We start from the raw sequence: 144179 nt of genomic DNA on the forward strand, positions 1-144179 counted from the left end.
GCTAAAACAATTCATACCTACCTATTAATTGAAAAACCTTCAGTTTTTCTATAAAAAATTCTAAATATATCCATAAAAAATTTTCGGTGAGATAAACGATATCTCCACCATATTTTCTCCTCATTATTTGCCCCTAAATTCATCCCACAATTGAATTCTTGCGGACTTTTCTTTTTTATTTCATTAAACGCTCGCACACACACGAACACTTTTGTGAAATCAATATTAGCTCGGATATTTGTTTTATTTTATTTTATTGTCATGCTTATTGAAATAGAAAATTAATTTCAAAGTGCTTAATTCGATTTTCGTGGTTTTCAACTAGAAATCTGCAACGACGTGTGTGCAATGACGACGACAACGAAACATGTCACCGATCGGATATTTGTCAGAATTCCGATCCGCAAAGACGTGGTGAAGGATAAGTAATTGAATTTCGTTTGTTTGGATAATTTTGTCGGACTCGTCTAATCGAAACAATTTTTTGTGTGGATAATCTTGGCAAAAGAAGTCATTTCAATCAAAAAATGTATTATTTATCTGTTCACAAGAAAAAATAATACAAGAAAAAATCCTATGAAAAATTCATACCTTTGAATGAAATATTTGAAAAGCCACTTTCTTGATGTTTCGCAATTTCTTTTCAATTTTTATTTATTATATTGTTTCTCCTTGCCGTTGCGGCAGCTCTTTTCGATGTTTTATTTAACACTTTTCCGACTTGAACGAAAAATCGAGTGGCCTCATGCCCTTTCGCAACAAGAATGTACCTCGGTGTGGGCAAGACATGCAAGATGCATGAGAAAAGTTTTCATTTTGTTTCGATTTTAAGGGCAGTTTAAAGTGCAAATTGCGATTTTATGCGTTCATGAGTCATTTTTACTATTTTTGATGACTGAAAGTTATGTAAGTGACAAATTTCCACTAAAATGTCTCGAAGAAAAAAAAAATTATTTTTCACAAGAAAAAAAAATCCTAAAATGTTTTTTTTTATATTTTAAAGAATATTTAGATTTTTTATCGATTTTTGGCTTAATTTTTTAAAAATTTTAAAAATAATTTTTTTCGAATATTTTGAATCACAATAAAATATTAATAATATTTTATTCTAAAAATTCTTTTTTTTTATTATTTTTTTTACTCTCGTCATAATTTTTCTAAAAGTACGAATGGCTTTGTTCATCTTCAATTTTGAATCGCCAAAAAAATATTTTTTTTTATTGAATTTCTTTAAAAAATTATAAAAAGCGCTCAATAGTGTTGTACACTCGAAACCTCAAGACAAGAAAATAAAATCATTGTTGGTGCTACTCCACATTGAATAACAATAAAATTGCCGAGTAAAATAGAAATATAATAAAAATGAATCGAAATCGCAAAAGAGACTTATATAAATGTGAATTTTTTGCTTCGATTTTTTTCCATCTTGTGCTAAGAAGCAGCATCTCGCAACGTGTGGCTTTCGCAAATAATAGATTTTTGTTCTGTTTTGTCTATTATTTATGTGTGTGCAAGTGCTTTATTGAAACATTTTCTTTCTTTCACTCGGATTCCATGCATCACGTACATCGCTCGGAATATCTTAATGTGCAGTTTGTGATGTTGCGTTGTTGTTGTTGTTGCACTCCAACAAAGGGAATTTTTCTCTCGATTTTCATGTGGAATTCACTCCATTTAACAAAGGTCGTCCAGACAATCGACCACGTGCATGCAGAAAATTGCTTGCAAATATAGTTAAATAGATTACTAATATTTTTATCATATCTCCTCGCATATTGTTCGTGTCTCAATTGAGCATAACCAATTGTTTGATGTTTGTTCATTTTTTTTCGGGGGCATTTTTTCGATGTTATGATACGGTGATTTCTATTAATAATAACAAATATTGATGGTACGTGATTGAATTAAAATCATTTTTTCAACATTTTTATGTGAGATTTGAATTTTTGCGATGAAAAAGCCTTTTTATCTATTTTGTGTATCACAGGTAATATACCTTATTTTTTTAATAATATTTTTTTTTTTAAATCTTGACAATTTTTATCAAAAAAAAAAATTATTGTTTTTTTTTTTTAAATTTATTAAACGACACTTTTGACTTAGTTGCATCGTAAAACGTTTTTCTTTTATATATTTTTTAATTTATTTTTTTTTTAATTTTAAAAATTTTAAAAAAAATTTTAAATGAAAAAATATTTTTTCCTTGCATTTTACAAATTATTTGTTTAAAATAACAAAGGACATAAAATAACTAATGGAATATGTCGTACAATAATTTTTTTCTGAGTTAAATTAACAGAAAAACGACGCAATTATCATTTGTATTCACACCATTTACAATTGTAATAATTTTTCTCTTTTTCTGTCGTGTTAATTTCAGGTGGAAATTTCTCAGAAAAGAACTTTTTATTCATTCAGACAGTCAACTATACCATGATGACGATGATGAAGAGTGAAAATGACGATGAATAATTAAGTAGCGGATTGTAATTTGATGCCATAGTTTGTTAACACACACAAGAAGTTAAAAATATTCCTGCATTCTCATTTCGATGTAGTCAATAATCCGTAATTGTTGCATTAAAATTATCGATAATTTTTCACATAACTCACAATTAGCGTTTTAAATGTACTTAACCTTTATCTATTGAAGTAGTAATTATTTATTATTATTTAATGATTATGATTCATGTTAAATAATTGGAATTATTATGTTCAAGTATTTTCCGGATTTTTCATAATTATTTGTTACTTTTAATTTATTGTGTATCAAATTTTTTTTATTTTTTTTAATCCCATTTCAAAAGCCGAATCCAATGTGCAAAATATTAAAAAAAAAAAATGGGAAAATTTAATTTTTTATTAGTTATTTCTTACTTTTTCAAGGAATTTTCAAAAATTTTTTAAAATATTTTCAATTTTTAAAATTTTTTGTGTTGAAAATCGAAATTTTACATGAATTTTCTTCTTTAAATATTTTTTTACAAAAAAATTACTTTTCAAAATTTTTTGACATTTATTTTTATGAAATTTTTTTGTTAAAATTTTTAACTTGAAATACTTTCAGATCAATTTTAAATCATCAAATCTCAATGTAAATTCCACAAAAACTACTAAAATATTCATTAAGGTCACAAATTTGATAAAATTTTGTCATTTTGTATGAAACAGTATTTCAAAACTTTTTTTTTATTTTGCCCCCCCATTTTGAAAAAAATGTTTTGGGACAAAAACATCGGAAAAAATTTAAAACGGCCTTATTTTGTATCTGTAATTAGTATTTGATTTTTTTTTTCAATCGCAAAAATATATGACCGAATAAATGTAAGTATTTTAATTAAAAAAAATCAGCGGGAAAAATTAAATTTTTATTATTTATAATAAAAACATTTACAAAATTAGTTAAAAAGAAAAATTAAATTAATATTTTTGGTTTTTCTTGATTGAAAAAAACATGAAAATTATATAAAAATAACTAAAAAAATATTTATAAAAAAAATTTATGGCAAATTTATTTAAACACGATTTTTTAATGTGAGTTAAAAATTTTAAATCGTCGTTTTCCTTTATAATAAAACATCTGCACTATTTTTAAACTGAGAATTTTAAATCATTAAAAAATATTTTTAAAAAATCCTAAAATCAGACAGATTGAATTTTATTTTTGAAATTTTCCAATTTCAATTGAAAAATCTCCGTTGATTTAAAACAAAAACGAAAAAAAAGTCTAAAATGTAAACAAGAGCACATGACAAAACCGATTTACTAGACAAACATTTGTTTATTTCATTTTTTCATTCATTTATTCATTTTTTTTTTAGAAAACGAGTAAAATCATTGCAGCAATGCAAATAATTGGGGTAACAAGTTTCAACGGTTTTTCTCAATCACGTTGGATGCAAATTGCCTCCTTTTGTTGTTTCATTTTTGCACATTCGCTGCCAATCGAACTTTTTTTCATCTCATTTCACCTTCTACTCATTTTTTATTTACTTTTCATTCGTACCTCGCTCGATGTTGTTTTGTTTTGTTTTTTTTTTCACTCTCTGCCGTTCACCGTGTTCCAACATCCAACAATCAGATTTTAATCTTTTTCGAATGTATCATCGCTTGATTGTTGTCTAACGACTGCTTCGTGTTTCGCCTCTTTTTTTGCGTTGTTTGAAAGTTTTTAAACGATGTTTGAACATGAGAGTTCTCTTAGCAGCAATTTAAGCTGAAACCAGAAAGAATGAAGAGGAATTTTATCAGCAATAAAAAAAATTTAAGGGAAAAAATTATTTAAATATTTAATCAATTAGCACGCAATGAATTTTTCGTGGATGTTCTTTAAATTTTTCACGTTTCCACAGAGGTACAGAAACAATGAATTAACTCCCATTATCGAAATTAAACCAACATTTATTTTTGGTCAGGATTTCATCAAGCGATAAAAAAAATGTTATCGGCTGATATCGATGGCAATATCAAATAAGAGGACACAAAAAGTATCATTTACAGTTAATTGTTTTAATTGACTTGTCCATTAATGCCAAAAAAGGTGCCTTTTGTTTTGTTTTAATTTGTGTGTGTTTGCATGTTTTCATTCATCGGTATTTTGGTGTAAATTACGAGGAAAAATTTTGCGGATACATATTTACGAGTTTCCTGATTTTTTATGGTCCTCAAAGCCAAAAGTGAATAATTTTTCATTCTAAAGATGATTTCCATCAAAATCTCCTTGATTTTTGAAGAAATAAAAAAAAATTTTTCCTTGACGGTTTTTTCGAAAAAGAAGAAAAACGGTCATGAAATTTTTCAAGTCAAGTTTTAATCAACTTTTGATGAATTTCAAAGCTAAAATTGAATAAATATTCAGTCTAAAGATGATTTCCATCAAAATCTTCTTGATTTTTGAAGAAATAAAAAAAAATTTTTCATGACCGTTTTTTTCGAAAAAGAAGAAAAACGGTCATGAAATTTTTCAAGTCAAGTTTTAACAAACTTTTGATGGATTTCAAAGCTAAAATTCATTCTAAGGTTCATTTCTGTTTAAATCTCGTCGATTTTTGAAGAAATAAATTTAGCACCGTTTTGAAACACGAATAGTAATAAATTTTTCATAAACTACCAGTCGTTCTCACCCGATAAAAATTCAAATACAGCGCCATCTCGTCGTCAGTGAGCGAACTAATACCATCCCAGTGCACAATCGGCAATTTTGTGCACTGGGACATCTATCCCAAAAAATCAAAACAAAAACAAGAATTTTCCGAATTTTCAGGGAAATTAAGCAATAAAACTCAACCTAAAAATTCTATGACTCACATTGTTGACTAAAGTAATAGTATGGAATTTGCGAATTTCCTCGCCTTGATCATCGGACTCTTCATCACAATCGTCGGAATTTTGGCCTGTCTCGGCAAACAAGCTCGTCGTCTTCAGTCGGGAGCTTACTAGCATCCGGCTTCTTCTGCACAAACGCCCTGCTTTTCACCACTCTAGTAGCAACAATGATTCGTCTTTCTTCATCTGTCGTTCGAGCGAATTTTCTTCTGCGACACACTCCAGCAACGCAAAATGTTCGTCATTTCAGCAAAGATGACTCCTTTCAAGGTACCTGGAAATTCCTCTCGGAAAGTACTCCCGTTCACTACATGCAAGAAGCTTTGACTGCCGTTCACGACATCTCCGGGCTTCCGTGGTGGGCCACAATTGCCGTCTCAACATTCGCTCTGCGCACAGTAATAACGCTCCCGCTGACGGTTTACGAGTACAAAATCATTAGTCGCATCGAGAAAATCCGCAAAGAGTATCCGGCAATTATCGAAGAACTGAAACGCGAAACGGCCATCGCCAAAAATCAATTTAAATGGACTGACGACCAAGCGAAACGGATGTTTATGCATTCGGCAGCCAAACAATGGAACAACTTAGTTGTTCGAGAAAATTGTCATCCAGCAAAAACAAAAATCACAATTTTGTTCCAACTTCCGTTTTGGATCACAACTTCGGTCGCCATCCGAAATCTCGTGTATTGCTTGCCAAATCCGAATTTGCTGGAAGCGAAAATGGCGTTTATGGACCTGTGTACCGGCGGATTTCTGTGGATACCGAATCTCACGGTACCAGATGAGAGTTGGATTCTTCCCGTGGCACTTGGACTCGTCAATTTCACAAATATGAAAATTCAGATGACTTGGAGGAAAACGGGACCGGAGACGAAGCTGCAAACTGGCATAAGAAGAGTGTTCATCGGTTTGAATTTTGTCATGGTTTATATTGCGACAATTGCTCCGTCAGCTCTTTGCTTATATTGGGTGTCGTCTAGCATGCATGGCATGGTGCAAAATCTGGCCTTTGTCTCTCCGAAGGTTCGACGAGTGCTGGGAATTCCGGAATTGAAACATTATCCCAAAGACAAGCCGTATAAATATTTGTTAGAACGAATGTTGAGTAGAAACAAATGATTTTTTGGTTTTAGAAATAAGAGAATTTAGAAATTTTCTGACTTTTAAAATGAGTTTTTTCTTCTTTGCGTTAAAAATCCACAAATAAGGTTTCTAATTATGGTGAAATGAAAGATTTTGACATTTTTGGGGTTTTTAAGGATGTTGGGTTTTTATGGGGGGTCACAGTTAGAGAAGATCTGATGATAAAGAGGCCATGGAAGAAAATTTGTACCAATTAGCGAGTTTTCAAGGTAAAAATTGCCAATAATAGTAAACAATTACGTCAAATCTCCAAATTTTTGAGGTCCATCAAGTTACATTTTACAAATATTTTTGAGTTTTTTATAGATTTTAAAATTAAAAAAAAAACAAAAAAAAAAGTTTCAAATCTTTATTTTAGGTCCATGACAAAATTCTAAAAATTTTTAGTTAAAATTAAATTTTGGTTATAAAAATAAATAAATCTACATCAAATTTCATTAGTTCCTTGATATGGAGTATTTTAAAATAAAAATTGAAAAAAAGGAAATTTTAAATTTTTACTTTTTTTCCAAAAATAAATTAAAATTTCAAATTTAATGAACTTAAATTTTTGTAAAAATTCAAATACATTTTGAAAAATTTTGACTTTTCTTCAAAAAAGCAACAAAATTTATTTTTTATGAAATTTAACGTTCAAAAGCAAAATTTAATTTTTAAAATGAAACTTTTCTGAAAGTAAAAGCAAAAAGCAAATTTAAAAATTGCTAAACAAAAAATCAAAAATTGCTATTCAACATTATTCAAATAATTTTTTAAAATTTTTTAAAAATTTTGAAAAATTCTTTTAGTATTTAAAGTTTTAACGGATACATTCAAATGCATTATTCAAAAATTGTTGGAAATAATATAATTAAAAAATATGTCGGCCTAAAAAATTGAAAAATTTAAGTAAATTTTGAAAAAAAATTTTTTTTTTAAAGGATTTTTTAAAAATTTTTTTTTTTTTTGAAAATTTTAGAAACTTTACAAAATTTTTTTCGAAAAGCAAAAAAAATTTCAAATTCAATGATTTTATTAATTGGTTAGATGAAATAAAAACAAAAAAAGTTATGTTGAAAAATAATTTTATTTGATATTTTTATTGAAGAAAATTGATAAGATGTATTGCTAAAATAAAATTTTGAATGCAAAAAATGTTTTTTTTTTTTGAATTTTGAAAAATGGAAGGTTAACGTAAAAATTTTTCACTTTTTCTAATTTTTACTTTTTATATTTTGCCCCAAAAATGTTTGAAAATTAAAAATTAGAAAAATTAAATTAACAAAAAAATTTTTGAAAAGTTTTCGGAAAAATTGCTTTTTTACTTTTACTTGTTGCAAAAAAGCGGTCAAAATTTGTATATCTATTTTGCATTTTTTTTTTTCATTCGCCTCATTGGATTTTCGATTTTTGAAATGGAGGAAAAAAATAAAAAAATTGAGATTTCTGAGAAAAATTCGATAGGATTGTTCAAAAACTAAAAAGAAAATTTTAATTTTTATAATATTGGGAAAATCCTTTGAAAAGTCCCTCGAAATTGTATAATATGGAATGCGAACCTTTTTTTTCAAATTAAAATTTTAAAAATTTAAAATTTTATTTAAAAAAAACAAATAATTTTTTTTTTGTTCAAATACTTTATTGATGTGTGAAAATAAGTAGCATGATTATTAGTGTAATAGTACAATTAAGCGAACGCGAGATGATTTTGTGTGAGTGAGTCTCTTTTTTTTTGTTGTCTAAGCATTAACGTGAAATTATCATTAGTACAAATTTGATCCAAATAATGAAAATTAAAAAAAAAACGAGTAAAATTTAGCAGTGTCCACGATCAGCTGTACGTTTTCTGGGTGCACTCTTGAGAATATTATCGACACGCAAGATCATCTCGGCGGCTTCCGACGCGGACATCAATACTTGTCGCTTCACGACAAACGATTCGGTAATTCCCAGTTTTTTCATGCACGCAACCTTGCCTTCGTCCATGTTGAGACCCAAGGTGTGATCGCCCTTCATGTGACCAGCACGCAACTCGGAAACGAGTTGAGCGGAATCGTACCCGGCATTATCGGCGATGATCGTTGGGAGTTGCAACAAGGCACGCGCAAAGCTTTCCATCGCAACGGCTTCCTTGCCCGGCGTCTCCGATGCCTTCTTCAAGACGGCACACGCCATAAGGGCTTCCGAGCATCCGCCGCCATAAACAACGCGACTTTCGCGCACCGTGGCTGTCAGAACGCACAAGGCGTCGTGCAACGAACGATCTGCCTCATCGACAATTTGCTGCGTCGCTCCACGAATGACAATGGTACAAGCTTCGCCCAAAGCAACGCCGCTGAAACGCAAAAGGGTGTCTTCGCCAATCATTACTTGCTCAATCAAGTCACAATGACCCAATTTCACCAAGTTTGGATTATCGAAGGTCGAGACAATTTCGCCGCCCGTTACGAGAGCCAAACGCTCGATGCCATCAAAGTCCGCATGTTCAATGGCCATGACACCGGCATCGGCGAAAAGTTGCTCCGGATAGTTGTAGATGAGTTGACGATTGATGAAGACCGTGCAGTTGTGCGACAAAATTTTGTTCACTTTGTCCTTCATCTTTTCCTTCTCAGCCATTTCGAGATCCGCGATTTTCGCCATTGAGTCGACTTTGATCGTGGATCCGAACACTTTGATCTTGTCGGTGTCCATGGGTGTGTTGGCGATCAAAATTTTTGCATTTTCTACGCGTTTCGGTTGATGCACACCGGGCTTTTTATCCAACAAGAAACCCTCGTCCAAGAAGGAATCTTCCAAACATCCGCCGGATTTCTTGATCAACTGAATAGCTGAAAGCTCGCCAGATCCCTTCAAACGGAGAACAGCGTCGACAGCGAGTTTTGCGAACAATTCCTTGTGTTGCGACAAAATTTTCGAACTTAATGTCGTGCGAGCGATATTCAACAAGTCCTCACGAAAAGCTTCAGCATTTGCGGAATTATCTTTGGCAACTTGTTCCAATGCCGCACGAGCAACATCCACAGCTTTGCGCCATCCCCCGATAATCGTTTGCGGATGCATCTTTTGTTCAATCAACTTTTCCGCTTCTCGCAGCAGTTCCGAGGCAAAAACCGTGACAGAAGTCGTTCCGTCGCCCACTTCGTCGTCCTGCACTCGTGACATGTTGACGAGAATCTTTGCCGCGGGATTGTCGACACCGACCGACTTGAGAATTGTGGCTCCGTCATTCGTGACTTGCACATCGCCTGCATTGCGTCCCATGGAAACGAGAATTTTGTCCATTCCCTTGGGTCCTAAGGTGCTTTTTACCAAGTCTCCGATGGCGATGGCACCGACAAAGGAACTGAGACGCGCAATTTCGCCCTTTTCCTCTTCGGCTTCATTCTTCAAGACACGCACGGGATTGAGTGAGACCTGAAATGGCAAGAAAAAAGAAGGAAATTAGAAGAAAGACTCATCGAGAAGCACGTGCATGTGTATAACCCCTATACAGAGGTACACAAAAATCGAACACCCGGTTTTTTCTTTTTCCAATTTTCCGTGAAAAAGTTCAGAATTCCACGGGTTTTTATGATTTTCGCAAAGCGCGGACATTTATTTCCATTTTCCGCATGAAATTACGTTGGAAACTCACCATTTTTAGTGTATTTTTGTGAAAATTTACTTTTTTTTGAACAGCACAAATGACTCACGAACTCGGTTTGGGATCCCAGCGAGCAGTTAAACGTCAAAAAAATAAAATTGCCGACTGGGGACATCTTTCAATCAGCTGTGTTTTTGAATTTGAAGGTGACTTTCGTAATTTTCGCGATTTTCTCGTCATTTTTGCGTTTATCACGTCGATAAACCGGGCCAGAAATCGTCAAATCACGCAGAAAAACGTTCGTACCTGTTCGGAATTTAAATGAATTTCGTGTAAAGTCTTAAGAATTTGTTAAAAAGTCGTAAAAAGGCTGCGAGAAAAATTCTCTCCGCACCACAACCACCACCATGAGAAGTCGAAGCAATTCTGGTGTCCGTCTGGACTACTATCAGCGTGTCGTGCAACGTCTGATAATGAACCATCAGCAGCCAGTTACGGGATTGTTTCCCGCCTCGCCCGACAACCATCATGCCTGGGTAAGAAATTCACCAAAAGAAAAAAAACCTTGATTGCCGTGACCTTTGTCACACTCGTTCATCAATTCTAATATTTATTTAATTTCTCGCTACGCAGATTAGAGACAACGTATACTGCATCTTGGCTGTATGGGGATTGTCGATGGCATACAAGAAGATTGCCGATCAAGATGAGGATCGGGCAAAGGCCTACGAGCTCGAACAGAGTTGTGTGAAGCTCATGCGAGGTCTTTTGATGTCCATGATGCAACAAAAGGAGAAAGTTGAGCGTTTCAAGAGTACGCAACACGTCCATGACTCGCTCCATGCCAAGTACTCGAGCAAAAATGGACAAACTGTCGTACGTGACGACGAATGGGGTCACTTGCAAATCGACGCCATCAGTTTGTATTTGCTCATTTTAGCCCAAATGACCGCTTCGGGCTTGCAAATCGTCTTTTCCTTGGACGAAGTTGCGTTCATTCAAAATCTCATCTTTTACATTGAATCAGCTTACTGCATCCCGGACTACGGGATTTGGGAACGTGGCGACAAAACGAATCACGGTCAACCAGAACTTAATGCCTCGTCAATTGGCATGGCGAAAGCTGCTCTGGAAGCGATGAATGAGCTCGATTTGTTTGGTGCTCGTGGAGGTCCTGCAAGTGTCATTCACGTGTTGGCGGATGAGGCGCACAAGTGTCAAGCTGTTTTGCAGAGTATGTTGCCGCGTGAATCGAATAGCAAGGAATTAGATTCCGGGTTGTTGTCGATTATTGGGTTTCCGGCATTTGCTGTGGATGATCAACAATTGATCGATGTGACACGCGAAGCGGTTGTCACGAAACTCGAAGGACGTTATGGCTGTAAGAGATTTTTGCGTGACGGGTATAAGACGCCACGTGAGGACATGTCTCGTTTGTACTACGAACGATGGGAATTGCGGATGTTCGAGAATATCGAGTGTGAGTGGCCGCTCTTCTTTTGCTACATGATCCTGTATTACACATTTAAAGGTGACAAGGATAACATGAAAAAGTATTTCAATAAATTAGAGGTAATTTAATTTTTTTTTTTTTTAGTTTTTGAAATATTTTTTTTTACTTTCTTTTTTTTAATAGGATGTGATGATCAAAACACCTGAGGGAATGAAATTAATTCCAGAATTGTATGCTGTGCCTCATCACTGTAAGATATTTAATTTTCAGGCTGCTCTGAATGAAACCAAATATTATTTAAAAAAAAAAAGAATTTGGAAGGGAAAAACATTTTTCTGTCTATTTCATTTCGATTTCGACGATTCGGCCCAAAAATTCATATTTTTTGCTGAAATTCGAAGCAACTCTGTGCATATTTTCAATCTGCTCTGAGTTTAATTTAGTAGAACTTTCAATGAGATTTTTTTTAAAATTTTAAACATTTCGAAATTTAAAATAAAAAAAAAATATTTTTTATTCAAAATTAAAGAAGGAAAAACATGAAACTCAAAAATATCAAAAATTTGTGATATTTTGTCTTTTTTTCAGTTTTTGACACGAAAATTGAATTTTTTTCAACTAATTTTGAAATTTTCAGACATTCTTCAACAGTTAAAATGACTAAAAACAAAAATTTTTTAGAGTTTTAAAATTTCTTCCAAAGTTTTACGATTTTTTTTTAAATCACACCTTTAGGCCAAAAATGATGTGAAATATTTTTTTTAAAATTATTCTTTTACCTGATACAATGATTTTTAAAAATTAAACTGTCGATTTTTATATTTCAAGTAAAATTTTGTTCATAAAAATTTTGAAATTTTTGAGCATTTTTAAAAACAATTCAAAATGGGGAAAAACTTATTTGGTATCTTTTAGAGCAGTTTTTTTTATAAAATTCCTAAATTTTAATCAAAATCATTTTTTCTTTCAGTACACATGTCCGAATATCAATCACCCGGTTCGCAACCACGTGATCCCGTCGGTCGTTGCCCCTTCCTCTGGGGCCAATCTCTCTACATCCTCGGAAAACTCGTGGACGAGGGATTCTTGGCTGTCGGTGAACTTGATCCACTTAATCGTCGTCTTGGCGCGCAAAAGAAACCCGATGTCGTGGTACAAGTCGTCATCATTGCCGACGACAATGAAATTCGTGATAAACTCGCGGAACACGGCTTTCACGTGCAAACAATTGCCGAAGTGGCACCCATCGAGGTTCAACCAGCACGCGTTCTGTCACACTTGTATACGTATCTCGGACGTAACAAAAAACTCGGACTCTCAGGTCGTAAGTCACGCGATGTCGGCATCTTGAGTACCAGTAAACTGTACTCACTGAAAGACCGGATTTTTGCATTTACGCCGCAGGTAAGACGATATGCGAGAATTTTAAATGTTTTTAAGAAATTTTTTGCCAACAAACACAACGAGCCTTTTATTTCAGAGAAATTTTAAAAAATTTTTGTACAAAAAAAGTAGAATTTGTGTTGAATTTGTCTATTTGTCTTGAAAATTTATATTTATTGTACAAATTCTAATTTGTCTAAATAATTTCGAAAAATCTTTAGTTTACGGATCTAACACGCTTCTACATTGCATCAGACAACGAACTAATTATCGATATCTTAAAAGGGGAGATTAATTTTTTGAAATCAGCTTGGCAGAATTTACTGGGACGTCCATTGGTTACAATGGTGTTAAAGGAAGTACATTTAGGTCGGTGTTGAAATGTTTTGGATTTTCATTTCTGTAACTCTCTTAATTTTACAAAAATTCCTTTAATTACCTGGTCCTTTAGTTGTTTACAAATATTACAAATTATTATGGGTTTTTTATGTGTTAACTGTTATAATTTCCTAAAACTTTTATCTGTTCATCATTTCATTGCACATTTTTCATCCATTTCAAAGGGTTCGAATTTAATAAATAAAAAATAGAAGAAAAAATTTATCAAAACTTGTAAAAAAAATTGATAAAATATGATTTTAAATTTTTTGGTCCAAAAAAATTTTTAGAGGATTTTTTAGATTAAAAAAACATTTTAATTTAAATTTATTTTTAATTTTCAAAAAAAATATTAAAAAATTAAGAATTTTACAAAATTTAATTTAAAATCAGTTTATTTTTTTTTTAAATTTTATAAAATTCTTTAATTTAATAAATTTAAAAAATTAAAAAAAAAGTAAAAAATTAAAAATACATAAATTAAAAAAAAAATTAAATTTAGGTATTAAAAAAATCAGTCATCGCAAGTGCAAAAATATTATTCTAACATTCCACAAATTTTATAATTTAAAATAAAAACCTTCTAACACTCACAACTTTTCAACCAATTGATCTTCCATTGACACTAAAAATTAGATTTTAAAATAAATTGTAGTAGAGTAGCGTAGAAATGTAGTTTTTAGAAGTATTTTAGTCAACTTTGAGTAAGAACATCCATTTAGTCTGTCATTGCAGAAAATTTTACAACAAAAATTGGTAAAAACGGGCTGAAATAATTGGCAAAATTTATAATTTTAAACAAAATTTATAAAAAAAACACAAAAAATTAAATATTTAAATTTCTTTTTTCATCCACATTGAATCCACGTCGTCAACTCATGTGCGTGTCGTGTGACTCACGTGTTTAATTAATTGTCATGTAAATAAAAAAAAATTATTACTAAATTTGCGATGCACCCCGATCAGAATTTTGATTATGAGGAGTATTATACAACACGAGATCCTGATTTGTTAGCTTACAATTTCACGGCTATTGTAGCATTTTTGAGTATGAATTGGCGACACTTGTTGGGACGACCAACAATAACGCTCATGGCCACACATTCGTTATTAGGTAAACATTTTTACGAAAAAAAATCTTTTTTTTTTCATTCATTTATTTATTTTTTATTATATTCCACCAAGTCTTTTTTGCAAAAAAAGAAAATTTTTGATTTCTCTTCTTTTTTGAGCTTCCTTGTCGTCTGCTTTTTGCACTTGAATCCATAAGTCGTCATTTTCTGATCATTTTTATCCAAAATTTTAGATTTTTTTTCAGCATGACTCTGAATGTCTTCGATGTTGTTAGATCAGTTTCGTCCATTTTGATCTTTTTATCTGTTGTATAAAGTCCTTTTTCGAGTTTTCTGTGATAAATTTAAATATTGAGTGTGATTTTTGAGTTGCTTCAAATAAAAAAAGCCTTTCTGTTGCTTCCTTTTTTGATTTATCAAAGAAAAATAGAATATTTTTAGACGATTTCATGCACCTTTTACACTTTCACTTTAAATTTTCAGCACTTTTTAGCACTCAAGTCCCTAAAAAAGTTGTGTTAACCAAAAAAAGGAACCCTAAAAATCGCATTTTTATGTTTTTCTCTTCTTTTTCCATAAAATTCATGCCATTTTCTTCTTTCAAAGCTTAATTTTGCATGAAAACTGCCAAAAGTCCCCTTTCCTCTTAAAATTTATTTTAAAAAATTTATAATTTTTCCCCTATTTTCATACTTTTTAAAGATCTTTACTAAACTTTTTTCCTTTTTTGCTGCTGTTTCATAAAAAAAAATCCACAGATCAAGGTCGCGTTCCCCTTGCGATGATCCAAACGATGAAAAAACTAAAATCTGGCTACATCAACGGCACTCGAGTCATCCTTGGGAATTTGGGTGACTTTTTAAACACTTCAGCAATCACGGATTTGAGCTTTTTAGGAAGTCAGGAGGATGGATATCCGGATAGTAAGTAATTTTTCATTTTTTTACCATAAAAAATTATATTTTTTAATTTTTTTGTAGAACTTAACCCGGAAGTGCAATCATATTTGGATGAACATTTGTTGCGATCCTTCAGTACGCGTCACGTTCCCCTTGGCAGAGCAACGTACGGCAGGTCTCAGCGCTCCCTCAGACGTCGAATGTCCGTGAAAGGCACCATCAAGAAGAAAATTTCAATTAACGTGGATTGTGAGTACCTCTTGAACGACTTTTTATTTACAGAATCAGGAAAATCCCTAACAAATAAGCTAGCAAGCACAGTCAGACAAAAACAAAACTCACCAAAAAAATCACAAATAACCAACATAAAAACACATTTTTATTAAAAAAAATTTCTCTAACATTCAATCATGCCTTGTCTTCTTCTCGTCCTTCTTCGGATCCGACTCATTCACAATGTCATGTGTAAGTTTCAAATCTTTTTACTAATAAATTTTAACGAAAAAGGGGAAAGAAACTGAGTTTCCGAAAAAAAAATTCTTTCCTTTTTTCGAGGCAATTTTGGAAAATTGGATTTTTGGAGATGGGTTTGTAAACAAAAAATTTCTTTCTGTGATTTTTTTCATGATACATAGCCGAACATTTAGGTATGGAGGGAGAACGTCGCATGTCAGTCATTGAAATTCCAGCGGATTTCTTGCCCGAAGGTGCTGACAAGGTGAAGCCCGATGTGCCGCCCGAGAAAAATATTTCGATTGCCGACAACGAAAGTAAGTTCAAAATTAAAAAATCATAAAATCATGGCTAAAATTCAAATTTTCTTGTAGTACCTCGCATTCATGTCAACGTAACACGTCATCGTCCAACGACCGACCAAAATTTCGAGGAAATTGATGTGGAAGAGCTCATCGCAATGTTGCGCGAAACGGAAAACTTGGAGGAACAGGGTGATATTTTGTCATATTTGGTCGACAATCACGGGTTGGACTTCAACACCGGTAAGAAAATTTGCTTTCAACTCGACTCATCAATCCTTTCAAATAATCCTGTAGCAGAATCTCCTTGAGAAAATTTTTTTCTAAATGATAGAATAGAAAATCACTTTTTTTGTTCACGTCAAGTCAGTAAATTGGCTATCATTCTTTATCGAAATTGAATTTTGTAAGTTGACGTCTTCCCAAAATTTGTCAATGAGTGGAATAAGAACAATTATTGGCTTTAATTGGTTTGAATTTTTGTCAGTCCCTTTGTTTATTTTGGAATTTTTGTTTTTATATTGAATTTGTTGCTTTTTGATTGATTTTTTGAGCTGGATTTGTCAAAATTGTCCCACCCTGCATGGGAATCCAAGTAGCATGACTAGTTAATAGATTAATTTTTATTGTTTGTAACTCCCAAAAATTCATTTCAAAATTTTCCATTGTTTGTAACCATCCTAACATTACTAATTTCATGTATTTGTGTCACCCACTAACACCCTTTTTAACGATTTTTTACACATTTTTAATGCTTTGAACTTTATTCTACACATTGACTCGCGTTTCTCTCAAAAACCGAAAAAAATAAAAAACTTTAGAAATCGGATCTGCTACGTCGCTCGATGACCCGAATGACGATCCAAATAATCCAAATATTGATAATAATCAAGGCATGCTGGACGACGGTCAAGTAGTGACGGTGCGTACGTTGCTGAAGGCTTTGTACGAGAAAGCGTGTCAGCAAAAGATGTGGGGTTTGGTGCGTCATACCGCCGGAATGCTCGGCAAGAAGGTCGAGGATTTGGCAAAAGCCGTTACGGATTTGCTTGTGCGTCAAAAGCAAGTTACTGTGGGTCAACCGCCAAATGACGAGTACACAATTACGGCACCGCTGCCAGAAACGGAACTGCGACACTGTATCCACTCCGTGTACGGAAACGATGAAAGTACGTCGATGTTGACGCAGGAGTTGCTCGTGTATTTGGCAATGTTTATCCGGACGGAGCCTCAGTTGTTCCACGAGATGTTGCGACTTCGTGTCGGATTGATCATTCAAGTTATGGCGAAGGAGTTGTCGCGCACAATTGGATGTGATGGTGCCGAAGCATCACTTACGCTGTTGAATTTATCACCTTTTGAAATGAAGAATTTGTAAGTAGATTTTAATTGTTCTAAAATTTATTTTGAACTTTTTGTCTCAAAATTTTTTTTTTTTTTTTTTTTTGAAATGAGAAGACAAAATAAAAAAATATGTTTTGAAATACTGAATTTTACGAAAATTTTATGTTGAAAAATTTATATTGAACTTAAATAATTTTTTATTTAATATTTTTTATAGTATTGAAAATTGTTATATCGAAATTTGCTAATTTAAAATTAAATTTTCAAACTAAAAATATTAAAAAAATACTGTTAAAAAATAAAAAAAAAATTTTTTTGAAAAATTATAAAATTTATAAATTATTTTTTATCCAATTTTTCCCCGAAAAAAAGTTCAAAAAAAATTCGGTGCATCTTTATTTAAAACAGCTGAAAATATTAAACAACTTTTTTTATTATAGATTACATCACATCATGAGCGGTAAGGAGTTCGCTGTGAGCAGTGTTGCTCGTGGCAACTTCTCGATTGTCAGTTGCAAGTCCGGGCGTGTCAGCAAAAAGAGTCAAATTGGTTTGGGAGACGCGGAAGATGAGAAAGTTGGGCCGCAAATCGATGACAAACAGGGACAATGGCTACGTCGACGACGTTTGGATGGCGCTTTAAATCGTGTACCACGAGATTTCTATCCGAGAGTGTGGACTGTCTTAGAAAAGGTATGAAAAAAACAAATAAGCTGCAAACAAAATAGGTGAAGGCAAAGAAAAAAGTAAAAAATGTCAAAAACTCGAATTTTTGTAAAAAAAAATTGTATTAAAAATAATTTTTTTTTGCTTTTTAGGCCGCTCCAAATGAAAATCAAAAATAAAGTCCAAAATTTTTTAAAATAAAATGGGGGGGGGGGGGGCAAAATAAAAAAAAATTTGAAAAACTTATTTTCATACAAAATGACAAAATTTTAGCAATTTTTGATCGTTGATCAACATTTTTGTTGTTTTTTAATAATCTTCTTTGAAACTTTCAAATTAAAAATTGATTTAGGCCGTTCCAAATTTTTTCCGATGTTTTTGTCCCAAAACATTTTTTTCAAAATGGGGGGGGGCAAAAAAAAAAAAAAAAAGTTTTGAAATACTGTTTCATACAAAATTTTAACAAATTTTGGTCTTTCATGAATATTTTAGATGTTTTTATGGTATATACATTGAGATTTGATGATTTAAAATTGATCTGAATGTATTTCAAGTTAAAAATTTTAACAAAAAAATTTCATAAAAATATCTGTCAAAAAATTTTGAAAAGTAATTTTTTGAAAAAAAAAAAATTAAAGAAGAAGTTGAAATACAATTTTCAGCACAAAAAAAAAATAAAAATTGAAAATATTTTAAAAAATTTTTGAAAATTCCTTGAAAAAGTAAGGAAAAGAACCAAAAAATGGTCAATTTTGATGAAATTTTTAATTTTTTTTTTATTTTGCCCCATTGGATTTTCTACTTTTGAAATGGGGCAGGGGACAAAAACATAGAAAAAAATTTGGAGCGGCCTTAAGACCACTTTAAGTTAAAAATTGAAAAATTAAAATTTCATAAAAAAAAACTGTCAAAAAAATTTGAAAAAAAAAATTCAGTAATTTTATGAAAAATTTTTTTAGAGAAGAAAATTCAAGTTAAAATATGATTTTCAAAACAAAAATTAAAATTTTTTATAAATTTTTTTGAAAATGTCTTGAAAAATAATGAAAATACAACAAAAAACGATCAATTTTGATGAAATTTTTAACTTTTTTTTTATTTTGCCCCATTGGATTTTTGACTTTTAGAATGGGGCATCGGACTTTATTTTTTATTTTCGTTTGGAGTGGTTTTATACCTACTTTGTTCAAAAAAATTATTTTTTCTTATAAAATTTAATAAAAAAAATTAGATAAAAAATTAAAGAACTAAGATTTAAATTCAATATTTAATTTTATCTAGATATTATTATTTTTTTAAAGCTTTTTCCACAATTTTAAAATTCATAATGAAAAATTTTTTCTTTCACAGTGCCAAGGATTAGCCATAGAAGGTCGTGTACTTCCACAAAGCTTAACACAGGAAATGACTTCGAACGAGTTAAAATTCGCATTGGAAGTCGAAACAGCCCTCAATACGATCCCGCAACCGGAATATCGTCAACTTGTCGTGGAAGCCTTGATGGTGCTAACACTCGTCACGGAACACAACATCACAAACAACCTGGGAGACATCATCTGTGTGGAGCATTTGGTGCACAAGGCGAATCAATTGTTCCTGGAAGACCAGAAGAAAGTCAATGGTGATGCTACTTTGTGTTGCGCAAAGGATACGCGAGAAACAACGGCACAAGGACACCTTTTGTGCATGGGTGCTGCTTATATTTGCTCCCATTTCTATGATAGGTGACTATTTTTTTCGACTTTTTTCGTGAAAATCAAACTAATTTTAAAAATTTGTTTTTAGCGCCCCATCTGGCAGTTACGGAACGATGACTTATATTGCGAAGGCTGTCGCTTGCGTGCTGGATTGCATGCCAAAATCGAAGGATAACGACTGTACAGTCAGCTAGATTAATCTCTTTTGTCTTTTCAATCATTTATTTACCTTCTTCCTCCTTTTATCAATTGACAATCGTCATTCTCGCACCAAATGTCGCCCGGTGTGACATGAAATGTTGCCCAGGACGTTTGGTACAACAAAGTTTTATTTAGCTTAGTGAAATACGTTCTGATCTACGGAACGTTTTCAAGGTAGAACTTTGAACGAAAGGCATTTTTTGTGTTAAAATTACTTTCGCTCACTGTTCTATATCAAGAGAAAACTAAAAAAAAATAGCTAGAAATTCTAATCTAATCTCTAAATACTCTCTAAAAAAATTTTTAATCAAAAAATTGCCTCCTCTTCAGTTCAAATAGAAAATTTAGTCGTTATGGACAAAAATAACAACAACAACAACACCAACGTCAACCAAAGTGAGCTGAAATGCTTTTGTAATTTCATAAGTATTAGACACATCTCGTGTGTTTCAACGTCAAATTTTACACTTACGATGACTAAAAGCTTGCCACAAACCAAAAGTTCAAAGAAAAAGAATTTTTTTCAACGTCTAAAAAAAGGAAGGAAATTTTTCCAAAACAAGTTTTAAACTAATAACTCATAAAAATTGGAACTTATGATATTTGTTCGTTCATTCAAAGCAAAAAAAAAGTTTAGTATTAAAAATATTGTGTTCAAAAATATATCAGTGTCATGTTGTTTGTGGAAAAAAATCAAATTTTTAAAATTTTTATGTGAATTTTAGAATTATTTAGTGAGGCAATACTAAATTTTAGTAAAAATTAATAGAAAATTGTTAAAAATATGACAAAAAAAAATAATAAAAGTATAAATAGGCCTGATACTAATAATAAAAAGACACCTAAATACTTATATTTATAAAGAAATGCTAGAAAAATGAATCTTTATTACAGGATGTTCTAAGAAAAAAAAATATTTCGTCGGAATGTTACTAAATATATTAATTAAAATATTAAATATAAATTATATCTTGCACAATCAGCAATAAAATAAAAAAAAAGTTGATCTGATTTTAAAGAATTGTTTTTTTTTTTATTTTTTTCAAAAAAATTGGCTGACTTGCTCGGCAAGTGCCAATGGAAGGAATGGAAGTTGTCTGAACAAGTTAAGTTACTCGAGATTATTAAAGACAATTTACTTAAAGTAGTTGGCAGATGGAGCGAGCACATCCGCAGTTTATCTCGCTTTCGTGCGTCCAGCCGTTCTGTGCATCGAAAGCAGATATACGGGTGTGCCGCCTCTACCGAATTTGGCTTTTAATTTTGTGTGACAGACTGTCACTGAAACAACAGATCATCAAACGCGATCATGTCCAGGAGACGTGCCACGAAACGAGACACAAACTTCCGTAGGGAGTTCAGAAAAAATTTGCATTTATACGGCACAAGTGGAATTTTATGTTTTGTGAAATATTGGAAAATGATCATACGTTCTATAGATACAGAGATTTTTGTGTGGATTAGTAATTTGTAAGGTTTCTATTTTTGCTATTCTAATCGATGAAAAATTGGTTTGATTTTTATGTCTGTTGGTTAAATAATTTTTTTTCAAAAATTTAATATTTTTCTCAGTTTGTCAATTAAATGTATTGAAAAGTAGGTTTATATTTATTTGGCTTAAAAAAAACGGAGCAATAAATTAAAATAAAAACAATAATTTTTGATACAGGCGAATAAATTTTAAATTTCCATTTTTTGTCGAAAAAATTCAGAGGGGAAAATAAAAATTAAATTAAAAATTGGAATATTTTTGAAAATATTTTGAATAAAAAATCATAAAGTGTAATTGAATATACCAAAAAATAAGTAAATTTGCTTAAACAAGACTTTTTCTATTAAATACAGTTGAAAAAATTTTTAAAGTTACGTGACCGAAATAATTTTTAATTTTGTAAGATTTTGTTTAATTTTTCTCTGCTTTTGAGTTCAAATTTATGTTAAATGTTAAGAGTATGTTAATTTAAAAAAATATTAAAAAAATTACAAACAAAAACTTAAAAAATATTTTGGAAAATTTTCACAACAAAAATTATAGTTTTTTATTCATTTTATAATATTTAATTAATATTTTGTTCCAAAATTAAGATTAAAGAAATGTTTGTTTTGAAATACTGATTTTTGAGGAGCAATTTTAATAGGTTTCTCCACCTTCGGCACCAAAATTTTATAAAAATTCCGACTTATTGAGGACAAATTTTGTAGGTTTGAAGGCATTTTTGAAGCAAAAATTGTTTAAATAAAACGTTCCTTCTTAAAATTAAAAATAGAAAATACAAAGTCGTTGTTTTATTTAAAAATTACATCTTTTTATTTGTCTTTTTTTTCATCGTTCAACAAAATGATCTTAAATATGTTTTGTACACGATTTTGTCTTTTATTCTTTTTTTTGTTGGAGTTCATCACATGATGGTTTTGTTGGTTATAAATATTTACATTTAGCATGTTTTAGCATTTGATTAATTTAACAGAAATTACAAAAAAAAAAACAACAAAAATATCTTTACTGAGAGATTTCAGACTTATCAAACTTTTAAATTATTTTCCGTTTCTTAACCGCGAGCAGCAACTTTGTAACTCTGTAATACGAAAAAAAAAATCAATAAAATTTTTATCTCTTTAGAAAAAATTAAAAACTTACGGGAGGCATGACATTTTCTTCAACAACGTGGCACAATTGCTCGGGGAACAAACTGTGCTTCAAAACGCAAACACATTCCAATTTCTGTTCTGTCCGTGATGTCAAGTCGGCAACGGCAGCAGCGAGTGTCACTGTAAATCCGCGTTTTTGTTTGGCATCAAGTGCTTCGTAGTTTTGCAAAGCGAAAACCATTCCGTTCTCTTGCATTACGGTATCGAATAATTTGTCATGTTCATAGGAAAGCTCAGAACGGAGTTCAGGGGTTCCTTCGGGACGTTTGCGACCATCTCCTAGTTGGAAAACGCTGTGTTTGCTGAATCCTAAAAAAATTTAAAAAAAATTAATATATGACGAAATGAATTATCAGAATGAAATGACGTACCAACAACTTTTTTAGCATCCGCACCTCCACCAACAGTCAAATCATCCAAAGGCAACAAAGCGTGCATCGAAACTCCTTGAAGAGCGGCGACACCTTGAATAGCGCTCATTGCAGAGAATCCGGCCTGTTTTCGAAAAAAAATTAAATTAATTAGGTAAATTCAGTTTAATAATTTTTTTTTTTTTAAATTTTTTGTCACACCAATAAAAGTGGAAATATAAAATTGTAGGCATTTTCTATACTTTTTGACATATTAAAATTTATATTTATTAAAATATTAAAATTTACATAAAATATTTATCATTTTTTAATTTCCATTTTGGCTCGATTTTAATTTTGCCTTAAAAATTATATTTAAGAAATAAAAATAAATATTTTAATTTTTTCCCGGAAAACGAGTTTAGAAACGATGGAATATAGTAATTTCTCGAAATTTTTCCAAAAGTCAAAAATAATTGAATTTGAAGGAATTTAAAAAAAAACAAAATATTCAATATTTATGAATTAAATATCACTATTGAGGCGAAAACCTTCCCAAATTAAAATATAATTAACATATAAGGCCGCTCCAAATTGTTTTTGAACTTTTTGTTCCATGCCCCATTTCAAAAGTCGAAAATCCAATGGGGCAAAATAAAAAAAAAGTTAAAAATTTCATCAAAATTGACCTTTTTTTGTCTTTTTCTATATTTTTCAAAATTTTTTAAAAATATTTTCAATTTTTAAGAATTTTCGTATTAAATATCTATTTTAACATGAGTTTTCTTCTTTAAAATTTTTTTCAAAAATTTCAAAAAAACAGTTATTTTTAACAAAATCAAAATTTGAAAAAAAAAATTTTGGAAAAATTTCCAAAAAAACTAAAAAATTTATGACAAAAAACTTTTAAAAAATTTTGTATGAAAAAGTATTTCAAATCTTTTTTTACCCATTTTGAAAAAAAAAAGTTTTTGGGACAAAAAGTTCGAAAAAAATTTGGAGCGGCCTAATTTGCAAAAAAAAAAAATGGAAAAATTTCCAAAAGTAAAAAAAAATTAAATCATCAAAATTCTGATGTAAAAAAAGTCAAATAATTAAATTTAGCCGACTAAATAAAATAACAAAGAAAAAATACTTACAGGAGAAACGTTATCTAAACCGCTTCCACGAACGACCAAAACGTGTTTAACGGCAGCCGGTCTGAATGGATAGTCCAAAGCTTCCTTAACGGCACGTCCTGCAGGCGAGAATCCCAAGTCAGCTTGCAATTGTTTCGTGATTTTGAACAAATTAGCGGTAAATTTGTCGACACGTTCATCTCCCGTCACTACTGGCTTTTGATATTTGGGGAATTCATTCATTGGAACATTGGGATAAGTTCCTGTAAAGTCCAAACCGCCCTTTGTGGTGAAGTGATAAATGTACTTCTCGTCATAATTGTATCCAACGAGTGCGACATGAACATCGTTAATTTGGCGCGCTGCAAATTCCTTACGCAAATCTCCTACAAGTCCATTAACAAGTTCTGGCTTGACCGTGGTATCGACAACGAGAACAACATCAGCTTGTTTTTGGGGTAATTTCATGTCAAAATCATCCCCCAACTCGACATCCTTGCCGTCAACCTTGCACTTTGCGCATTGTTCGGGCACTTGAATTGGAATATGCTCCAATTTGCATGTCGAAGCATAGAGCAGAGCCATGTTGCAAGCAGCATCTTTCTTATCGGCGGCCTTCTTAACGGCATGTGCACAGGCATCCTTGTAGTTCTTGTGTGGAACCATGAAGTAGCATAAACGCAAGTTAGAGCCACCACCGAACAACGAATTACACAATTCATCAGATTCATGTTCGTGCGTGAGTTTCGCTACAGGTTTGCAAGTTCCCAATCCATAAGCATTTCCGAAAGTAGCATCATCTTCCGTCACTTCGCCACTTGGCAAGACAAAGTCGTCATAAGGCTCGTGATTTCCATTACCCAACAAACCACGAAGACGTCCATGGTAGAATCCGTTGACCGTAACATGGCACACACGCAAGTCAGTGCTGCACAACAAATGCAATCCGTAAGTCGTAGCAACCGAAACCGAATAATAACGACGCCAAATCGCAAGATCTCCATGATGAGCAGGCAATTCCGTTGGTGCACCATTCAAATTAACAACGCCATCCTTCGTCACTTCAATTGAGTCTCCTTTGTCGAACAACGTCAAACTATTCATCTTTCCATCGACCAAATTGGCAACCAAGGTGAAGTTATTTTCGAATGCATCTTGTACCAAGACGTAGTTGCAAGATCCGGGGAAGGTCAAGTGACGACCGTCAAAGGTGAAAATGTGTTCGCCATCGCCAATGTGTCCGTGGAACGTGAACGGAGGGAAAAGTTCGGTGAATTGGAAGCCATATGGACGGTAGGACAAGAGATTGCGCAACGAGAAGCATCCACCTTCGCGCAAACAGTTCAACGGACTGAATTTGACGTTCCAAATGTAGCTGACACGCTTGAAGGATTCAAAGGAAACGGGCAAATTGTTCATCCATCCGCTGACATCTTTGTCTTTACGCAAGTTTGAGACGAATTTGAAGAGAGAACGGACAGCTTTGACGTACAATTCGAACAATTCCTTGACGGATTGGGTGTCGTTGACAGGTTGTTTCAATAATTTCTGAAAAAAAGAAAATTGATTAATTAATTATTATTTTTTCCAAAAAGAACACCCGTTCTAAAAAAAAACTAATTCAAAAAAATGTTTGAAAAAATTTTTTTTTTTGAAATAAAATTTGATAAGGCGAATTAATTTAATATTTTCATTTTTTGTCCCATGAGAACTTTCTCGAGGGGGGGGAGGGGAAATATAAAAATAAAAATTTTTGAATTTTTTGTTTGTAATTTTTTAACGTTTTTAGACGTTTAACAATGATTCTTAACGTTTATTTAATTTTAGTTTATATTATTTTAAAATTTGAACTTAAAAGTAAAGAAAAACCAACAAAATCTCCCAAAATAAAAATTTTTGAAAAAAAGTAATTTTGGTCACGTGACTTTCAAAAAAATGTTTTTCAACATTTCAATAGAAAATGTCGTAATTAAACAAATTTCTTTGGTTTTTTGTATGATTTTACCATAAACATTAATTTTTCATGATTTTTCAATATAAACATTCAAAAATTTGTCAAAAATATTTCTATTTTATATTTAATTTTTATTTTTCCCCCTGAATTTTTTCGACAAAATCCGAGGGGAGGGAGACAAAAAATGGATATATTAAATTTATTCGCCTAAATTTTTAAAAATAGAAAAAAAAATAATCAAACATTACCATTATTAAAAAAATAATTTTCTAATGATTTGTTTGAAAAAAGAAAATTTTTTAATATTTTTTAAAATGTAACTTCGACAAAATGTGTTTTTAAAAAAATAATTATAATTTAAATAACATGTCAATAATTTTAAAAATAAGGCCGCTCTAAATGAAACTCAATAGTTTTGTCCGATGCCCCATTTTGAATTCGAAAATCCAATGGGGCAAAATAAAAAAAAATAGTTTTTTAAAGAAAATTTTTCAATTTTTAGTAAATTTTGTATTGAAAATCGTAAATATTTCGACATTAAATTTTCTTTAAAAAATAATTTTCATGAAAATTATGGAATTTTTTTTATCAAAAAAAATTTTTACAGTTATTTTTATGATATTCATTTTTTTTTTCAATTTTAATTAAAATTTTTTTAGATCAATTTTTAATACACAAATATCAATGTAAAAAATTCAAAACAACAAAAATATTGATTAACGGTCAAAAATTCTTTGAAATTTGGCATTTTGTATGAAAAAAAGTATTTCAAAATTTTTTTTTTTTTGCCTCCCCCCATTTTTATTTCAAAAATTTTGGACAAAACTATTGAGTTTCATTTGGAGCGGCCTAAATAAATTTTTGAAAAAAAAAAATTGAAAAACATATAATTAATTTTTGAACAAAGAAAATAAATTAAAGTTTGAAAAAATAATAAAAATAGAAAATAAATAAAATTTGAAAAAAAAAATAAAATTAATTTTTGAACAAAAAAATTAAATTAAAGTTTGAAAAAATAATAAATAAAATTTTGAAGGAAATAATGTAATTTTCAAGTTAAAAAAATTGAAATTAGTTTTTTAAATAAAAAAAATTAATTTAAAAATATTTTTCAAATACTTACAGCAGTGAGATAATCGCTCAATTTCTTAACAAAGGCCTTAGATTCCTCTGTTGGCAAATGTTCGCGTGCCAAATCAAGTAATTCATTCAACAAAGCAGCAACTTGTTCTCCGACAGCATGTTGTGCAAAGAACTAAAAAAAATAAATTTATAAAAAAACTCATATATTAAAAAAAAAACCTCGTAACTCACCTCTTCAACCTTAGTCTTAACCATTTCAAGTCCTGGAAGTGCTTGAAGTTGTTGAAGGAACAATTCCCACACATCACGGACTTCCTTCTCGAATTGCTGAACGTATTCCTTGAAATAAGCACTGACATTTTTGAACAAATCAGCCATGGCTAAAGACATTTTGTTGAAATCCGTTTGGAATCCCTTCAATGCCTTTGCAACACGTTCAAAGACTCCACCAACCAACGAAACAAATTCTTCGTACAATTTGTAGACAAAAGCTTCGACTTGCGTGTACAATTCCTTGAACATTGGCAAGAATTTGGTGTTGAATGCCTCTTCAACTTGTAAGTAAAAGTCCGAAACGAGTTTCGAGACCTTTTCGTAGTAGCCCAAGAACGTGGTGGTAACTTCATCGACGAATTTCGTGACTGCAGCGGCAGTTTGTGTAAGGAAATCAGCAATTTTCTTGATGGTTGGATCAGCTTGCAACTCAGCTTGGAATTTGTCCCATTGTGACAGGTAATCTCCCTTCATTTTACCAAAGTCGGGGAATGACGATTGCAAAGCCTTGAATTGGCCGGTAACAGTGGTCTTGAGATTCTCAAATTTGGCGGCATATGCTTGACGAGCGGCATCATTTTCGCTCTTTGTCGTCGTTTGCAATTGATCCAAGAACGTCTTGATTTCCTCCTCTTGCACTTCGAAGTTTGTGGCAAGGAAGTGTCCATCATCGAGAGCAACTTTGCCATTAAACAAGCCCTTTCCATTGCCACTTACGGTAACGGAGGCTTCCTTTCCGAGATCGAATTGTCCCTTGACATCAAGTACCTTATCCTTGCTCAACGAGAACGAAGCAGTCGTTAAACCATCAACTTGTCCCGTAACAACAACCGGAGTCATTCCCAACTGTTTGAAGACCGAATTGTATGTCGCACTGCGTTTTTCCAAGTCATAATTGGCAGCAACTTTAAGAACTTCTTCGTTAAAGACACGTCCATACAACTCAAATACCTTCTCACTGACGAACAAATACGAACCGAATCCAAAGTCTTTCGTGGGGCAGACAGCATTAGCTCCAAAACTGAATACACGAGTGTCGTAATTCAACGCGGCATGACCATCGAAGCCTGTTTCAAGCTTCAATCCCTTGCTCGAGACCTTAACGTCAGACGTGACATTGAATCCCTTGCCACTCTTATCGGCATTTTCGTAGTTGGCTTGGACAACAACTTTGTTGGCTTCTTGTTGGAAGACATCGAACGTAACCTTAGCTTGAGCACGTTGATTATCGGCATCGAGAAGAGTAAATCCAGACACTGACAAAGATTTCATCGAAGGATGATCCAAACGCAATTCGCTCTTACCCTTGACGACATTCGTTCCGGTACGATCGACACTTCCGATGTACGTGAGACTTGTCTTGCCACTTGGATTGTTCTTTTTGTCCAAATAGAAAGCGACGCCAGCATCATATTTACCGAACAACTGATCACTTGGATAATTGTAGGTACTTTCCAAGGCGATTGTACGTGCAGGCAACGTCAAAACGATTCCAGCAGAGTTTTTGTGGACATACAACGAGTATTGATACTTGTTTTGATCCTGAGATTGCAAATGCATGTCAACGGTATGATCGATAACCATGCCAACCTTTGAGGTATCAGCTTTCAATCCAAACTCATGAGAGTATCCAAGTTCACGCAAATCCACGGAAATAAGCAATTCATGTTTAAAGTCGTTGAATTCCGTCTTTTGAATGGTCGAACGCAAGTCAACGTTAACACATTGCTTCTTCGCTTCGCAGACCGTATGTTTAAAGGCGACATTCTTATCGGTCAATTTGAGTTCCGAGATGATGTTTTTGGTGCCGATGCGACCATCAAACACGAAAGAAACACCAGTTTCCCCATCCTTGGTAGCTTCGAACTTGTTGCGGATGAATTTGAAGGTGGTGGCTTGTTGATCTTCGTACAATTTCACGTTTCCAGTGCCTTCGATGATTGTTTTGCCCTTGTCTTCCTTCACTTGGAACTCAGCAGAACCACTCAAAACGTTCTTGCCTTCCTTGGTGCCGACAAATTCGACTCCCTTGCCGCCTTGCTTGCTGTTGATCTTGACAACGACTTGTTTGTACTTCGTTGAGTCGCTGTTGACGGTCAAGTAGAAGTTGTCGTGCGATTTGAAGAAAGCTTCTGCCTTGAGATCCAAATTGTAGTCCAAAACGTTGACAAATTCAACTTGCAACACGTATTTCGAGTCTTCCAATTTTTGGACACCCAAGTGGAGTTTCGTAGTTTTGTCGGGATGCACAAATTCAACCAAAACCGAGGGTGAAACTTCCGATAAAACGACGACTCCGTTGTAGGCATAGGCTTTCGAGTCAACATCAACCTTCAAAGCTGTCGAATATTTGTTTCCTCCAGAGACGTTCCAGGCGAAATCGAGTTTGACATCCTTCGCCTTTTCAGCGGGTGATTGCAATGAAGCTTTTACTGCGACATCGTTGGCGCCGAATGTCGAATCAGTCACCAAATGCACCTTTTTGTCCTTTTGGTACAAAACTTCAAAGTCAACATGAGCTTTTCTGGCATCAGTGGCGTCTTTTTCGCGGTTGTAGCTCAATTTGACGTTCACAGGATCAGTTTCGGGCAAATTAAAGACAGCCTTGAGATCACCAGTTTTTTGGTTGGCTTTGTAACTGACATCGAAAGCGAGAGTTTTGTCACTTACTTTCAATGAGTTGCTGTGTTTACCTTCGTACAAGCCATCTTCGGCCTCAGGAGTCTTCACGCTGCACGAATGTTCGAAAACAACTTGTTTCAGTTTCGTGTCTGGAACATTTACGACGAATTTCATGTTGGTCAACGTGGGTTTAGTGTGATCGCGATTGACATCGTAGTTGGAAACGACGTCAAAGTCGAATTGGGATCCGTATTTACCGGTGACATGATAATCGGCCTTGTCTTGCGATGTTTCGTCCGAAGCGTAAGTGAAAGTGACTGGGTTTGGCAACAATGTTCCGTCTAATTTGACGCCAACGTTAGTTTTAGTTGTGCCACTTCCGGGGAACCGGGAAACGGTGTTTGTTAAGGTTGCTTCCTTCTTGTCGAAACCGACGTAGTACAATTTGTGTGACATATCGAAGAATTTGTGCTTGAAGTCGGCATCTTTAACGACGGTGTCCAATGAGACGGAACGCTTATTTCCGTTCGGGAGTTCATCGGCGAGCGAAACTTTGAGTTTGCCGTTTCCTTTTTCGTCTTTCATGTCGCGATGACGATCAAAGTGACCGGAAACCTTGCGACCCGTTGGAAGTCCGAGCTCGAATTCGCCGTTAAGGTTGCCATTGACTTTGGTGCCTTCAGATTTTCCGGCGACATTGAATGTGTATTTTTCGGTGAGAACCAACAAAGTGTTCTTGCTCGACAAATCGTTGCTGGCAAGGTTGCTCTTTGTGGTGAACTCGATCTTTTTGTTGTTGTCTTTTTCAAAGTCGTAGAAGAATTTGGTGTTGACGTCGTACGTGGGTTGAGCAACATTGAATTCGCTTTCCACTTTGACCTTGCGATCGATCTTCTTGAAGACGAACAATGTGGTTAAGGATCCTTTTCCTTTGTCGGATTTGAAGTTACCGTTGCCAGTCAAGACTTCGGTGACATCAAGATCGAATTTGCCTTCTTTGACATCTCCGCGTTTGCCGTCAGCACTGTAGGTAGCCAAAGTTTTCGCTCCTTCCAAAACGTTTGCAGTGGATTTGAAGTCGGTCTTTGTTGTTTCCAAGAAGAATTTCAAGCTGTAAAGAAATGAAAAAAATATTAGCATTCCAAGTTGTTGAATTAAAAAAAAAAAATTAGAAAATTTCAAACATTATTTTAACAAATAACAAATTTTAAAAATTATTTTAAATTAAAGGCCATTTTAAATTAAACTCAAAAATAAAGAAATTTAGCAAAAAGTTCATAAAATTGTCAAATTTTGCCTCGAATAATCGAGTTATATTTTTTTCGCATTCTTTTTAATTGCCAATTTTGAATTTTTGTATATTTTAAAAATTTTGAAAAAAAAATCGTAAATAAAATTTTGGATAAGTTATCAGGTAAATTTAAATTTTGTTACACTAAATTGAAAAATTTGAACAAAAATAATTGAAAAGTCATCATTTTAATATTTTTAAACTAAAATTGCTTCTTGAAAAATTTTTGAGAAAAATTTGAAAGAATAAATTAATTTTAATTATTTTTTTGTTATTTTAGGCCGCTCGAAATGAAAATAAAAAATAAAGTCCGATGCCCCATTTTAAAAGTCAAAAATCCAATGGGGCAAAATAAAAAAAAAGTTGAAAATTTCATGAAAATTGACCGTTTTTTGGTCTTTTTTCATATTTTTTCAAGGAATTTTACAAAATTTTTTTAAGAATTTTCAATTTTTATAAATTTTTGTATTGAAAATCGTATTTTAACATAAATTTTCTTCGTTAAATTTTTTTTCAAAAAAATTATTTTTCAAAATTTTTTGACAGTTTTTTATACAATTTATATTGATTTTGAAAACTTCAAACAATACATGTTTTTTTTAATATTATGTTTTTTTGAAAAAAAATTTATATCCTTTTTACTTTTTTAGACAGTAAAATATTTTAACTCTTCTTTCAATTAAAAATTTTTTTTTTTTGCCATATATTTTTGACTTTCTTTATATCAATTAGATTATTTTTTTATAGTTTTTCCTTTATAGTGCTAAATAAAAATAACGGTTTTCCAAAACTATAAAAAATATAACTGCTGAAAATTTTTTAGTGGTAAAGAAAGAAGGAGTTATGTAACATTCCTGTGATTCGCAGGCCGATTTTTTCGCGCTAAACATGCGTCGAGTCATAAGAATCACTTTTTTCCATGAAACATATGCTCGAAAATAGTTTTACAAAAAGAAAATACAATATAAATTTGGTAAAAATCGTAAATAAAATTTTGGATAAGTTATCAGGTAAATTTAAATTTTGTTACACTAAATTGAAAAATTTGAACAAAGATAATTGAAAAGTCATAATTTACTAAAATTGCTTCTTGAAAAATTTTTGAGAAAAATTTGAAAGAATAAATTAATTTTAATTATTTTTTTGTTATTTTATTTAATTTTAAAAGCTTTTATTTGCTACTTGGAACATCATTTCCAATTAAAGACACTAAAATAATCACTAAGTCTGACTCACTAAGCTGACTTTGTTTTGAATTAATTTATATTTTTAAAAAATTATATTAAGATAAGAAAATGATTATGATAATTGAATTTTTGAAAATTAATTTCAATTTTGGAGAAAAATACAATTTTTCCATCTCGAAAAAAAAACCCAAAAAATCAGCAAATCTTTGATGTCAAAATTATCGAAATTTTACATAAATTTAAATTTAATTAGAGCTTAAAGCGTGAGATTTTAAAAAATTTTTCGAAAATTAAAAAAAAAAACAATTTAACAAAAAGGATCAAAAATCAAAAAAATAATTTAATGAATAAAACTCACCTATATGGTGTATCCTTCTTGTTTGGCAAAGTTGCTTTGGCTTCAAAATCAGCATGCAAGTTATCAAGAGAGGCAGATTTTCCGAACTTTCCGTTCAATCCAAAGTTGAATCCGCAGCTAGAGACGAAATCGTACTTGACATCGGACAATTTCTCCCCAACGACGCGACTTCCGGTGAATTTAGCATTGTGCTTGTTAAAGCTTCCTCCGAGTTCGACATCAAAGTCTCCCTTGGTCTTCATGTTGTACTTGTTGTTCGAGTAGACATTCAATTTATGCGGATCCGTTTGGAAGTCCAAGTTAAAGTTGGCAAAGTTGGGCTTGAACGAGTGCTTAAAGGCAAACAAGAACGGCACAACTGGCACATCAAGTTTAAATTCAGAGTCCAAAGTTGTCAATTTCTTCGTTCCGTCCTTCGTGTAAGCCGCATATTGGTACAAATGAACCTTATTCTTGCTCGTTTTGTAATCCTTGCCATAAACCACGAGGAAATCGTTCGACAACAAACTGCCCTCCTTGCGATTTAGTTCATACTTGACTTGTCCGTTGAAAACTTCGACGAAATCGTTCGTTGAAGCGACATCTAGCAAGAATTTTTCCTTATGTTGGTATTCAAAGGCACCGGTGAGACTGGCTTTACGCTTGGCGCCCGTATCTTCGACGACATTTACGTCGTATGTGACCTTTTGACCGGTTTGATCGACGAAACCGTTGATGACGTATGGGGTGTTTGTGGGAGTTGTGAGTTTGACATTGTTAAAAGTGAATTTTACGTTGCCGTCCTTTTGTTCGACGACGATTTTACCGTCGACTTTGTATCCGTTGACGTCATTGGAGCCGTCTTTGGGCGTTTTGAAGATGATGACGGGCGTGTATTCGGCACGTGCTTCATTACCCTTGACATCAAAACCAAATTGCGCCAAATACTCGTTGAAATCGTTCTTGGCCTTGGCATAGAGAGCGAATTCCTTGTTGTTGCGCTTGAGTCCAGCTTCAGCAGAGGCAGATTTACGTGGATTAGTCAACGCAACACGTACGAAATAATCGACATTGTATCCGACTTCCAATTCGAGTTTTGTTTCGCGTTTCTCGGCAGATCCGGGCGTGTCAAAAGTGTAAGTCATCAACTTTTGTTTGGGTTTCGAGTCGTCATACTGTCCCTTGAGGGTGAATTCTTTCTCGAGTTCTAATTTCAAAGCGACGTAATTGGGTCCAGCGAAGGGGAATGAAAGCGTGTTGGGTCCATCGCCGATATTGAGGTCGTATGAGGGGCAAACATTGATGCCAATCAAGGGGAAGAATTGATCGAAGCAATCGGAGAAATGCATGCGGTTTTTGGTACTTTCAGCTGTCACGGGAATAGCAACGTCTCCGTGTTGGACATCGTGAACGACAAACAAGGCATTCGTTTTGAACGATACCAACTCTTGGTTCTTGAAGGGGAACGAGACTTTCAAGTCGAACGTCTTCTTGTCTTCGGATAAGGCAAAGTCCAAGGTACTTCCGGTAGACGAATGCAAGTTTCCTTCGAGTTTCAAGCCAGCTTGGAGGGTTTGTGCATCAACGACAAAAGTTCCGCTCACATCAACGTTGAAACTGGGTACAAAAGTGACGGAAAATTTGGGTGCCTTCTTCCATTGTTTGACATCGGTGGCGACGCCCATTTCGACACGAGCTGCAGCAGCACCTTGAAGTCCGAGTTTGAGTGGTAAACCAACACCCGATGGATACACGAGATCGACATCCAAGAAAAGAACGTGATTTTCGTAGACTTTGTTGAAGTTTTTGGCGTCCTTGATATTCTTGTCTAAGGCTTTGAACAAAGCGTTGACGAATTCCTTGGGACTGCTGGGCACTTCGTTAGCTAAACTCAAGAAATACATCTCGGTTCCGAAGAGTTTTACCGAGAGATCGAGTTCGACATCGGAGAAAACTTCATTTTGGTATGTCAAGCCATTCTTGAAGCCATCGACTTCGTCACGGGCGACGCCACGACGGAAACGCTTCTTTGTGCCTTCGAGGACGGAGTTGTAGGTGGTCAAGGCGTTGTTGAACAACTCCTGGAAGTTGCTAGACTTGAGTTCGCCTTTTGGTCCGAAGAAATGCTCAAACACTTGTTCCAAATTCTCTTGACGAACGTTTACGTCAAACACATTGAAGACATTTCCGAAGAGTTCGCCGGTCAAGTTGAAGGTTCCGGAACGTGGCAAGAATCCTTTTTGCGAGTAAATGACATTTGAGTCGACCGAGGCACCCAAACCCAAGCTATCAACGGCATACGAGAGCTCACGGTTGAACGAGTACTTGCGAACGTCCGAGGGGAAGCGTTGACTAGGACGAACATTTCCCAAAACGCGACGCAATTGTTCGCGATGTGGATCGGCGCTGGCACGGATGTTCATCAAATGCGACGAAATGAAGGAACCAACTTGATAAATGGGTTCGTCGTCCAATAAAGCCTTGACTTCGTTAGCAAGAGTCGATGTGGGGCACTTAACAAGAGCCAAATACGCTTCGATACGAACTTCGGAGTCGAGTGAGCGATTCTTCAACAATTCCAATAATTTTCCGTAGAAGACTTTCGAGCAAGTGGTCGCTCCGATGGCTTGTAAAGCGGCAACACGAACACGGGCTGATGGTCCGTCAGCGATACAGGTGAGAAGTTTGCTTTGTACGGGCTCGAACATGACACCAGTGTTGCGAACAGCCTTCAAAACAGCGACAAATTTGTCTTCTTGTTGGCGTGACGTAGCTTTGCAAGATCCCAAGTTGTTAGCGTACTTTTGGAAAATGTCTTTCAAGTCTTTGTCAGTGCAAGTGTGTGACTCGCAGAATTTCTTGACCAATGTTCCGACACCCATGTAAGCTTCGCGGATCGATTGGGGACCCAACGTCTTGGCAACAGTGAATATACTGGCATGCGATACCGTTTGAGCCAAGTTGAAGGACAAGTAAGCCAATCGTTGTTCCTTTTCACTCAATTCCTTCTTCAAAATTTCAGCGATGAAGGTGATCGAGTGTGCAGATCCGGCACGGAAAAGAGCATCCAAGTAAACTTTGCGTGCTAATTCTTTGTCCAATTTCAATGAGCCCTTCTTGATGTCGTCATACAACAAGGCAACATCTCCCTTTTTGGCAGCGCGCAAGGCACGGACCAATTCAGCGAATGTAGTAGCACTTTCCTTTCCGACGGCTTTTGAGGTTTCGTCGAATGATTCAACGGTTTTCTTCAAAACGGCACGAAGGTTGTCGGGATTCGAGGTTGGCACGCCTTTGTCGGCTTTGAACAACAACGAACGTTCAGCGGGGTTTTGGGGTTGGGGAGCTTCCTTGGCTTCGCTCTTGGTGAAACTCAATTTTGTCACAACCTTTGCGCGAGCACCCGTGTTTTGGCCGGAGAAGGGCAAGTACACGTAGTTTTCAGTCAAAACGGCGGAATCCAAGACACCAGCCTTGATCTTTTGTTCCAACAAGTAGTCGCCATTTAAGACGGGAGTGGATTTGATTCCAGATGCTTCGTTGAAAACGCTCTTGATGAAGCCATCGGCCAAAGATTCGCGATGAGCGCAAGTGTTCAAGTCACCTGTGAAGAGGAAAAAAATATTTTTAATAATTTTTCGGTGATTAAGAAAATTTATTTTAATTTTTTTAAATAAAGTAGTTAAATTTATTTATTTCACTCTATGTCACCCCAACCCCTTTGATTTCATCGGAAAAATTCAAAAATAAAAATATTTATTAAAAAAGGAAAATTTTTTACATTTTATTGTAATTTTTGATTGAAAATCGATAAAAATAGACAATTTATAATCAAATAATTTTAGATATGAGCTTATTTTGTTTAAATAACGCATGTTCTATCGAAATTTAGATGAAAAAAATTTCTTTCACGTGACCAAAATTTTTTTTTTTTCTTCAATTTTAATTTTGTAAAATTTTATATCAATTTGGAATTAATAATTTAAATTAAAAAAATAATGAAATAAAAAATCAATTTAATGCGAAAAATCAATGTTAAACGTTCAAAAACGTCAAAAAAAGTAGCATTTCACTTTTAATTTTTTTTCTCCCCTCCCCGTTTCATCAAAATCCTCATGCGACATAAAGTGAAATAATTAAATTTAATGGTCTAAAAAATAATTTGAAAATATTTATTATTACAAATTTAAAAAAAAAATGTAAAATGGCAAAATTTTTGATTACAAAACCATAAAAAATTCAGTTTTTATGAAAATCAAACAAAATATGAACAAAACTTTTTTTTGCCAACACTAAGGTCGAATCTATGAATATTAAGTCAATTTAAGTTAAAATCAAGTTAAATTAAATTAAAAACTTAAATTAAGTTTAAAAAAAATTCATTTTTCCATTAAAATAACGTTTCTTGCCAAAAATTTATTGCTTTTGCTTTAATTCAAATTTTTGCATTTTTGGCTAAAGTTTCTTTAAGATTTTAGATCAAAATTAAGTTTCATTAAGTCAAAAGTATTAAGTGAAGTCACATTTTTTCGACTCTTCTCAAAACGTTTTTCTAATAAAAATATGACGATAAAATTGATTCTCTTTCGAGGAACAAAATCTAAAGCAACTCACGTGTTTTGGTGATGACAGTTGAGTCACCGAGCGTATTTACGACGGTATTTGTGGGACAAACACCAAAGACGTCTGTTTCGTAACTCTTTTGTTCCACTGATTGGATCAACGAGATAATTGCGCGTTTAACGTTCACCGAGAACTCCGAATCACTCGAGTCGGCACAAACTTCGGGCAACAACTCGTCATTCGACAAAACGAATTTGACGGGTTTCTGCAAATCCTTCGACACAGCGACCTTCTTGTCGTCCGGACTGGTGAGTTGGACCTTTTGCATGAAGAGCGTGTACTGGCAGTTGCCGGAATAGTAGAGTTGAGCGACTCCATTGACCTTAAGTTGCGTCTGTTGTTTGCCGCCCGTCAGGAAAACCGTGACTTGCGAGTCAACGTTGTAGGTGTAAGCCTTGCCTTGTTCGAACTTGTATTTGGAGAGTTGGTTGGCGACGGGACATCCTTCCTTGCAAACGGCTAAAAACGAAAGAAAAGAAGAAAAAATTAATGAGGAACGCTTATCATGTTATTTAATTGAATTATCAAATGTCATAATACCAAAAAACAACTGCGCGATATGATTAATGGGAAAACTGCCCTTGAAGCGAAATTATTTATTTTGAGTGTTTTAGCAGCAATAAATGCATATAGGTGACGAAGAGCGATCGTTATCACGTTGATCTCTGATTTCGAATTCAATGAACGTAATTTCTGGAAAATTCTGGTCGATCCTGATCATTCTTGATTGTAATGTTTATTTTTTTGTCTTTATCATTTCTAAACAAATGCAAAGCAGAAAAACATTGGAAATTTCCGATAATTCTTTGTTGTTTTAGAAAAACAAGCAACTTCTGTTAAACAATAAAATTTAAATTTAAATCAGTGAAAGCTCAAAGTCGTCAATTCACTTTTATTATATTATTTCTTTGCATGTTGAGATCATTCACCAAAAAAGCCATCAAATTCTACATTAAAAGACGTCGTCGCCCGAAGGTCACCAATTGATAGCTGAAGGTTATCGCCGTCTTTTCACAGAAATTAAAATAATCAGAATGTTTTGGTTACTCGACAAAAAATTAACTTGGTGGAAACAACAAAACATTTTTCGAAATTATCTCGAGAAACTTCATTAAAATTATATTATTGATGAACAAGCAACATTGTTCGTCTGTCGTGTATTCGAAAAAAAGAACCAAAAAATTGATGTAAAAATTGTGAGATAGTTCAAGGCCACTGTAGAAAATCATGCTTGATTGAATTACAAAAAGGTTGATGAACTTTTGGTAGATTATTATAAACTCATAAGACGTGTAACTGATAAGAATTTGTGAAATTTGAAGTTCATCGAGGACTTTCAATGATTTATAATTTTTTTTTTCAATTTCGAACTTCGAAAAAAAATAATTTTATTCCATTAACAATTAAAACCGCTTTAAATAAAACTTGATACAAATGAAATTTTGAAATTTCATTTAAAAATATAAAAATCGAAAACGAAATCTTGAATTGAAATTATAGATTTTTGTGGTAATTTTTTAGCACTTTTCTAATAATTTTTTTTAATTTTTATCTTTGGTTTTTTTCTTTAATTTTTATAAAATTTTTTGATCTTTTTTTATTATTTTCAATTTTATTTTTTTAGAAAAATAATTTTGATTTCAAATTTTAGCGGCTTTAAAAAAATAAAAATTAAAAACTCAAAAGTTTTGGACAATTTTTAAATCGTCATAAAATCCTTTATTTTGTAAAAATTAAAAAATTTTTAAAATAATTTTATTTTTTTTTTTCTTAATTTTCAAAAGTAATTTTAATTCTCGATTTTTTTTATTGATTTTTTTAAGAAATAAAAAAATTATCTCATCGTTTTTAAGTTTCAATTTTTTTAAATTAAAAAAAAAACTTTTGAGTTTCATTTTAAGCGGCTTTTAAAGCGTTATTCCATTTACGATGAAAGTTCACTTTTTTCTAGATTTTTTTTTCTTACACGTCACTTAAACTTTTTTTTCCCAAAATAAATCATTTATTAATTTTATTACTTTTCTTGTTTCTTTTTATGTTTCTTTTCGTTAGATTGTTTCGCCGGATATGATTTTGATTATTTTCAATTAAATTTAATAAATATATGCCGTAAGTGGATGGCGGCTCGCTTTACACATAAATAACTATTTTATCTGATATTTTGTCCATGTCACTTTTTATTAATATCTCCAACGATATTTCACAATTGTCTCTCATAATTTGTCTCACTTTCGATCCTTTTGTATTCTAATTTCATTTTATTTTCTTTTTCAATTTTTTTTTGTTCGTTACCTGCAAGTGACTGATGCCACATACACACCAAGAGGAATAAAACTATTGCGGGACACCGTAGGGCACCCATGTTAACAAGTGTAAAATTGTATTTGAAATTCGAGAAAAACCCAACTATGGTGCAAAATGTGTCTCGAAAAACACTTGAACGGAAAATAATTTGATTTTGTGAAGTGCGCGGCTTTTTATACTCTCCGTGGCTATCGGTGTGTGTGTGAGTGGTTTGCGATTAACATATTTAACGGCAAATCGACGACGAAGGAACTCACCTGCGAAGGAAGACCCGAAAACCAGAAACAGCAGAAAGATTGTTGACATTTTTTTTATTCCTAAAATTTAATTTTTCACTATTTTCCTGTAACAAAGTTTGGCATTTCTCTGGGGAGAGATTTGATTTTTTTAAAAGTTTTTTTTTTCCAACTAGAGAAATTTATTTTATTTTCTTTATTATTCAAAGTGGTACGAATTGAATGAAAGCTCTTCAAAAACTAAATTATTTTATTAAAGTTAGTGCCTTTATAACCTACTGCATTTGTTATCATTTGTATACATAAACAAAGTACATTTCTCTACATGTTTCAAGTACTTTTTTTGTATTTTAATACAATGTTTGAACATATCTGAGCAATGTTCAAGAATATTTGTGTAAGTCATCAATTCAAATTTCTTTCTTCTCGTGCGACGATTACGAGTTTAGATTTTTTTTACGGTTTTTTTTTTGAGAATTTTTTAAGACTCGGAACGCATTTCTTCGGAAATTTTCGTTTTTTACGGGACTCATAATTTCTCTGAATATGTTTGGTGATAAGGAAAGGTTAATTGCTGCTGCACTCAATTATTTATTTGATTCTCCGTATCATTCTTGTTTAGATGACAAATTGAAGTCAGATCGACTTTTGCATTTTAATTTATTATTTTAAAAAAATGTAGATTATTCTTATAAAATTGAAGAAAATTAAAAAAATAACGGTACAAGTCAAGTGAATAAATTTTATATTTTCACCTTTATTTCAATTTTTCCGAGTTAACTTAGTAAGAAAAATAAAAATAATTTTAGTAAAAGTAGAAAATTTTTAGAAAATTATAAAAAATGAAAAAAGCAAATTTTTATTTAAATCTTAAAAAAAATTACTTATTCATGTTGACATAAAAATAAAACAAAAAAATATCAATGATGATAAAAAATCAAAAAATGTCCATTTTTTTATCTCAAAAAATTTCTTTTATTTATTTTGAGTTCAACTTTGAAAAGAAAAAATAGTAAAGTTAATTTATGAAAAAAAATCTTTAGATGTTGATCAAAACCCTAAATTTTATTTAAAAATCATTAGATCATTCACCAACATAAATTTACTCTCCTAAGCAAAAAAAAAAAAATAAATAAAATTAATTTTATAAAACGAAATTTAAATAAAATAAAATTTTTGAATTTTATTAGTCGAAAGTTTTGGAAAAAAAATTTGTAACTTTCTAAATTCACGAAGAATTAAAAATTTTTATTTGATAAAAAAAAATCAATAAAAATTATTCAGATTATTTTAATAATCTTATACACTTTTACAAAAAAAAACTTTATACTCTAAAATCATTTTATAAAATTTTGATCAAACGACTCCAAATCCAACGTTAAAATCATGTAAACTCATCTGAAAAAGACCTTGAACTTGAATTGCTGTCGTCAAAAATATGAATCAAAGTATAAAAAGGAAATAAAATTTCTTTTTATAGATTACGACCTCAATTAATTTTGCATCATTTTTGATAAGAAATTGACTAAAATTTGAGTGAAAGTGCAAAAATAACCAAAATTCACAAAAACTTAGCATTTAGGTTGCCAGGCGTCTCCATTTCTGAGAATCAGTACCATCTTATAAATAACATCTTGTAACAAAAAAAAAAACCCAAAAAAACGAGTAGGTAATTGATAATAAATTATAATGTTCTTTGAGTCACTCTAACACACTCTGCAAACAATACAACGGCCCTTATCATCATTTTTGTTTGATGTCAATGTCCCTTCTACATAGATGTGAATGGTTTTTGTGATAGAGTCAGTTTCGGCGATAATGAGATTTGACTTCAGAATTACTGGAAAGCATCGTAAAATATTCATTATCAATGATTTTGTTTTTTTTTCTCTGATTTCATGAATGAACTTGCCTTCTTTTTGTTCTCTAGACGATTTTTTCTGAAATTCTTCATTTTTTTTCGTGCAATAAATAGACAAAATTTCTTATTTATTTTTTTTTTTATTAAAATCATACCATTTAATTGGCTATCTGCACTTTAACTTTCGTTACTTTTCCATCATTTTCAACGGGGCTTGTCTTTGTGCGACGATCGCGCTTAAGTTCTTCGTTGAAATTCGATTAATGAGGATACGAGATGGTTCAAATGTGTCGCACAAAAGATCTTTACCGCCAAAAGTGTTGGAAAAATAACGAGAAGCGTGCTTTTTAGTAGATTTTTTTTTGATATGTGTACATTCAATATAACAATATACGCTCCAAAAAATGACGAAATTATACTAGATTAACATTAACATTAAAATTAATTTAAAATTAAAGCTAAAAAGATGTTCGAAAATAATTTCTTTGCTGTGTGCAAAATTCTACGATGCAGGTCGGGGAACAAAAATTGAGAGAAATGGTGCCAAACGAGCGCCTTTTGCATGTAAAATTGTATTTTTTGGGGACAGACTGAGATGTTAAGTCATTTTTGAGGATGCTGCAATTTTACATGGAAAAGTCGTTGTTTGGCATTTTCTCACGTATTTGATTGTATATTGGCAACGATGTTCTGTTGCGAGAGTTTTTAAAAGTGTCGAACAACTAAATAAAATTATAAAAAAATTGGTGACTTAAAATAATAATAATTTTTTTGTGATTTTTTTGGTTTTTTGTTCAAAAAATAAAAGTTGAAAAGTTGTGAAAGTAAATATTTATAAATAAAGTATAAAATAATTGATTTGTTTTTGTTTGATTAATTGCGTTAATTGACTACATTAACGGAAAATGAAGCAAATGTTTCATCCTTGCGGCCTACCGCTTTCACCTGGTACTGGCCAATGTCTAATGCAGTGCATGCCTTAACTTCCAACTTGTATTTGTTGCCGTCCTTGATGAATTGGTACCGTGAACTGGCCTCGTCGATGGGTCGGGCATCCTTGAGCCACACTACCTTCGTGGGTGCTTCGTGGAATTCGCATTCGAAGCGTGCCGACTCGTTTTCTTGCGCCGTCACACCTTGTGGGAATTTCACGAAAGTGGGTTGTTTGGTTTCCTCGCCCGGCACAAGGACGTTAATGGTGCACGACGTAAATGTTTCGCCGGCATCGTTAAATGCCTCGCATGTGTAGGTGCCAGCGTCTTCGGGGAAGATTTCGGCGATTTGCAACTTGTAGATGTTCGCCTCGTTCGAGTATTGGAAGTCTTTGGACGGTTTGATTTCTTTGTTGTTGTGTAGCCAGACAACGTCGAATTGCTTGGCGCCAATAATGCGGCAGGAGAGGCACACCTCTTCGCCGTCATTCACGAAACGTGACTCCAAATGGCCGACAATTCGTGGGGGTTGATCACCCTTGAGCACTTTGTGTTTTGAGGTACCATTTTCCATTGCTAAAAAAAAATTTAAAATTAGAAAAAAAATTTTAATAAAGAGACACACTTTTGAGTCGCTTTTGAGTATCAATAAAAAAATAAATAAATATTCGACTTTGAAATTTTTTGACAAAATTAATTTTTTCGCAAAGCTTTTTTGTTCTAAAAATTTTAAAATTTTTTCTCAATATTTTTTTTTTTAGATTTCTTAAGAACAACTTTGGAAACAGTTCTTTGGAAAAATTTTTGAAATTAAAAAAAAAATTAAAAATTATGATAAATTTCTAAAAAAATAATTTTTAATGAAATTCTTGTTTTTTTTTTATTTTTTATTTTTATCAGAATTTTCGAATTTTTAAAATTAGCCAAGGATTTTGTCCCAAAAAAATTATAAAAAATACTTACGTTGAATTGTCAACTTGGACTTTGTTTCTGTTGATCCAACGGAATTTGTGGCTGTGCAAACGTATTCTCCTTCGTCTTCTGGATAGACTTCAGCGATGCGCAACGATGCAACGCCATTCTTGTATTTCAAATCGATAATTTCTGAGCTGGAAATCTTGCTTCCGTTCTTGGACCAGCTGATTTGTGGTTCTGGATCGCCTTCAACAATGCATTGCAACAAAAGTTCTTCGCCATCCTTGATTGTGAGGTTCGTCAAAGTCTTCTTGAATTCGGGTTTGCACATCAGTGAGTCATCAGGTGGTACTGCAAACAAGAAATTTTCCATAAAAATCACATTTTCACACAAACGAGAACAAAAAAACTTACAGATCAATTCCTTTGTGGCACTTCGTGATCGTGATGGACTGCTTGTGACATCTGATTTTCCGTACTTCTTCTTGCCAGACGCTGACAAGTTGGAGCTGGCTTCGTTAAGAGTGCTTGTCACTGATGGTGTTGGCTTCACTTCTTGACGAATAACGACTTGGGCAGGTGCTTGTTTCAATGGGTTCTCAATATATTTGCGATCTGCGGGTATTTTAAATAAAAAACATTAAAAATTTTGAAAAAATTACGTAAAAAGTCATACAAAATAGGATTTTTTAGGCAACTATTCTACAATGTTCCTGTTTTAGGTGTAAAAAAAATATAAGGTATTACAGGCAAAATGCAAAAAATTAAAAAAAGGGTGGATTAGGTAATATACAAAAAAAAAAAAATATTTTTATCTACAAAAATTGTTTTTTTTAGGTCTACTGTGCTTAAATTATGCTGCAAAATATGCTAAATACAAAAACAAAAAAAAATCTGGAATGATTTATTTCTTATCACAAAAATATTATCACGTTTCGATGAGTTGATGACAAATACATTGTTTCAATGACTTTGTTTATATTACAGTGCCCGGGTTATTTCTGGTTTAGTTATTTTATTTTCTGTCGGGTGCATTATATTTACTCCCGGAGACGATTAAATCCGCAATTCGTAATAGTAAGTACCCGGAACTGAGATATGGAATATTTTGCTTGATTAAAATTTCTACTTTAGGACGTTCCAAAATAAATTGAATAATTTTGTCCACAAATTTTTGAAATAAAAATTGAGAGAGTAAAAAAATACGTTGTTAATTTTAAATAAAAAATTATATTCAGAAAATATTAAAAAGTAATTTTCAGGGCTTAAACTGCTTTCGACTTTTGCTTTTGCTTTATTGCTATTGCTTTGACTTAAGCAAAAGTTTTTCAAAATATATTGCTTTTGCTTGCAAGCAATAGCAAAAAGCAAATTACATTTTGCTTTTGCTTTTACTTAAGCAATTACTTAGCTGTTAATTTGCTTTTTGCTTTTGCTTAAGTAAAAGCAAAAAGCAGAATCTCATAATTTGCTTTTGCTTTTGCTTAAGCAGAAGTAAAAGCAAAAAAGCAAATTATTAAAAACTTTTTAGTCAATTAAAATGGACTTAAATTTTGTTAATTTATATTTTTCTGATCCGCTCCAATTTTTTTAAAAACTTTTTGTTCAAAAATGTCGAATATCCAATGGAGCAAAATAAAAATAAAAAGTTGAAAATTAGATCAAAAGTGACTGTTTTTTCATAATATTTTAAGTAATTTGCAAAAATTTTTTAAAATTATTTATTTTTGTATCGAAAATTGTATTTTAGCATAAATTTTAGAATTTTCTTCCCCAAAAATATTTTCAAAAAATTATAAATTTTTTTTTATTTCAATTTTTAAATTAAAAGGTTCTGAAATCACTTTAAATTATTTAGAACATTTATGAAGAAACTTTAAAAACAATTAAAAAATTGAATAATGACCAAAAATTGTTTAAATTTTCTCCTTTTTCATCAAAAATTCTCCTTCAAAAATTTCTCCAAAAAAAATTTTGCCCCCCTATTCTGAAAAAAAGTTTGATCTAAAATTTTAAAAATGAAAAAAAATTTTAAAAAATTCAAAATTTTGAATTTACTTAAATTTTTTAAATTTCTAGCTTATTCTGCCTCATTTATAATATTTCAGACAATTTTTAATATTTTTTTGATTTATCCGTTGAATTAACTAATAAAGTATAATTTTTCATGTTTTTTAAAAAAGCAATTTTTTTAATTTGCTTGAGCAAAAGCAAAAGCAAATTTCGTTATTTGCTTTTACTTGAGCAAAAGCAAAATTCAAAATATTGCTTTAATTTTGCTTTAAAGCAAAAAGTCAAATAACAATTGCTTTTGCTTGAGCAAAAGTCAAAAGCAAAATGTATTTGACTTTTTACAAAACTTTAGTTTAAGCCCTGGTAATTTTTAAATAAATTTAGTCTTGAATAAAATAAAATTAAATTAAAATAATTTTTAAATTAAATATTTTAATTAATTTTTTGAAATTTATATTTTTAAATAAAATTAAAATAAATGAAAAATAATCATAATTAATGAAATTAAAATTTTTGAATAAAACTAAAATTAATAATTTTTAACTAATTTTTCTGACTAATTTAATTAAAAATTTTAATCAATTTTATTTAAATTTATATTTTAAATATTTTTTTAATTATTTATGAGATTTTTTTCTTTTTATTTTTTGCTCTTTAATTTTTTAAATTCTAATAATAAGACAAAATTGCAGAAATTTATTTGGAACGTCTTTACGGGTTAAGTTATGTCATGCAAAGTTTCTAAGTTTTTATTGTAAGAGAAGTCCGCGCAACCAATTATTTACAAATTTTATACATAACACTAAATTTTGAGGAGTTTTTAGTTTTAGACGTGCTCGTGCAAAGTTATTTGCTTATTTGTTTTGTTTTACGGGGAGTTTCGTTTACCTCCTGAATACATATATTTATGGGCAAGTTCTTCCTGTTCCTTTGATTGCCCTTCACCTTTTAAATTGAATTGATAATAGAATGAGTAAAAAATGTCGGTTTCGCTGTTTTTGGGGAAAAATTGTAAAAAAAAAAGTGTTCTAAGAGGGTAACTTACCTTCAACGATCACAACGCAAGATGTTTCATCGGTACCGTGTTGATTCTTGGCAACGCATCTGTATTTGCCAGAGTCTTCGGGTCTGCAATCCAAAATTTCCATCGCTACAACGCCATCCGAGTGCATCATCGAGTACTCGTGCTTCGACAATTTACGGCTATTCTTGAACCACTCAATCGTTGGCATTGGCTTACCGCTGACACAACACAATAGCTTGCAGGTATCACGTGCTTGCATAACACGTGGACGTAAAAGGAATGTAAAGCTGGGTGCGCATTCTGTTTCTTCTTGCCACAATGGTTGACGGAGAGGTTCGCGACGACGTACCGGTTGCACGTCGGGCTTGTAAACGGGCGTTGCCTTTGGCATTTGATGGATATTGAGGAAGATGACTTCTTCGCGACTGCCATAATGGTTTTCGGCACGAATAATGTATTCGCCTCTGTCATCGAGTTTTGTGCGATTGATGATGAAGTAGTAATCGTCGCCAGCATAGCGTTTCATGAACTTGACACTCTGTTTCAACTCGACGTTGTTGTGATACCACGAAAGTGTCGGTGTAGCGACACCAATGACGCGGCAGTAGAATTTGACGCTTTGTCCTTCGTAGCACATGGTAGATTGTGGTTTGATGACGAAGCGTGGCGCAGCTTGACGACGATCGAAGGTCGTGTCTTGGATCTTGTATTTGGCAATCAACAACTTGCGTAACGACGAATATTCCGAAAGGTGACCCAACGGCAAAATGCTCTTGCCCCAGTTTTCGTACTTCTTGCGGATCTCGTCGCGCATCTTGATGAAGCGCGCACGTGCAATCTCGTTCGTGAGTGAACTGTGGTCGCCCGTGAGCCATGGATGCAACAAACATTCGTGTGCCGTCATGCGTTTCTCCTTGTTCTTGATCAACAAACGACGAATAAAGTCTTTGCCGTCTTCGGAGATGTCACGGAATGCTTCCTCGTCGAAGGTCCAGTCGCATGCCTTGACATTTTTGAGGGTATCGACATCGTTGTCTCCAGCGAATGGCGATAAGCCGCTCAACAAGACGTACGACAAGACACCGAGTGCCCACATGTCTGTGTAGAAACCAACTGGTTCACGTTCGACAATTTCGGGAGCAGCAAATTCAGCGGTACCGGTTGTTACTTTAACAACATCGTTGGGGTCGAGTTTGGTAGCGAGTCCGAAATCGATCAATTTGACATTTGTCGAAGTCTTGCGTTCGCACATCACATTCTCGGGTTTCAAGTCCAAGTGGATGATGTTGCGTTCGTGCATGTGTTTGACGCCCTCGCAAATTTGACGCATGTAATTGATGACTTCCGCTTCGGACATGACGTATTTCTCGTCCGTGATACGTTCGAAGAGTTCGCCGCCCGACAAGAATTCCAAAATCAAGACCATTTCATCGTCATCTTCGTAGGCATCATGCAAGTTGATGAGTTTACGGTGATGCAATTGGTTCATGACATCAATTTCGCGTTTAATCAAGTCCTTCTCAGTGGCAGTAGAGCATGGAATAAATTTGGCAGCGAAGATGAGGCCAGTAGCGCGTTCGCGACAACGATGTACCACACCGAAAGCTCCGGTGCCAATTTCCTCGAGAATATCGTATTTGTCGTAGACACTGTCAGTCGACACTTCCACGGGTTGTGGCACGAATTTCGAGTAGATATCAAAGACATATTGATCGTAATCTTTAATAGGTCCATCAGCCTTTCCGCGAATCTTTTTGCCATTTTCGTCGACTTCGTACGTCTTCTTCTTGAATTCCTTCTTGGGTGCGTCACGCATCGTTACCAAAGTGCTAGTTTGTGATGGATCAGAGCGACCATACACGTTCTCAGCATAAACACGGAACTCGAACTGATGTCCAGGCACCAAGTTGTGAATTGGCATGAGCGTGAAACGAGTTGTACCGACACGAATCCAAGTTTGATTTGGATGTTCGCGTTTCTCGACCAAGTAGTTCGTGATTGCCGAACCACCGTCCCAGCTTGGAGCTTTCCAGCTGAGTGACAAGGAGTCTGTTCCGATGTTCTCGACCAAGGGGAATTGTGGGGGATCTGGACGATCGCTGATTTGGATGGAAATGACAGCGGTATCTGTTCCCAATTCGTTTTCAGCTGTGAGACGGTAGGAGCCGCTATCGAGTTGAGATCCATCCAAAATGGTGAGAATGGCATGACGTTCTTGCGTCTCAACCTTGTAATGACCACCACTGTCGATTTCATGTCCTTCCTTTTGCCAGTGCATGCGTGGTTTTGGATAACCAGTGAAGGGGATCTTGATGACGACATTTTCGCCCTTGTCGAAGAACGCTGTATCGCGGAAACGTGGTGGCACGTTGAGTTTTGGTGGTGTCTTGATCGACAACGAGGCTTTCGTGGATTTGACGCCTCCCGTGTTGACGGCACGACAAACGTATTCATCGGCATCTTCTCCAAAGACATCCATGACGAGCAAATGATGCGTATCGCCGTCCGAATAGATTTGATGGCGAGATCCGTTTGCGAGTTCACGAGCGCCCTTGTACCACGTAATCTTTGGTTTGGGTGTTCCCGTGATCTTGCATTGGAATTCAGCGTTCTTGCCTTGCACAACACTCACGCTGTTCAATTCCTTGATAATTTCTGGTGGTGTCGGTACATTTGGATCGACAATCTTCACGCTGCCCGAGGCTTCGGAAGCGGGACCGATTCCTGCCATGTTTTGTGCAAACACGCGGAACGAGTATTGACGACCTTCGATGAGGTTGGAGCAGTTGATTTGATTTGCAACGCAAATGGCGACATTGACACGTTGCCATGCCTCCATGCCTTCTTCGCGTTTGTCGATCCAGTAACCTTGAATCTTGGTGCCGCCATCAACTTCGGGTTTGGCCCATTCCAAGTGAGCAAAGTCGCCTCCGACTTCCAAAACAGATGGAATGCCAGGTGGGCCTGGAGGATCGAATTTAGCCTTGGCTTTGACGTCATCAACCATATCCAATGGAGGTCCCATGCCATTTTCGTTAACAGCCATGATACGGAACACGTAACTTTGACCTTCTTGCAAACCTTGGCAGATGCATGAGCATTCCTTGACGAACGAGTGGATCGTAACGAAGAATGGTGAGTCGGTGTCACGACGATCAACGACGTAATGCGTGACACGTGAACCACCATCGTACGTTGGAGGTTTCCAAGACACAGTGCAAATGTGCTTGTCGACTCCAGAAACAATAATTGGTCCCGTTGGGGCTCCAGGAAGTCCCGTAATAAATGCGGTAATCTTTCCAGAAACGGCTCCACTGTCGTTTTGCAAGGAAACAACATATGCTCCGCCATCATCCTTCACGACATCACGAATATTGATGGTAATGTATTCATCGAAGATTGTGTAACGAATGTGATCGTTTTCTTTCAATGCCAAACCATCCTTTGTCAATTTAACTGTCATTGGATGATCACCAGAATAGTAAATCTTAATCTTGCCGCTTTCTTTCTCAACCAAGAAGACTTCTTCAGGCATATTGATGATCTTAGGTGGAACACCGACCTTCAAATAGCCAGAAGTGTGAACGAAACCAAGAGAATTGATAGCTTCACAAGTGTAATCTCCCTCATCGGAGTATCTGGCATCGTTGATGGTAAGTTTGAACACACCATTGATGGATTCGGCTTTGAACCGTCCTCCAGTATGGATTTCTTTGCCATTACGCAACCATCTTCCAACAGGTTCTGGTGTACCATGTGCCTCGCATTCCAATGTAATGAAACGATTGATGGGTACAAGAGAGTTCTGCAAACGACGCACCCATTCGGGCTTGACGCCTCCCAAAACTTCACAAACCTTGGTGAGTGGAGTGCAATCACTTGGTTCTGACTTGCCAGCGGCATTTTGAGCGATAATACGGAACTCGTAGTCACCCATTTCAACCAAATTTGTGACAGTGTATTCGGTATCAAGGACATTGTAGTCGTTGCATTTGACCCAGAGAGCACCTCCCATATCACGACGTTCGATGATGTATCCGGTGATTTTAGATCCGCCATCAGTCTCTGGTGGAGTCCATTTAAGATCGACGTAGTTCTTGCCAACCTTGATGACAGCAGGAGCTCCTGGACGAGATGGAACAGTGAATTTGCTCTTCATCTTGAATTTGCTTGAGTTCGATGATGGTTTGCTCAAACCAGCAGCATTTTGGGCACGAACACGGAATTCGTACTCGTGTCCTGGCAACAAGTTGTACACTTGGTATGTGTTATCCTTGACAAGGAAGTCATTGATGCGCCATGATGGATCATCAGCGCAATCCCTGAACTCAACTTTGTAGCCTTGAATGCGAGAGCCGCCATCGTGCAATGGACGATCCCAGGTGATGGTAGCGCAAACGCTATCCCAATCGATAACACGTGGTGGACCTGGTGGATCGGGAACCGTGAATGGATATGAGGCAACAAAACCGTCATCCATCATTAATGGATCACTAACACCATATTGATTCTCAGCACGAATACGGAAGGTGTATTTCTTCTTGTGTTCCAATCCAATGCTGTCATAGTGACATGATCGGACGAAACTGCTGCACTTAGTCCAGTATCCCATTGGTTCATAACGTTCAACAATGTAGTTCGTGATTGGTGAACCGCCATCGTCACTTGGTGGTTTCCAAGAGACAGTGCAAGAATCTGGCGTGATGTCAGACACTTCGATTGGTCCATTGGGTGGTAATGGACGATCAACAACTTGTACGCGACACGTACCCTTATCAGTGCCTTCAGAGTTGAACAACACAACGGTGTACATACCAGAATCGGCACGTTTTGATTTCTCGTTGATGAAGACAGTTTCGGTGTCGCTTGTCTTGAATTTGATGCGATCATCTTGCAAGACATCGGCACTGTTGATGGTCCATGCAACAGTTGGGCGTGGATTGGCAGTGTACGGCACAGAGATCTTGAATTCTTCTCCTGCTTTCACAATCAAGTCGCGGATAGATAAGTCTGATGTGATCTTAGGACGTTCAGCACGAGCACGAGCCATGATCAAATCAGACTCGGTACTCCATGGTCCAGCACCAGCAGCATTGACAGCTTGAACGCGGAATGAGTATTCCTTGTTTTCAATCAATCCTGGTACCTTGTAGATCAAATCAGTGACAGCAGCATGAGTAGCCTTGGTCCAAGTGTTGTCAGAAGACAACTTCTTCTCAATGTTGTAATGAGTAATTGGACTTCCGCCATCACTGCGAGGTTTAGTCCATTGAATAGTAATGGAGTCCTCGCTTGTCTCGAACATGCGTGGCGTTCCAGGTGGTCCTGGAGGATTGAATGGATGTCTTGCCTTGATTGGCTTATCGGTTTCTGCTGGATCTGATACTCCATATTTGTTCTCTGCCATAACACGGAATTCGTAATCTCTTCCAACAACCAAGTTACGGACACGAACGAAGGTAGTAGTTGTGTAACTGCTAACCTTTGCCCATGCTTGTGAACGTGCTTCACGTTTCTCAATAATATAGTTGGTAACTTGAGCACCGCCATCATCTTTAGGTGGATTCCAGAAGAGCGTCAATGCATCTCCAGCAAATTCATCAGCACGCAAGTTCTCTGGAGGCAATGGTCTATCCAATACTTTAACGTTAATTGTTGCAGTATCGAAACCAGAATTGTTGCGCAATTGCAAGCGGTATGTTCCGGCATCTGAACGTTCACTGCATTTGACGACAATACTGGCAGAATCTGGCGTGATTTGAATATGAGTTCTCTTGTCGGTTTCATCGACAACAGTATCATTAGCAAACCATGTTGCCGTGGGTTGTGGGAAACCAACGTATGGCACAAAGATACTGAAATCTTCACCAGCTCTGACAGTGATATCGCGAACAGCTCCCAAATCCATGACTGGTTTGTTTGGTTGCTCTTCGATGATGATGTTAGCTGATGGACGCGATGGATCCGATGGGCCGACATCATTAACAGCAATAACACGGAATTGATATTCATCACCTTCCTTCAAGTTAGGTACAGTGTAGCGATTATCTGGAATTGGATCGGCATCTTGATCGTTGGCATTCTTCCATGCGGTTGCATCCTTTTGTTTATACTGAACGTGGTATCCAATGATCTTGGATTTGCCATCGTTACGTGGAGGTCGCCATGAAAGAGTGACACTGTCCTTCGTGATACGATCAGCCTTTGGTGGTTCTGGAGGATCTGGGCGAGTACGTTGAATTCCAGCTGTGATTGTTTCAGATGGCTTGCTTGGCTCACCAGTACCGGCATCATTAACAGCACGAACACGGAATTCGTATTTGTTGCCTTCATGCAAGTCTTGTACGGTATATTGTGTGTTGGGCGTTGGATAGTTGTGTACTTTAAGCCATTCTCCGCCACGTTCACGTTTTTCAACCAAATATCCGGTAATCGGTTTACCACCGGAATATTGTGGTTGTTTCCATTCAAGAGTACATTGAGTAGGTGTGTATGAAACAATGTTTGGTTGTCCAGGTGGACCTGGAGGATCGAATGGACTCTTAGCAATCACTGGTTTTCCATCCAAAGGATCTGAAACACCATACAAGTTCTCAGCCTTGACTCTGAACGTGTATTTGTGACCTTCAGAGACATTCTTGCATGTATATGTTGTCTTTGGACAATATCCAGGTTGTGGATGCCATACTTCTGATCCGAATTCTTGCATTTCAACAACGTATCCAGTGATTGGGCTGCCGCCATCATCCAAGCTAGGATTCCATTCAAGTGTGATGTAGTCCTGAGTAACATCAGGATACAAGAATGGTCCGCATGGAGGTCCAGGACGGTCAACAACAATAACTTCAATATCAGCAGAATCCTTTCCAAATTCATTCTCAGCTGTGATTGTGAATTTACCAGCATCCTTGCGGTTTGATTTATCAACATGCAAAATGGTACGTTCAGCATTCGAGTCAATTGACATTCTGTTGCTTTCTGGGATCTTAATGTCATCTTTGAACCATTTAATTTCAGGAATTGGAGCTCCCGACAATGGAATATTGATATTGATTGGTTCACCAGCTCTGACCTTGATCTTCTTGCCAATGATGTGATCCAAATGCAATTTAGGTGCCTCACGCATTGGCTTAGCAGTCAACCAATTGCTGCTGTCTGATGGTTTGCCAGGTCCTGCAGCATTAACTGCGCTGACACGATATTCATATGTATGACCATCAGTAACGCGATCGTCAGTGTATTGCAATCCAGCGACAGGACTCTTGTTAAGTTGAATCCAACGACCAGTTGCTTTGTCACGACGTTCGATGTTGTAACCTTGAATTGGTGATCCACCATTGCTAATTGGTTGAGTGTATTTGATTGTGATGTGATCTTTGTCACTGTCAACCAATTCTGGTTTACCAGGTTGACCAGGAGCTGTGTATTGATTCTTAGCAACAACTGGTCTGCTGCAATCCAATGGATCTGATCGTCCTTGCAAGTTTTCAGCCATAACCCTGAACTCGTATTGGGTTCCCTCAATGAGTTTTGGAACAACGGCATGAGTATACTTAGGATTGACATAAGCAACAGCAGGTACCCAACCACCTCCGTGAGTCAAATCACGTTTCTCAATGACGTATCCAGTAATTTCACTGCCGCCATTATCCTTTGGTGGTTTCCATGACAAAGTAACGCTGTTGTTCGTAATTTCCTCGTAGTTCAATGGGCCTTCTGGTTTGTCTGGTCTATCCAAGACAGTGACTTCAAAGGTTCCCTCATCAATGCCAGAGTCGTTTTGCAAGAACAAGCGGTAACTGCCGGAATCATTGCGGTTGCAATTGACTGTATGGATGACGGTATGATGTCCAATTGCGGTAACAGTTGAACGTTCAGCAGTCTTCAATTCTTTGCCATTGACTGTCCATTGAACAGTTGGTGCAGGTTCACCAATAAAGTCAACATCAACGTGGAAGATGAGTCCAGCTTTGATGCGAATATCGTGCAATGGAGTCTTAATCTTGGGTGCGACAAATCTGTCACGAGCCATAATCATGTCTGATGGCTCTGATGGTTCAGATTCGCCAGCACTGTTGACAGCAATAATTCTGAATTCGTATTCATTGCCCTCGGTCAACTCAGGAACAGTAGCCTTGGTCTTCTTTGCAGGTACATGAAGAGCGTTAACCCAGTATGGGCTACCTTTCTCTTTGCGTTGTACAATGTATTCTTCGATTGGTGCTCCTCCAGTATTCTTTGGTGGAGACCATTCGAGATCTGCATGGTTTTTGCCCCAATCAGTAACGTATGGTTTGCCAGGAGCACTTGGTTCATCAACTTCGTTCTTGGCGGTTGTTGGTCTCGATGTTTCCAATGGTTCAGATTCACCGACAACGTTAACAGCAATAACACGGAAGTGATATTGTTTGTTGTGAATCAAACGTGTGACTTCGTGCACTAAGGTAGTGCTCATGCCAGCATCTGACCATGTTCCACGTTGAGTATCCATCTTCTCGATGACATAATGCAAAATTGGAGTGCCACCATCATCAGCTGGAGCATTCCATTGCAAGTGACAACCGTCCTTTGTAACGCCACTGACTTGCAATTCTGGTCTTGGCTTGCTTGGTTTATCCAAGACTTGAACATTAGCGCTAGCTGAATATTCACCAAGTTCATTCTTAACAGTTAATGTGTACAAACCGGCATCGGTACGTTGAGAATATGGAATTTCAAAGGTGATCTCACCGCAGAATAATTGTGTATGAATGCGATCTGAGGCAAGCAAGAGTTTGCCGTCGCGTTTCCATTCGAAGGTTGGTTTTGGTGAAGCTTCGATTGGAACGCAGAAGTAAATGCGTTTTCCAGCATGTACAACTTGATCTTGCAATGCTGCTTTGTCGAAGTGAGGAGGAATATAACGAGATTTAGCAACAACTGGTTGTGATGGCTCGCTAGGATCACTTGGTCCTCCCTTATTGACGGCAATGATACGGAATTCATATTCAACACCTTCGGTAAGTCCCTTGCAACGACCTTCAGGTTGGAAGGCAGAAATTTCTGCTCCCTTCTCCCAGTTTCCGAATTTAGGACGTTTCTCAATAATGTATTTCTCAATTTCAGATCCGCCATCCTTGCGTGGTGCAGTCCATTTGAGATCAACGTGATCTTTGTCCCAATCGACAACTTCTGGTCTTCCTGGTTTGTCGGGTTTGCCAAATTGATCCTTGGCAGTAACGGGAGTTTGTGTAGCAAGTGGTTGAGATTCACCGAATTTGTTGACAGCCTTGACACGGAATTGGTATGAATGTCCTTCGATCAAGTTGTCAGCGCGCAAACTTGTTGTTACGCTCTCTCCTACAGGTACCCAACGAAGAGCATCTGTATCGAGTTTTTCAACAATATAGCTGAGAATTTCAGAGCCACCGTCATCACGTGGAGGACGCCAGTGAACAGTGATACCGCTGCGAGTAACATTATCGTGACGAATAGGACCTTCTGGAGGTGCTGGAACATCAGCGACTGAGACTTTGACAGTGGCTTCATCAAAACCATTGCGATTCTTGGCAGTCAAAGTATATACACCAGTATCTGACCGTTTGCTGTCCATGACACGGAAGAAGGCTTTGTAATCTTCATAACGAACAGAAATGCGATCTGTCTTCAAAAGCATGTTATTCTTGAAGGTCCATTCTTTGTTCGCTGGTGGTTCACCAGAAACGGGAACATTAAATTCGAATGTTTGTCCAGCACGAACCTTGATGTCGAGCAAGTAGTTGCGATCGATCTTTGGTGGTTGATTCTTGGCACGAGCAATATGAGGCTCAGTTGGCAATGAAGGCTCACTGACACCTCCCTTATTGATAGCACGAACACGGAATTCGTATTTTGTACCTTCAATAAGATCGTCAACGCGTCCCTTGCAATCTTCTCCTTGCGTTTCACCGCATTTTTCCCAATCAGGGCTAAATTTGTCCTTCTTCTCAATAACGTATCCAATAATTTCGGATCCGCCATCCTTTGGTGGTGGAGTCCAAACCAATTCAACGTAGTCCTTGTCGAAGTCAGATACTTCCGGACGACCTGGACGATCGGGTTCGTTGAATGGATTCTTAGCTTCGATACCTTGAGCCATGTTAAGTGGTTCAGATTTGCCTTGACGATTAACAGCACGAACACGGAATTTGTATTTGTGTCCTGGCGTAAGTCCTTCTACAGCCAATTCAGTTTCAGGACCATCAGTTTCGCCAGCTGGAACCCAGCGTCCCGTTGCTTCATCCATCTTTTCAACAACATAACGTTCGACTGGACTTCCTCCATTTTCCTCGGGAGCTTTCCATGACAAAGTACATCCCTTAGCATGTACATCAGAAGCTTCCAAAGGACCACGTGGTGGAGCAGGAACATCCAAGACAACGATTTCAATATCAACACTGTCTTTGCCATTTTCATTTTCAGCAGTAACAGTCCATGTACCAGTTTGCGCACGAGAAGCACAACGGACATTCAATTTGGTGTTGTAATCATGGTGATAAACCTTCATGTCACCGCTTGAGCGAACTTCAGACTTATTGAGGAACCATTTCGTTGTTGGAGTTGGTTCACCACTAACCTTAACATCAAAGTTGAATGGATTGCCAGCACGAATGCGAAGATCCATAAGATTGGTACGATCGATTTTGGGTGGAACGTTGCGTGGGCGACAGACAATAGCCGAGCTTGGATCGCTTGGTTCTCCTGGACCAGCATCGTTGACAGCACGAACTCTGTAAATTTTTTTTGTGAATTATCATGTTATTAATATCGAAAATATCTTTTAAACCCTTACCTGAATTCGTACGTTTCTCCTTCAACAAGATCTGGCACAGTTCCATGTGTGATTGGACCAAATACTTCGGCAGCCTTTTGCCATGATTGTCCAAATTGAGGCTTTTTCTCGATGATGTATCCAGTAATAGGAGATCCACCATCGTGCAAAGGTTCTGTCCATGCAAGTGAAATAGAATCCTTTGTAGAATCTGTACAACGAACATTTGCTGGTTTTCCAGGTTCGTCGAATGGATTCTTAGCGACAATTGTTTCATCAGCAACCAATGAAGGTGATTCTCCCTCAGCATTGACAGCATATACACGGAATTTGTATTCACCACCTGGAGCTAAGCCAGTAACTTCCATGTGTGGTTCAGTTGAGCGTCCACATGGTACCCAAACACCAGTTTCGGTATCCATTTTTTCTGCTTGGAAGTATTCGATAGGAGTGCCGCCATCGTCGGCAGGGCGTTTCCACTTGAGTTTGCATCCTTCCTTGTGTATGTCAGAAATTTCAAGAGGACCTTTCGGTGCAGACGGTTTGTCAGTCACAATCACCGTGACTGTAGCCTGATCTCTACCAGAACTATTGACCGCAATAATTTCATATTCACCAGAGTCGTCACGATTAACTGGACGCACAGTAAGCTTTGTATTATAATCAACGTTTGTGATTTCAACACGACGACCAGATGATAATGGTCCTTGATTGAAACGCCAATCGATCTTTGGAGCTGGCTCACCACTGACGTTAACATCGAACTTCAGCAAAGTACCTGCAGAAATTGTAGTTTCGCGCAAGTTCTTTCTGTCGATGCGAGGTGGCAAGTAACGTGGTTTGGCAGTATGATTTTTGCTTGCATCAGAAGGTTCTGATTGACCTGCTTTATTAACAGCAATAACACGGAATTGATAGACATTTCCTTCAACCAAACCGCCAACAGAGCATTTTGTCTTCTTGCTGTTTGTTTCGGTAGCTTTTTCCCACATTGGACTGTATTGATCCTTCTTTTCAATGATGTAATGAAGGATTTCAGATCCGCCATCAGTAGCTGGCTCGGTCCATTGAAGTTCAACGTGGTTCTCAGACCAATCAACGGGTGATGGTTGTCCAGGTTGTGATGGAACTGTGAATGGATCTTTGGCAACAATGTGTCCAATAGTTTCGAGAGGTTCAGATTCTCCCTCGCTATTGACAGCCTTGACACGGAATTTGTATTCATGTCCAGGAATCAAATCCTTGACGTCGAATTCTGGTGCAGAGTCGTCGGTCTTGCCACATGGAATCCAAACACCATTTTCGGGATCGAACTTTTCAACGACATAGTGATCAATTGGCATACCACCATCATCCTTAGGACGTTTCCATTTGAGCTTGCATCCCTCTTTGTGTACATCAGAAACTTCCAATGGACCTTCTGGAGGAGCAGGTTTGGCTGAAATATAAGAACACAATTATATTTTTTGCATTTATAAAAAAATAACAAATTTTCTTACAGATGATATCAACTTCAACTTCGACACTGTCAGTGCCATATTTGTTAGTAGCTGTAATCTTGTATGTGCCAGTATCCTTGCGTTCAGGTGTCTCATTGATGAATTTAGAGTTGTATGGAACATTCTCAATGCGACGGTGAGTTGTGATATTGACCGAACGATCGTTGAATGTCCAGTGAACACTTGGGCAAGGTTCACCAGAAATCTTGCAATCAAAGATGAAGGGTTCTCCTTCTTTGAGTTGTTTGTTCTTGAGATTCTTACGATCAATTCTTGGAGCCACTGTATAAGAAAATAATTATATTTATAAATACTCTTTTTACATCAACAATAAAATCTTACATTTTCTTGGTTTAGTCATCACGAGTTTACTGTTGTTGGATGGTTCACCAGGACCAGCAGCGTTGACAGCCTTAACACGGAATTCGTATTCAACGCCTTCATCCAAATCTGCAGCGCGAGCCTCGCATTTGTCGGCGGGAACTTCAGCTGCCTTAATCCATTTACCACTATCCTTTTCACGTTTTTCAACAATGTAAGCAGTAACCGGAGAGCCTCCATCGTTGACTGGTGGAGTCCAACGGAGATCGACAAAGTCTTTGTCCCAATCGAAGGCTTCTGGGGTTCCTGGTTTTCCAGGTTCGTCGAATGGATTCTTAGCAATAATTGAGTGTTCAGCTTCCAATGGTTCGGATTCACCTTCTTCATTGACAGCAGTGACACGGAAGGTGTATTCTTGACCAGGAGTCAAATTTTCAACCTTCATGTGTGTATCCTTTGCACGACCAATTGGAATCCAACGACCTGTTTCTTTATCCATTTTTTCAACCATGTAACAATCAATTGGAACACCGCCATCGTCTTGAGGAGCGTTCCATTTCAAGTCACATCCTTCCTTGTGGACATCAGTGATCTTCAATGGACCTTCTGGTTTGCCTGGTTTATCAAGTACTTGCACCTCAACGGTTGCTTCATCGCGACCTGAATCGTTCTCTGCCTTGATGACATATGTACCGGCGTGTTTGCGAGTAACAGCTTGTACATAAACCTTTGTGCGGTATGGCTCGTAGTCAATCTTGGTGTCATTTTCACCAGTTTCGAGACGAGCTTTGTTGATCAACCAGTATTTCTGTGGTGCGGGCTCACCAGAAATCTTGCAGTCAATCTTAAGCATTGCACCTCCCTTGAGGGTCAAGTTCTTAAGAGTTGAGCGATCGATACGTGGAGGAGCGAAACGATCTTTAGCCTCCTTTGTATCTGAAGGACGAGATGGATCTGATTTTCCTCCCTTGTTAACGGCAATGACGCGGAATTGATATTGTCCGCCTTCAATAAGATCGGCAATCTTTGCTTTTGTGACTGGTCCATCGGTTTCGAGAACCTTTTGCCAGCGAGGACTGAAGTTGTCTTTCTTTTCGACGATATACTTTTCAATTGGAGCACCACCATCAGACTCAGGGGCGGCCCAATCAATAACCATGTAATCACGTCCCCAGTCCTTAAACTCTGGTTTACCAGGAGTAGTTGGTTTATCGAATGGATTCTTGGCACGAACGCTTGCTTCAGTATCAAGTGGGTCACTTTCACCTTCGGGATTAACAGCACGAACACGGAAGTGATAATCTTTGCCTTCTGTAAGTCCTGTAACATCAGCTTCGGGTGTTTTTGTTTCGCAAACAGGGACCCAACGTCCAGTATCAAGATCCATACGTTCAACAACGTAGCCTTCAACTGGTAAACCACCATCGTCTTCAGGTTCTTCCCATTTCAACTTGCAACCATCAGCCTTGACATCGGAAACCTTCAATGGTCCCTTTGGTTGTGATGGTTTGCTGAGAACAAGAAGTTCAAGTTCGAAACTATCTTGACCAGAAGCGTTGACAGCTTTAACGAGGTAATTAGCGGTGTCGCTGCGTTTGACCTTTTGAATGATAAATGTGGTACGATGCTCTTCATTTTCAATCTTAATACGCTCAGTTGAGGTAAGATCTTTGCCTTTCAATGACCATGTGATCTTTGGCGCGGGCTCACCTTCAACATCAGCTTGGACATGCAACATTTGTCCACTGCGCAAAGTTTTCTTTTGCAAGTTTGTACGATCGATACGTGGTGCCAAGAAACGTGGCTTAGCAATGACACTTGCAGATGTATCGCTAGGCTCTGATGGTCCGGCTTTGTTAACAGCAACAACACGGAATTCATATTCATGACCTTCCTGGATGTTATCCATAACTTTAGCCTTTGTACGATCACCGGGCACAGTAGCAGCATCAATCCATTTGCGATGATCTTTGTCACGCATTTGCACGATGTACTTTTCAATTGGTGCTCCGCCATCAGAGTCGGGTTTCTTCCATTCCAAATCGACAAAGTCTTTATCCCAATCGGTAGGATTTGGACGACCTGGTTTGCCTGGTTCGTCGAATGGATTCTTGGCAATGATAGTGCCTTCGGTTTCCAAATCTTCACCTTCGCCTTCCTTGTTGACAGCACGAACGCGGAATTTGTATGGCTTGCCTTCTTGCAATCCAGTAACAGTAGCTTCTGGTGTTGTAGATTTTCCACAAGGTACCCATTGTCCGGTAAGAGGATCGAGTTTCTCGATTTCGTAATACTCAATTGGGCAACCACCATCGTCATCAGGTTTCTCAAACTTGAGTTTGCAGCCGTGTTTGTGAATGTCGGAAACTTCAATTGGTCCCTTGACTTTTCCTGGTTTTCCAAGAATTGTGATATCAACGTCAGCACGATCTTCACCATTTTCGTTGGTAGCAACAATTGTGTATTTGCCACTTTGTGGACGTTTGGAGCGCATAATGAAGAATTTGGTGTTGTAGTCAATGTTATCGATACGATATTCTTCACCATTTTCCAACTCTTGGTCCTTGAAGAACCATTGTACTTTTGGAGCAGGTTCACCCGTAATGTTGATATCATATGCGACAGACAATCCAGATTTGACAGTGATTGGATTCAAGTTTGTACGATCGATATGAGGACGCACTAAAAGGATAAAATAACGATTAGTATAAATTCTCACAAAACTTTTTTCGACGATCTATGATGATTGTAAATTCATCAAAGAACATCAGCGATTGCGTGAAAGAGTAGAATATAGACAGAGGAAAGATGTGCTGTGCAAACATTAAAGAAGGGAGGAAGGAGAGAGGATAGATAAAGCAACATATATGTTAGAGAGGTCTCTAACTACCATTGCTGAAAGCAGAAATTGAAAAGCGAAGCGTATATACAGCATATTTTTTTATTATTAGAGCATTGATTGATTGATTTTTTTCTTGAAAAAAGCATTTATTACAGCTGTAAAAGAAACTTTTGAAAAGAAACACTTACAGTTGCGAGCCTTGGCAGTATGCCAGTTCGTTTGTTCGGAAGGATCACTAGTACCAGCTGAAAGAATAAAAGACCAATCAAGTCACAATAAATTGTTAAATATATTTTTATCAAATTTACCTTTGTTAACAGCCTTAACACGGAATTTGTATTGTTGACCTTCTTCCAATCGTGGAACAGTAGCAGTGTTTTGATTTCCAGGAACCTCAACAGCTTTAACGAACTCACCGGAATCTTTGTCCATCATTTCAACAATGTAACCAGTAATTGGTGCACCGTTGTCACGAATTGGACGATCCCACTTGAGTTTCGCACTGTGTTCGTCCCAATCAACAATTTCGGGCAAGCCAGGTTGCGTTGGAACATCGTATGGATTCTTAGCCAAGATGCTGTGTTCAGTTTCCAATGGATCTGAGTCACCTTCTTCATTGACAGCCTTAACACGGAAGTTATAGGACTTGTTGGGCTCTAATCCCGTAACTTCAATATCTGTCTTTGATGGATCAACGCAACCAGCGGGAGTCCAGCGTCCGGTAGCTGTATCTTGCTTTTCAACGACATATGAAGTCAATGGCAAGCCACCATCGTCTTTGGGTTTGCTCCACTTGAGTTTGCATCCCTCCTTGTGCACATCAGTAACTTCCAATGGGCCTTCTGGTTTGCCAGGACGATCCAAGATGATAATTTCAACCGGAGCTTCGTCAGATCCAGATGAATTCTCAGCATGAATCTTATAAGTTCCTGTGTGTTTACGTGTTGTATTCGTAATGGTGAATTTAGTGTTGTAATCCTCGTTTTCAATTTTGACGTTGCCCTTGGATTCGAGCTCGTCAGTACTGAGGTCCTTGAACCATTTGATGGTTGGTGGAGGCTCACCGCGAACGTCAACATCCAATTTGACAGTTTGTCCGGAACGAACCTTGATAGTGTGCAATTTCTCGCGATTGATGTATGGTTTCACTAAAAAAAGCATACAAATTTATGTCAGTGACATGGCCACAATTCATTTATAAAAACATGTGAGAAAAAACACTTACAGAATCGAGCCTTTGCAACATGAGGTTCAGTTGCATCACTTGGCTCTCCAGGACCTGCCTTATTCTTGGCACGTACACGGAATTGATATGTGTTACCTTCTTTCAATCCATGTACACGTGCACTAGGTTCCGCAGACTGAATTCAAACCAGGAATGAGATTATCAAAGGTTTGAAAAGAATAGATTTGAGAGAGAAAGAGATGAGGTTTTCGGTAAAATGTGTGAAAAGGTAAGAAGATACTTACGTCGGTTGACATAATTTCATCCCAAGAAGTTGAATATTTTTCCTTCTTTTCAATGATGTAACCTGTGATTGGTGCACCTCCATCGTTTTTGGGTTTCTCCCATTTAAGATCAACACGATCAACATCCCAATCTTCGAGAACAGGAACTCCAGGTTTGCCAGGAGCATCGAATGGATTCTTGGCTTTGATGAAGCCAGAAGATTCGAGAGGCTCACTCTCACCTTCGTCATTGATTGCCTTGACGCGGAATTGGAAGTCGTGTCCTTCTTGTAAGCCACGGACTTCAAATTCATCATCATTTGGTCCAGCTTTTCCAACGGGCACCCATCTGCCAGTGGCTTTGTCGAGTTTTTCAATGGCATATCCGGTAATTGGTTTACCGCCATCGTCCTCGGGTTTCTTCCAATGAACCTTGGCACTGTTTTTAGTGACATCTGTTACCTTCAATGGACCTCCTGGTTTGCTTGGTGACGAGAGGACATTCACCTCGACCTCAGCCTCATCTTTGCCGTGTTCATTCACAGCCAAGATGCGGTAAATACCACTATGCTTACGCAAGGCATCATTAATGGAGAATTTGCTGTTGTAGTCAACATTTTCAATTTCCCAATGCTTGTCTGGAGTGACTTCTTCTTCGTCTTTCTTCCATTTGTGGAACCAAGTAACTTTGGGAGCAGGTTCACCCTTGATGTCGACATCGAATTTGTGACTCTTAGTCGCACGAATCATGATCGTTTTGAGATTGGTACGATCGATACGCGGTTTCACTAAAGAAACGGCAATTTATTATTTTAAAGTTCGAAATAAAAATTTGGAGAAGCCATTTTCAGCGATCATTATTTTGTTAAGCCAGCGTTGATTTTCAGTTGGTACTCTTTTTATTTTAAGTGTTAATATTTAAAATAGTGTCTTATATATACGTGATTAATTTTATTTTTATAGTCGGTTAAAAAATCACACGCAAAAGCATTAATATTTGTTAAACTCTTGTATATTTTGAATTTATTGCGAATTGAAAGCGTGATTTGACAATTGTCGAACAACTTACGAGATCTGAATCGAACAATGTGTGGACCAGTAGGATCCGAAGGATCAGCAGGTCCTGCCTTGTTGACGGCAATAACACGGAATTGTACTTCATCGCGTTCTTGTAAGCCATCGACATGCGCATTGTTGGCAGATCCGGGTACTTCGGCGCAGTTCTCCCAATCCGGCTTGTTTTTGCTCTTCTTTTGGATGATGTATTTCTCAATGGGAGCTCCATTGTCGGACTTTGGTGGGTCCCATTTCAAATCCACACTTTGGTTGTCGTAATCGACAATTTCTGGTTTTCCTGCTTTTGTTGGTTTATCGTACGGGTTCTTGGCAACAGTTCCACTAATTGTCTCCAAGGGAACACTCTCGCCTTCATCGTTGATAGCAGACACACGGAATTTGTATTCCGCACCAGGTGTCAATCCCGTTACCTCGAAATTTGGTGGAACAGCATCACCGGGAGAACGTCCAACACGAACCCATTTTCCGGTTGCCATATCCATCTTTTCGATCTCGTATTCCTTGATAGGACAGCCACCATCGTCTTCGGGTTTCTTCCACTTGAGCTTGCAACTCTTCGCTGTCACATCAGAAACTTCCAATGGACCTCCAGGTTGACCGGGAGATGCGAGAACGCAAAGCTCAACAGTTTCAGTGTCGGTACCATTCTTGTTAGTGGCAGTAAGTGTGTATTTGCCAGTATCTTTACGCACAGCATTGACAATTTGGAATTCAGTGTGATAATCGACGTTTTCGATCTTAATGCGCTCCGTGTTCGATAGTGGGACACCGTCACGCCAACTCCATTTGAGTTCGGGTGCAGGTTCACCAGCAACATCGACAGCCCATTTGTGGGAACGACCAGCTTTGATTGTAACGCTCTTGAATGTCGCACGATCGATAAGTGGACGAACTATAATGGAAGGTTTGTTTAGAAGGAAATGTTTTCATAGAAAAAGGAGACTAAACTAATATCTTTGGACGTTTTCTTGATTGTTATTTGACTACGTTTGGAATAAAAATTGGACGACACATTTTGTGGTGATGATGCACAATCTATCTCTAAAGAGTTGACAAACACTCACAAAAGATACATGGGAATTGTGCAGGAAACTTTGATAGAGATTTCTTGAGGAATCACATTACTCGACAGAAAGTGAAAAGTAGATAGAAAGAGGAGAGAGAGAGAGTGTCGTTTCGATACTTATCTGTCTTTCCCTAATATTTCTCCCAGTTTTAATCATATGACGATACTTACGATTCTTGTGTTTGCACAAGTGGTTGTCCGTTGGCTCGGATGGTTTGGAAGCACCAGCTTTGTTGTGTGCGCGCACACGGAATTGATAGACCATGCGTTCCTTCAAATCTGGCACTTTGCAGAGGCAAGTTGCATCATCAGTCTTTGCCACTTCAATCCAGTCAGTTTGGAATTTGTTCTTCATCTCAACGGTGTAGTGAGTGATTGGACGACCGCCATCACTTTCAGGTGCAGCCCATTGAAGTGTCGCACTTGTGTTGTCGTAATCGCACACTTCAGGTTTGCCCGGCTGTCCGGGTTCGTCTATAGCGTGAGAAAGTTGGAGAGTTTTGTTGGTTGAAAGAAACACTCAGAATAGCACACGAGAGCAAACTCAATACGATGCAGTGATTAACCTCACGAACTCACACAATAGCACAGTCGAGAACGACTATCGATGAGTTCGCAAGAAACTGTAAGACCAAAACTAAAACGAAACTTACCGTATGGATTCTTAGCGACAATCGAATCAAATGTCTCCAATGGATCGGATTCGCCTTCCTTGTTGTATGCCTTGACACGGAACTTGTATTTCTTGCCTTTAACCAATCCCTTAATGTCAAACTCTTGCTTGTCGGCATCACATTCGCCAGCAGGAACCCATCTTCCGGTATCTGTGTCCATCTTTTCCAAGATGTATCCCGTGATTGGAGTTCCACCATTGTCAGCTGGTTTGTCCCATTTGACTTTAGCGTGATCAGCTCTGATTTCAGCAACTTCAATTTTACGTGGTTGCGTGGGACGATCGAGAACAATGACGTCAGCCTTAGACTCTACCGTGCCAGAGCTGTTGCTCAAAATGATTTTGTACAAGCCAGAATCTGCACGTACTGTACGACGAACAGTGAGAACGCTGTTGCGCTCGTACTTGTCGATTGTAGTACGTTGTTCGCCATCTTCTGACAATTCTTTGGAATCACGCATCCATTTAACTTCTGGCTCAGGTTCACCTCCGAATTTAATGTCGTACTTGATAACTTGTCCCTTCTTGACGATAATTGGCGTAAGACCATCTCCAATGATGAATGGCTTGACAAAGCGACACTTGGCAATGATTGATTTCGTGGCATCTGATGGATCACCAGGACCTGCCTTGTTAACGGCACGTACACGGAACTCGTATTGTTGATTTTCCTTAAGTCCAGGAACGGTTCCCTTGAATGCGTCAGCAGGTACTTCGACACCCTTTTGCCAGTCCTTTCCGAATTTGTCCTTGTATTCAATGATGTAGCTCGTAATTGGAGCACCACCATCTTTGTCGGGCTTATCGAAGGTAATGTCAGCATGATCGACATCCCAATCGACAACTTCGACATTCTTTGGTTTTCCAGGTTCGTCCCATGGATCCTTTGCCAAGATTGTTTGTGCCAATGGCGCAGGTTCGGAGCTGCCGATCTTGTTTACAGCACGAACGCGGAATTTGTAAGTGCGACGATGCACTAAATCTGTCAACTTAACTTTACGATCTTGATCGCTAGGAACTTCGGCAACGACATCCCATCCAGCCTTCATTGTCAGATCTTGACGTTCCAAGATGTACTTCTTAATTGGAGCACCACCATCATCCTTGGGTGGTTTCCAGCGAATAACGCAAGAGCTTTGGAAGATTTCTTTTGCTTCAACATCCTCTGGTGGTTTGGGCACATCTTGCATCGTGATCTTGACGGTCTTGCTTTCTTCACCTTGTCCATTCGCCAATTTGATTTCGTATGGACCGGAGCCTTCGCGTGATGGCTTCTTGAATTTAAGGATGACTTTGTCGTCTTTCACGACAACTTCGCAATCCTTAGGCGACAATGCTTTGCCGTCCTTCATGATCTTGCACGTAACAGGGGTCGTACGTGTGCCGTCAACTGTTGTGGGAAAGAGAATTAAGCTCAAGAGCTCGAAAGAAATTCTAAAAACTTACCTTTGTATGGCACTTCGATGACAATTGGTGCACTAATTGGACCCTCTGCCTCATCGGGGAAGTCAATTTGTGGTTTGCTCTCACCTTTTTGCACGGTCAACTTGCAAGATGACGTCAACTTGCCACTCGTGCATGTAATTTCACCGTCGTCTCCCATTTCGAGAGCATTGAAAACGAGTTGATGCTTGCCACCGCCCAAGTTCTTGAACTCAATGCGATCGTTCGCTTCGAGTGGCTTTCCATTGAAAGACCATTCAGCAGCGGCAGTTTGATCTTGCAACTCAACCTCCAACACGCACTTCTCGCGCTCAATACCAACGGTATCCTTGAGTTTCTTGTTGAAGCGATTTTGGTAGTTGATGCAGATCTCGGCTTCGGTCTTGTCAGCATTACTTACGCACGAATACTGACCAGCATCACTAACTTTGCAGTCTTTAATGACGAGTTTACGCTTACGTCCGTCCTTGACGACTTGGTAGCGTTTGTCGGGCTTGATTTCCTCTTCGCCCTTGAACCATTTAACTTCACCCAATTCATCGTCAAGCTCGCATGCCAACGTAACGGTGTCCTTTTCCACCAATTGTTGCGATTTGAGTACCTTGACGAACTTGTATTGGTACTCGGTGATCTTGACTTTCGTGTCTGTGCGATCGGGTTGACGATTGATGCGGCACGAATAGTCATCCGTGTCTTCTTCCGTGCAATTGCGGATGGTGAGTTTGAGATTTCCGTTCAAATCCTTCATCATCTGGTATTTTTCGCCATCTTGGAGCTCAGTTTCACCCTTGAACCACTTGACTTGTGCCAAATTGCTGCTAACGGCAGCTTCCAACACAGTCTCGTGCAACGTGTATCCGTGAATGCTCTTCTTGAGCATCTTAGTGAAGGTGTATGTGGGATCAGCTTCCTCTACATTGAGGAAAGCGAAACACGAAATACCAGCAATTTCGATAGTGTATTTGCCGGAATCCTCCACTTTTGGATTGTAGATGATAAGTTGATATGTCTCACCATCCACTTTCGGTTTGTATTTCTTGCCTTCAAAGATTTCCTAAAAAAAAAGAAACAAAATATCAAAATCACGTTGAAAAAAAATAATAAAAGGTCAACTTACATCCTTTCGCAAGAACCATTTGGGCTTGGCATTGGCCTTTGTGAATCCAGCTTCGAATACGACCTTCTTGTCTTTGCCTTCCTTCGCCATGATGTCGATCAAAGGCCGTGAGAACGTATCTTGTTTCTGCGAAAAAAAATCGAATCCACAAAAAGTATTAATTTCATGCAACAAAAATGATGGACAAGAGAAGATTATCCCATTTTTTTATAGAATATTTACAGTTTGTGGGATTTTTCTTCTGATAAAGACTTTAAAAAGTCCAAATAGAAGAGAAAAAGATAAAGAGAGAAATTTCTACGACAGATTTCACAACAATCGTTCCAATATATCGAGTAGAGAAGAGATTTTTTTTCAACTGACCTATATGAGAAAATGTATGAGGAATGAGGAAACAGAGAGAAGAATTTAAGAGGAATCATGCTTTTTTCACAGGTTTGACAGAAATAAGGGAATTTCACATAAGATCTACAAAAGTAACTAAAAATTACAGATACGGAGAAAAAAAGAAGAAGAGATAATTTCACACTAATAATAATAATTTTTTTTTTAAGAGAATGAAAATGGAAATTACACCACGGAGATCATTTTTCTTAATTTTTGTTTAAATATTCTGACAACAACCTTTGGCTTTGATCTAAGAACAGGCCAGTCTGGAATTATATCTGCTAAAGATGGACGTCGTGATTTATCATCCTAGAATTGAATATTAATCTGCTCCATTTATAATCTTCACAAAATTTTGTGTTTCATGTTTTTTTTTTATTTTCATTTTTTTGTATTGGAAAAGAGACAGAGAAGAAAACTACATCGGACCATGAAAATCAAAACAAAAAAAAATGGACAAAAATTCAACCATTCATCCAGATCCAGGCAAAAACATTCAAAAAATACGAAAAAAAAAAATTAAAAGCACTCATTGTCGCACTTATTTCAGTCGATATTTGACGCACAAAAATACCAAGCGTCTCCACTTGTAAAAAAAATCACCAAAAATACCCATTAAAAAATTGTGTCGACCAATTCGCTCTTTTTACCCTTGGTTCACATCTACAGAGCGCGCGCTGTAAAGGAGCTTAACGTTATGTGTGACTGCAAAGCAACTGGCTTACGTTTGCTTACTTTTCGAACTACTACTGATACAAAAAAAAAACCAATTTAACTACAAAACTACAAAAATTACAATGTAAAAAGCAAACTACGGCATCCCTGATTGAATCCCTATAACTGAAATAAGTGGAATGTTGTGCTCGATTGTCTTAAAATTAACTTAAAAACTACTCTGCTCTGGTTTTTAAATACAAAAAATATTCCAGAGAGACAAAAAAAAAGTTGTTGTTGTGCAAAATTTCAAAGCTTTTTCGACCATCGGTAATAAAATAATAATTTTTTTTTGTGTGCTTTTGTTATTTTTTTGTAATTTTTCTTGTTTTTTGACACATACCCGTTCGACTTTCTTGAGGGTCGCCATTGGTTTTTCCACCTCCTTGAGGTCGCCCCAGTCCGGATCCTTTTCCTCTTTGCCCCACTTGGCGTACTTGCGTTTCTTCAACATCGCACGGAAGTCCATGCCACTGGCGTCGGAAACGAAGAGTTGCGTCTCTGCCGAATCCTCGCCATGGATATTGGACACGACAATTTTGTATTTGCCCTCATCGTTGGGCTTCGCTTTGCGCATGCATAGCGTAATGGTGTTTGTGTCGCCTTCCGTGATAAACTTGAAGCGACCGCCTTCGATAATTTCCGAGACACCCTTGTAGAAGCGGAACGAAGGTGCGGGCGTGCCTTCAACTTGTACCTGAATGTAGGCAGTTTCATCTACAGTGACAAAGATATATTTAGATGTCAGAGAAGAGTTTTTATTTTTTGCTCCATAGATGCATTTTTTATGCAATTTGTATGTGAACAACATCAAAAGCGCTTATTTTTTCGACAGATTGCTCGTCTACAGAGGCAACCATCTTGCAAAGAACCTATTCTAGAGTAGTATAATTTTTAAATATTTACATGATTTTTTGTCTTTAGTTTTTTTCTATCTCTATTTTTTAATTTATTAAGTTTTAAGAGTGAGCTCGACTGTCTAAGAGCCTTTTTACTAACTCATAACTCAGATTTTCATATATTTACAAAACTTTTCTATTCTATTTTTTTAATATTTTAATTTTTTTCTCATTTTTTTTTATATCAGGCACTTTTTCAATTCAGGGAAAATTAATTAAAGCTTTTACATTTTTTTTTATAATTTTCTACCTTACTTTTGTTAAAATTATTCTATATTGCAAAATTTAATTTCTAGAATTAATTTATAAAAAAAGCGTTATATTTGCAGCCAAAAGTCAAACCATGTGAACCAACAACCGACAATTTTACCTTCAACAGCACTGTAACTCTCTTCAATGAAGACAATAGCTGGAGGACCTGCTGGTCCCAAATCTTTAAGGGGTGTCGATGGTTTGTTAATTAATTCGCTAAGATCTTGAACACTTGGTCGACGCATATCTATTGATGCTCTTCTCCTCTGTTTATGTCAAATATTTTTTTTTTTTCATAAAGTAAGTGGAAAAGGATATCATTTTAGATTTTGGTAATTACTGGCTTACAACTAAAAAAATATTTTTTTCGAACAACGGCGAGAAATTGCAGCGAGAGAGAAGACCATAGGCGAGTTAGAAGCGAAAAGTTGCTTTTCATCGTTGCTTCTTTCATATTTTTTTCTCTTTTTTTTTGAAAGTAAACGTCGTGTAAACTATTTTTATTTTTTTATATTGAATTTTTTAGCATTGAGAGGGTCCTTCGAGAGGTTTCTTGACTAGAGGGACTAATTTCTACTGTGGTTGGAAAATTATACTACGGTGCTTCAAAAATAGTTTACACTTCTAGATGAAAAATTCTAAGCAGTTCAAACATCAATCAAGCAATTTTTAGAGCGCATGCAAGCTAAATAAGCTAATTGACTAGCAAGCAAGCAGATAAGCAGTAAAAAATAAAGAGAAGATCGAACATATTTTTTTTCTTCATAACTTTTTCATATAAAAAAATCATTCAAGCCATTCAAACAACATTTCCATCACAATAAGCATCACATAACAACGAGAGAAAAGATAGAAGTGTAGGATAAAGACAACAAAAAGTGTTTTGTTTTCTTGTTTCTATACAAGTTTTTACAATGTTAAACATATATTTCTATAGTTTTCGAGTGAGATAGATGAAGTAAAAGATTAAAAAGTATAGAGAAATGTACAGAAAATGTAATAAATTTGGAACGTCAATAGAGTCGTTGTGTCTAAAAATTATCTGAATGTTGATGATCACGATGAAGAACGACGCGCGGCACCCACTTTTTATAAAACCACCCACAAAATTGTTTGTATAGTTCAAAAATAATCTATCAAAAAAATCTTTTTTTTTTCTTATTTTAGGAAAATTTAACAAAAAAATGACGGTCATGGCAATTTTTCATCATTTTCCGCAACTTAATGCATTTTGTGTGGTGGTATGTATGGGAACAACAACGACGATCTCTATTCTAAGTTTCTAAAATTAACGACATAAAAATAAACTTTTTCTATTAATAATTTAAATGTATTGATCGGAGATTTATGAATATAAAAAAAAAACAAAATATTATAGTTACCGTAGAACGAATAACATAACCACATTTCGAACGACAATCTTTTGTTTTGACAATTTTGATTTTAAATTAATTTAAAAAATAAAAATAAATTAATTTAAAAATTGTTTTTGAACTTAAATAATTTTTAAATTAAATTAAGTTTATTTTTTAATGAAAAAAATATTTAATTAATTCTAAATGAATCTTTATAATTTCTTTTTAATTTTTAAAATTAATTAAAATTTTATTAAATAAAATAATGATAAATTTTTTAAAAAAAGTTTTTTTAATTAAAATAATTAATTTGCAAATAAAATTAAGTTTATTTTTTTATTTAATAAATTATTTATTCAAATTCAAAATTTTAAAAGTTAATTTTAATTTTATTACAATTAAATTTTAAATTTATTTTTTTTTATATTTTTTTTTTCTTTAAACAATCAAAAAATATTCGAAATGTGGTAAAAAAAATGTGTTACTTACAACAAAAAACAAAAAGAAAAAAGAAATGAGGAAGAAAAAGGAAGGCGTTTGATGAAATTTGTGGGGCTCATTATTTACTGGAATGATTTCTATAACTAAAATAACCACATCTAAGTTTAAATTCACGTCTAATGGATAAAAATTGTCTATTCTAAATTCTAATTTTGACTAAAAAAAAAGGTTTGGAGACCAATGCCGTTAAACACTTCACTTCTAATATTGACTAAAATAAAAATCGCGCCACTTCTATTCTATAAAATATTTCGACTTCTAATTGCGATAAATTTATAAACAAAAAAAAATAAGTTGCATTAACCTGTGATGTCGGAACCTCCAATTCACCAGGACGAGGACCCTTTCTCTGTTTGTGTTTTTTTTTACATAAATATTGAGTGCAAGTGTTTTTGATTGATTCGGGTTTGATATTGTTTTTTGTATGAGGGAGAGGAAAAAATAAAAATTAATTTTCTTTAATATTTACAAAAAAATTTTTTTTTTCTAAAAATAAGCCCTTTGCAGAACACTTCTGCAAATAATCCTGTAAAAATGATGAAAAATGAGTGTTTTTGGTGTATGTATGTGTGAAAGCATGTTTTTTTTTGTTGTTTTGTCATGTATTAACATTTATGTATAGGAATTATTTTGCGGACAAAAATAACGATTTTCATTTCAATTCTCAAAATAAAAAAAAAATGATTTGTTAAATTCTTGAATAACCATCAAAGCTGATTGTTTGAGCATCAAATAAAGTCATCAGTTTAACATTTTTTTTTGTTCAAAAAATAAAAAAAAAATAACCAATCCAATAACGCATCGTCGAACGATAATCTTACCCTTGGTTCTTCTATTAACTCTCCTGGACGTAATTTTCCAGACTGAATTTTTTAAAGGAGGAAAAAAATTTTGATCAATATTTTTGGAATTTATTAATGTTTTTTTTTTAATTACGAATTAATTTAATTAAAAATTGTTAATGAATTTCTGTGTGTGTTTTTTAAAAATATTCATGTGTGAATTGGATGATAATAAAAAAAAAACGTTTGTGAAGAAAAATTCGTTGAAGCGTTTCTATTCTAATTTTTTTGAAAAATAAAATAAAAATATCAATCAAACCAGGTCGATACTCAAAAATTCGTTGATCGAAGTCGAGTCATGTTTTTCGATATTTATTGAGAAAATTATGCAATATTGCGCGACATTGAACTCTATTAATAAAAACACGCACGTGTCTGTGCTGCATTTTGGTTTAATCGATGCCAAAAAATTTCCTTTATTATGATTTTTCTTTCAGAAAAAAAAATTTTTTTTTCTTTCATGGCGTCGTTAAAAAGTCGAGTCAGAAGTCAAGTCCGGACACATAACATTCAAAGTTGTCGTTTTGTTGCAGTTTTGGGACAATCACAAAAGCAGGCGAAAAATAATAATCGAAGAATTGAGCACACGTAAGAGGGATTTTTAATTTTTAAATACTTGAAATTTAAGAATAATAAGAAATATTTAAGATATTTACAGAATCTACTAATTAAAATAACAAGAAGTTGAGAGAAAATTCTACAATGTAACAAAGAAATTCGGTTTTTAAGACATCCAGGAAATATTTTACATCAGAATCGTTGCGTGTGCACATAATATTATTATTATTTTGTCAGATTTTTTTTTTTAATTTTTATTGTGTCATCTCATCACATAACGCAAACAACCACCAAAAATATGTTTCTTTTTGTAATTATTTTTACCTTTTTACCGTCGTCCGGCAATTCACCTGGTCGTAATTTCTAGTAGGTTTCGTTTTTGTTTGTTTTTTTTTTAGAATTATGTGGAATGATGAATTTAATTTGATTTTTTGGGATGTGTAAGAACGATTAATTAATTAATAAGTACAATTAATATTTATTATTATTTAAGAGAATTAATGGGAGGGAGGGACGAGGTGAGTGATTCGAGTGAATTGTGTGTGGCCAAAAGATTTTCTTTGAGAACTGAATTGAGTTGGTAATCAAAGGTCCCAAATTTGATTGAAAATGAATAATTTTCGTATTATTCTTGTGACGATGATGGATAAATAAATATTTAAAGTAGAAGATGTGCGATAAATAATTCAAGTCTCTCAAATTCACGAAAGTGGAAGAACAGTGACTAACTATCTTTTTTTTTTGCAATACTGAATTTAAAAAAAAATTAAAAATAAGAAAAAATATAAATAAATTTCTGGCGTTTCTACTTCACATAAAACCAAGTTCTACAAAAATAATTTAAAATTATTTAAAAATAAAAAAAAAATATTTAAGGGAATGTTTTACAGGGCTTACAACGCTTACTTTTTTCTACTTTTTTTCATTTTTTTTTTTAGCTATAAGGCAAGACTACTAGCAGTCACTTGTCGAAAACCCAAAAGAAAATTAAAAGTAAACCCCAGACGAAAATAAAGAGACGAGAAGAAAAGAGACACAAAGTTGTCACACAAATTTACCTCTTCATTAATGATTAAGCTAGGACGACGTGAACCATCTTCCGGTGGAATAAGCGAGCCACGACGAGATCCTGATCCACGACGATCACGAACAACTTCGATTTTAGGTGGTTCAAGTACGGGTGCCTTGATTTCAGGTACTGCGATCTTAGCCTTTTCCTTTAAAAATTCACAAAATAAAATTAGAATTCATCGAAAATTTAATTAAAAAAAAGCTAAAAAGAGTTTTGAAGGAGTTTTTATGTTTAGGAAAGTGAAGAAGAAAAAAAAATGAAAAAGCACTAAAATTACTGCAAAAATTTCAAGCAAGCTGCAAAAATATCTGAATAATTAACGATGACAACTCCAAAAATGTGCGAGAAATATTTTTCCAATTAATGTCATTTAATTAAAATATTTCACTATTTTATGCAAAAAAAAATGTCACTGGAATTTCGTACCTTTTAATACGAAAAAAAATTGTTCAGTTCGTTATTCACAGAATACTTCCATTAAAATTATTTTAATATAATTCTGGTATTTTTAGTTACAATTAATCAAAATTTTGATTGACACTTTTATTTATATTTATGCGATTTTTTCTGCTTAATAAATCAAAAATAATAAATGGTCGTTGGTCACTTTTTATCTTGCTCTACGGTTTTTTTTTCGTATAAAGGTTTTTTTTTCTGCAAAAGTCTTAACGATGATGATGTGATCAAGTCGATGGCTAAGAACGAACTAACGAACTAGTTAGCACTTCAAAAAATTCATAATGCACGTTAATTAATATCGACTGAGATATTTGAATTATGTACGAATTTCATCGTACAATTAATGGCGGTGTTGTGGTGGGGTGACTTAGAGAGTTTTTCTTGAATTTTTTTTATTATGAAGAAAAAAATTGAGAAAAAGTGAAATTTTTAAGAAAAAAATTAATTTAAAAATTAAATATAAAATATTTTTTTCAAAAATTAAATTTTATAAAAAATAAAAAAAAAATAAAATTATTCAAATTAAAATTTTAAATAAAATTTTAAATTTTTAAAGTAAATTTTTTAAATTAAATTTTTAAATAAAATTTTTTTAAGGCCGCTCCAATTTTTAATTTAAAATCAAAAATAAATTTTTAATTTTAAAAATTTAAATTTTTAAATTAAAATTTTTTTATAAAATTATTTAAAAATAAATTAAATCAAGTTTTTATTTTAAAATAAAATTTTAAAAAACTTATTTTAATATAAAATTTTAAAAAAATTTATTTAAACTCGTTAAATTAAATATGAAATTATAAAATTATTATTATTTTTCAAATTTTTTTAATATTTTTTCTGAAAATGATTTTTAATTTAATAATTTATTATATTTTAATTTTAAATATATTTTTTTAAATTAAAAATTTAATATAATTTGATTAAATTTCTTTTTAAACTAATCATTTTGTATTGACAATTAAATACATTTCAGAGCACAAAAGCAACTCCAAATATTCATGTCACCCCATTTAACAGTCCCGCAGCTGTACAAAACCGAAGAAACTGAATGCATCACATTCAATTATGCAGATTTAAATCATATTATTATGTTAAATTCATAAATATTTTGGCTTCGTGTTCGCCCTTTTGTGTATATTTTCCATGTTTTCTGTCGTTCCTCAACATTTAACAGACACATCTGTTTCAAGTCACGAATTTCTTGCCATCTGATGGTCCGTTAAAACGTTCCAAGGACTCGTCTCTTTTACTCAAGCAATTTTCAAACCCGAGCAAAAAAAAATGTTGAGTAATCCGACTTTGTAGCCTAAATACCTTTTTATGCATTTTATTTTGCAGAATGTGGACAAAAAATTTTAATCATGTGTGTGTCGCACAAGAAATAATAATAAAATAACATAATAAATGAGAGTCGACCAACGACGACGACGACGACGTGGTAAAGAGACAACAAAAATTTTTTGGCACATTTGTGAAATTTATTATATTTAAATCAGTCGAGTTCAATTATATATTAGTTTTTATGAAGACGGGATAAAAATATTTTGCGCGGATTTAATTTTTGCCGTTTTGTACAAAAAAAAAAAAAAAATTGCAAAAAACAAGAATGAAAGCATTTGTTTGTCTCCGAACAATTAATTTCTTTGAATGTTTCTTGATCTTGATTTCAAAAAAGAAAAAAAAATCTTCAAAAAAAGCAAAGCATTTGTTACTATTTCTACGCAGAAGCCAAAGAACAACATCTAAGACGAGTCTCACCTTGGGAGCAGGGACTGCTTTTTTAGCGCCTCGCTCATACTTATCGCTTTCTGGGTCCGGCTCAGTGCGAATTTCAGGCACTGCTAATTTGGGTTTTTCTAGCTTAGGAATTTCTATCTGTAAAAGCATTATGGGATTTGGTTTTGTGTGGCAGCTAATTTTTTTAAAAATTTTACTATCGCGGGTGTTTCTACTCTAAAGGATTTTGGTTCTATAACTAGTACAAAAATCAACGTGTTTCTAGCTATCTACGATAACTACGTGAACGCATGCTAGACAAAAAATTGTGTTTGCGACCAAAAAAAAAAAATATGGGTACATTTCTCACCTTTTCATGTTTGGAAGGCGTAAATTCGCTTTCTTCATACTTTTCTAGGACGGGACGCTCATAATCTGGTATTTCTGGGAGCTCATAGTCATCCTTCTTCTTCTTGACAGCCTTCTTGGCCTTTGCCTCAGGCGCTGCCTGTTCTTCGGCTTTCTACATTTTTTTTTACAATTTATTACAAAACGTGAATAAAACGGGAATTATTTGATAATGGGGGGCTATTCTACTACTTTTTGACGTCACTTTGGACAAAGACATGAGACAAAACTCAGACGTTTACAGTTTTTTTGTTGTTGTTGCAAAAACTCACCTTGGCAGCAGCTGGCTTGAGTTTGACTTCCTCGATGGTCTAGTTGCGAAAATTGATTAAATTATAAAATTTGACATTTTTTTTTTTTTGTTTTTTACTGATAAAAGGGGGTGCATTAAATTCAAGAAAAAAAGTGCAGACAATACAATTTTCTACTAAGGATTGGGAATTTCAAGTCGTTAAAAAATAAATAAAAAAAATGGACGTCACAATTTTTTGTGATTTTCGTGTGTGTTTTGTGTAATTTTCCGCGTGTGTGTGTGAATGTACCTGTTTTTGCGGTGTTGCCTTAAGTTTGACAGATTCCGCGTCTTCCTTGTTATCGGGCACTTTACCCTTGCCCATTTGTAGTTTGCGTGCTTCAGGTGCTTCTGGTGTCTCTTTTTCTTTCTTCGGTACGCCATTCTTGAGTTTCTCCTCGGGCGCCGGTTCGGATTTTACGCCCTGTTGCGGTTTCGCGGCCTCACTGATCTCCTTTTGCTTGGGATCACGTTCCGTGGGCGTAAATTCGGATTTTTCGTATTTCTCCAAGGCAGGACGTTCGTAGTCTGGGATCTCGGGCAACTCGTAATCCTTGTCGGCCTTCTTCTTGACAACCTTTTTCTTGGGTTTTTCCACCTTCTTTTCCTCCTCTTTGGGTTTTTCCTCGGGTTTGTCCACTTTGCGTAAGGTGGGTTTCTCGAATTGTCCTTGCTCGGCCTTGATAGCCTCGATTTTCTGTTTTTTGGGAGGAGAACGACGTGTTTTAGAAACTAATTTTTAAATAAAAAGGAGCGCAAAACGGGTCAGAGGACCATTTAAACGCAGAGAAAACCTTTGAAGCTGTTAAATCTTCTATTTGACGATGGAAAATCGAAAGTTTTGAAATAATTGTTAAAAATTGATAGAACAGAGAGAAAGAATTTTCGATAGATAGTTTCTTAAAATCTACTTATTTAGCCTACAAAAATTTCCTATTTACAAAAAATGTACAAAAAATCGCCTTTTTCGGTCAATTATTCAAAAAATGCTTAAATAAATTGACCAAATTACAAAAAAAAATATTAACTAAAAAAAACTACGAATTAGATGCCAATTTTTACAAATTTTCTATTGAGCCTTTCTAATTTCTATTGAAAAAATATTTACAAAAAAAAATCTAGCCAATTTCTATACATAACAATGAGTTATCTACAACAACACCGATAGTAAAAAAAAAAGTAATTTTGTGGAAAAATTTCTTTATTTTTCCGTCTCACCACTGCTTTAACTTTTGTCACGCCAAACTTTTTGGGTTTTTCAGCGGCGTCACCAACAGATTGTTCCGTTATCTGATTCATTTTGATTTTTTCGGTCAATTTTGGAAAATTTTGGGGGTAGAAAAAAGTAAAATTATGTTTAAACAACGTTGAAATTTTCGCATGAACTTATATACAAATGGTCCTTTTTACAATGTTTTGTTTTTTTTTTCGGCTAGAGAGCAGTTGAGAGTTGTAGAAGAGTAGATAGAAGTAGCAGAGATAGAAAACAGGTACAGAGTAGATAGTGTGAAAAAAGTGTTGAAATGTGATAGTTTTGTACAGATAATGAGCTAAAACTACGACAAACATGCAAAAAACCGTGCAAAAGCTCGTTGTGTAAACTTGTCTTTGACACTTTTTTCGGTGCAAAGAGCAAAGTTTCGCAGTATATTAACCTGGTCGTCATCGGCGAAAGGTACCATGCTCGTTTTTCTCGCTTTATTCTGAGTTTTTTTAGCATCAGACTTTGGTTAGGAACAGAGAAGAAAAGGAAATAAAGAAATTTTAGTAGAGAAATTGCATTAGAACATTGACCATTTTTTGAATTTTTTCGATTGCAAAGTATCCTGAATGTTATGTAAAAGCGTTACCTTGTCGGGCAGAGCTTCAGATTTCTTGTCATTAAGAGTTTCTGCAGCGGTCGTTTGCGCTTGTGGCTCTGCCGCTGGCTTCTGATCGGGCGAACTTTCTTTTTTCGCGTCTTTTTTCTTTTTCGCCGTTCCCTTTTGGAGCTTATCGGTGTCGCCTTCGCCCGCGGTACAAACTTGCGGCAAAGGGACACCCGCTTTCTGCATAAAACCGGCCAAGAGTTCGCCGAGCACGCCGGTGAACTCGGGCGGTATGTCATCCAAGTTCGTAAGCAATGATTCGGTCTTGATTTTTTTTGGCTTCTCTTCTTGCTGTAAGAATGGTTCGATTGATTGTTTTTGGAATATTTACAAGAAATAATTTTTTTTTTTGACATGAAATGTTGTCTAGCGTGTAAATTCTACCAGCAAGAGAGTGGACCAGCATGTGAATAACATTTAAAGCAAAAGGAAAAGCGTTCACACAACAGAGAAGGAGGAGGAAAGATACATAAATTAAAAAAAAAAGAAATAGAAATCTCACCTGAGCCTCTTCAGGTTCAATAATTTTAGGCTCGTCTTTTTGCTAGTTACAGAAATTTACAGATATTTGAAGGAGAAGAAAGAGATAAAGATATATATAGATACAGAAAAGAAATAAATTTACATAAAAAAAGTGAGAAACAGATTTACAAGACAGCACGATGAAGCAAAGCTCATAAATTTTAACATAAAGGACCAATTTTTCAACTTTTTTGTTTGAAATTAAGGATTTTAAATCAAATTATGAGTCGTTGAAATATCGTAAAAATTTTATTAAATTAATTTCATTTAAAAATGAGTAAATTTCGGTAAAATATCTGAAAAAATTAAAAATGTTTAAATTAGTTATAACGAAAAAATAAATAAATTTTTTTAATTAATTTAAAAAAAATAAAACTTATTTAAATTTTTCGTTAAAACTAATTTAAACATTTTTAATTTTTTTTATTAGTTAATTTTAAATTAAAATAAAATTTTTAAAGTTTAATTAATTAATTTTAAATTAAATATTAAAAATTAATTGAAAATTTGATTTTAAATCCTTAAATCCATAAAAAAGTAAAAAATTTGGTCGGTATTTTTTTTTTCAACATAGAAACAAGAATCAGGCCAATTACAGAGCTTTTTGAGACGATTCAACGATTTTTTTTTTGTATCACGAAACATCGCGAGGTTCTCTTTTCTACTACATTTTTTTTTTATTGGGATCGAAGCCGAGACAATCACGAAACAAGAGCAATTTGAATAGAGAGATAATTTGAACCTCATCCGGTTGCGTAACTTCCGGTTCTTCCGAGGCATCCGGGAAACCAGAAAGCCATGGATCATCCTCGTCTTCCCAAATTTTTCTGAACGGTTTAAACATTGGAGCGATTGGCTGAATAAACGTTTCTTGCGTAATTGTCGCAATTGACTCTGATTCTTCCTAAATTTTTACAGATAGTTTTATTTACAGATTTACAGAAATAATAAAATAGTAGAAGAATTGAAGAAAAGTGAAAATAAAGGAAGCTCTAGCCTACTTAAAAATTAATTTTTTAATGTGAGTTAACTTATTTATAATTTTTTAAAAACTTAATTTTAATATTTATTGTTTTATGATGCTCTAACTACGCTGTTGCCTTAGCCACTAGCCACTAAAAATGTCTTTTTACAAAAAATTTACAGTCTTTTTGTTCAAAAAGTCGGATATTCTCAAAAAAAAATGCCAAAAATTTATTTTTTTTTTACAAAAAAAAATGTTGAAGAAGAAAGATAAAAGAAAAGAAAAGTCAGTTGAAAGATAACTTGAAAGATTTTTTTCTTTTAGTGATTTTTTTTTTTAAATTGGTTGAAATAGATGAAAGAAAAGTACAGTAAAGTGTAAAGAGGTTCTTGAAAGTGATTTTTTGTGATAATTTTTTCTCGACACTTAAAAGAAAAAAATTAATCATGATTTTAAATTTTTAAAAAAAAAATTCTCAATACAAAAATGTTAAAGAATTGATAAATTAAGAAAAATATTTTACAAAAAAAAATTAAAATTAGTTTAAATTATTTTAAAAATTTGATAAAAAATTAATTTTTATAAAAATTAAAAAATAAATAATTTTAAAATTAAAAAATCAATTTTAATAAAAATTAAAAATTTCGTAATTATTTTCAAATTATTTTAAAGTGTCGATTTTTTTTTTGATAAAGAATATCCAATTAATTTCGAATTTGTCGATTTTCATAATTAGGTTTAAAATGTGAGTCAAAGTGTAAGTATCAATTAAAAATTTAAATTTTCTGATACTCTTGATGTGTCTTACCACTGCTTTTGGTTTTGTCTTTGCTTTCTTATCTTTATCTGTTTTTGTGTCTGTAGTTTCTTGTTTTTCTTTTGTTTCTGTAACAGTTGTGTCTGTACTATCTTTCTTATCTTTATCTGAGACTTTTTCAGTTTTCTTGGCAGTTTGTTTCTCGTCTTTGGCATCTTTTTTCCTATCTTTTTCTGTTTCAGGCTCAACCTTGGTTTCCGGTTGCTTGGTCTCCTCTTGCGGAGCCAATTTTTCATCGGAAACTTTATCTTTTGGCTATTTAGGCATAGTTTAAAATATGCGATTTAATTTTTTTTTAACATTTTTTTTCATGACTTAAACTTAATAGAGAACGAGAGGACCAGATTAACACAAAAAATTACCTTCTTCTCGGCTTCAGCCTTTTGTGCGGTTGTCTTGATGGAGTCCTTGCGAGTTGCTTCGGTCTTTGTTTCCTCAGCCTAAACATTTAGACAAGACATCGATCAATATAAACATAAAAATTAATTTTTTAATGATTTAGACATTCAATGATTAGATTTTCTAATTTTTCTAGCTTAATGGTCAGTAAGAGATACGAATTTAAACACATTTTTGCTGTTCTTTTTACGTTTTTCTGGTCATCTGAGTACAAAAATGAACCAGAACATGGTTACCTTTGATGCACGACGACTTGTGGTGGTTTTTCCATCGATAGTGAGAGATTTTTCTTCTACAACTACCGATTTTCGACGTAATTCGGTCTTAATTTCGATCGATTCCTGAATGAGAATTTGACAAAGGAAACATTTAAACATGACGGAAGGAAATTCATAAAAAATGGACAAACATGAAGAAGAAAATTGTGTACAAAAGTGTAGGTATAGAACCAATTTTTTTTTTCGAGTGATGAAGCTTTCTTTAGTATTAAAGGGGAAATTGTTAATTTTTTTTTGTTCATTTATGTACAAAAAAGTGGTAGAAGAACGATAAATTTGTACAAAAAAAAGTACAGAAAAGAGAGATTTTTCACTGCCAACAGAGGAAATCTGAGAGTGAATCAAATACCTTCGGTGGTTCTTCTTTCTTTTCTTTTTTCACTGGGCGCAATTGAATCTCCCAGAGATTTTCGAATAATTTACCACTACTTCTACGTCTTTCTCGTAGTTTATCGGAGGGTGGTGCTAATAAGTCATCCTGTTTATTTTTTTTTATTTTTCAAATAAATAAATAAAAATTGAATTTTTTAAAATTCTTCTTATTTTTTTGAATTAAATGTTAATCCATAGAAATTTCTGTACAAAAAAATCAGTCAAAAATTCTTAAATGGATTTTTTTCCTCAAAAATCAAAAAATCTCAACTTGACAGATGTTGAGAATAAGAAAAATTTTTGTACAATATTTACATACAAAAAAATTAAAAATTATGATAAAAAGTTCCTAAAATAGGAAAATATTTACAGAAGACATGAATTCTTCATTAGATATGATGACGAAGTTCTTCATATTTAAAATAATTAAAAATGTGTTCAAAAATTTAATTAAGATATTACTGGATAAGTTGATCAGTTGTTTTAATATTTTTACCTATTTACATTATTTTTTGTTAATTTTAATTTATTTTTGGTACTTAGTGCTGAATTTTCATGTTGTAGTGTTCATTGCATAATTTTCTAATTATTCGTGAAGTTAGAATTAATTTTTGGTAATTTTTTTTTACTGCAAATTAGTTTTTTTTTACGAAGCTTTGCTTTCAGATTATTAGCCATTTTTGCGGATATTTGCGAGTAATTTTTTTACCTCTGCCTTTTTCGCAGCCGCCGCCTTCTCTTCCGTGAGACTTGGCTTTCGACTAGCGGGCTTAGAGTCGGGTTTCGTTTCGGGTTCTTTGTCGGATTTGAGACTCGCCTTCCTGCTTGCCGGCTTATCTTCTTCCTTGTCTTTGAGACTTTGCTTACGGCTTGCAGGCTTAGAGTCTTTTTTGTCGTCCTGTGTTTTCATTTTTTTTTTTGTGGGGGGGAGGAGGGAATTTATGAGTATTTTTCGATGTAATTGGAGATGATGATGAGTTGAGAGGGAATTTTGGTGGAAATTTTACTTACTTGTTCTTCAACGTGGCGCAAATCAACTTCTTCCAATGTCATGCGCTGTTTGGGAAAAAATTAAATGTTTAAATTTGTTTTGAAATTTTTGGGGAAGAAGTGTTAAAGAGCAGCACAGAACGGAAATGTTAGTCAAAAAGTGAGAGATTGAAATGATAGAATAGAAGCGAAACCTAGAGGCGAAGTATTGTTACCTCCTCCTCGGGCTCAACGATTTTGGGTGTTGGTTCGCCATTTTCTTCCTTCTTTTTATCCTCTTTGGGTTTGGCTTTTTCTGCTGTTTTCTTTTCCTCGACCTTTTTCTTCTCTTCTTCCTTCTTCTTTTCCTCGACCTTCTTCTTTTCTTCTTCGACCTTTTTCTTTTCTTCTTCCTTTTTCTTTTCCTCGACCTTCTTCTTTTCTTCTTCGACCTTTTTCTTTTCTTCTTCCTTCTTCTTTTCTTCGGTCTTTTTCTTTTCCTCTTCTTTCTTCTTTTCTTCTTCCTTCTATCATTTAGACACAAATTTTTGGTTACAAACATACAACAATTAAATTTTGAACATGAAAGGACAAAAAATTTTATTATAAATTAATAAAGTTGCTTGAAATTAATTTCGAACTTTTTGTCCCTAATAATTTTTTTTTCAGTTTTTAAATATTTTTTTTTTGGTTTTATTCAGATTTTGTATGTATGTATCTACATTTTTTTCGAAATTGAAAAAAAAAAAATATATAAAAAATTACTGTCAAAAAGTTTAAAATTTTTTTCAGTAATTTTGTGAAAAATATTTTTAGAGAAGAAAATCGATATAAAAAAAAACAAATTTTGGAACAAAAATTTTTAAATTAAAAATCTCTTAAAAAAAATTATAAAAAAAATATAAAACGGTGATTTTTCATGAAAGTTTTAATTCAATCTTAAATTTTAAATTCAATTATAAAAATTATCTAAAAAAAAATAAAAATAATTATTCAGTAATTTTATGTAAAAGGGACAAAAATTTCGAAAAAAATAAATAAATAAATTTTCAATGGAAATAAGTCAGTCACAATACAGGTACGTACAATCGATTCGTTAAATCACTTCCTGTGAAAAAAAACTTGTAACACGGATTTACAAATATAAAAAAACGAAAATTGACACGCAATCGACGATGTACCTCTATTGGACGTTTGATTGGCGACGCCGGTCTCAATTCCACCAAAAATGGCCCGACTTTTACCTCTTTCTTGATTTGTTCTGCCTTTTTCTTTTCCTCTTCTTCCTTCTTTTTCTTCTCTTCGACTTCCTTCTTCTTCTTTTCCTCCTCTTCGTCCTTCTTCTTCTTGTCCTCGACCTTCTTCACCGTGATCTTGGACGCAGATTCGTCGGATCCCAAGTCATTCGAAACAACGACTTTGTAGGTCGCAGTGTGTTCTTCGCGTGACTTGTTGATGCTCAACCGGGCAATGGATCCGTCGAAGGACATCGATGTCTCACTGGATTCCTTAATGACAGTGGTATTCTTGTACCACGTGACCTTAACGGATTTGTCGGTTTCCTTCAAAGAGATAATGAGGTCAAAGGAGCGTCCTTCCTCGATCGTTTGGTCTGTCAACTTCTTGCTGATAACCGGTTTGGATTTCTTGCTGTCATCCGTGGGGATATCCGTAAGTTCGACCGTTTGTGATGTGGCTTCACCCTTGTCGTTCTTGGCGATCAACTTGTAGGAGCCCTTATCGGAGTCCTTGACTTCGGCAATTTCGAGTTTGACGGCATACTCGCCCTCCTTGACTTGCTCGATGTTGACTTGGTGACGCGAGCTCGTCTTGATGGCGGTTTCTTCCTTGAACCATGTGCATTTTGGCTCGAATTTGGAGCAAACGATGCACTCGATAATGACGGTGCGCTTCTTGACAACCTTGATGATCTTCGGTTTGTCCTTGATAACGGGCACAATTTCGATGTTGAGTGTCAAGTTGGCATTCAACTCGCCCAAGTCGTTCTTGATGTTGCACCGATACAAGCCGCTGTCCGTCAATTCGGGCTCGGCAAGTGTCAATTTGATGTCGTAGATGTCATCTTGGTTCGTCATGGTGATCTTCAAGCGAGATGTCTCTTGCAACGTTTGACCTTCGCGGGTCCAAACGATAGTTGGTTTGGGATTTGCCTTAACCTTGCACTCCATAATGACGAGTTTTCCGTTGTTTTCGGAAATGATGCGCGGTTTTTCGACAAATGTGGGGCCGTCACCCTCTGGCTCGGGCTCGGCTTCGATGTTCAAGTTGAGATTGGCGTTGCTCTCGCCATACTCGTTCTTCACGTGACAGCGGTAAGTGCCGCCATCCGCAGAGGTGGGATCCTTGATCTCCATCGTGAGCTCGTAGATGTCTTCCTCCACTTTGCTGCTCTTGATGACGATTTTCGAGGATTCCGATACTTTGTGCTGGCCACGGAACCACGTGACTTCGGGCTCGGGCTTGGCCTTGCATTTGCACTTCATCGTGATCAACGTGCCAGTCTCGTTGGGAATAATGCGTGGTTTTTCCACAAAGGACGGAGCGAAACCGTTGGCATCGTCTGCGCCTAATAATTAAAAAAAATCAAAATTTAACAAAAAATCGTAAAAAATTATAAATTTTTAAACACAAAAGGTATAAAATACTCCCATTTAAAAAAAAAAATACAGATTACATGTACTTACGAGACCGCGACCCTACCTTGGAAATTCAACGCAATATTTGCATTACTTTCGCCGTATGTGTTAAATGCATTACAACGATAGTTGCCCCCGTCTTCCTGCGTGGGCTCCGTAATCTTCAGTGTGAGAAGATACGTGTCTTTAGATGTTGCTTTGCGGGACATTTTCATGCGAGGCGAATCATCGAGCTTATTGTCACCACGATACCACGTGATATCGGGCGTTGGATGGGCTTCCAAGATACATTCCATAATCAGAACATCGCCATCTTGACGAATTGTGGGCTTTTTCGGGAAACGTGGAGACTTTCCATCCGGAATTCTACAAAAAAAAAATTAAATTTTATCATTTGAATTTATTTTCAACTAAAAAATTCTTACTTTGGCTTTCCGGTTCCCTCAAAGTTCAAATTGATCGTGGCTACGCCCTCGCCATGCTTGTTACGGGCAACAGCTCGATACTCGCCCTTGTCCCCAGAAATAACGTTTTTGATCTCAAGTCGTGCCATGTGGTACAAAACTTGATCTTTTTCCAGTGAAATGTGGTAACGACCACCTTCTTTCACTTCTTCTTTTCCGTGGTACCTTTAAAAAATAAAAAATCAATAATTTTTTCTTAAAATAATTTTTTTTAGTGAAAACTTACCACGTGACTTGCGGTTTTGGGTCTCCGACACATCGGCATTCGAACGTAATTTTTCCTCCGTCGTCCGCTTGTCGGATAACCGGGCGTTCCGTGAATGTTGGCTTAATACCATCTTCGGGAACTGGTGCTTCATCGCCTAAATTGTTATGAATTATTTGATTTTTTTTTTGGAGTACATTTCGAATAAATTGCATTGGAAACACAAAAAATCATTCAATTGTGTTCATTTTGTTCACAATATAATCGTACATCTAACAGCTCTGTTTTATTTTATTTTTTATATTTTTTGTTTAATTAAAAGAAAATAAATTGACGGGAGTATTTTTTTACCTAATGTCTTAGTTTAATTATTTTAAAATATGTTAAAGTTTAAAAAAATCAGAAAAAACCTTGAAAAAAATAAAAAAAAATTGGTTAGAAAAGCCCAGACAGCGTTACTTTGTACATGTATCGTTTTTTTTGGTTTTTAGCAAAAGGGCTCTTTCTATTCAAGTCAAAGACACATCTAGAGATAAAAAGTTAAAAAAAAATATTAATTCAAGATTAATCAGTAAATAAAAAGCAGTTATTGGACTTTTTTGGTTTAAATTTTAACATTTACATAAAACAAGAGCAGCTAAATGTATATTTTATTGTTCATTCTTTTATTTTTAAATTTTTGTTTTATTTTAAAAAAAATGATTTTTTGTGTGTGTGTGTTTGAATGATTTTGTCAAGTGTCTATGAATAACAATCTAAAATTAAATCGAGAAATATTTTTTTTTTTGTAGAAAATACTTACAAATTTATAATTTTTTTTCGTTTAACATAAAATAAAATACGGAAAATTCTAGTTACTTTGTTATTTGAAAAAATAACACAAAAATCACGATATTTACTAAAATTTTTTAGGTAAAAGACTAAAATAATTTTATTATTCATGAATTAAATTAAGAAAAAAAAATCAGAAAATATTCTCGATTTAGCTTAGATTTTTTTTTTTGTATGATGATGATAAATTTTCATGTTCTCCAATGTGACTCAAAAAAATTAAGCTGAAAATGCCAAACTGCTAATCTAAATGAATTTTTGCGGTCGTTTCTTTTTTTTTAATGAAGCATAAAATCTCAATGTAATTAAACTCCACACTCGATACTTACTGTCAAAGTTCAAGCTAATCGTTGCGTTACTTTCGCCCAATTCGTTTTTCGCGGTGACTTTATATTTTCCAGCATCCTCAACTGTTACATTTTTAATTTCGAGTGTTGCGAAATACGAGTGGCCGTCTTTGTCAACGGTTAGCTACGAGAAAAAAAAACCATTAAAAGCTAATTTTTAAGAAGAAATTATTGAAAGACCAACCTTGTGCCTTGAATCATCTACTACGGGAGCATTGTTGTGTGACCAGGTGACAGTCGGTACCGGATCTGCTTGGATACGGCATTCAAAGAGTAGGCGTTTTCCGTCATCCTCTTGTCGGATACTTGGTTTTTTAGCGAATGTCGGCGCTATTCCGTCGATTTGTCTAAATTTTAAAAAAATATTTATTAATTTGTGATTTTTAGTTAAAAATTTAGTTCACACAATGTTAGTTTAAATTGCAGTTTCAGCCAAAAAATATTTTTTATTATTAATTCTTGATTTTTTTTGTAAATTTTCATCGCTCACCTTTCCTCTTCTTCGGGTTTCTGCAATTCTGATCATTTTTAAGCAGTTGTTAATGCATTTAAAAAAATAAAATAAAAGCATTTGTTAAGTTTAAAGCATTCGTGTGAGTTATGCGAAAAATTGCATGTTAAAAATTAAGCAGAGAGAAGCCAAGCAAAAATTCCATTTTAAAATAACTGAATTTTTACTCGTCTTACCTATCTTTTGGTTCGTCGGCAGCTAAAATATGAAAGATTTAATGAAAAAATTGTTTCGTAAATAGTTTTTTTTTTAATTTGGAAAAAATGAAATCATAAAATTATTTTGAGACGAAAATCTCAAAGGGTGTAATGGAGCAGAATCCTAATGAATTATTTAAAATTAAGAAAGTTCCAAATTTATTTTAAACTTTTTTTAGCAGAAAATTTAATGATTTTTTTAAGTTTATTTTTTAATTAAATTTATTTAATTCGTTTCTTAATTATTATAGGAATTTAAAAAAAAATAATTTAATTTATTTTTTTCTTTAAATTAATTTTTGAAAATTTTTAGTTAGTTATTTTTCATGAAATTTTTTTCTAAATTTTTACTTGAAATTTTCTAAATTTTCTGATTAAAATATTGAAAATCTGTTAAAAATTTTCTAAAAAGTCATTTTTAGGTTTTTTTTTAATTTTGAAAAATTATAATTGGGACAAAAATTTTAAAATAAATTTGGAACGGTATAAATTTATAAAAAAAAAATTGGTCAACTTACGACTAAAGTTCAAGTTAATCGATGCAGCTACCTCGCCCATCTTATTCTTAGCCTTGACTTTGTACAATCCGGCGTCTGTCTCGACGACATCGTCCAAATCAAGCACGACAAAGTACTTGTTGTCGCCCAATGATTGGATCTTGAATTTTGTACGCGTGTCTTCCTTCAGCAGTTCGTCGCTGCGATACCATTCGATATCGGGTTGCGGTGCCGCCAAGAGTGCGCATTCAAACAACAGACGATTGCCGTCATCCTCCTGACGCAACTGGGGCTTTTGCGTAAAGCTAGGTGCAAAGTCATCTGTCACCCCCATATTGTTTCACTTTCTTTTCTTTTCTCTTGAAATCCTCTTTATTTCAGTTTATTTTTTCTTTTCTTCAGGATTCGAAGTCGAAATGTAATTTATTTTATTTATTAAAATTAGTTCGTCAAGACATTCACTTCGTTAACCTGCAATCATAGAATTTTATTGTACTTTAATTTTTTTTTTCTTTTCACTTCGTTATATAACTTTTTCTCTTATTTAATTTTTCTCAAAATTTCGATAAAGTGCTCAAAAGTCACTTTTAATACTTTCACTTGAATACTTTTTTATTATTTTATTTTTCGTTATAAATTTTATTTTATATTCGAGTTCGGTTCGATTTATTTTTTCGTTGAATTTTCACCTTTTCACACACAATTCTCACGCTAAACTGAGCTAATTTTCTCGATCGCGAATCAAAAATACGCCCAAAAGTGCTGTGACTCAACAAACAAGTATTTTTACGTAAGAATGATGCAAAAAAAATTTTTTGGCACAAATCTTGGCACACAAAAAGAAAATTTTTCATAATTACTCACTAAAATCGGCGGTGCTGATGTTTACAAAACAATTCTCCGACATGACGTTACAAATTTAATTTTATTCGCATGATCATTCATGAAAAAAAAAGCGAAGACACACACACGCCGCCATGTGGTCGTCTAAAAATAAATAATTTTAGTCTTGAAACACACTTTCACTTCATCGCACAAATACAGGAGACGATCACTGCAAATGTGTGAGTGAACTTGATTTTTCACGATTTTAGCGCCCTATGACTAAAAATAATACTCGCGTGATTTGTTTTGATTTTTTTTTCGTGTGTGTGTTTTAAAATTAGAAGAGCGAGTGCGAGAGAGAAAAGTGGACATAAATAAAAATTTTATTAAAAATTATGTCAGTCGGTGTTGTTTGAAATATAAAAGAAAAAGATACACCCACCGGCTGTTTTTTATTGTTATTTTTTGCGAACGATTGACACGCCTGTTCATTCATAAATTTTGCGTGTTTGTGACGTTTTGAAGGTTTGGTTTTGCCTTTGAATTTTTCAAAGTAACGCATTCTTTTGGTCGATTCTATTATTTTTATTTTAATATTATTTTTGAGAGTTCAAAATATTTTAAAAAATTATTTATTTATTAAAAATTGAGAATGAATTCGAAAAACTGAAGGAATGGAAAACGTCTACTTTTTTTGTTTTGAAATCAAATTTTTAAATTTATTTCCCGATATATTGACGATTTTTCACTAAAGATAATTGAAAAATTCTAATTTTTTTTAATACTAAAATATTTTTAGTAAATAATTTTTTAATCCTTTAGAATTGATTTTAAGAATTATTTTTAAAATAAAAAATTAAAGTTAAAATAAAAAATTTTGTTTTAAAAATCATTTTTCATGATTTTATAAATTTTAATTCAGATGTGGAAAAACTTTATTTTTCCCAAAATTATATTTACCCCAAGATAATAAAAAAATCCTAAGTTAAGTCAATTTTTTACATTTTTTAAGTTTTTTTTGAGTTTCTACTTTTCTCTTAAAAACTCAACACTTCTTATTAATTTTTGTGAATTTCCCGTGAACGAGGTTCTCAGAACCGAATTTGATGGACTTTTGCACTACCTCAAAAGAAAGCATAAAATTTTAAATGTGAATTTATTATTTTTTAATTAATGTGTACCAAACACTTTATTTAATTTTTAATTCAATTATATTATTTTTTCAATTTTTTTTAACCAAAAACTCATTTATAATTTTTTTAATAAGAAAAAAAAAATCATTTAAGTTTTTTATTTTATTAACTTTTTTATTAATTATTTTTTTTTTAATAAAAATATGATTTTGTTCAAATTTTACGTTTTTATTAATTATCGTATTTTTTTAAACCAATAAAATTTTTAAAATTTGGCACAAATCTTGGCAAATCTTGAATTTTTAAATTTTTAATAAAATTTTTATAATTTTTCTAACCACTTTATGAAAACTCATTATTTTATTTAACAATACATTTGAATTTTATGCTTTCCTTTGATCTTTTTATGTTTTTATTAAGATGCACTGTATTCATTTTTCAAGGTCACTCATCGAAACGTGAAAATCTCGTTGGTGGTCGTGTAATTTTTACTGCCACTAAATCTCTGCTTAATCACCGACGGGCGCACTTTCAAAATTTACTCTTTAAATATTATTCTGATTGACAGTATGCCAAGACGGAAATTTTTTAACACAATATTTTTATTATTTTTCCTTATTTATATTTTTATTACATTATTTCAAAAATGCGTTAACGACCTACGTCAATATTCGGTAATCGCAAGGCGCAATGCTTATTAAAGCGCGGGGAATGAGGATGCTGTCAATCATTCACAAATATTTGTTTATTTTCAGATCTTTTTGGGCGTTAGTATGAATTTCAATTATTTTCTTTTGGTATTTTTTTGTTCAAGACCAGACGTCTCCACCTCTTTTCACACATTTTTTAAAATTAATTATTTAAAAATACATTTTTTTTTGTTTATTTTAAAATTAAACGATAAATTCCTTATTGTTCACATCATGTCTGGTTCATTTCGAAGAAATTTGTGTGAGGAATTTCACTTAATTTTTATTTTTATTTATTCACGGTCAATTGTTGTATTTAACGAATTTTTTTCTTTCATATTTTATCCAATTAAAATTTCTTAATTTTTTTTTTCAAATTATTTATTATTCATTAAGAAATATTTTGTTTGTGCACTTGAAATACTTTTTAACATTTTTTTATTGTTTTTAAAATATTAATAATATATTTTTTTTGTTTTTTGGCTTTCTTTTATTTATTGGTCACATACACATATTTTGGCATTTTATCCTTTGATTTTATTTTTAAAAATATTTTTTTTTATTTTTTAATAATAATTAATATTGTTGAATTTTTGTTTTGTCTTCTTGATATTTTTGCATTAATTTATTTATTTTTCTTTTATTTTTATCCTTTGTAAATAATTTTTCTCGTTAAAGAAAGTATTTATCGAAGTGCCATCATCATGTGATTGTGTCACTATTTTTAACTTTTTTTTTCTTTTTAAAAATATTTAATCGTCAAATATTTCTGTTACACCGATTTTTTCATGCCGATGCTGCTCCGTTGATGTTGTTGGAAAATTCTCGTATGTGATTTTTTTTGTTTCTTTTATTTATAGAACATTTCATAATCTTTTGTATTTTATTTTCTGTTATTTTCATTTTTATTTATTATGTTATTTTTCGTCTTTATTTCTCGCGCGTACCGTACACACAGATACGCACATGATGACAATTTCTACCAATCACTTAACTTGTTGTCGATGACAAAATTGCTGTAAACAGCTATTAATAGAAAAATGTATAATAAAAATCGGCAACTTTGTAATTTGATCACTTGTTCTTGTAACGAATTTTTTTCTGTGGACTTTCCATTTAATTATTATTATTTTAATTTAATTTTTGCTTTCACATGATGCTTCGTGGACGTTGACGAGATGTCGTAAAATTTTGAAAATTAGCCAGAAAATTTCACAAAAATGAGTCAGACAGGTGTGTGTTGCTCGTTTTGCTTTTCCATACGAGAAAAATTATTATTACTGCACACCGAAAATATTTTTAGAAATTATGAGCGTAAGACATTCACACACGAATCCGATTATTTCACTTTCCATTCTTCTTAAAATAAATTTTCGAAAAAATATATATTTTTTTTACATAATTTGAGCTCGTCAAATTTTCATATTTCTTTTAGTTTTATTTTTTTTTTAAATATTTCATAATCTGATCATGTAACACTTTTTGAGCACTTTATCGAGATTTTTCTTTGGTGGTTTTTACTTACACCGGGGGTCGTTTGACTCCCTTAGATTTAATTTTGTGTGCCACTAAATAAATCTAATTGCAAATGATGAGAAAATGTCCTTTTTTTCGCTTATTCACTAAAAAAAAAGTTTTTGAATTTTTTTGTTAAAACTAATTGTTTGTTGGGTTTGTTTCGAAGAGTTTGCTTTTTGGTTTTAAACGGATTTTTGGTGTTGAACCCTATAAAAAAAAATTAAAAAATTATCCATAAATGGAATAAATTCGAAATTGTGGGATTTTGAGCGGATTTTTTTCGAAAAGCGGTAAATCGCGGGCTCTGGAGTGGATTTTATGCGAAAAAAGTCCCCTTTTTAATCCAGTTTCGGGGCATTTTCAGCATTAAAATCAGAAATTTTCGTAGCAAGAAAATTTTTTTTCGCCTCAATCGTACTCGCTGTACGAAAATTTCTATTTTAATCCACTCGCAGTGTGTGTATTGAATAACGCGAGATATGCGCGGATTATCGCTAAGAGTTTTTCCCACCCGTATCCTCCGTAGTCGAATTAAGCACTGACAAGTGAAAATTTTCTTCAAGTCGTGATCGGATAATTTTTCACACACACATCCAAAGGTTCCGTTACGAGTGAAAAATTCTTGCGAGCTCGTAACGTGCCAAAGACTTCTTTTGTACTCGTGATCAACAAGAAAATTGACAGAACCGTTGGAGGCGACTTTGTTATAAATAGTATCTGATTTCTGTGCGAAGCAATAAATACACACGCACGCATTAACAACCTGTGAAGAAAAGTCCGAGCGCACTCGATCATGATGCTAAAAATACATTTGTGAAAGAAGAAAAAGCGAAATTTTCGTCGTTTCGAATTTTTGAATGTGTGGCGGTTGTGGTCGAGTATTTTTTTACGGCATGAAAATCGAAATGCTATGAGAGCAGTTTAGAAGTTAGTGAAAGGCCCCCGATGTGGAATTTAGTTTTATAATAATATTTTGTTGAAACTTTCTGCACTCTTTCTGAAAATATCTTTCAAATTTATACTCGTTCGTTCGAGAATGTGTTTTTCGATGGATTTGAAGAAATGGAATTGAAATTAGGGTAGACATGAAATTCTAGATTTTATTTATTTTACTTTTGAAATAACATGAATGAAAATTTTGAGTAATCTTAAATTTCTAGGAATTGTTTAGCAGGGAGTTTCGGGAATCCTTAAATTTCAGTAAACAATAAAAAATCGCAACATCAAAAGAAAACATTTGTAAAAAGTAGAAAAATTACATAAATTTTACTGAAACAAGATTTTTCAGTTTAAAATGAAAAAAAATTGGAAAATCAATAAAATTTTAGTAAATTTATTTCGAATTCGTCGGATAACATAAAATTTATTTGATTTTTTGAATTTTAAACATGAAAATCTAAATTTCAAATTTGAAACCAAATTTGAATTCGAATTCAAATTTCAAATTTCAAATTCAAATTTGAAAGGTTCAACTGCTTATATCTCGAAAAGTATTCAACTTTTTCAAAATATTTTTGCAAATTCTTAAAGTACTTCAAATTACCTTTCTAATGGTATATATCATGCTTCTCAACTCTCTTTAAAAGTCAACGAATTTGAAGTTCGCATCTCGCAAATTTGCTGTTTTTTCGCGAATTTGCGAGATGCGAACTTCAAATTCGCTGACTTTTAACATAAGATGACATTCATGATATATATCATTGGAAAGGTAATTTCAAGTACTTTTAGAATTTGCAAAAATATTTTGAATACTTTTCGAGATATAAGCAGTTGAACTTTTCAAATTTGAATTTGAATTCAAATTTGGTTTCAAATTTGAAATTTTAATTTTTATGTTTAAAATTCAAAAAATCAAATAATATTTATGTTATCCGACAAATTCGAAATAAATTTACTAAAATTTTATTGATTTTCCCAATTTTTTCAATTCGAAATTTGAAAAACATGTTTAAGCATGATATTTGCTAATTTTCTACTTTTTACAAATGTTTTCTTTTGATGTTGCGATTTTTTATTTTTACCTTAAATTTGAGGATTCCCGCAACTCCCAGGCCCTCTAAATCTCTAACTTTTACTTTTAAATGGATTTAAATTAACAAAGCAAGAAGAATCTTCGAGAAAATATGATTGCAGTCCTAATTTTTGTGGAACTGTTAATGTTTTCAATTAATTTAGAACAAATTTAGGTATAATCATTTTTACTCAAATTTAAAGAATTAAATGCTATAATAATAATTTCTATGAATTAATTATAAACAATTTGGATATTATGAATTATAAACAATTTGAATATGAAAGAAAGAGGCAATAAAAAATTAAAAACATTTTAGGTCGATACAAAAAACAAAAAAAAAATTAATTTTAGTTAATAACAACTTATTTCCCTTAGCAGAATTTACCTTCTTTTAACCTTTTAATGGACTAAATTTTTTTCTTTAATGAATCAAAAGTGGTTCAATACTTCTCTTAGCTCTTTAACCGTTTCTACAAAATGTTTATTGACTAGTAACCGTGTTGACTACAAGCATAGATGCAAATGAGGTTTTAGTATTTTTGTAATAATAGCTTAAATTTCATGTAATAAAGACAATAAACTTATGTATATTTAATGGAGATTTCTTTCTTTAACTTTTCTCTAAATCACGGATCCGAAACTACGCAAAGCTCATTAAACAAACGTGGACATCGATTAATGGTGCTATTTTATGAGTATGTTGAGTGTTGTGCTTGCGCTTGAAAGACTCTTGGGTAACGTAGATGATATTTATTTGTTGCAGGGATGAATTGCTTAATAAATAAAATTATTGTAAAGGGATCAATCTTGCCGTTGATTACATTACATTTGCTCTGCAGGCATGGAAAAATTATTTTTAGTCATTTTTTAGTTTTTTTTGTGACTCAGTTTTTCAAACCTCTAAACCTTTTGAATTTTTGAACCTCTTCTTTTCAACTCTGTTCCATTTTAATTGTCTCGCTAAAAAAAAAATAAAAAAAAAACTGTAAAAATCAAATGAAAAAAAATCGGTACGTATAGAGTTTTTGTTTTTGAAATTTTATGGAATCCTACAAATTTTTTTATGTATATCAATTTTCAAAAATTAGAATTATTTTTGACGAAATTTCAATGGAATTTTATATTTGTTTTAAAAAATCAATTTCAGAAATATTCTTAAGTTTAAATACTTTCTAACATTTTATATATTAGATTCTTATAAAAAGACGAATATTGGCTTATAAAATGAAATCGAAATCTGATTATAGAAAATAATTATTTGAATAAAATGGGGAAAATATAAAATATTAATTGTAAAAAATGCATAAACACCTTTGAGATCAAAAACTTCTACTTCAAAGCACCCTATATGAAAACTAAGCAAATTCACTTGACCTGCTGTCGTTCACAAAAGACCTCCTTTTCGCAAAAACATGGCATCAAATGTAACGTTCCATCCCGCGAATCAAGAAATCTAAAAAAATAAGCAAAAAAAATGGATGGAATAGCAAAATTAAGTGGATGTTTATATAGTTGAAGTACCAACCTGGCTGCCTGCCAAATGGATATGACATTAACAACCCACAGCAAATCGCTGCTATATTGCCCACTTGACTTGATTCTTGCCGCTTCACGTCTTTGAGGGTTTGCGAACAATGCAACAACGACTTTTCCTTCATCACAAAAAAAATAAATAAAATAAAATTTTGCAACATTTCACGTGCAATTTATTAAAAATATTTCGTTACAACGTCGAAAGATGCCAAATAATGGCAGGGCATGCAAGAAAACAGGTGTAATGTGTATTCATTTCATTTATGAATTAAAAAAGGTTTTTTTTTGTTTGTTTGCTGTAATGAAAGAATAATAATAATTTGACCTGTTTTACTGCGAGAAAAAACAAACAAATTCCTCATAGACATTTTGATCCTCATTATAATAAAATTAAATATTTGTTTTTTTTTTATGTTTCGTCATGCTTCTAAGTAGTTGCCTGATGTGTGTACGTGACTTATTAATAGAATTTCGTATCATAAAGTAGGTGTTTAACGCACACAAAAACAACACAATCGTCGTTAGAGAAATCAGCAGTGGCAAAAATAAAAGATTTAAAAATATTTTCTGATTTTCTTCTGTGCACGATCTGGATGACACTAAGCCAAGCAAGTGGATTGTTGTTGTTTTTTCGTTGTTTCGCTTAACTAAAAATATAATTTGTTTTAATTTTTTTTCGTAATGTGTGTGAGCGCCAATTACAAAAAGAAAAACTAAGTGTAGAAAATCATCGAGTAGAAAAATATTCAAAGAGCAATTTGTTAAAATGACATTATTTTACAATTTAACAAATATCAACAAGCGTTGCGGATTACTCAAAGTGTGTTTTTTTTTAACAAAGAGATGATGCGTTGAAACAAAAATTAGTCATTCTGATGAAATTTCAAAGGAAATGCATAAAAGAAATTTTTTTTTTGAAAAAAAGTTTTGAAAGTTGATATATTTTAGTTTAATTTTAAATTAAAAAAAAATAATAAAATTATAGGTCGGTTAAAGTTTTACTCAAACTTTTGTATTTATAAAAAAAAATATTATAAGTTAAAAAAAATTAGGCGAATAAATTTAATATTTTCATTTTTTGTCCCATGAGGATTTTCTCGAGGGGGGGGGGAATAAAAAAATAAATATTTTTGAATTTTTTGTTTGTAATTTTTTAACGTTTTTAGACGTTAAACGTTGATTCTTAACATTTATTTAATTTTAGTTTATATTATTTTAAAATTTGAGCTTAAAAGTAAAGAAAAATCAACAAAATTTCCCAAAATAAAAATTTTTGAAAAAAAATAATTTTGGTCACGTGACTTTCAAAAAAATGTTTTTCAACATTTCAATAGAAAATGTCGTAATTAAGCAAATTTTTTAATTTTTTTTATAATTTTACCATAAACAGTAATTTTTCATGATTTTTTATTTTAAAAAAACCAAAATATGTAAAAAATAATTGTATTTTATATTTAATTTTTATTTTTCCCCCTGAATTTTTTCGACAAAATCGGAGGGGGGGAGACAAAAAATGGATATATTAAATTTATTCGCCTTATTTAAAATTATTATTACTAGGTGCCTATAATTAAACTAATATTTTTTTGATTTTTTTATTTTATTGATTCAAATAATTTTTTTTTATTTTAATTTAAATTATAAATGTTAAAAATATACATAAAAAATTGAGCAACTTGAATACAAAATTTTATTTTATTTTTTAATTTTTAAAGCTAAAAAAATTTTATAATACGACATTTATTAATCAATTCTAAAATTTGTAAATTTGAGTGAAACATGGTTTTCTTTTGTATTTCTTATAATTATTTTAATTTTAATTCAAGTGAACAAATGACGATATGAGATTCGTTCTTTTTTTCAATAATAAGCAAGTGTTCGATCTTTAAGTTTAATCAATTGTTACGAATTTTTTAAATATGAAAATCTATGGTGAACCCGAAAAAAATATTCAAAATTAAATTTTCAAAGTTTTGAATTAATCATAAAAAATGAATAAAAAATTAGGAATAGGAGGATTTTTACTTTTTCTGAAGATGAAGATTAGGAGAAAATTAAATTAATAATCAAAATAAAAAAAATATTTCTAATTATTTTAAATTTTATTATTTTATATTTTGAAATAAATTATTTTCAATTTTCTCAAGGATTTTAATTTTTCGTCCATTGAGTTTGTGTAAATTTTTAACAATAAAAAAATTGAAGGATTTTTGCAACAAAGATGATTTAAATCTTTCAATAAAACCATAAAATTCTGTTGAAAATCCAAACTTTTTGTTTTTTTCACACTACAACCCACATTCGACGACACAAGAATGACTGCAAATTGAAAAATGTTTTCAACACTCTGTCTCGTAAAACCAAACAAAAAACAATGCAATTCATTTATGCGTCAACTCTTGATCCCCACAACCTGTTTCATCTAAATCACTGTGGATTTAAAACTTTTCTTCGCCGCCAAAAGCCAGGGTCTTTCTTTGTAAACACTCAGTCACTGAACTGCAATAAATAATAAATATTTTATCACATTCCGAAATATTTATGGAAAACTCATGACGTTTTATCTGGCAACGGTGTCAGAAATTACAACAAGACACTTGACTTCCTCCATCCGCAGTAGAAAAAAATTGCCGAATATTTATTTTTCACATCATCGCGCGCGCATCTAAATGAATCGTGAATCAAAAAATCAGCGGGAAATGAAAATAACTTGAAAAAAAAATCTAATTTAAATATAAATTTCTTAAAATAAACTACTTGGCTGGCTTAGATGACTACTGACCACATGTGAGAAGGAAGAAAATAGATCGTTTGATCTCGCGCTCTCTGCGAATGTGTCGCCGCTGCTGCTAATGTGTATTTAGTACTTTCATTTTATTTATGTTTCATTAGACATTTGTCTGGGTCAAGTTCAATCGAATCGCGACACAATCAACCGGTATAATTGATTAAATTTTTAAACAAAGTCAATTAATTTATTTTATTTTTTTATAATAATTTTTAATTGTTTTTTTTTTTATAAAAAACTAATGAAAAAAAAAAATTTTTTTTTTTTGGAACAAAGTAACTAAAAAAATTCAAGAAAATTAAGGGAAATCATGAAAACTCAAGAAAACTTAATGAAAATTAAAAAAGTACCAGTCGTTGCAACTCAAAAAATCGCCTTCACGCCAATTCAAGTCCCTCTGGTGGTGGGAATTGGCAACAAAGGAAATCCCAGTCCACAAAGCGAAAATCAAGCCGTTCCCACTACAAATTCTGAAACATTTCCAATTTTGAGACAAATAAAAGTGATAATAAAAATCGCATCATACTAATTCAACCTATTGTTCATCCACCAACCCTGTACAAAAGTATTCCTACCAGCGACATGACATTTACGTACGTATGTATGAACTTCTACAACGAACTCCCTGTGAATGTACGTCGAACTGAAAACGTTGTGTACTTTAAAACTGAATTAAAAAAAATCTTGACCAACGTGTATTGATTTGTCCCTACGTCCCTTAAGTTAAGATAGCTTTAAGTTTTAGAATTAGTCAAAACTCTGAATTGTTATCCTAATTGATGTTCTCTACTACCGAAAACCGCAAATGCTGAAGTGGTAGTTTTAAGAAAAAGAAAAGAATAAATAATAATTATAATGTAATTTTGTATCGTATAATTTGTCAGTTCGAGCAATACCGCCAATTGAAAAAAGTGAAACAATTTTTGTGAAGATAAATTTATTAAAAATCACTTAAATTTAAAAATGATTTTGCGCAAAAAGTTAATGAATTTGTGCAACAACAAATAATTTTTATGGATCTCATAGAATTCAGTTCAATTATGTGTCAAAATTTGGAATATTTAATAAAAATGTGACACCGACGAAATTTGCAGATTTGTTTCAGTTAAGATCAGGGGCGTAGCAAGGCGAAAATTTTTGGGGGGGCAAACAGAACAAATAAAATTTTTTATCCCCAAATTCTGAAAAATTCCTTTGAAAACTTAAATTTTTTGGGGGGGCATTGTCAAATTTCGAAATGAAAATCTTCGTTTGTGGTAACAGCACATTGAATTCAGGTAAAAAAAAACCTATGTTTTGTCTTAAATAAATTAAAATCTTAAATATTTTTAATCATTTTTCAGATCAAATAAGCAGGAGACGAGGACAAAACATGCATCGTTTGAGAAGAAACAAAAGCTTGACAAGGTAAAATCTGCACGTAATTTAAAAATTAATACTTCATGTAAGCTTAATAAATAAGTTGATTATTTTTATTAAAATAAAGAATAAGGCCGCTCCAAATGAAACTCAATAGTTTTGTCCGATGCCCCATTTTAAATTCGAAAATCTAATGGGGCAAAATAAAAAAAAAGTTAAAAATTTCATCAAAAATTACCGAATTTTGGTGTATTTTCATAAAACTTTTAAGAAAATTTTTCAATTTTCAGTAATTTCTGTATTAGAAATCGTATTTCAACATAAAAATTTCTTTTAAAAATAATTTTTATAAAAATTATTGAATTTTTGTTTTCAAAAAAATTTTTACAGTTATTTTTTTAAAATTCATTTTTTTCAATTTTAATTAATAAAATTTTGAATCAATTTTTACTACACAAATATCAATGTAAAAAAGTCAAAACAACAAAAATATTAATTAAAAATCAAAAATTGTTAAAAAAGTTGGCATTTTGTATGAAAAAAAGTATTTCAATTTTTTTTATTTTTTTTGCCCCCCCCATTTTTATTTCAAAAAATTTGGACAAAACTATTGAGTTTCATTTGGAACGGCCTAAATATGAAAAATAAAACAAAATCTATCAATATTGCATGAACGACCATTAGCACCATAAGAACGGAATCCGATCGGAAGTAGGTTGGAATTATTGCATAGGGAAGGCAAATTGCGTTCTCACTTTCATTCGTCTCCAGAAATAATTTAGTGTCGTCAAAATGCAGCACGCCAAGCGATTAAAAATATCGGAAAATTGTGAAAAACTAGATATAAATTACCAATTTACGAAGAAAAGTGTGTATTATGGCGCCACAAGCAAAGGTAATGTGAAATTTGCCAGCCACTTGCATTTTAATGTGCGAAAATTGCGCGTCGATTTTCGTATACAAAAATTAAAAAACAAAAATAGCCATTTTGTCGTACCAGCTTGCAATTTAAAGACGTTTTATCACTGTCATTCGTCTCAGTCGATCGGAATCGAAAACTGGAAAACGGGAAGACTGGAAGGGAAACAAAAAAATTAAATTTATGTTTATTTTTTTAATTTAGAGTTTTTAATTTATTCGTCAGTGCTTTTCTAAATTTGTACCACTCAAAATCTAAATTTTAATTAAATTTAAACCTTTTTTTGCAGCGTCGCCAGACGAACGTGAAAATAGCGATTCTGGATTCACCGAATGTTCGACAATTTCTGATCGCGACGTCAGTTTAGATGCCTGTGGCACATCCTCCATGGCAAGTAACGGCACAGTTGAGCGTCCGCAGTTTTGCGACGACGATGACGAGACAATCCGCGATGTCAACATGATTGGGCCGTTACCCTTTGAGGGGCCTCCTCCAGATCCGTCAGACGAATATGCGGAATATGACGAGGACGACGATGACGATAGTTCGAGTGTCGTTTCGCGTCTTTCGGGCTTGTCACATTTGTCAGATTGCGACGACACCGGCGGAATTCTGCCCGGCAATCCGTGGATCCGAAAACAAATTCAAAACGGCGTCAGTCCCCGCGACTTGTTGTCCCAAATGATCCAAAGTTCCGACGTTATACCGCAACACGTAAGCGACTTGACGCTCTGGCGCATCATTGCGTCGACCCTCGTTGAGCCACGTCGCCAAAAGTTGCGCGACTACCACAGTTTGGATCACGCCATGGATTTAATCAAAAATGCGAATAACATTATCGTTCTTACGGGAGCCGGGGTGTCCGTTTCTTGCGGCATTCCAGATTTCCGCTCGAAAGACGGCATTTATTCGCGACTCGCACAAGAATACCCCAACCTACCCGATCCGCAAGCAATGTTCGATATTCAGTTCTTCCAAAAGGACCCGCGTCCCTTCTTCAAATTCGCCAAAGAAATTTATCCGGGACAATTTCGTCCGTCGCCCTGTCACATGTTCATCAAGCAGTTGGAGCAAAAGGGCAAACTCCTGCGAAACTACACACAGAATATCGATACGCTGGAAAAGGTAGCGGGCATCCGGAACGTCATCGAGTGTCACGGTTCGTTTGCGACGGCAAGTTGCACGCGATGCAAGACAAAAGTTTTGGCAGAATCGATTCGCGAGGATGTCTTTAATCAGCGAATTCCGCTTTGTCAGACGTGCAATCCGGGAGCCACGAGTCCGGAGCCCACGGTGCTCGGAGAAAATGTTGAATTAACGAAGGAATTGGTGGAACGGGGCATCATGAAGCCCGACATTGTCTTCTTTGGCGAGGGATTGCCCGAGGTGTTCCACGAAACGATTGAGCGAGATCGCGACAAGTGTGATTTGTTGATTGTCATTGGATCGTCGTTGAAAGTGAAGCCTGTCGCCATGATCCCCAATTGGTTGGCACCCAATGTCCCACAAATTTTGATCAATCGAGAGGTAAGGTTCCAATTGGAGTCTTTAAGAAACTGAAATAATTAATTTTTTTTTCTGCAAAATTTAGCCTTTATATCACATGGATACGTTCGACATCAACTTACTTGGAGATTCTGACGCAATCACGCGGCATTTGTGCTCATCGTAAGTATCTCCGTATCTTTCATTTAAATTTTGTCATCTCACTCCAATTTTGAAGGGGAAATTTAAGATAAAACTTAAGATTTTTTTTGACATTTTATGGCTAATTTTTAAGAAAAATTCATAAAATATTAGTTTTGGGAAAAAAACATTTATGAAAAAAAAAAATGAAAAATTCATATTTTTTTTTTAATTCATGAAAACTTATTCATTTTACAAGAAACGATTTTTTTCATGAGAATTCAAATCACTAAAATATTTTAAATAAAAAATTTTTCTTTTTTTATTCTAGACTGGGTGAGGAATGGACCAGTATTGAAGATTTAGTGAGTACCCCTTTGAACGAATGTAGTGAATTATTACCAGAAACAGAGCCTGAAGTCAAATTAGACGAATCCTCAAGTTCTGACGAGAAAAATCAAACAATTGAACGGCTAGAAATCGATACAGTTGTTACAGAGACAAAAACCGAAACCCCCTCATCCTCTTCCAACGAAGTATTGTCTCAAACCGAAACAACTGTAACTGTAGCGCAGGAGAACGAAGTAACGACAGCCGTTATCGAAGACACGTGTGATAACCTTCCCAGTGACGAGGACGATGCCTCGTCGTGCGACGAATTCGAATTTAAGCGAAAACGTCAAAGTTTGGCAGAACGTCTGCCTCCAAACAGTTTCTACAAGTTGGCGCCGCGCGTTTTCATCTTTCCCGGCGCCGAGGTCTACATGGATGACGAGGACGACGACGATTCGGGCAGTTGTGCGGACGTCGATGAAAACGACACAATTATCACGCCCGAAGAAGTGGCGGAAATCAATGGCACAAACTCACTTATGTCGACACCTCCATCCTCCACAGATCTCCCAAACCCGTCTGCGGAAACAACAACACCGACAGATAACCCAAGTAACAACTAAGTAACGATAGTTATAATTATTTTAGAGAAATTAAGTTAAAAACAGAATTAAAAGGTGTCCCGGGGCTTTTGTGAAAGGCTCTAATATTCTATAAAAAAAAATTACTAATTAAAAGTAGCATAAGTATAAAATATTTTCTTAAAAAGAAAAACAAAAAATTAAATCAGATGACTAATATAAAATATAAAAAAAATTAAATTAATTGCAGTGCAAATAGAGATAAATTAAACACTCACACAAACACACACATAAGCGATACAATATTTTAAGAGGTATGATTTATTTATCAGATTAAGTACTCCCACCTTAAGTTAATTATTTTTTAGTAGCATAAAATTTGGCATTAGAATAGATTGACAAACAAAAATACTATTCATATGAGTTTAGCTTTAATTTAATAAGAAATGAATTTTCTCGATTTTTATATTTACTTTTTAAGAGCATTTCAAGTTATTGTTTTTTTCTTTGAACTCTTCAAGATTTTGAGAGTTCGGATTTTTTAAATAATAAATGCTAAAATACCTTTTGACTTGTTACAATCTAAAACGAAATAAAAAAAATTAAATTAAATTTTAAAAATGTAAAAAAAAATATATTTACCTTTATATTATTATTTACTCATTATTATTCAAAACTTAAATATGTAAAAGTCTTTATAAGTCAATGGTTTTTCTTTTACTATTGTTTTTATATATTTAATTTTTGAACAATTAACAAAACAATTAATTTAAAATGTTCAAAATAGAAAAAATTGAGAAAATTCATCAACTTTCTTATGAAAAAATTTTAAAAACATAAAATTTTAAACATTAGTGATGTTATACTTAATAAAAACAGGTCTAAAATTAAGTTTATATTTTAATCTGACCAGAAGAAACATAAGATTAAACATAAAAAGAACCCTCAATTAAATAAGAAAATAAAATATTAAGCAAAAAAAATGGTAGCACACAACAGGAGATTTAAGGTACAAATAAATACAAAATAAAAAATCAAATCCAGCTAAAATTGAAAACTTAAGATATTTCCAAAAATAAGCCCATCATAGTTTAAAGTATATATGTAGGACCAATAAAAATCTACTTCTTTGGTAAAAAATATTGCACGAAAGATTTTTCAAGCAGCGAAGGTTTATTTCTAAGCTGATTAAATTAATTAAATCTTAGAAGAAGAAAAATAATAAGCAGAATTAAGTAATAAGCATTTTCGTACATATTGTAAGGATCTCTCTAATGTTTTTTTTTTGTCTATATCGAATTATTAACAATTTTTTATTCATAAAGCTTCTAAATATTTTTTTTTATATTAAAGGACCCAGTAATAAGGAAGCTCTTTTGAATGAAAATTGTAACAGAAACTTTTTTTAAACATAATTATTTACCAATTAATTATAATCGGACTAAAACAAGTAGTTTCAAAAATGGAAGTTACTCCTAAATAGAGATATACTTAATTATAGTGATCATTATTATAATATTTTTATTTATATAAAAACAAAAACACACATATTAAATCATGTATAAAGTAATATTTTTTTTACTGTTGATTCTATAAAATTTATCAAAAAATTATTATATTATTACATAACAAAAAACTATTCAATGATCAATGATCATTGCGAGTAATTAATTAGGTACATATTATGATTAATTCAAAAATATTGTAAACAACTAATTAATAACTAACTCTTGTCCAAACTCTAAAATTTCTATCTGCCTTCATTAATATTTCAATTTTTAGGTCGAAATTTAAGTTTGGCGTGTATAAAGAAAATAACTTAATGGAAAAAAAATTAATATAAAATTGCAATCAATTTATTCAAACAAAAAAAAAAGTAAAAATGAAAGAAAATTAAAGGAAAAATAAAGAATATGACCATGTAAAAAAGTTTAATAATAAAAATTGTGTTTTATTTTTTTTTTAATTTCAGCAAATTTTTCAATAATTTTCAAGTTTTTTTTGCTTCAAATAATTTTTCAATAATTTTTTGCTTCAAAAATTCAAAAATTTTATTATATCGACTTTTAATGAAAAAAGTGTCTGCTACTCGAAGTAATTTAGTCTTATCAACGAGCGCGATTTTTTTTTCATGAATCACAAAATCGACTTTGAACGTCTGGAGTCTCCTTTATGAAATGCATTTCGTAAAAGTGTTAGATAATACATACCTAATATACACCCAATACCCCGTTTATAAATTCAAAATAAAATATGAAAAATAAAAAAGTTGAAAATTTCTCTATTATCATAAAAAAATGAATTTTTTTCTCAAAAAATGTTTTTCACAAAATTAAAAATTTCGAACTTTTTTCCCAAAAACTAAGGAGGGAAAATCAAAATAAAAAAAAAATTTTTGAAATATTTTTTTCATACAAAATGACAAAATTTTAACAATTTTTTGTCGTTAAGTTTTTAATATTTTGTTGATTTTTTATGGTATCAGCATTATTTTAATTTAAAATATATTAAGAAAATTTCAAGTTAAAAATTAAAACAAAAAATTTTAAAAAAAAACCGTCAAAAAAATTTTTTTGAAAATTTAATTTTAAAAATTTTTTTTTTGTTAAAATAAATAAAATAAAAATTTAAAATATTTTAAAAAAATTGAATATTAAATTCTCTTGAAAAAATATGAAAAGAGAAAAAAAAATCATTGTTTTGATGAAATTTTAAACTTTTTTTTTTGAAATTTTTTTTGAAATTTTTGACTTTCATATTTTGTCTTCAAGAGAGAAAAATTAATTAAATTAAATTAGTTAGAGTAAATTAAACACAAGTTGACAAAAAAAAATTAAAACTTCGAAAATATATTCAAATGGAATTTTTTTCATGGGACAAAATGTTTTTCACAAAATTATTGAATGTAATTTTTATTATTTTTTTTTATCATCAACTACCTAATCTCAATCAATTTAAGTTTATAAAATATTAATGTAGATAACTTAAAACGAATAAAATTCTTAAAAAATTAAATTACCTAAATTTAGGCCAAAAATCTTAAAAAATTCAGTAAAACATACGAAAAAGTATTTTAAAACATTTTTTTTTTAAATTTTACCTCCATTTTCATAAATAAATTATAAGACTAAAAAATTTGTGACAATCAGCAAAAATATCACAAGTAATTATGGGAACATTCAAATCATATTTCTTAACACTTTGAAGAATTTTCTTCTAATTATGCTTCATCATTAATAAATTTAAAAAAAATAAAATTTCTTTTTTAAAAATCTGTCAATTTATTTTCTAATAGCGAACATTTTCTTACCCTAAAAAATTATTTCTACTTAATTTCTATCGTTTCTTAAAACAAACACTTGACTAAACATCTAACGTAAAAATATATAAAATTCAATACTGAGGAACCAAAAACCGAACGATGACGACGTTGTTAATAGACCGAAAGTAAAATGTACAAATAAATAATAAATATTGATAGTCGACACTAATAAACATTAAAAGTAACGTAAAAAGGAGATTTCTTGTACTTTTTTTTTCGTTCTAGCTTACATACAGCCACAACTGCTAACGATCTGGAAAAATATAGAGAAAAAGAGATGAATAACACAAATAATGAGGCAAAAGCGAAATTTCGTATCTCACCATGTTCGGCAATGTTTTTTGCGTTGCTGTGTTATTGCTATCCATATAAAATAATTGTAAGGATGAGAATTGTGTCGCCGTACAACACGGAATCAGTTCTAATTGTTTTCCACCTGAATTGCGCTGCCGTTGTAACATGAGTTTCTACAATAATAAAGAATAAAAGTAAATATTTGTATCGAAAAAAAAAAATTATTTGCAAGGGTCTTACACTCACTATCGACGTATGATGAGACGAACTGAGCGTCACCGAGGCAGCTGAGTTGCATGAACCGCGACAAAAGTACGCGTCATATCCCTTGGGGAATACGATCCAGTCATCCCAGCCAATTTCCTCGAAACTAATGTACAACTTTTCCCTGCAGCATTCCGTGGTGCCCGACGAACAATTGATATTTCGCTTCTGGCGACTCGATTTCCGTTGTGCTTGCGTGTCTATGACGATGAACGGCTTTCGCTTGTGTTTCAACGAAACGGGACTGTGTTTTAAACTATTGCCGCATGTTTTGCACGAAACACGCAGGATGTGCGTTAATTCATGATATTTCTTCCAGTTTTCGACGGGATACTGAATGTCGACTTTTATCCAGCCTTCCGTGACATTTGTGTTTGTGAGTGCGATTGGTTTCGTCTTGAAGAACAATCCTTGGTGATCCCAATGCGAAACGTCGTCCACTTCGATTGTTTGCATCGCCTGAATCGCATCGAATTTGTCGTGTTTCTTGTAGATCCACAGAGAGGCGGAAAGGACATCGTCGCGTTCCACATCGGGTGGGATTTGGAATTTCAGGCATATGTGAGGTGAGTCCACTTCGAGACCCGCACACTCGTTATTAGCTGTAATTATAATAAAAAAATATTTTAAATCAGTATAAATTAATTAAATTGTAGAAAAATATTTTCTAAAAATAATTTTATTTTATAAAAATAGGTATTTAAAAAAAAATAAAAATTTATGACAAAAATAAAATTTGGAAAATTCAAAAAAAAAAATGTCAAAAATTGAAACAAAATAAAATTTAAATAGTTTTTGCAAAAAAAAAAATTAAAATAAATTTGAAAATATTTTTTTTTAATTAATTAGTTTAATATGGCTGAATATTTAATTTTTGGAAACAAAATTAATTTAAAAATTTTGTTAAAATAAAAAAGAATGAAAAAATAATAAAAATGAAAATAAAAGAATGTAATAAAAAATTATTTCGAAAAAAATTGAATAAAATAAATATTTTCCATATACATATTTGAATATTTTTAAATTTCTTGGCATTTTGAAGCAAAAAATAACTAAAAAAAAAATAAAATTACAAAAAATATTTAAATTAAAAAAAAATTCATTTAAAAATTTTAAATTAAATATTCTAAAAAATCATTAATAAGAAATAAAATGTACAACCCTGTTCGTTCTCTTATAATACTTTTTGCCTCACGAATTACGTTTTTTACACACCTTCAATCTCGATTCTTATCAAAATGTTCAAAGATTTCCGTACCTGGGTCAATAATATTTATCACCACTCAACAAATACACAAACCCTTATCAGAATTCGCAGACTTTGAATATTGATTTAGTTTTATAAATTCTAATCTTGTCCGTCATTCTTTTTTTTTTGCAAAAATACCGATAATGCTCGAGAAACTTAATTTTTTTGTCATGTCATGCTAATTTAACATTTTTTTTCGCAGGTCCAAAGTCCATTTTGATGGAGACGTCTTGCACGAATCTCGACTCACCTTCTTGCAGAAAAATGAATTTTTTCGTCGTTTTTCCGTAATAATCCTCAAGTTGTCTATTGACGTTTTCCGGCTCAGGTTCTGGCACTAATTTTTCCGTAATGGGTTTCGGTAAATCCTTTATCGACACATTTGGACGTTCCGTAAGTCTTAATTTCTTCAATATTTGATTTTTTACAAATTCAATGCGGAGTGCTGTGAGTTCTTCCTCCGTCATTTTCACGCCATTTTGGCAAGTTTTGCAATTTTTCGCAGCAGAATGTTTGTGAAATTTGACAAAATCGTCTTCAAATTCGTTGCTGGTGCTGGTGGATTCGAAATTCTCTTCGATTTCTTGCGAAGACTCGTGAAGTGAGTTTTTTGTAGCGCTAGCGGAAGACTGATCGTTTGAGGTGATGGTGTCCCAGAGAGATGCTAGCGGACTTGAGTGATGATGGTTGTTGTGTCGCAGCTTGGAGCAGGACATGGAAGTCGCGAGCAGTATCACAAGTAAGATTTTCATTTTTTTTATTCTATGATTTTTATACCAAAAATATTTTTTTAAATATAAAATATTTTTTTTAGATTTTTTTTTCACAATAAAATCAAAGGTTCGTGTAGTAATGATCAAAATTGAAAGTCTTTATGAATAGCAAAGTATTTCTTTCACTCTTATTTTTATTTATTTTAAGTATTAGTCCTCTTGTCTTCATCAATGTACGGCTCATAATGTCTTTTCAAGGCACTTATTTTTTGAATTATTATTTTTCTTTAATTTTTTTCTTTCTTAAATGGATCACGAAGACTTTGCCCCGATTTATTTTATTTATATGAAAAAAATATTCCACATTTTTTTTCCAAGTCTCAATGAAATAAAATAATTTTTTTCCCGATTTCTTTAGTTTCAACTGATTTGAATGACCGCTCGAGTGTAAATGATTTAATTTCGAATTGATTCTACATTACTTAAATATCATTCGGCGTGAACGAGCATCGATTCGACATACACAGAGAGGATCGCGATCATTGGAGAGAGAGAAAAATTGCTACACACCGCAGTATCTGTAGCACCGCAAATGCCTTTAGTACTTGGAGTAAAGTAAAATAACTGACTTGAGTCACGTTTCTAGCCTATTTTAAGAAAAAAAATTAAGTTTAATTTTAGTACAAGGTTTTTTTCTGAGCGAGTTACGTGTCGTCGACGTCTTGTTCTCGGTGTCTAGGAAGATGTTAAAAATAACAAAAAAAAAAAAAAATCTGGAGGAAGAGATGAACATGCGGCAAAGGAGTGACCGATAAGCAGTTTTTTCTTTGGATGAATTATTTATAGATAGAGACACAACCGGCACGATATGCTAAATATTTTTCTTATGACTTCTTTCACATGGTCATCTCGTGAATAATTTTTTGGTGGGTTTTTTCTGTCGCGACAAAAAATACTTAGAATTTTAAAATAAATAATACGCGGTTATCGCGAAGAGGTCGCATTTGTTTAATGTATGTTATGTTCTTTTTTCTTCTTTTTGCGCAATTTGTTAGTGATTAGCGTTTTTGATTTTATTTCTGATTTCAAATCAAAATTTTCAGTTTTTTTTAAATAAAAAAAAATAGGTAATAAAAATACCTAATAATTAATAAATTAATTTTAAAAAAATAATTAAATAAAAAAATCGTAGAACATTAAAAAATGATAACTTTAAATGCAATTTATGAATTAAAAAATCCTTAAAAAATTTCGATTTCAAAGTAAATTTTTTTAAAAATAATTTTTTTCAATATTTTGTGCATGGAAATTTTCCTAAAATTTCAAATTTTATTATTTTGCCCTAAAAAATTGTTGGTCAGTTACAAACAACTGCAATTCTCTCTTCATTTTTCTTGCACATTTCACTCTCTTCACTCGCATTTTGCACTGGCGCTCCACAGCACCTTAATAAAATGCTAAATTTGTCTGATGCAACATATGCAACATGTTAAGCTATCCAGAGTTTGGCACAAAAAAAAATTTTTTAATACAAAATTCCTTCTAATAATAACTGCAATCACGTTTCTCATTAAAAACTGCGCCACCGTTTCATGTAACAATTTTTCATTATGCAATCCCTTATGCGATAAAAATAATAAAAATATAACAAAAAAAATTTCTGTCGAGTCAAAGATTTTTTTGCGCCTTACGATGATGATCAAAAAAAAATTTTTTTTTTCGCTGTAGTCTAATTGTCTGATGCGACCAGAAATATTTCATTCACAATGCATTGATTCATCATCAGAAACGACGACGACGACGCTTCGGTCGTTCAATAAAATTTATAATTATCGGTTCCTTATCATTTTGAGTACGACGAGAGAGAAATCAATGCGTTTGTTTGTAACGCCGAAAGTGGACTTTGGTTTGTCGTCAATAAAATAATTTGTAGGCAGCTACCGAAACACATGTCTATACAACAATTAATGTACAGATATGACATTATTAATAATAAATAAATAAAAGAGCGGGTCGCGTTTTTTGTCGAAGCCGGTAAATGATCATGAAACTCGATCACGGTTGGGTAACTAAATAAAAAATTGATGATGAAATGACGCTCTCAGGCTATTTTTTCTCAAAAAATCTTCGAATCAAGGACTTTGGATGCTTAATTAATTTTTTTACAAAGCTTTTATAGTTCGCACTTTGCTTTTAATTGATTTTTTAATTTTTTTTAGAAAAATTTAATTATCAAAAAATAAAATTTCTCAAAAAATCTATCATCTGTTTCAGTGTTACAAATTTGCAAAACGCCCATCGTCATAAAATATCTAATCAAAGCGCGTCGAATCGCTTGCACAATTATCATTCACAGATCAGAGTTCAAATATTTCATCAATTTTTTTCACTTTTATGCTTAGCACACGTTATTTAAAATTATAAAAAATTATTTATTTATAGACGCTGACACCTCATTTCCATTGCAGCACACGAAAAATGTCTCAAAATAATTTTCGACTGGAGTCACGTGACTAAGGAATTTGCTCGAACAAACCTCGACACATCTTGCCAATGACCGCAGAAGACGATGACGGCGGCGGTATTTTCTTTCGATACAAAAAAAAATCAATTTATTCATTCATATCCAATTCGTCGTATACAGCTACAGTCGTATAAAAAGCGATCCAAAGTCCAAAATTATGGCATCAGCAATTGATCATGTGTCATATTATTCGATACGATACGAATCGATTCGATTATATTCGATAAGTGCTCTTATCAGCACAAGAATCGGCCATGAAAGGTCGTTTCAACACAGTTTGGACTGCATTTTCACCTTTACTCTTTTGCGTAGTTGAAGAAAAAAAATTTAAATTGCATCTTTTTTCGTTTTTTTATCTTCATTGATAGAAAACATGTCTCAAGTGCCCAGTGAACGGAGGAAACATATGTCAAGTACTTGTATCGTCATTCAATTTAGAAGCCAAGGAGTCACGACAATAAATTAGATGACATTTGCAGAGAGAGAGGAAAATTGATTTTTAACCCTTGATAACATTTTATATAAATGAGATTTTTAATTTGATGCGAATTTTACATAAATAATCATCGTCATCAAATATTTTCTTTTTTTGTACAAAAGAACCACTTGACCATATTGACTTGACTTCCTATCGTGTTTACTGTTATTGTTTGAAATATTTTGTTCGTACAAAAAAAAAAAAAGAAAAAAAACACAAAAAAAAAGTTTGTCAACAAATCAAGTGTAGTCTCTTCACTTCGTTTGGTATTATTATTATTTTTATGAAAGTAAACAAAAAAAATACAATAATGAATCAAGTTGAACATTGAACGCGACATAATACAAGCAAAAACTGTTTCTTTTATTGTATTGTACCAATTGAAGTGTATGCGTTTGTGCTAAGCGCAAAACATACATAAAAATTTTTGTATTTATCAGGGGGAGGAAATTGTAGATTGTATCGTTTTTGACTTCCTTTGATTTTTCTGGGATGTAATTAACTAACGTTATTACATAAAAGGCCAATAAATATAATTGAGGGAACTCCTAACAAGATTTTGAGAAACGAGTAGCAAAGAGTAACAAAACGTTTTCTCGTCATCGTGCATTTAATGGGTATTTTTGCACCGTCGTCCGTCATGTAACGAGGAAATTGGTCCACGTGCCTTGGATTTTGCCGATTCGTTGCAGAAAATGTAAATTCTTTCAAGTGAATTGGCAGAAAAAAAAAACAAACTTTCTGATGTAATTAATTATAGTTAATTACGTTAGAATATCACGGGGGACTTTCTTATCTTTGAAATGAGTGGCGCTACGAGATAACCTTTTTTTTTTGCATTTGTACTACTAATAAATCGCGTTAATTCTTAAAACGATAGCTGAGGTAATAAATCAACGTGGATCGTTTTACGTTATCAATTCGCATAGATTTTAATTGTGTAAATATAAACAAACAACATAATTATTTTATTTAACTGATTATTATCACGTATTGCTGTTCGAGTGAATTGATAACGGAACATTGATACATTCGCAAAATCCATTAAAATAAATACAAATAAATAAACAATAATTCCATCGCGTGTTCATTGATGGCGTTTAATGTAAAATGATGTGTAAATTGATAACTGATAGTAATTTTATATATTAATGGTAACAAATTTTTTGTAATTTGAGAAATATTTGAGAGATTAGAACGATGATGGATTCAGGGATGCGTAATACCGCATGGACTTTTGTTATGTAATCAAAAGTTATTAATTATGAATGAGGAAACATTTTAAAATAAAATTACTACCTATGTTGATAGAGTCACAGTGGGGTGATATGAAAGTTTATCTCACATTTTAAAATTTTTATAAATAGTATTGGAGATGATAAAAAAGAGTTTTAATAAGTTTCTGCACGTTGCTTAAAGCGGATGGGAGATAGATCACCTACAAAATTGAACATGAGAGAATTTTAAAGAGGCGATATGCAACGAATGGCTTATTTCCAGTTTCTTACTATTTTCTAGGACGTTCAGGTAGAGTTCGACAAATTCAATTTTCAAATATTTCCTTAATTTGTCTATGCCAATCTGTGACACAGGTCTTTTATTCCGTTCAATTCCAAGAGGATGTTAGCACCTCTTGCCTTTTTTTCTTTGTTAAAAAAAAAAGTTCAAAGATGTTATAAATCGATCCACGCTTTATTGTAAACCAAGTGTACAATAATTCAATTTCATATTGTCGCCGTAATTGTATTTCTCTTTCAACATAATTTCTGTAGTTCTCGGGATAGTATGTAATTATTTTCTGAAATGACTTCACTTTCATTTACGTTGAGTCTTCTAGCTTTTTAAACGATATTGTTTTCTTATGTTTTACTCATCATTGTGTTCGTTTCTCAATTTTTTTGTTAGGAAAGGGTTGTTTTAGCAGCCTCCAGATCTAGCAGCTTCTCATGACTTTCAATGTTTTTTATGATCCAATTCAATTCTTCATCTTTCAAGCTCCTTGCTTTTTATATGATTCCAATAATTAAATGAGCATTTACGATGACAGCCAGAACTTCGGCAACAAATTATCTAAGAGGAAAATACATTTGGGCTTTATCCACTTGTATTTTTACCATTTTGAAATCTAAATTAGAATAAACTTATTTTGAATGAAAGTTCTGATTGAAAATGTTCAATTTGCACGATTGAGCAAATTCTGTGTCTTTATCGAATTTTAAAAATAAAAATTTAAAATATATTTATCCTCTATAAAACTTACCTTCATCAATTTTTTTAAACAAAACATAAATGACAATAAAAGTAATTGTCATAAAACCAACGAGACAATTTTAAATTTACGATTTTTTACCTAATTTATTCTTACCTAATTGTGGAAGAAATTGTCATTTCATGTTGGTAATAAAGCCTTGTTTTTTTTTGTCTGAAAATTTTAAAATTTTACCCCACTGTGAGTCCCTACGTCATAACCAGAAACTTATCCTCAAAATTTCTTAAATAAAATGATGAAATATGAAATGAAATTTCCTGTCGAGTGGAGTTGATCCAAACGTGTATTGAATAACAAATTATCCGATAAACTGTGCTCTAAATAAATAAATAAATATGTAATGTAGGAAGCTACTGTGCGTCATTTCTAGTGATTCTCCTAAATCATTATAATAAAATAATAACATTATAAAAATGAAAAAAAAAGTTGTAAACGGCGTCTCATATAATCGGATGTTTTGGACGGAACAATAGAATTTTCCAAAGCCACACAAAATAATACAATCAACCAGAATCTTTTTTAACCACCAACAATTATCGAGCACGTGAACACAAAAATTGAAATAATAAAAAAAATTTAACAACATTTCAAATCAAACCCCAATTGTACACATAAGGCACACAAAAAAAAACTTAAATTTACACAAAACTCCCTTTTCTTTCTCGATTTAATGAAGTGCAAAAAACTATTAATGTTACCGTTCACTTTATCGCGCTGCGTGTTTTTCCATAGAGCAATAAAGGAGTGATCACAACGTCTTTTTTCCTCCGTTCTCTCCCACCGTCATCGACAACATTGACGCAAACGGACGTATGAATTGCCAAAGATGATGTAAAATTGTACAAACTACAATAAAATAAAGACTTGATGAATTGCACATGCTCTGATCTCTAATATAATTGTGTGTATTACATTGCAACCCTTCATTAGGAATAGCTAAATGATCAGTCAATTGGAAATTTTATAAATATAATGTAGAGAAAGAAGAAGGGAGCAGCATCATTGTATCACGCAAAAACTTTGAGATTTTGTACATTTGGAAATATTCTCATGTTGTGCGGTTTTTCGTACCATGCGGATGACTCAACTGCGGTCGTAAAAGTGAACGGGAATCGCACGCACGCACCGTTCATTGACGCAAAAGCGAAACGGAGCACAAGTGATAGTTGGTCCGTGAGACGTTTAATTAGTGCATCGACAAATTATCTCTTAATTAACGTATTGCGCGCGGTTTTGTCAATCAGGTGTTTATTAATTAGCATAACTCCAAAGTTCAATTCATGTCTTGTTAATTATTCGACGAAATTCGGTGTTGTCGTAGTAACGGCTCGCCTTGCAATCCAACAAAAGTCCACAAACGAAACCGTATTTACATACACGCACACAATGGAATGGAAGTCTGTTTTAAAATCATCCATGAAGCAGATGACACATCACTCGGTTACCTCGTGAAATTTTCAAACTTTGTACCATGTATTTATAAAATAAGGCCTGTGCAAAAATCAAAAATGTTTCACATTACTTTTGCACCTAATTTTTCCAAAAGGTCTAAAAAACTGATTTTGGATTTTAAGAAAATATATACAAATTTCAACTAAAAACAGGTAAATTTGCTTAAAAACTAAAATTTTTTATTATATTTCAACATTTTTATCAGTTATGACTAAAATTAACAAAAATCAGTTAAAATAAGTAATATTTCTCTAATTAACTTTAATTAATTTTAATTAAAAAAAACTATGATTTTAGTTTATCACATTATATAAAATTTTATTTTAAAAACAAAAATCGTTAAAAATATATTTATTTTTTAATTTTAAAAAATGGAAAAAAAATTATAAAAATCTTAAATTTACTAGTAAACATTAAAATTACGAACAAAAAAATCATTTTAACATTTTTATCAGTTTTTGACTAAGAAAAAAAAAATAAAATTTTAATCAATATTTTTTTTAATTCAAAAAAGTTGCTGAAAAAGTATAATTTTTTTCTTTTCTAAATATTCTAACTTTATAAAATATACAAAAAAATGGAAAAGTTGACAATATTTTCTACAAAATCATCATAACTTCTCTTAACTTATATTTTGAAGTATAAAATAACGTGAAACATTTTAAAAAATTGCACTTACCTAATATTGAACAGAACATAGATTGGCCTCATCTCCGCTGCCTTCGCACATATATGATGAAATGCTCGTAGAATATTACTTACATATCAAATAATAATAATCGACCAGCATACAAAAAAAAATTACTGTACAGAGTACAAAAAAAAAAGAATAAAATAATTCAAGTTTCATGCTCTCTTAACATTGTGTACAAATTAATAAATAAAATAAAATAAATATTCCGTACTTCGATATTAAAATCAATCAAACACAACTACTCTAAAATTCCATGAATGCGTTCCCATTCATAATTTATTTCATTTTGGTAGGTATTGCAATGGATTGTTCAAACTTTTTTTTCTCTCCATTCACTCATTCATTCATTATTATTAGGTATTAATGTCGAATTATTAACGGTAAGGTGACACGTTTCTCATGATGCCAGAATTTGTTTAAATTGGATTCGCATGAAAAATACAAAAAGTGCATTTAATTGAGACGTAAGTGGGTATTATTTGAACAAAAAGTGTGTCATTCAAAAATTTAGGCAAATAATCGAAGAAGAGCCGACACGCAAGTCGACAAGTTAATGCACGAGTTTTAAATTAAAATTAAAAAGGGAAAAATATTTTATTTATTTTTTACTCATTAAATCCATTTTATTTTCATTTTAGAAAAATTATCATATTCCGACGGGAAATAAATTTAAAAAAAAAATGCCGTCGCTTCAATTTCATTCCACACAGCGGAACGTCAAGTACATTTATTTACTCATCTTTCACTTGCAAACAAAAGTTTTGACGAAAAAAAATCCAATAACCGAAATTCTTGTCCTGCCACCGACAACAATTCCAGTTACACAACAAAAAAAAAACAACAACAACGAACCAAGAGCGAGAAAAAAAACAATCAATATAAATTCAGACTAGACTAATTAAAATCAGTTCGTTAACTCTTACAACAAGGACACCGAAAAAGGAATCTGTTGTGATATTTGGGCTAATCAAGATATGTATCTGCCATAAACTCAACTGTAGTATCTGTAACAAAACAACAACTGTGGCATACAACGACAAACCGGGAGTCTCTTGAAAGTCATTTCAGTTTTAAAATATTGTATGCGTATCGGAGTTTTTCATCTGGAAATTTCAGTGTCATCCATATTTTGCCATCGTTATTAGTGTGTCCGTAAAAAAATGTTTAAAGTGAAATTTTGTGCGTAGCTCGTTGAAGAGACAAAAAGCGCATGTTCCGAATAACATAAGGAATGTATGAGACGGAAACGCATGCGCACAAGAAGGTGTTCTTTTAATTTTAAGAGAAGTGTGAGGTGAAATGGGAAGAAATGTGAATTCTATTACGACGATACGTTTGTTGATGGGTAAGAAAAACCGGTTGGAAAAACTGGTAATGAAAGTCCGTAAGAAAAACTTTTTTAACGTCTTTGTAATTTTTCAAACTTAATTTTATTTTTTTTTTTAATTTTTTACAAAAAAATATTTTGAGTTCAGAAGCTTCAAAAAAATTTAAAAAAAATCATTTTCGATTCTGACTCAAAAAATATTTTTTCGAATCAAATAAAATAAATTTGAAAATTTATATTGTACCTAAATTACATTTTTTAAAAAATAATTTAACAGTTGAATTTTTTTTTTACAAAAACAGTAAATTTTATTCGTGTTTTCTTTTTATCATAAAATTTTTAATATTTTAATTTTTTTTTCACCATAAAAAAATAATTTGGGTTTGAAAAAATTTTTTTTTTTATATTCAAAAACGTTCAATTTTGGACATCAATCAGTAGCGGATTTCCTCGAAGTTTTTGGCAATGGAGCCTGAGGCTTTTAGGAATTTTTCAACAATTTTGGGGCCTATTTTAAAGAATTTTGTTCTCGGAGCCTGAGGGTGCAGCCTCATCAGCCTACCGGTAAGTCTGCCACTGCATCAATCGATAGTTAAATTAGTTTTAGTTTAATTCATATTTTCAAATTTATCTCAAAATTGATCCATTTTAAATCCAAAAATAAAAAATTGTTTTAAAAAAATTAATTAATTGATCTAAAGTTACATTAGTTCGTGTATTTTTATAATTTTTGTCAAAAAAGTAATTTTTCATGATTTTTCAATCAAAATTTACAAAAAATGTCAAAAAATTCCCATTATAAAAATTTTTCCCGAGGTTTTTCCTAAATTTTCAGACAAAATCAGAGAAAATCCAAAAACTGAACTAAATTAATTGAAAAATTTCAAAACTAATAAAAATCAAAATCAATCTAGTTAAAAAAGTTTTTTTTTTCATCAATTGACTAAGTATATTTTTATATTAATTTTAATAAAATATGTAACAGAAAATTTTTTAAATGTTTTTATTTTTTATTTAAAATCAAAATTTTGAATTTTAATTCATAAAATAAATTTTACTAATCAAAATTCTCCCATTAAACCGAGAAAAACACCGGTTTATTAAAAAATATCAAAATCTTCTTCATTCCAACACACAAAAAATCTAGTACAATATTCAATTCAATCCACACAAATCTACTACAATTTCCGATTATTTCTACAAAATGGTCACAACACATACATCAAATTATGTTTTTACGTATCTTCTCTCTTTCTACACGCACGAACATCGAGCAACACACACATACGGGCAAAATTGAACGGTAATATTATTATATTCCGACAACAAACAATAATAACATAAAAACGGTAACAGATCACTGAATATGAAGCATTACAAGAGTTTTTTGTGCAACCAATCAGAAAGAAGAATTACTCCCCTTAACATGTCCATATAAAACAGCATCGACATGTGTGTGTGTGTTGCGTGTGCGTAGAAATATAATAAATATCCATCCAGCAGGTTACGTGCGTTGTTTGTGCTTCTCTTACATTATTATTTTATTTTTTTTCTGCTCTCGAATAAAATGGAATGTATGTTCACACACACACATAGGTACCTGAATTTTTTATCATCTTCCATAAAATAATAAGAGCTAGTCGAAATAAAAAAAAAGCGAATAAAAAAAGTCAGATATGATTTTGAATTAAACTTATGTACTCTTTGAGCGCACATACGAACATGATTATTTCATGTTGTGTTATTTACAGTGTCGTCGTTGCCAGAGAGATTCAAGAAATGAAAGACACACACACACGCATATGTATGTTTTTCGTCCTATTGAAAAATTACTGAAAAGAAAATCTTGAAAAAAAAAGTTGGTACAAAAAGTGCTCCATGTTGGAATTCAAACACGCAGAACCATAAATAAAACGTCAATTGAATAGGTTTTGACTTTTGTCATGTTTGTTCCTCGTAACTGACGATAGGAAATTTTTGCCTTTTTTTCTCTTTTTTTTTCGCAGATGAAAGGGAATAAAGAACAAACGACGTCGATGGGAAAAAATGTCCAAAGAGCATAAGCGGAAAATTCTATCATGAAAGCATGGTTTCATTTGCGTGTAGTTTTTACTTCTTTTTGTTTGTATTTGATGGTTTTTGATGTGAAATGTGAATTTGAACAGAACACAACACTACAAGTGTCCTTCAAGTAAAAAGTACGGGAAAAAATATGCTACTGCTCTCAACAAAGATGGAACTACTAATTGGCTTTTGCTTTTTAATCCAGTTTGTGCGGCAAGAATCACTGGAGGGAAAAATATGAATATGACAGAGTGTGTATGGAATTAAGAGAAATGAATGAGTTGCCGGGCAGCCGACTGAAATACCGAAAATTCTACCCATGGAATGTGGTCAGTAGAGTCATAAAGTTATTTTAGCAACTGTCCAAATTAATAAGAGCGCAGAAAATTGTCATTTATTAATTTTTATTTTAATTAATAGAGATATTTTATGATTCAGATGGAAAAATATGTCAGTACAAAAATCTTTTAATTTATTTTCGAAATTAAAAAAAAATTTTCGAAAACGGCTTGAAAACATCTAAAATTAGTATGAATCTTAAATTTCCGGTGAATATTGAAAAAAAATCTACAAAATCGTAAAAAGAATATTTTGCATCAAAAAAATTGAGCTTTATCTATTCGTTTATTTTTCAAATTACTCAAAATACTAATAATTTTGTCATATTTTTGATTTTTAAGAATTTCGTAAATGAAAATTGATTTTGGTGAAATGAGTTTTTTTCAAATATTTTTTTTTTCATGGAAAATATTTTTTTCAGCATTTTTGACAAAATTAATTTGTTTTTTTTTTCAAAATTAGTAGGTATGTATAAAAAAATTTGTATTTTTAATTTTATTTTTAAGTGACCTTTAATTTTAAATTTTTGGGATTTTTTCGTGGGTTGTTGTTAAAACAAATTGTTTGTTAAATAAACATTAATTGTTTAATTTTGACCTTCAAACCCACGAAAAAACCCCAAAAATAAAAAAAAATTGCAAAAATATTTTTTTTTTTTGTTGAAATCTCTTCAATGCTTCTAAATTTTCAATTGGTTAAAAAATCTCACAATTTTTTCAAAATAATTTTTAAAAATGAATTCTATGAAATTCGATAAATATTTAATTATAAAATTGTGGGAAGAATAAAAGAATTTTCAATTTATTTTTTCAAAAAAGATATTTTTTTTCTTAAAATTTTCCTCAAAATTACCAATTTTTTCTTAAATATTTTATTTGAATATAATTTTGCTTAAAAAAACCAAAAATAATTTTGGAATTTTCATTTCAGTGCACCTTGCATGCAAAAAACACTGGAATAATTTGAGTGCGTTGTTGATCAAATAGTCTGGAATAACATTAATCCTCCTAACATTATTCAAATAAAGCGTGCACACACACACAACAAATATTATCAAATAAATGAATTAATGATCATTGTTCCAAGTTGTTCGGATAAAACGGTAATATTTGCACTTCTAACACAACATTACAAAATACATTTATCGTATCTCTCTATATTATTATCATTATCCAGCTCGCAAATGATTCTCCTGATTGGTTAGGAACTTTCGTTTTGTGCTCAATGAAGTTGCAAAAATTTTATTATTAGCCGATTGTCGAACAAATTATTGCATATGTCATCATCATCAGCATCGGGCATGAATTTATTCAGTTGTTATTCAATTAAATTTATACAACAAAACATATCGTAACTCTCGCATGTGACGTAAACGGTGCACATACGCACAATTCACAAAACATCAACAACGGGGACAATGAAAGCAGAATATACACGACTAAGAGAGAGATTATAATGATGTTGTTGTTGATGACGATGATTTATATGCGATTGCATGAATAATTTCTGGATTAGTTGATGAATCATAATCGGATGTCGAGTAGTTTGGAGTATTTTCATGCTTTGGGGAGTGAGCGCGGCGACCGCCTAAATAATGAAAATGTTTGGAAAGCAGGAAAAAAGGGCTAGTTGCTTTGAATTTTCTTCTTTTTTTCTCTTTTCTATGGGTACGGTAGGCATGATATTAAGATAAAAGGTTACGTTTCTTTCATATATTTTCCTTTCTTTTCCTTTCATTCTCGATTCTGGGAGCCAGCCAACCGACACCCACCTTAAAATTATCCATTTGTGAAAATTAAAATACTCTTTAGGCTGAATTTAACAAAATGGTATCCTTTTAAATAATTTGTTTGAAAGGTTTTTTCATCATCATCCTCATCATCAACTAAAACTTTACTTTTTTTAAACCGCATTTCGAAGAAAAAATGCGGTTTTACCCTTGGATTGTCATTGGTGGTTATGGGTGCCAAGTCACGTGGTTTAAGTCACGTAATTTGAAAAAGTTGTTTAGGTCACGTGGTTTGAAAATTTCTCAGGTCACGTGGTTGACAGATTTCTTAAGTCACGTGGTTAAAAATTATCTTAGATTTCAAATAAAATTTCAGGTCACGTGATTTTTAAAAAAAAATTGAAGTCACATAATTTGAAAGTTTCTCAGATCACGATCACGTGGTTCAAAAATCTATCAGATCACCTAATTTGAAAATTTTTAAGGCCATGTGATTTAAAAATTTTTCAGGTCACGTGGTTCCAAAGATGTTTAAGTCACGTAGTTTAAAATAAAATTGTACAGTTCACGTGGTTTCAAAAATTTTCGCGTCAGGAGGTTTTGAAAAAATTGTTCAGGTTTGAAAAATTTTCTATAATCTAGTTTAAAGATTTTTCAGGTCACGTGGTTTAAACATTAAAAGTTATGTAATTTAAAAAAAATGTATAAGTCACGTGGTTGGAAGGTATCTTAGATTTGAAATAAAATTTAAACAAAAATGTTTAAGTCACGTGGTTTAAAATTTTTTTAATTCACATAGTTTAAAAAATTGTTCAGGTTTGACAAATTTTCGGGTCAAGAGGTTTTGAAAAAAATTTTTTCAGGCCATCTAGTTTGAAGAGTTCTTAGATCACGTGGTTTAAACATTTCTTAAGTCGTGGTTTGAAATTTGTAAAAATAAAATATCAGAATTTTGCAAATACCGCATTGGTTGTTCTTCAAACGACAACTTTCAATTTTTTAATTTTTCTTTGGTACGAATACAATGAACGTACAAAAAAGGAACTCATCATTATAATTGTTGCCTTGAACCTTTTTTGCCACACACACACACACATAATTATTTTGTAAAACATTCATTTTTCTAGTTAGTTAAAAAAATGTTTTTACAAAAAATGAGAGGAAAAATCATGGAAAACAAACACAAAAGGTACAAAAGTCGCCGGAAATACTTTTTAATCAGGTTCATGTCACAAGACAGACGCAATTACGGACACTTTTATGGAAAAAAATTAAGAAAATGCCAAACAATTTTAGGAGAACAGCTATACAACGAGCAATGTAGCGTATAAATAAAAGTTTTTTACAAAGAGCAACAAAGTTACTTGCTCTACATTATTGAAATGTATTTTTTAATACTGAAAAAAGAGTGCTTTTGAACCCATATTGAAAAGTTTTGCACTTTTTTTTCATGTTGAATGTGTTTTTTTGCTTGTGTAGCTTTGAAAAGAAGAAAAAGGTAACAAATCAAGGGACTGCTCATTGATAAAATTCGTTGAAAAATCACGACGACTTATTTCGACTTTAAAAGCGACAAAAACTAAGCCTGAATCATTTATCAAAAATAAAAAAGTAACGGAAGAAGTAAAAGAAAAGCCAGCCCTCGAACCACACATGTCATCATCATCACATCAAATATTTCGTCTTATTATTTATACATAACGCATCGATGTTCCAGTCAGTGAACGGAAAATGTTTGCAAATTTACAGTATTTACTGTGTGCCACCCTCCCTCCGTTCATGTTTTTTGCCTTTCTTATTTCTTTGTTACGTTGCGTTGTAGGAACGAACAATTTTTAATGCTATTAGAACTGAAAACTTTTTCTGATGAGTAAAAAGAGAAGAAAAATTCGAGTTGATTCTTTTCGTCTTTTGTTTTCGATTATAGCCATGTAACAAAAGAAGTTGGTGTGCGAATGAAAACAAAAGGGGAAAAGTTTTTGTTTTTTTTTTCTTGTATGTCGAAGTCATCCATTTTGGGTTCAAATTTGAGATAAGAACAAGTTTTTGCCCTATACTGTAGGAAATACATCGTCTTGTAAAATTTGTAATTCAAAACAGGAAAATCGAAAAAAAAAATCGTAATTTTTGAGCTATGATGTCAAATAAAAGTTTCATTAAAAAAATATTTTTACGCAAAATTTTGAACAAATTTAAATTTCAAAAAATAAAGAAAATAACCCATAAGCCAATTTTTTAACAAATCTTTGCTCATTAAGTAATCATAATTTTGACATTATTGATTGCTTAAAGGAAATTTAAGTAAAAAGATTTTATTAAAAAAGTAAAAATTACTTAAGTTTGATTTAAGTCAAATATAAGATTTGACTTAATTTAGTTTTTTTTTTAAATATAATATTCCAAAATTTGTTTTTGAATTGATTTTTGACTTATTCTTAAAAATTAACTAAAATCAAATGCATTAAAAAAAAATATTATTTTAACTTAAAATAAAATTTAGGTTTTTTAAGCTTAACTTAAAGTCATACGTTTTGTACCCCTTAATCGAATAGGTTCGAAAATAGGTTTTAAAATCCGTTCTATTAACATTTTTACGTAAAACTTTTGAATTTTTAACGAAATTTCGAAATTTTTCAATATTTTTGAGAACTAATTTTTTTATGAATTTTTATTTTATTTTATTTATTTATTTTTTTTTGTCTAAAAATCTAAAATTCTAAAAAAAATCTAAAAATTAATGGAAAAATACATATTGTTCTTTTAACTTCAAAATTGATGTTCCATTAATTATTACCATTTTTTGAATTTGATTTTTTCCATAAGAGTTAGGTATCTACATTACGGTAGTTTAATGTTTTGCAGATTTGTTTTTCCAATATCTAAAAATTTTAAAATTATTCAACAGTTTCTTTCTAAAAAAAATAAATAAATAAACAGTTTTTCAAATTCTCATCATAAACAAAGATTTCTTTTAAAACATGTAATATTAAAATCTTTCTTAATAATAAATTTAGAAAATTTATTTGTGTTAATTTATTTGAAAATATTTTAATTTTTTAAAAAAATAAATCTTAGCATATAAAAATTTTCTATAAAATTAAAAATAAGAAAATAATAATTTTTTTTTTTATTTAATTCCTAATACTGACAGCATTATTTTCTCAAGTCCTCTTTTCAAATATTATACGACCTAAAATAATTTTAAGTAAAAATAGAAATATGTAGGACTATCAAAATTTATAATAATTTTTTAACAAACATTTTCTTTTGTTTGAAAAATAATATGTTTTTTTCAGAAATGATTCAACTAAAATATCATCTATCGAAATATTCAAAATTAACACAATTTTCGTAGAATTTAAAAAAACTTTTCATCTTCAGTGAAGTCAAATGACAATCCTTAACTGTTGCAATTCGACGAATTCTATTCTAAGTTCAGTTCAGTTACACGAAAATCTATTACAATTTTCCGACTTGCGTAATAATCAGCATATGACCATATCTTGTCGTCGTATCTCGTCGATTGAATGCTAGGAGAAAATGAAAACGCCGATGCGTATTTGAGTTGGTTGTTAGAAAGGATGTTTAACATTTTATGTTATTATTGTTGTTGTACTTGCCGCTGGTGAAATTAACGTACAGCCGACACACAGAGAGAGTCAATAGAACGGTAACAACGCATGCGATATGAAATGGAACAGAACAACAAGCAAGAAAAAAAGGGAATTCATGTATACAACAATATTTGACATTACGTACGTCGCTCGTCGCTCGGTCTCGTTCGGTCTCCGTGCCACGTTGTGTGTGTGTGCAGCAAGGACCGCCCATAAAAATGTATTAAATTTTTTTCCTGTTAGTTACATGTTCCAATGTTGTTGCTCTTCTACAACAAGGATTTTAACGCTGTCGATTTGGTACATGAACTTTGTTAATGTTTCACGGTATTATTATTCCTTCTCCACTGATAAATAACTAACTTAGTAGTACGTTCGCATTGTAGCCGTGTAGACGTAACGTTACGCGGACCACGACGACGATTTATTTGGAGCAAGCAAGCAAGCAGTAGAAGCTGAAATAACGCACATAATCTCTCCAACAGTCTCCGTCAACAAACAACAGCGCGCACACACACACGACACGACTTTTACAGGAGCAGCAGCAGCAGCGAGAGATGCGGTGCCTGATGATGTTGTTGTGAAAATATGTAATATTAAAATATACACACTCGCAACGGAGAGCAAAAAAAAATTATATATAGCACGAAGAAAGCAGGAAAAATACCCACGTAAATGTTAATGAGCTCATACCAACCGTTCATTCAGATAAATTCAATAATCATTTACGGAAGCAAAGTGCAAAAAGTCATGATTTACATTTTGACTTTTATCGGATTTTTGTTGTAATAAAAAATAAAACATATTTTTTAAAGTTAAATCACTAAAGGCCAGACACGGACACACACACACCAGAGGAGAACGGAAGGCAAAATAAACGGAAAAGAAATAAAGTGGAAAATAAATTATTTTGTTTTCGCTCCAAATAAGTTGCGAAATTTCGTCAAAAAAAAAATAATCCAAAGAAAAAGAGTGAAAGTGTTTCAAATAAATAACATAAAATTATGTCGAAAAATGAGATAAAATTGAATTAAAAAACAAACAAAAATATTTTACAAAAAATCTAAAGAAAATAGAAAAAATCAAAAGTGAAACAAAGAAAAATAATGAATGAAAAATATTTTATAAAATAAAATAAAATAGTAAAAAATAAAAAATTCAACGATTAAAAAAATAATCAAAATTATTTTTTAAAAGGTGAGTGAAATTTTTAATGTAATTCCAAATATTTTTATTTTTTTGATTTTTAAAGTTATTTATTAAGTTTATTTTTAAGTTAAAAAATATAACTGATTTAATTTTTAAAATAAATAATATTTTATTCTAAAGTTTAATAAATTTTAATAAATATTAGGAAACAGAAACTCAAAGATATTTATATATTTTTTTTAAATCATCAACAAAATTATCAAATTCATTAAAATTATTAAAAATCATCAAAATTATAAAAAAAATAAATTAAATTTTTTTTAAATGAATCAAAATAATTTCAATGATTTTCTATCGTTTAAAAAAATATTAAAATTAATTGAATTAAAATATTTGTTTTTATTTAGTAATTAAAAACTTACTTTTTAGATATAAATATTTTTTTGGCAAAAAATAAAAATAATCTTTTTATTAAGTTTATATCTGATTTTAATTTTTGTTAGTTTAAATATATCCTAAAAAAAATTTTTTTTTTCGTATTTTTGTTAGCAGATTCTTATTTATGTTCATTCCGACAAATTTTCCCCATAAAAAATCCATAAAAGTGATTTACAATGATTGCATCAAGTGAATATTCTTCCCTCCCACGTGCCTCACGACAACAATAAAATAAAATAAAAACGATTTAATTGGAAGTGAAGTAACTCAGGAAGAAAAAAGGATCAAAATCGTAATCCAGTTAAGGCATGTGTCATCTGCACTGTGCATTTCCCAAAATAAAAAAAAAACGTCACAATAAAATATAGAAAAAAAAATTAACGAAGAAAAATCTACCTCGAGTCTCAATTCGATTCCATTCACTGCGTTTTTTGAAAGCAACACATATTTTAGACAAAAGGCCGTTGTGTTATTTTTGTTGGCTTACACGATTATTTATTTTACAATTGAACGATTAGTAACGCATTTTCAAAATAATAATATCAAGACGAAGTCTCTCTCTTGATGATGGAACCCCCGACGGAATACTTACACGCTCTATATAACGTGGTTGCGAGCGTCGTCGAACACAAACTGCACACGCACACAGGCCGGAATCGCACAGACATTCAGTCAGTCAGCAATAATAGTAATAAAGTACGTCGACGACGTGCGGCAACGATGATGGGTAAAAATCGGGGGGTTAAGTCAACTCATGTGGAAGTAAAGCTAATCCTTTGCTAAGGGTCGTTTTTCTCCCGAGCTCAATTTTTTTATGCACACAACGCAATGATTTTAATTTATTTTCGGCAAAAAAAAATATATATAAATTTCAACTATTTTAATCGATACATCACAGTGAATGATGATGATGATGCAACAACAACAACGCACCATGTGGGCTGGATTCAATTTAAAATGTGATTTCCTGTGCGTGTGCATCGCAACTTTATTAATGCGAAAATGTTACGACGACAAAAAAAAATGAATTGTGAAAAAATAAAACGGATCGTAAGCCTTTTCTTGAAACCGCTTAATTAACGATTCAAATTTACAAATCTGTAGGCGAGGGTTCCGACAGTTATTAAAGTGAGCAAAACTTCAAAGGAATCACGGGAGATGGGATTTAGTTAGATGATCATAGAGAACAGGTCTCGTGTCGAATAAAGAGCAAAATGAGATATAAAGCAATAAAAATTATTATTTTCACACATAAATGAACATAATAATAATAATTTGAGTGGTGTTTGAAGTGTTGTAATGCGCCTCGAGTGTACGGAGGTCCTTGAATTGATTGAAATTTTATTGGATTTCATGTTCGAAAAAGGGATTGTTGGACTCAAGGACGATTTTTTTTGGAGGAAATGAGCTTTTAGGAAAGTCATTTGTTTGAAATCTGTTTGCTTTGATTTAATTTTCTATTAAAAAACGAAGGTGAATATTTTTTTTACAAAATTGAATCATTTTCCAAATAAAAAATTTAATTTATAAACAAAAGATTTCATAAAAAATAAACTTATTTAAACAGAAATTTTTATTTTGAAAAGTAATACCTAATCGAAAATTGAAACATTTTTTTTCCATTTTAGATATTTGATATTTTGTATTCCTCCTGAGAATTTTTTCCTACTTCCTACAAACGTTGGAAGAATGAAATAAAAAGCACTTTTAGTTTTTGTAAATTCATTAAGTTAATTCATTAAGCTAAAACGTTTTAAATGCGATAAACATTTAATATGTATTTATATAATTTGTCAATTTTTAATTATGACACGGTTCCGTGATTTTCCACTGAACAGAAAAAAAATTAAGCTTTCTGGATTATATTTTTTAATAAAATAAATTTTCAATATTCTGAAATAATTTACGAATCTTTTTTTTTAAGATTTAAATTTCCATTTTCAGATTTTTTTGTTTTATAAAATAAATATTTCAGAAATTTTGGAAAATTTTCTAATGTTGTAATCAAATTTTAAAAAATTAATATTTTAAAGATAAAAAAACATCAATGACAAAACTGAGATTTTTTTTCACCTAAAAATTAGAAATGTAAAAATATTTTGACTTTGAACTGAGTTAAACCGTTAAAATTTTTAGTCAAAAAATTACCAATCAACTTAAGAATAAAATATTTTTATAAAAAAATGATCATTTTTAAAATTTCTCAAATAGTTCCTAATGTCAAAAAAATTCTTAATTTAATTTTTGACCAATATTTTTCAATTTTTAAATTATTTAATTTAAAACTTTAGACCAATTTTAAACAAATTTATTGTTTAAAACAAAATTTTATTTAAATTTTATAGTTGTTAAGATATTTCTTACAAGTTTCTTTATTATGTATGGCCTAATTCAATAAAATTACAAAAAAATGCAATAATAAAATGTATTCAATTGTCTCAAGAGGATTATTTATTATTTTTATTTATTTTAAAGAAATTCAAAATTTTACACCAACATTTTTTTAAATTAAAAACTTTAGTTTTTTTTTCAAAATATCAAAAACAAAATCATTTTATCAATTCAAAATTCAATGTTTTCATAGATTTTTAAATTTTTGGTGAAAACTCATCAATTTTGTAAAGAACTGAAATTGATAAACAAAAACATGTAAAATCCTTAGAAAATTTAAATCTAACATTTTTATTTAACGAAATAGTCTAAAAAAAGACTTTTAATATAACGACTATATATCAAATCCAAATGCGGTTAAAAATATTTTAAAATCCTTTTTGAATTCCTTGCAAAAAAAAATCAAAGACGAATATTGGAACTCAATTTAAATTCACTTTTGATTCAAAAGGGCCAAATTTGAGTTAAATTTGCACTAAGCCAAGCTGTAACACTAATCCTCGTAAATTAAGCTGTTGTTCACTTGAGTGACTCCGACTCAAATAATAACCCATATATAACAACACAATTGTCTGTGCGTTCAATTAAAACCAAACAAGTCGTCGTTGTGCCTGGCATTGTGTAGAAGGGGAGGGCAAATTCACTCAATCAATCAGATAAATCGCAACAGATAACATTCATATTATTATTTTCAATTAAATTAGAATCAAATTTTATGTAAAAGACATTTGTAAATGACATTTCCTTTCTTCCTTTGCACTCGTGCAACTTGTAGTGACGTGAGTCTTGTGCACGGAAAAGTCACTGTCAGACACTGAGATGAATATGATGCATCATGGTCATGGCACTGCTCTAAGTCAAGGTGCCATTTTTGGATGTTCTAGTGCCGGACACAGTGGCATCAATCAGCTTGGCGGCGTTTATGTCAATGGACGACCGCTGCCCGATTCGACGCGTCAAAAAATTGTAGAGCTGGCACACAGTGGTGCCCGTCCCTGTGATATTTCACGAATTTTACAAGTTTCCAATGGATGTGTCAGCAAAATACTGGGAAGGTAAGCACTTTTTTGTATTTTTTTTATAAAAAATTAATAATTTTCACATTTTTTCGCAGATATTATGAGACTGGATCGATAAAGCCTCGTGCGATTGGAGGCTCGAAACCACGAGTAGCGACACAAAATGTCGTCGACAAGATCAGCGACTACAAACGCGAGTGTCCGAGCATCTTTGCCTGGGAAATTCGCGATAGACTACTCTCCGAAGGGGTCTGCAATAGTGATAATATACCAAGTGTAAGTGATTTTTCCTTTATTTTTTTAAAAAAAAAATCCTTCGATTACTCTCAAAAATGCAATTAAAGCTCAAAGACGGGAAAAAACAAAAAAAAAATCTTTGAAGTCCCTTTTTTTATTCATTAAATAAAAGTCGTCGTCACAGCGAACAATCAGGAAATACTTGAAATTCCACACACACTTTCTCATTTACCGATGTGATCATCAAATAAATCGAGGAAATTGCAAGCAATAAATATGTAAAGCCAGTGCGAACCTTCATGTCAACATCGACATCATCATAAAAAAATGTGTAATAAGCACCCCTATTAATTTCAAACGCAACTACAAACACCCTCAAAAATTGCTCGTACTTGGCACTCTTGAAAATTTCAGACACGTGTCGGTACCAGACGACAGCATTCTCCAATAATAAATTTTCAACAAGAACATCAAACAAAATTTTCATCATCCAAGACAACGACGACAACGACCGACGTCGATGTGCAATAAAAAAAATTCAAGACTCAAAATGAACAAAAATCAGAGAATACGTGAATTTGTAAGATTAACCGAAGCATGAAAATTCCATTCATTTGCCCATTTTTTTTTTGCACACACTACTTGCTTCCTTTCATCGAGCAATTGTTCTCGTAAGCTCGTAATTTTTTTCTTCATTATTTTACGAACAACAAAAGCGAAAAAGGAATAAAAACTTGAATATTTTAAAAACAGGTGGTAATGTCACACGATCGATTTTTACCAAGGAACATAATTCAACACTTTTCCCGTGTGCGTCTCGATGATGTGATATTGCGTGGGTCGTATACGTGTTTGTGTGACTACTAGGGTTCCTTCTTTATTTCCAAATGATAGGATTTTTTATGCATGACAAATTTCATTACATTTATTTGAAAATTTTGCGTTGAAAGATGTTTTATTTTTGATCATTTGTCCTTGTTTTTTCGCCATGAATGGCTTTGATGTGAAATATAATGAACATTTTTATTAGGAATTCGGTTTTAAGAATAATTTTTCGATTTTTTATTCTTTTGAATAAATATGAAAAAACTTTACAATTATAATTCGGCAAATTTGTTTCGAGTGAATTTCGCATAAAAATAAAATTTTATTTTTAGTTTAATCCATTTTGGTGAAAAAGATATTTTTAGAATCTTTACATTGAGTTGAAGATTATTGGAAAAATAAGTTATGAAAATTTTACTGAAGCAACTAAATTTATCATTTTACTTTTTATTAAGTACTCATTTGTGATTTTTTCGAATAAATTTATTAGAGATTTAGGCCGCTTCAAATTTTTTTCTGTTTTTGTCCCCTGCCCCATTTCAAAAGCCGAAAATCCAATGGGGCAAAATAAAAAAAAAAAAGTTAAAAATTTCATCAAAATTGACCATTTTTTGGTCTTTTTCCATATTTTTTCAAGAAATTTTCAAAAATTTTTAAAATATTATCGATTTTTAAGAATTTTTGTATTGAAAAACGAAATTCAACATGAAATTTCTTCTCTAAAGATTTTTTCAAGTTATTTTCAGTTATTTTTATGAAATTTTTTTGTCTGAATTTTTAACATTCTGAGATTTTTTAATATTCTGAGATCAATTTTAAATTATAAAATCATAATTAAATACCTAAAAAATATAACTAAATAACTAAAATATTCATTAATGATCAAAAATTGTTAAAATTTTATCATTTTGTCTGAAAAAGTATTTCAAAACTTTTTTTTATTTCGAAAAAAGTCTTTTAGGACAAAAACATCGAAAAAATTTTGGAACGGCCTTATTTATTAAAAAAATATATTTTTTACGTTTTTTTGTATAAAATTAATTTTATTTACCTATTTTAAATAAAAATAACAGAAAAATGTACTGAACATGATTTAATGACAATTTATTTATTTAAAAATTTATTTACGTTATCCAAATCGAAATTTTCAAAAAATATATTTTTGTGAATTTCAATTTTAAAAAAATATCTTAAATATGAGAAAAAAAACTTAAATAAAAATCTAAAAATTTAAAATTTTATTCGGTAAGAAAATTTTTGAAATTGTTTAAAAAAAATAATTAAAATATAAACCGATCTTTAAAAAATATTTTTTATTAAAAAAAAAAACAAATTAAATCAATACTTCGTAATAAAAGTCAATATTTTTGTTGATTTTAAATTATCTACTTTTGAAAGTTTGAAAATTTAAACCTGATTTTAGACCATTTCAAGTAAAATATTCAAAAGCACAAATTTTATGAACAATAATTCAGTACTTTTATTAAAAATAGTTAAAAAATTAAATTATTAAATTACTAAAAATTGATGACATTTTTAACTTTTTTTTATTTTACCCCTCTGGATTTTCGACTTTTAAAATAAGACGTTGGACTTTATTTTTCAGTTTCATTTACAGCGGCCTCTTTAAAAAATAGTTTATCATCAAAACCAAAAAAAAAAATCTTTTATGTACCTAAAATAATATTTTATAATTTTTTTACCGATATTGTTTATGTAGGCATTTTACCCATTGGATAACATTCTATTCGAAAAATAAAAATTGTTAAAAAAAAAATAAAAATGTTAACTACAAATTTCTGAATTCGTTTTGAATTTATTTTACATACATTTTTTGCTTAATTGCAGTTTGTATTTCTTTTTTACCCATTCTACTAGCAGAAAAAAAATTTAAAAAAAAACTTTTAAAACCCATTATTATTACCAGTTTTATCATTTTGCACAATCATTTTTCACACATCGCAAAAATGTTTCTGTTTTCATTATTTAAAATAATCACCAAAAAAACAACAACGAAATAAAATAACACAAAAAATGTATTACAACATTTATCGATAAATAATTTTTAAACTCATAACGCGCTTAAAAAAACAATTGACAACGACAACAATGACAAAAAATCATAAAAATTTATGATATGCAAAATAATTGATCGATAATGAGTTTCATTAAAAGCAATTTTGCTGCAACATTTTTTTTTTTTCATTATAATTAATAATCAATGTGTGCTGAAAATTTTTTCTCGTTGTATGTAAAAAAAAAGGAAAATTACGCATGCTGCAAAAATTGTATGTAATTATCATCATTTTAAAATGTATTATTATTATTTTTTTTTTTATAAAAGTTTGAATGGAAAATGTTGATGAGCAGTGCTTATTATTGTTGGGTGGCGACGTTGCGTGTTCGGCATATGATGCGATAAGGCAGAATGAGCAAATAAATGGTGATTTTATGCTTGCATTCACCTCACTTGGCACGTCATGTAACGAGAATTTTATCTCGTTTCGCAAAAAAAAAAAAAAAAATAACAATAATAAAAACTTTTTCTCGCATTTTTTTGCAGGTTTCATCAATTAATCGTGTTTTACGTAATTTGGCGTCGCAAAAGGAGCAGCAGGCATCAGTACAAAGTAGCGATTCCGTCTACGACAAGTTGCGAATTTTCAATAATCAGGCGAGCGGATGGGCATGGTATCCGAGTGGCGCACCCCCGACCCACTTGTCGTTGCCATCGGCGGCAGCTGCTTCGCAACTTAACAGTCAATTAGCGCGCGAGGATGTCGTTGGGGCAGCAAAACGAGGTAATTTTCGACATCGGACTTGAGACATCATTAGTCGTGTTTCTGTTTTGTTTAATATCTTCGTCTTCGTCAACGACCAACTTGAAAATTGACTTGATTTGCAATGGAAATTACCTACCTACCTACCGAGTTCAGGCTTTTCCCCCATTTTTCTTTTATTATTTCTATTATTATCTCCATTTCTCATTATTTTCCGTTGCTCTTCGTCGTCATCATCGCTCCCCATTTGTAATTTTTTTCTCTAAATGATAAAAAATAATGAAATTGCCGTGGGCAATTTACATTCGCCATTACTGTTTGTGGAAAGTTTTATGACTTGCCTTGCTTTCTGTCTTGTTCCGACGAAATTTAATGTGTTTCGTGCCAACTTGTGCGCAAAATCTTCGCTTGTTTTGCCGTACAAGACAAATAAAGCACAAAAAATGAATAAAATCCACATTTTATCACTATTTGCTATGATAAAATAATGGAACCGGGATTTGGATCATGTTACCTGACAGCATTTGGGGGAACAAAATGGCTTTAAAAACGAACATTTTTACAAGGGGAGATTTTTTTCGTCCATTTCATACCCAAATGAAGCTTGTTTGAACTTGACAAACAGTCGGAATTTTATATTAAATTGTCCGACGGCAAGTTATTTCCATATTTTTCGATTGTTTGCGTTGAGTTGAACGAACGTAGGCAACCAACAAATAAAAATACAAAAAAAAATCTCAAGGAAAAATTTCATTTTCGAAATCATGTTCCATTGAAAATTCAAACAACTTTCGTACAACAGCACTTTTTTATGTGCTGAGTAAACGAAAAACTTTTTTACCTTGATTTTACAGTTTTTTTTTTATGGCACAACTTCTTCGTGCATCACAGATACACGAGAAAATAGCTGAAAAGTGGGAGATACACTCTTCAACCATTATACGCAATGGCAAAAAAATCGATTTTCTAAATTCCTCCATTCATGATGGAACGTTCGTCGTCGTCGTTGTCATCATCGCACGAACACACACAAAATGAGGAATGTTTGGTTTCCACCATCATTGCATGTTTCTGCCTACACTTTTGTACCTACTTTGGGGTATTTCAAAAATAAATCTCGCAAAACTAAAATTTAATCAAATGTTGTGATGAGGTTGAAAATGAAAGTTTGTTTGTGTTTTGCGTTTATCTGCAGAAAAGTGGAGTAAGATGATGCAAAATTTAAATGTTTTTCTCGTTGTTACAGGATTATTTTCGTCCCATTTACGGACGCCGGGATCGCAGGAAAGTTTGTCGGATGGCAATTCGGAGGCAGGATCGTCAGGCGATGAGGACTCGCAAATGCGATTACGACTCAAGAGAAAATTACAACGAAATCGTACGTCATTCACGAATGAGCAGATCGAAAATTTGGAAAAAGGTAACACTTGTTTGTTTATTAAAAGAGTAATTTTATAAAATGTTTCACATTTCATCACGTAACACGAAAAAATTCAAAACTTTTTTTTGTATTGATTTTGATGAATTTCGAAAAATTTCTAGAAAAAAATATAAAAATTTAAGGATTTATTTATTTTGCAGCTGAAACTGATATTTTTCTCATGTTTTTATAAAATTTATGAAAATTTTCTGGAATTTCGATTCCGTGTGTTAAAAAATTGATAAAAATTTCTGATTTTTTATATTTTGTTTTTAATAATTTTTAACCAAATTCGACCAACAGAAATCATTTGAAAAAAAAATTAATTTAATTTAATTTTTTTTATAATTCAATTGAAGACGAATTAATTAATCAAAAAAATAATTTAAATAAAAATTTTTAGTAAATTCTGCATAATTTATTCAAAAATGTTTCCAATTTACATTAAATTTTTATTTTTCCCTTTGGTTTTTTTTTTCGATAAAAATCGAAGGTGGCGATAGTAATGAAATTAAAAATTTATTTGCCTTAATTTAAAATTATTTTTGTTGTTTTGTCTTAATAGATTTTTAGATGAAAAAAAAACAAAGAATCATTAAAATTATTCATTTTGCCTAAAATTTTGGTTGAATAATGTGAAACATTTTTTTTAAAGAACAAAAACACATTCTAATTAATAATTTAACATTTTTTTTTGCAGAATTTGAACGCACCCATTATCCGGATGTGTTTGCGCGCGAACGACTTGCAGAAAAAATTGGCTTACCCGAGGCAAGAATCCAGGTAAAACCTCATACCATTCACGCTAAGAATCATTAAAATTCAAAACTTTCAGGTGTGGTTTTCCAATCGACGCGCAAAGTGGCGACGCGAGGAAAAATTGCGGACCCAACGACGATCCGTGGACCACGTAAATGGCAGTGCAATAAATTGTAGCAATAATCCTAGTAATAATAACAACAACAGCAGTGCTGGCGCAGGCGGTAACAGTGGCAACAATAACGGCACAAATACCAATTCGGGAAGTCCACCAGCGGCGACGACACCACGTTTACAAATTAATTCCGGTTTCAATTCAATTTATCCACCAATACCTCAACCAATTGCAACAATGGCTGAAAGTTATAGGCAAGTTTTTTTTTCGTGTGGCACTTTTTGAGGTTTTTTTCTAATAAAAATATTGTTTTTACAGCTCCCTCACTTCATCCTGTTTACAACAACGAGAAGGCTATCCATATTCATTTAGCGATCCACTCCATTCACTAAGTGCCCCATACTCAAGATCACCCAACTGCACACCAGCAATTGCCCATCAACAGCCCTCGTCCTTCTCATGCAGCTCCGTCGCCACAAGTACAGGTAAAATTTGGCAAATTTCTTATCAGTTATGAGTTTCACTAAAAAAAAAGAAATAAGAAATAAAATTATTTTTTTTAAATATTTTAAATTTTCTGAAACTCAAAACTGTAGGCGACTAAATTTTATTATTTCACTTTTTGTCGTAGAAAAAAAAATAATTTTGGGTAAAAAAATATTTTTCGTGCTTTTTTAATTTTTTTTTGAACATTTAACGATTATTTTTGTTTTCGATATTTTCAAATATTGAATTAAAAATGAAAAAAAATCTTAAGAAAATTTCTAAAAATAGATTTTTTTTTGAAAAACTCTATTTTGGTAATTTAAGTTACGTGATTATTTTTTTCTTTTCACCTAATATTAATTGGACCACGTAAATGGCAAAATGTAAAAGTGTAAATTCCTTTAATTTTCAACAATAACGGCACAAATACAAAAAATTGCTTGCAACAATGGCTGAAAGTTTAGGCAAGTTTTTTTTTCGTGTGGCACTTTTTGAGGTTTTTTTCTAATAAAAATATTGTTTTTACATTTCATGACAAAAAGTGAAATAATTAAATTTTTCGCCTTACTAAACATATCAATGAAAAGTATCCAATAAAAGAAAGCTCTGAAATTTTCATAGGTGTCATTTACAAATTTCACATTTCCCCATCGTAACCAGTTAATTAATTAAATTTTTCGGATAACATATCTAAATTTTATGAGCTATCCAATACTGGCCTGAAATTCACGACATTTTTAAACAAATCGTTGTGTTTGCACTCACCATCGAAAATCTAAAAATGAGCTATCCAACTACTGGCCATCAGCGCTCATCCATTTTTCTCCACGACACGTGAACTGTTTCATCCCTCAACAAATAACAACAACAACAATTAAAAAAGCATCGAACGTCTAGAAAAACAAGTGAAAATTCAAAAAAAGTTATTTATTATATTTTAGAGAGAAAACAAAAAAAAATCACTAAAAGTACAAGTTTTTTCAAAAGAAACAAAAATACAAAAAATTGTAGAATAGAATCTGATGCAAATTTATGATTCGATAAGAAACTAATGAAACTTTATAAAAACGAAGCAATAAGCACCTAATTGGCAATTCGATAAAAATTTATCGTGAATTTCATCAGAACTTTCAAAATTATTAGTTTTGACAAGAAAAATTTCAAGGAACCAAAAAAAAATTAAATATTTAAGAAAGGGATATTTGGGAGCCCTTAAGAACGGATCAACTGGGATTCATTGCGTACATTGTATTACTGTTTAAAGTAAGAATTATAATGAAACATTAAATTAAATGGTACTAATGAATGGAATTTATAATTAATTGAAAAAAAAAACAAAATGTGTAATAACGTAACAACACGAAAATGAATGTTTTTCCTCTATTTTAAAGAAACAAACATTATTATAAAATTAATTAATTAATTAAATGTGAGCAAAAAATTATTAATTATATATATAAAAAAAAAATATAATTATATATAAATCAGTGTTTGTGCATCTTAATTTTGCACCGTTTTAAAAAAAAAATCTTTCACAAAACAAGAGCCTAAAATTACAGGACATTTTTAAACAAATAAGTACTAAAAAAAATTAAAAGGGAATGTCTTTTACTTGACAACGAGTTTTTTTTATTATTTTTCTGCACCGCTACTCTACTAGTCAGTAGTATTCTTAGAAATATTATAAGTTTTATTCGCACCAAAGACCAACATAAATTTGTGTTTTCGTAATTTATCTGTAGATATATTTATTACTGCCGAATTTAATTTTAACTTATTTCCAAATAATATTTTAAGAAAATAATCTCACAAAAAAAAAAACAAATACAATGATGTGTTTAATAAGCCCCACTAAAGGTAAATGAAAAAATATATAGGAATTTAAGATTTCGGTAAATATATTAATTAATTATATACTATGTGAAAAAAAACAGATAAAATTATATTTAAAAAGGATAAAAAATAATATTAATGAAAAAGGAATGTAATTGTAGTTTTTACTCTAAATAAAATTGAAATAAAACAGTAAAAATGACAACAAATTTTAAATGATTACAATTTAGTTGAGGCGAATAAATTTAATATTTTCATTTTTTGTCGCATGAGGATTTTCACGAGGGGGGGGAAATAAAAAAATAAATATTTTTGAATTTTTTGTTTGTAATTTTTTAACGTTTTTAGACGTTTAACGATGATTCTTTACAATTAATTAATTTTAGTTTATATTATTTAAAAATTTGAACTGAAAAGTAAAGAAAAATCAACAAAATCTCCCAAAATAAAAATTTTTGAAAAAAAAAATTTGGTCAAGTGATTTTCAAAAAACATTTTTCAACATTTCAATAGAAAATGTCTTAATTAAGCGAATTTCTTTGCTTTTTGTATGATTTTAGGGTAAACAGTAATTTTTTATGATTTTTCCATAAAATCATTCCAAAAACTGTCAAAAATATCTGTATTTTATATTTAATTTTTATTTTTCCCCCTGAATTTTTTCGACAAAATCCGAGGGGGGGGGGAGACAAAAAATGGATATATTAAATTTATTCGCCTGAGTTAACATTCTAAAAAATCTTTGATTTATAGGTTTTTAGGTAAAATTCAATATAGTTTTTTTACAAAGGTAAGTTTCGAACCACAGAATTTTTGATAGATTTCAGCGGAGGGGATTAAAAAAAATGCAACATCGTGAAAATATTCATATTTAAGATTTTTCGTTTCAATTTGTCAGAAATAATCGAACGCTTAAAGATTTTTTGACATATTTTTATTCAAAGTAAACATGTAAAATTGAAAATATCATTTAGTTTTTTAAACACTTTAAAATTTTAAGAAAAAAAAAATTATATTTATTGCTCTGAAAAAAAGTTTGAACAGTCCAAAGAGTCATCGCTAAATAATTTACTGTTTTCATAATCCCAAAACTCCAAGTCTTCCGATCTTTCTTGGTGATTCCGTAAATGGTTGATGGTCATTTGTTGATTTTCCAGTTGTAGTTGCATTATTTTCATTTGTTGTTGAAACATTTCTGCCGTTTTTTCAAAAAATTTCATTTTTTGCTTTAACCTGGACATTTTTAGCTTGTCGTGTTCCTTATCGGAAATGTAGTAAAGATTCCCAAATAAAATATTGGACTCTTTAAAAACTTTTGTTAATCTTTTTACAACATCATGACTAAATTTGTTATTTTTTAAAGAAATAATAGTTAAATCACACATTTTGCATATCGCCTCAGCTTTGAAATCCAAAAATTGATTATTATCAGCATAAAAAACCTTCAAAATTTTCAAGTTCTGGAAGTGTTTTTTCGATATCTTTGTGAATCTATTACCACTTAAATAAAGAAATCTAAGATTTTTTAAATTCATAAAAATATTCTTTGGTAAGTCAGTTAATTGATTTGCGCTTAAATCAATTAAGGTGATTTCCGGATTTCGATTGAAAATATTCTCTTCCAAGTTTTGAATCACGTTTTCACTGAGAAAAATTTCTTTTAAGTTTTTGCAATTCACGAATGCATTTTTACTAATTTCTTTTATTTGGTTATTTCGTGCATGGAGTCTTTTGAGATTTGAAAATGCCCCTAGCAGATTTTCAGTCAAACGTGGAATAGTTGAATTTTTGATGATTAGCTTTTCAATGATATCAGGTTGTTTCGAAAGGGTGAATTCATCATCTTTGGTCAGATGCAAATTCTCGATCGTGCACATGTCTCCTTTGTAGTTAATGGTGAAATTGAACATTTTGATGTTTTTGTTTAATTTTACTGATTTACTTTAAAGTCTGTCGTACACTAACTGTGATTTAGAAAATTTTCTTCTTTTTATACAATAAAAAGATGAATAAAGGGAATGTACATGATTCACTGCTTTAAGATATAGACTTTTGGGATTTCTAAGATGGAGTCCAGTATTTGGAGTACAGTTTTCAAGAATCGAAATTATAACCTGTTTTGTAATGTGCAATATATATTGTACAAATCTTGGTATATACGCTGTCTCCTAATTTGGCGGACTGCATCACCTTGAGCCCTAAGGGTTTAAAAAAAAACTTCTTTACGTGACGTCAAGCGAAACTTACCAGTTTTTATTTTATTTATTAATTTCATAGAATTGTATGGTGACGTTGTAGGATTTTTTTTAGTCAAATCAATTTCATTTTGAACATTTAAACAAATTTCAGAAGCGTTTAATTTTAACCAAAATAGAGCTTTGTGCTGCAATTCAAGGACAAACCACATGAAAGACAACATTTTGCTGTGAGGTAATTTGAACTTGTAAATGTTTTGTCGAAGCCCTGATGTTGCTCTTTGTTAATTTTGTGTATTTTTGTTTTCGGTGGCCATCGTAAGAAGGATGCAGGACCTTTACTCTGAGAAGGATGACGAAACACTATGAATAAATGTTTTTTGAAAAGATGGGTTTATTATGCCGGCGGATTCTCCAATGGCTTTTTCGCCCCAAATGAAAATTAGTTTTTATGTAGCCAAGGCTTTTAAACCTGTTGTTGCAATAAATGAATAAATAAATTTCATTCCTTAATTTTGACAAATAAATACATAAAAAACTGTAACACATTTGCAACAAGACAAACAGTACACTTTTTACGCACTGACATGATGC

The 144179-nt window shown here is 32.4% G+C and overlaps 8 protein-coding genes across 38 annotated transcripts; 4 read left to right on the plus strand and 4 right to left on the minus strand.

The window, feature by feature from the left end:
* The first annotated feature begins 5203 nt into the window (after positions 1 to 5203).
* Positions 5204 to 6459, plus strand: LOC134833563 (cytochrome c oxidase assembly protein COX18, mitochondrial). The gene has a single exon (XM_063847924.1). It carries the CDS (start codon positions 5493 to 5495, stop codon positions 6447 to 6449), a length of 957 nt encoding a protein of 318 aa, XP_063703994.1. The 5' UTR covers positions 5204 to 5492; the 3' UTR covers positions 6450 to 6459.
* Positions 6460 to 8135: 1676 nt separating this feature from the next.
* LOC134833077 (T-complex protein 1 subunit beta) lies at positions 8136 to 10197 on the minus strand. Its single transcript, XM_063847257.1, has 2 exons — positions 10090 to 10197; positions 8136 to 9869 (listed from the first exon to the last, which is right to left on the minus strand). Exons 1-2 carry the CDS (start codon positions 10090 to 10092, stop codon positions 8268 to 8270), a joined length of 1605 nt encoding a protein of 534 aa, XP_063703327.1. The 5' UTR covers positions 10093 to 10197; the 3' UTR covers positions 8136 to 8267.
* Positions 10198 to 10237: 40 nt separating this feature from the next.
* LOC134836096 (probable phosphorylase b kinase regulatory subunit alpha) lies at positions 10238 to 20119 on the plus strand. Of its 2 annotated transcripts, none has more exons than XM_063851290.1 (13): positions 10238 to 10574; positions 10672 to 11610; positions 11675 to 11741; positions 12462 to 12895; positions 14219 to 14366; positions 15084 to 15248; positions 15306 to 15473; positions 15860 to 15994; positions 16052 to 16222; positions 16801 to 17353; positions 17764 to 18016; positions 19340 to 19713; positions 19775 to 20119. In XM_063851290.1, the coding sequence occupies exons 1-13, from the start codon at positions 10446 to 10448 to the stop codon at positions 19878 to 19880; spliced, it is 3642 nt and encodes a 1213-aa protein (XP_063707360.1). In that variant the 5' UTR covers positions 10238 to 10445; the 3' UTR covers positions 19881 to 20119. The 2 variants fall into 2 exon arrangements, with proteins under 2 accessions (XP_063707360.1, XP_063707361.1); XM_063851291.1 differs by having other exon boundaries at positions 15872 to 15994.
* Positions 20120 to 22176: 2057 nt separating this feature from the next.
* On the minus strand, positions 22177 to 40136 carry LOC134834566 (apolipophorins). Of its 2 annotated transcripts, none has more exons than XM_063849291.1 (9): positions 39936 to 40136; positions 37366 to 37833; positions 32773 to 36355; positions 27273 to 31047; positions 27082 to 27213; positions 24026 to 25552; positions 22908 to 23031; positions 22526 to 22845; positions 22177 to 22463 (listed from the first exon to the last, which is right to left on the minus strand). In XM_063849291.1, exons 1-9 carry the CDS (start codon positions 39982 to 39984, stop codon positions 22437 to 22439), a joined length of 10005 nt encoding a protein of 3334 aa, XP_063705361.1. In that variant the 5' UTR covers positions 39985 to 40136; the 3' UTR covers positions 22177 to 22436. The 2 variants fall into 2 exon arrangements, with proteins under 2 accessions (XP_063705361.1, XP_063705360.1); XM_063849290.1 differs by lacking the exon at positions 39936 to 40136 and adding an exon at positions 39667 to 39804.
* Positions 40137 to 41933: 1797 nt separating this feature from the next.
* LOC134836061 (twitchin) lies at positions 41934 to 94977 on the minus strand. Of its 28 annotated transcripts, none has more exons than XM_063851209.1 (43): positions 94965 to 94977; positions 94461 to 94660; positions 90310 to 90759; positions 89574 to 89601; positions 89268 to 89430; positions 89066 to 89207; positions 87927 to 88062; positions 87662 to 87865; positions 87301 to 87602; positions 85824 to 87166; positions 84816 to 85106; positions 84622 to 84666; positions 84320 to 84508; positions 83588 to 83716; positions 83197 to 83301; positions 82924 to 83001; positions 80761 to 80802; positions 78641 to 79087; positions 78371 to 78409; positions 78061 to 78213; positions 77733 to 77849; positions 75502 to 75660; positions 73348 to 73392; positions 71306 to 71453; positions 70380 to 70753; positions 69560 to 69631; positions 68936 to 69061; positions 67822 to 68872; positions 66356 to 67765; positions 65874 to 66176; positions 64629 to 65528; positions 63581 to 64347; positions 63336 to 63471; positions 62419 to 63258; positions 62299 to 62355; positions 59290 to 61950; positions 58948 to 59229; positions 57470 to 58886; positions 46681 to 57407; positions 46524 to 46580; positions 44037 to 44237; positions 43671 to 43973; positions 41934 to 43283 (listed from the first exon to the last, which is right to left on the minus strand). In XM_063851209.1, the coding sequence occupies exons 3-43, from the start codon at positions 90620 to 90622 to the stop codon at positions 42658 to 42660; spliced, it is 26928 nt and encodes an 8975-aa protein (XP_063707279.1). In that variant the 5' UTR covers positions 90623 to 90759; positions 94461 to 94660; positions 94965 to 94977; the 3' UTR covers positions 41934 to 42657. The 28 variants fall into 28 exon arrangements, with proteins under 28 accessions (XP_063707279.1, XP_063707282.1, XP_063707284.1 ...); XM_063851212.1 differs by lacking the exon at positions 73348 to 73392 and adding an exon at positions 73865 to 73906; XM_063851214.1 differs by lacking the exon at positions 73348 to 73392 and adding an exon at positions 74768 to 74806.
* A 7952-nt stretch (positions 94978 to 102929) lies between these two features.
* On the plus strand, positions 102930 to 106002 carry LOC134833490 (NAD-dependent protein deacetylase sirtuin-1). Its single transcript, XM_063847813.1, has 4 exons — positions 102930 to 103042; positions 103356 to 104593; positions 104658 to 104734; positions 105024 to 106002. Exons 1-4 carry the CDS (start codon positions 102940 to 102942, stop codon positions 105646 to 105648), a joined length of 2043 nt encoding a protein of 680 aa, XP_063703883.1. The 5' UTR covers positions 102930 to 102939; the 3' UTR covers positions 105649 to 106002.
* A 2907-nt stretch (positions 106003 to 108909) lies between these two features.
* LOC134834626 (growth/differentiation factor 8) lies at positions 108910 to 111882 on the minus strand. 2 transcript variants are annotated; one of them, XM_063849361.1, is made up of 4 exons: positions 110986 to 111882; positions 109469 to 110088; positions 109252 to 109395; positions 108910 to 109181 (listed from the first exon to the last, which is right to left on the minus strand). In XM_063849361.1, exons 1-4 carry the CDS (start codon positions 111485 to 111487, stop codon positions 109155 to 109157), a joined length of 1293 nt encoding a protein of 430 aa, XP_063705431.1. In that variant the 5' UTR covers positions 111488 to 111882; the 3' UTR covers positions 108910 to 109154. The 2 variants fall into 2 exon arrangements, with proteins under 2 accessions (XP_063705431.1, XP_063705430.1); XM_063849360.1 differs by having other exon boundaries at positions 109463 to 110088.
* Positions 111883 to 132735: 20853 nt separating this feature from the next.
* On the plus strand, positions 132736 to 139588 carry LOC134835364 (paired box protein Pax-6). The gene is made up of 7 exons (XM_063850241.1): positions 132736 to 132971; positions 133031 to 133211; positions 136561 to 136798; positions 138024 to 138197; positions 138898 to 138980; positions 139033 to 139325; positions 139390 to 139588. Exons 1-7 carry the CDS (start codon positions 132736 to 132738, stop codon positions 139586 to 139588), a joined length of 1404 nt encoding a protein of 467 aa, XP_063706311.1.
* The last annotated feature ends 4591 nt before the right edge of the window (positions 139589 to 144179 follow it).

This window comes from Culicoides brevitarsis, chromosome 3 (assembly GCF_036172545.1).
Source record: "Culicoides brevitarsis isolate CSIRO-B50_1 chromosome 3, AGI_CSIRO_Cbre_v1, whole genome shotgun sequence".
In the NCBI taxonomy this organism is placed as follows: Eukaryota; Metazoa; Arthropoda; class Insecta; order Diptera; family Ceratopogonidae; genus Culicoides; species Culicoides brevitarsis.

Excerpts from the sequence above, each read along its gene's own strand:
- LOC134834566 (XM_063849290.1), bottom strand. The coding sequence starts at position 39,736 with ATGGGTGCCCTACGGTGTCCCGCAATAGTTTTATTCCTCTTGGTGTGT. Across the intron at positions 37,834-39,666 it reads GTGGCATCAGTCACTTGCAG|CCGTTTGCAAGGAAGGATGT; the intron begins GTAACGAACAAA and ends TTTCGTTTTTAG. Across the intron at positions 31,048-32,772 it reads AAGAAGGATACACCATATAG|CTTGAAATTCTTCTTGGAAA; the intron begins GTGAGTTTTATT and ends ATTTCTTTACAG.
- LOC134836061 (XM_063851209.1), bottom strand. The coding sequence starts at position 90,622 with ATGGGGGTGACAGATGACTTTGCACCTAGCTTTACGCAAAAGCCCCAG. Across the intron at positions 84,509-84,621 it reads TGCGCCACGTTGAAGAACAA|GACGACAAAAAAGACTCTAA; the intron begins GTAAGTAAAATT and ends ATGAAAACACAG. Across the intron at positions 80,803-82,923 it reads AGGCTGAAGCCGAGAAGAAG|CAAAAAGACGAGCCTAAAAT; the intron begins GTAATTTTTTGT and ends TTCTGTAACTAG.
- LOC134836096 (XM_063851290.1), top strand. The coding sequence starts at position 10,446 with ATGAGAAGTCGAAGCAATTCTGGTGTCCGTCTGGACTACTATCAGCGT. Across the intron at positions 12,896-14,218 it reads TTTTTGCATTTACGCCGCAG|AATTTTGATTATGAGGAGTA; the intron begins GTAAGACGATAT and ends CACCCCGATCAG. Across the intron at positions 17,354-17,763 it reads CCTTTTGAAATGAAGAATTT|ATTACATCACATCATGAGCG; the intron begins GTAAGTAGATTT and ends TTTTTATTATAG.
- LOC134833563 (XM_063847924.1), top strand. The coding sequence starts at position 5,493 with ATGATTCGTCTTTCTTCATCTGTCGTTCGAGCGAATTTTCTTCTGCGA.
- LOC134835364 (XM_063850241.1), top strand. The coding sequence starts at position 132,736 with ATGAATATGATGCATCATGGTCATGGCACTGCTCTAAGTCAAGGTGCC. Across the intron at positions 136,799-138,023 it reads CGTTGGGGCAGCAAAACGAG|GATTATTTTCGTCCCATTTA; the intron begins GTAATTTTCGAC and ends TCGTTGTTACAG. Across the intron at positions 138,981-139,032 it reads TACCCGAGGCAAGAATCCAG|GTGTGGTTTTCCAATCGACG; the intron begins GTAAAACCTCAT and ends CAAAACTTTCAG.
- LOC134833490 (XM_063847813.1), top strand. The coding sequence starts at position 102,940 with ATGCAGCACGCCAAGCGATTAAAAATATCGGAAAATTGTGAAAAACTA. Across the intron at positions 103,043-103,355 it reads TTATGGCGCCACAAGCAAAG|CGTCGCCAGACGAACGTGAA; the intron begins GTAATGTGAAAT and ends CTTTTTTTGCAG. Across the intron at positions 104,735-105,023 it reads ACGCGGCATTTGTGCTCATC|ACTGGGTGAGGAATGGACCA; the intron begins GTAAGTATCTCC and ends TTTTTATTCTAG.
- LOC134834626 (XM_063849360.1), bottom strand. The coding sequence starts at position 111,487 with ATGAAAATCTTACTTGTGATACTGCTCGCGACTTCCATGTCCTGCTCC. Across the intron at positions 110,089-110,985 it reads ATTCATTTTTCTGCAAGAAG|CTAATAACGAGTGTGCGGGT; the intron begins GTGAGTCGAGAT and ends TTATAATTACAG. Across the intron at positions 109,182-109,251 it reads AAAAAACATTGCCGAACATG|ATCGTTAGCAGTTGTGGCTG; the intron begins GTGAGATACGAA and ends ATATTTTTCCAG.